The sequence below is a fragment of the Rhinichthys klamathensis genome, unplaced genomic scaffold (genome assembly GCF_029890125.1).
Source record: "Rhinichthys klamathensis goyatoka isolate OS25496 unplaced genomic scaffold, OSU_Roscu_1.1 h1tg000558l_1, whole genome shotgun sequence".
In the NCBI taxonomy this organism is placed as follows: Eukaryota; Metazoa; Chordata; class Actinopteri; order Cypriniformes; family Leuciscidae; genus Rhinichthys; species Rhinichthys klamathensis.
In genome coordinates, this window is record NW_026607026.1 from 895,340 (window position 1) to 1,039,518 (window position 144,179).

Below are 144,179 nucleotides of genomic sequence, written 5' to 3' on the forward strand. Positions count from 1 at the left end.
TGTAGTTAGTTATGTTGTGTGTATATGTGTATATATGTGAATATAAAAACTACCGTAATCAATTATACTGCATAGTAACTTTACAGTATTTTAAAATACAGTGCAAAAACAAGAACTGTAATTAATTTTACAGTATAAATATACTGTAAGTTATTATACAGTGTGCTGTGAACTACTGTAGTCAGATTTACAGCAATTTTACGGTGGAATAAAATACTGAAGCTTGCTGGATATTTGTTGCCAGTAAGTTACTGTTGATTTTACGTTAAATTTGTTACAGTGTAGTCATTTGTCCTGCATTAGTTATTGATTAGTTTTGCATGAATTTTGAAACTTTTTCAGTAGTTCTCTGGGAAGCATAAAAGAAATAGTTATTGATAAGTTAATAGTGAACTACCACTTACTAATTCGTTAATCAGAGTTTCTTTTTAGTTAATAGTTACTAGATTCTTAATATTGTGTTACTCATTTGTTCCTGTGTAGTTATTCATTAACGAAGGAACCGTATTCCAAAGTGTTATCCGTTTATGTTTATGTGCGTCTTGAGTTTCCATCCAGCATTCTTTTATGTGATCATCCAAAATTCACATAACGCTATAAGTGTAACTTCCCTTCCTTAAGTGAGAAACAGCGGGCGCCTCATCTCTACTGTCGCATGTTTGCTTCCGATTCTATTCTCTGTTGAAGCGTGTAGAAAGCGTGTCCGAAACGCATATGTTTCGTGAGAAAGTTCTCACTTATACTTGTATGTGTGTAAATGTTTGGCCATTTATAATAAAACCTCAGAATTGGGGATATTCAAATTAATTAACCAATCATTAATCCCATTGATCAGCTCTACCAAGGATGTTTTTCCATTAAGAAACGAACATTGTTATTATGTTTTGATTGATACTGTGAAGCTGCTTTGAAGCAATCTATATTGTGAAAAGCGCTATATAAATATACTTGATAGAGATAGAGAATTGCATTATTTTGCATTATGTTTATGATGACTGAGCGATTCTGACGAGGACACCAAAAACACTTTATAGTGATATTGACCCAACTCCCTTTGCACACTGTACCGCTATAAATTAGAGACTCATTTATATAATTCAGTGTACTTTTTGACTTCAACTATAAACGCCAGTGAAGAGAACTATATGGATAAACTTATTAAACCCAGCTCAGTCACACATTGGTGTTAATTTAACTGCTTAATAATTTCCACTAGCCTACTTAATATAACAAAGGGAGTTGTTATCCTTACCCGTCCAGAAATGCACTTCAAGATACAAGTGGAAATGCTGGAGCCTTGTGCTGTGCTGAAAGGCGGAACAAAGCCAGATGAGTGTCTTAACCTCAGACAAGTGTATGAAATAGACCAAGGGTGGGGGGCGTTTATCACTTTAAGAAATCCGAGCCTATTGGAAACCCTCTTCTAAACAGGAAGTACAAAAGTTCACCCTAAATGAATCAGCTATTTGAGGCATAAAGATAAATAAAAGAAAAGCATTAAACATTTAAAATGCTAATAATGGTAAAATCATCAAAATAATAGTTATGAGAAACACATCAACATGATAATAATGATTTCTGCATAAGCATAAGCAAAGGATAAAACATAAGCAAAAATGTTAAATGATAAATGTATAGGCCTATTTTGTGTTAGTTGTAATGTATCACTTGACTTTGACTATTTTTTTACGTGGTATGCGCAATAAATTATTAAAAAGAACAGGAAGGAAGGAAGGTTTAGAAATTATTTTGACCGTGAAAACACTGAATTTATGTTTTTGGAATATTATTAATCTTTTGAATTTCTCTTATAGCCTACCAAGACAAAGAAAAAGTAAACATTTTTGATGCAATAGTCAAGGATGTGTGAGCGGAGTAATCTGCGAATTGGGGATTATTGCAAAGGACGAAAGTGAAAGTAAAGTAGTCAAGTGCGGCAATCACGGGATTTTGGTAGAGACATTCAAAATTGTTTCTTCAAATCAGTGGGAATTGGACTTGTTCTAGAAGTTGAAATATAACTTAGCTGTTACGTTTTTTAATTTATTGATCTTGACTCAAGCTGCGTTCACACCACAAGCATCTCTGCATGTCGCCATAGAGCATCACAGTCCCGCCCACAGCCGGAGCCGGAAGTAAAAATTCAATACAATTTCTCCATTGACATTTGGGATATAAGCCATAAAAACGTAACCATACATGGTAGACTTAAAACCAGCTACGGCTGTACTAAGTGATTGTATATGCTCATATAAACGCCAAAAGTTCGTGGGGCACTAACCTTGTTTTAAGATAAATCCCTTTTATTCGCGATGTATTGGATAAGTACTTCATTACCCACAATCCTGAACAATCCCACAGTGATGCATCTGATTGGTGGAAGTCGTGTCACGTGTCTGAAACCCCGCGAAGGCGCGTGAAGACTGAAGATCGCGTAATGACGTAGGGCTAAGTTCATTGGTCGCACCTCAGAGACGACCCCGCGCCATTGGATGTGCAGTTGCCCCAGCACAGCCTATGAGCGAGCCAGATGCTCAATGTTTTAGCATGTGCATAATGAGTTTCCCTGCACATTCACTATATAAAATTCACTGGAGGAAAAAGTTCACGTTGTCGTCGTCAGATTTGGAAGTCACTCAAAAGGCTCTTTCACGGTGGCTTTCAGTCAACTTTAGTGAGGCGCGGTGGTTTATGGGAGGAGTAGTTCCTTTGCTCGGAAATGAAAATATGTACACAGGCTTGTACCCTTGACATTTTTTTGGATTTTCTCTTCGTTTTTTCACTCGAAATGATATGTTGTATGCTTATGAGTTCAGCCGTAGCTGGTTATCCTCAGACAACATGTTTTTACAGCAAAATCACAATTATACTATACTGTCTAACTACTTTACACCTTCAACAGAAAACGTTTACTCTAGTAGTTTAACACATACGATTTAAACACAAGGAACCGTGTTTACTCACATTTGAAAACCCCCGGCGTCGCTGATCTCCGTGATGTTTGATAATGACGTATGCTCTCGCGTGGCCTCCTGGGATAGATGAGTATCCATCGGACGAGCACTCAAAAATCTGTCCTGAAGCAGTAAGCCATCCGGGAACTTCTCGCCTACTCTTTTATGAATACTGATGTTTCGAACGTAGGGGAGCGCGGGGCACAACGTAACACGCCAGTAGCACCTCAATGCAGTACATAAGATCCACAGGGAGGAGTCGGATCAAGATCCGAGGGGTGGAGATGGGTAGGATTAGGGGTGGGTTTAGGGATTAGGGGTGTGTTTAGGGATCAGGGGGCGGAGATGGGTAGGTTTAGGTATATGTAAGGTGGGAGGAGTTGGATCTGGATCCGACTCCTCACACGGGGCTAAATGTAACACACTATGGCAAGCCATTTTAACATTTAAAAGCTAAGTTTGACTATCCGGAATTAACACTGTAGATATCAACAACTTCTTTCTGACTAGTCGTAATTACATTTTGGATAGTTGGAATTGTCATTCAAGATATCTGTAACGTAATTGTGACTAGTCGAAACGACAGATAGAGATATCTGTAATTCAGTTTTGACTAGGCAAAACTGAATTACAGATATCTGCAATGACATCATTGAAAACGACATTCAACTCGTCACACATCTTAAATGACAATTGCAGATATCTGTAATTCAGTTTTGCCTAGGCAGAATGAAAGTTAAAGATATCTCAAACGTCATTATAACTAGTGCAAATTATTGTGCATGATGTAATTTCCCCTCCCCACCATAATCAAAAAAGAAGTGGGTTAATTTCCTTATTTGGAAGAAGAAAGAAGCTGCATTGGCTTTAATCAAAAAAAAAAAAAACAATAAAAAAACACCAGAAAATGTTTACATGTTTCCAGCATGACACAAATTATATTCATTTGCATTAGCCTGGGGGTCACTCAAAAATATTGGCAACATGCAATGTTTGCCATGCATTTCTATGTTTATGACCATGCTTAAAATTAGTAGATTATTGTTGACGAAAGATTTATGCTTGAGAGAGATTCACACTAATTCACTTTAATGAAGATGCTTACATGCATGCAATTCTTGCCATGGAAGTGCAATAACATTTGATTGATTGAACTTCCTTAGATGAGAAAAAACAGTTCTCAGATTAGTTTTTTTTTCCCACTGTAAAAATCCATGATGAGCTAACAGCATTAAAAAGACGATTAAAAACTCCTTCACCCTCGACATGGTGCTAATTAAAAGTGAACAGTTAACAGGTGCTATGTGATTTGATGATTTGAACAACAACACGCTCTGCTCCCGCCTAAAGTGGGATGCGGGCCTAATTTGCATACAGATATCTGCAACGTCATTTCGCCTAGTCAAAACTCTAATTCAAGATATCTGTAATTACATTTTGACTAGGCAGAATGAAAGTTACAGATATCTCAAATTTCAGATATCTCTAATCAAAATTCATTTTAAGATATCTATAAATTGATAATAGATATCTACAATTATGACTATCCCTAACTCCAGTTTGAGATATCTACAATGCCATTTTGACTAGTTATAATTCCAGTAACAGATATCTACAACATACTTTCGCCTAGTCCAAACTTAATTTAAGATATCTGAAAAGGAACATGTATATGGCAAGCCATTTTAACATTTAACAGCTAGACTGGATATGTGTTGCAGATATCTGTAATTCAGTTTTGCCTAGTCAAAAAGAACATTTCAGATATCCGCAATTATATTCTTCCTATCCATAATTGTCATTTCAGATATCCACAAAGACATTCTTCCTAGGACAAATGACATCACTTTTGCCATTCGTTTGTATGGGGTTTGTCATTACAGATATCTACAATTCAGTTGCAGATATCCACTATGTGAATAGGGATATCTGCAACTGAATTGTAGATATCTGTAATTCTAGTTTAAGATATCTACAATTTGATTATGACTAGTACTAACTCCAATTCAAGATATCTTTAATTCACCTCAATTCAAGATATCTACATGTTCCTTTTCAGATATCTTAAATTAAGTTTGGACTAGGCGAAAGTATGTTGTAGATATCTGTTACTGGAATTATAACTAGTCAAAATGGCATTGTAGATATCTCAAACTGGAGTTAGGGATAGTCATAATTGTGACCTGATCCAGCAAAATGAGTCACAGTGACCCAAATTTAAAAATTGAGATTTTGGTATTAATGGAAAGAGGAGATCTTAAGCTTTCAATTGATATCCTAGTCAAAGTCATACCTTGAATGGTTGTAAAGATATACACATTTGAATTATGGTCGTCTGCCCTCTTTTTCCAATTGAAAACCTGAGAAAATCGCTTTTAAAGTTTTTTGCCCGTTTTTTGTTGATATCTTTCAAAATCCATTACATTTAAAGGGATAAACTATTTATTTTACAGCTTAATTTGACCAAAGACATTAATATATAAATGCTATTAAACCAGGCTGAAGCTCAAATTATTTTAAAGTTTTTATTTGAATAAATAATTTAACAGTAGGCCTACCTTTTACAAAAATGTACTAAAATCAGAAAGATTGAACAGAGGTGCTACATTGCTTGAGAGAGAGAGAGAGAGAGAGAGTGATCAAACACATTAATGAATTCTCCTTGCAGATAAATAGCTACACTCATTCACATTTGTCAATCACGTTATGTCAATCACGCTTGCACACTACGACACTTTCATCCGTTATATAAAAACAATCGTAAGTTTTTCGCATCCGTAGCAAGCAGTTTGAATGGTGTTTTGACAATTCGGAGCCACCGAATCAATACGAAGAAAAAACCCATACGAAAAAAACGCAGACTCAGTGTGCAATGGCCAGGGGGCTTGATGACGCTTTGGCAACTTTGCTCGCTTTTGACAGCGACATTTCTCAAATTAATAATATTTAATCTTTCTGAGGAGATTTGCTAGCTTGTTTATTACACAGAGCGCTCGCTGCGAGTCTGACGGTAGGGTGGCTGGACCAATCGCGTGCCGGTCACTCGAAACGGCTTCCCATCGACAAATAATCAGCATTTGTGTACATTTCTAAGCTTTTTGATTGGTTCTATACAACGTGTAACACCATTTAAAGAGCAGAGATAGTGACGTTTCAGGGGATACCCGGGAAATGCTCAGAGGTGACGAGAGGAGTTGAGAAAAGCAATGTTCATTTCCAGCGAATTTAGTAAAACTTTGTCAACTTTAATAGTAATTTAGATACCTTTACTCAATTATCTGGACTACGAAACTTTGGGAGATTATTTTTGAATGTCTGTTCTTTGAAATTAGCACAAAAAAAAAAAATCTATTATTTCATTGTTTTTCCACATAATCGGCCCATATCTTAAAATAGAACGTTGCGACTTCCGACTCATTTCGCCAGATCGGGTCACAATTTAATTGTAGATATCTATTATCAAGTTATAGATATCTTAAAATGAATTTTGATTAGAGATATCTGAAATTTGAGATATCTGTAACTTTCATTCTGCCTAGTCAAAATGTAATTACAGATATCTTGAATTAGAGTTTTGACTAGGCGAAATTACGTTGCAGATATCTGTATGCAAATTAGGCTCGGCCGCATCCCACTTTAGGCGGGAGCAGAGCGTGTTGTTGTTCAAATCATCAAATCACATAGCACCTGTTAACTGTTCACTTTTAATTAGCACCATGTCGAGGGTGAAGGAGTTTTTAATCGTCTTTTTAATGCTGTTAGCTCATCATGGATTTTTACTGTGGGAAAAAAAAAACTAATCTGAGAACTGTTTTTTTCTCATCTAAGGAAGTTCAATCAATCAAATGTTATTGCACTTCCATGGCAAGAATTGCATGCATGTAAGCATCTTCATTAAAGTGAATTAGTGTGAATCTCTCTCAAGCATAAATCTTTCGTCAACAATAATCTACTAATTTTAAGCATGGTCATAAACATAGAAATGCATGGCAAACATTGCATGTTGCCAATATTTTTGAGAGACCCCCAGGCTAATGCAAATGAATACAATTTGTATCATGCTGGAAACATATAAACATTTTCTGGTGTTTTTTATTGTTTTGTTTTTTTCTGATTAAAGCCAATGCAGCTTCTTTCTTCTTCCAAATAAGGAAATTAACCCACTTCTTTTTTGATTATGGTGGGGAGGGGAAATTACATCATGCACAATAATTTGCACTAGTTATAATGACGTTTGAGATATCTTTAACTTTCATTCTGCCTAGGCAAAACTGAATTACAGATATCTGCAATTGTCATTTAAGATGTGTGACGAGTTGAATGTCGTTTTCAATGACGTCATTGCAGATATCTGTAATTCAGTTTTGCCTAGTCAAAACTGAATTACAGATATCTCTATCTGTCGTTTCGACTAGTCACAATTACGTTACAGATATCTTGAATGACAATTCCAACTATCCAAAATGTAATTACGACTAGTCAGAAAGACGTTGTTGATATCTACAGTGTTAATTCCGGATAGTCAAACTTAGCTTTTAAATGCTAAAATGGCTTGCCATACATGTAGATATCTTGAATTGAGGTGAATTAAAGATATCTTGAATTGGAGTTAGTACTAGTCATAATCAAATTGTAGATATCTTAAACTAGAATTACAGATATCTACAATTCAGTTGCAGATATCCGTAATTCACATAGTGGATATCTGCAACTGAATTGTAGATATCTGTAATGACAAACCCCATACAAATGAATGGCAAAAGTGATGTCATTTGTCCTAGGAAGAATGTCTTTGTGGATATCTGAAATGACAATTATGGATAGGAAGAATGTAATTGCGGATATCTGAAATGTTCTTTTTGACTAGGCAAAACTGAATTACAGATATCTGCAACAAATATCCAGTCTGTTAAATGTTAAAATGGCTTGCCATACACACTTGTTTTAAATATTTCCACACATGCCAGCATGACGAAACTTGGTGTATTTACTAGTTGCCATATCAACACTATATAGAGAAAAAATTGCGCCAAAATTCAGAAATCTTTGTAAGATATCACTGAACATTTATTTAACCATAGCAAAATACATTTCTTACTTAAGTTAATTTTTCATCTCTATTTTTTGTGTTTATTTAAAATTAGACAAATCTGATATTATTTTAATCTCTAATCTGTTGTTTAACAGTTGATATAGTTATTTAATGCTTCGCTAACTAGCAGAAGACACTAGCAGGGTTTAAACCCCAGTTGTGCAGTTGGGGCATGTTGTAACACTGCGTTACAATGTGCCCCTATTAGAAATATGCTATTATATTCTATACTTTTATGAATTCTATTGAGAAAACACGAGAAACATGTAAATAAAGACTGAGAGTCAATGTTCAGAAATGATTAATTATTATTTTGTTTTGAACTATGCTGTATAGCTGCATTTTCTGGTGTGTTTGTTGTCAAACTCAAAAATTAGGCCTCATTTACACTGCAGGTCTTGATGCCCAATTCTGATTTGTTGCCTATATCCGATTTTTTGGACCGTCCGTTTACACGTTCTTTAAATTGTGACCCATATCCGAGTCATGTGTTTACACTTGACTGAAACATCGCGCATGTTTAAAGGGGTCTTCTTGCACAGATGGACGAACGCGCAGCGAGATCTCAGGACTGGTGGGAACATACAACACGATCTCATGAAAGTGAATATAGCACGAAGTTTATTTCTCGTGCCATTTATAGGCTACGCCAAAAATAGTTTTTGCTTGCATATGATACGCACTGTAAACGTGCGTATTTAACGCCATAAAGTGCGTATCATGCACGCAAAAACTATTTTTAGCGTAAATGGCACGTGGGGGGAAAAAATGTGCAATATACGCACTTTCATGAGATCGTGGCGGGCTTTAACGAGGCGCAGTGGGTCTGAAATTTTAGGATGAGCAAGCCAACCTTTGATATGTTGTGTCAACGTGTGTCCACATTCCTCTCCTATGACGACACAATGTTTTGTCGGGCCATCCGTCCATCCGCAGATGCGCATCTGGGGTTCTCTCGTCATTAAACCGCGGAGACGCAGCCTAATGCCTCGGAAAATCCGATCTGCCTGTTTACATGACAGTCGCATTGGGACATATCTGATTTATATCTGATTTATTTCCACATATGAACGAGGCCTGAAACCGATCTCGAAATATCCGAATGCATGCGTTTTTTTCCTGTTTACACTGTCATAGAACACATCCGATCTGTGTCGCATATGAGTAAAAAATCGGAATTGGGTCACATTTCACTGACAGTAAACGAGGCCTTAGTTTATTTTTAATTATTAAAAAATGTCATTATTTTATATGAAAAAGTTAATAATTGTATTTTATTAAGAAAATATTTTGGTTTGACTTGTATATTTTTTTTTATTAGATCAGATAGCATTTTAAGCTGTCATGTTACAATGTGCCCCTCACATGTTACAATGTACCCCACCTATGGGGCATGTTGTCACATTTCACTTCCATTCTTTCGGGGTAAATGAAGAAAAAAGTATACACTGTATTAATAAAACAAAACCACATAATTGTACTAGACATGTGGGAAATTAATGTGGGAAAAAAATACTCTAAACCTTAAGTAAATTTACACAAACTGAGAAAGTCAAAAAGTGTTACGTTGTGCCCCGCTCTCCCCTACTGCTTCCTTCACGTACTGTTTTCGCCTACTATATAGTAGGAAAGTAGGGATATTCGAACGCACTTAAGTCCGAATCTCGCGATAATTAGTACGTCACCCAGGTAATTCTCGCCTACTCTTTTATGATTTGTACTTTTTGCTCGCCTACTCTTTTTCCCCTACTATATAGTAGGGAAGTATGCGATTCTGAACGCAGCCTCTCTCAGGCTGTGGGCGGGACTGTGAAGCCCCGTTCACACCGCTCTGTACTGTGAAGTTGTGGGCGTTCGTACTGCTGTCGCTCTAATATTATTGGTAGATTGCACGTCTGGCCATATCTATACAAAATACCATCACAAGTGATATATAGGCCTACAACTATATCATTTTAATTTGACTAGGAATTAGGCTCAAAATAAACAGTATGCTGTTGGGAGAGTAATTTTTATATTACCACAGCAGTGTTCAGTGGATTAAATCATTTAGTAGATTAACGATCGATCAATCAACAAATTAAACTCACTCATACTGTCATAAATTACTAAAACGTCATTCGAATTTGACAAATAATCAATTTTATTGTACCTAATAGTCAACATAATGCAGGGGAAACTGTAAAATGAACTGCAGCAGTAGGCCTACTAAACTTGCATCATAAAATTAACACCCGAACTATAAATGTATGAATTAAACTCACTGAGACTGTCGACAGTTTCTTTTCCATGCATCATTTTATTATATCCATGTATGTGGTTACAGTTAAATCATATAAAACAGTGAAATTGTCCTCGAACTCTTCCGCCTGCACTCGAGACGGTGACGTGAGCTCCACTGAAAGTCTTCTTTCCTATTGGTTGTCGCTCGCAAAAATCGCTTCTCCTTTGCATAAAGTTGAAATTTCTCAACTTTTGTGAGTAGTATGAAGCTGCAGACTCGGAGCCCTGCATCTACAGTCCCCGCACCCAGAGTCCCGCATTCTCAGACCCCTCTTTTTTCGAGACAGCGCCTCCTATCAAATTGGATCGTATAAACATGTGAAGAACTTAAGCCGAATTGTGAGTAGCCTATCGTCAATTTTATTTAGCGAATCCTCATTCGATTTCTTTTTTAATCAAACTAATTTATAGCTCATCGATACACCAACATATGAATAGTCCATTTAATATTTGTACAGATAGTTTGTAACAAAATTTGAGCCGTTAATGTATGTTTTTTCGCCTTTTTTCCCCGAAAATATTTTGATAGCTCTAACGTTAGCCTTTAACCTTGGACTTTTTGTTGACAAGCCATTGTAAAAATTTGATTTAAATTATTTGACATTAAAGTAGACCAATTAAATATATTAAGTGTGTTAATATCAAAGAATGTCATCATTAATTATTTAATCAGATTTACCATTTGACCTTTTTTTAATTACCAGACCTTTTCTCCTAAAACTACAAATTGAATTAATTAATGCCGGAGTAATTATTTTACTTTATATAATTTATGTAGACTACTTAAATTAGTTCTTATAAACGTAAGTATTCAAATATATCAATATTAATTTAACTGTGATATGAAGTTGTTGCCAGCCATTTACAACTCATACAATTGCCTAGTAATCAAATTTACTATGCCTTCACTATGTATTAATCAGTCTATGTTTTTTTTTTAATGCAATTGAAGACGAAAAGTAAAGTCACTAACACAATTCTTCCTTTTTTCTTTGCTTTGTCCTGTTTACAGCAAGATGATGTTTAGGTGATCCTTAAATAAAGTACAGACATCATTATCCTCAGCCGCCCCATGCAATACCCGGGCAGTAGTTTTGAGCAAATCGTCATAGGACTGGAACTGACCACAATCAGGCAACGCTGGATTTATGGCTGGTACAGTAAGCCCGCAAAAAGTAGCTCGTTTCACCTCCTCATCCTCCCTCTGTAGATGGAGAAGTGGACTCTGTCTCTGAGGCCACTGATCTGGTTGCAGAAGGAGAAAAGGCGGACCCTGGTTCCACCGGCTTGGATTGGACAACTCAGCCAAAGTTTTGCCACGTGTGATGTCGTCGGCTGGATTTGTTTTGGAATCTACATAATGCCAAGCCCCTGGGTCGGTCAATTCCTGTATCTCTGCGACTCTCGTTCCAACAAAAACCTTAAATCTACATGAGTCAGCTTGGATCCAGGTTAGCACAGTAGTTGAATCAGACCAGAGTGTGACATGCTGGATTGGAATGCTAAGCTCTGACCTCAGAAGTCTAGACAGCTGAGCTCCAGTTAAGGCAGCACACAGCTCCAAACGAGGGATCGACTGCCGCTTTTTTGGGGAAACTCTTGAACGGGCAGTCAGGAAAGCTACTTCTATGTCTCCCTGGGCACTCTGTGTCCGTAGATAGGCTACGGAGCCGTAGGCTTGCTCTGAGGCATCGCAAAAGATATGTATCTCTCTTAGACATTGGGCGTTGTCTAACTCTGCAGTAACATAACACCTGGGGAGAGAGATGAGTTGGAGGTCTGGCAACTCCAATTCCCATGCCTGCCAGGCGTGGAGTAACTCACTTGGTAGTTGGGGATCATCCCATTCCCTCTTCTTGTCCCACAGTCGCTGTACTAATATTTTAGCTCTGGTAGTGTAAGGGACAATGTAACCCAATGGGTCATATTGCCTAGCCAAGACCTTATAAATGTTGCGCATTGTGGGGACTGAGTATTTTTTTTTATTTTTTTTTTTATTTTTTGACATGGACATACAATTACATTGGACGAACCATATGCATTTGTTTAAGTGTTTTAGCACAAATGCTAATTTACAACACCTGTCCACGGGAGGCTTTTGGAAATAAAATACAATAACAAGACTAGTATGCAAAATAATACTAAAACTACTAACAGAGAAGGATAGCTGACAATATACCATATAATTACAGACAAAAGAAAAAAGAAATTGCATACATAAATTATAAAGCAGAAGCATCAGAGTCAGAGATTTGTTATTCGTGCGAGCACTGCTGTTTAGTTTTTAGCCATTGTTTAAGTCCTCTGTTAAAAGCTTTGCCATCGGTCTCTAGTTTTAATTCAGTAGGCAAAGCATTCCAGAGTTTTGGCCCCTTTACTGAGAAGGCAGACTGACCAAAGGAGGTCTTACACTTTGGGACTAAACAGTCACCTCTGATAGTGGCTCGTGTGTTCGCCCCCTGAGAACTTTGGCGTCTACTGATTAATCTAGAAAACTGCGGTGAAACATGATTATTTAGACATTTGAAAACCAATTTAGTATAATTAAAATCAATAAAACTGTAAAAGCCAAGAAGCTTATGCTTTCTCAGAACATCACAATGATGCCATCTCATGGGTTTCCGGTCCATGATTTTTATTGCCTGTTTGTAGAGTGAGAAAATCGGTATTCATTTATTTGGTGAGATTTGTGACCATGATGTGACGCAATATGATAGGTGTGAAAATATCATTGCATGCATATATAGTTTTGCAGTGTGACAGGATAAATCCCTTCTTATAAACCGAAAACAATTTATATTTGGTCTGACCTTCTTGCAGATGTACTTAACATGGTTATCAAATTTTAAATTTTTATCCAGAATAATCCCAAGGTACTTGACTTCATTGACTGCTTCTATTGCTTCATTTTTAATTTGTACCTCAAACATATCGCTAACCGGCCTATTTCGTATAGAGAAACACATGGAGACTGTTTTCTTAACATTTAGCGATAGATGAGATAACTCGAGCCAGTTAGAGATATTCTATAATGCTGTTGTCAGGTGTTCACCTGCCAGACTGGGTGTTTTAGTGGAAACATGGACCACAGTATCGTTTGCATACATCTGACAGTTTACGCCTGGACAGCATTTTGGTAGGTCATTTATATACATTGTGAACAGCAAAGGGGCAAGTACAGACCCTTGCGGTACTCCCATGTTGTTGGCTTGCAGAGGTGACTTCACCCCATTGACTCTGACACATTGCTGTCTCCCGCCCAAATAAGACCTAAACCACTGCAAAGCTTCTAAAGACATTTTAAATTGATTTAACTTATGTAGCAAGATACTATGATTTACCGTGTCAAAGGCCTTCTTTAGGTCCAAGAACACCGCCCCAACAACATTTCCTTTATCCAGTGATTCTTTAATTTTATTGATCAAATAACAGTTAGCTGTTTCGGTGGAATATTTGTCTCTGAATCCAAACTGTAATGGATAAAGCAACTGATTAGACTCTAAATGTTCCGCTAATTGCTCAGCGACAATCTTTTCCAGAACTTTTGAGACTACAGGGAGGATAGCAATAGGCCTGTAGTTGCTTGATATTTCCTTATCCCCCGATTTGTAGACCGGTGCGATTATTGCTGTTTTCCAGCTCTCTGGGAACATATTTGTTTGTATTGATAAATTGACTAAGTAAGTAACTGGCTCTAACAGACAGCTTTCATATCTTTTAATTAATGCAGCATGTATGTTGTATATGTCCTTAGACATAGAGTTACTCATGTTTACAATCACCTTTTTAACTTTATCACAGGATACCTCTTTGATACAGAAGGAGCCTGTATGAGCATTGTCAGGCTCTTCAAGAGATGGTTCGATATATTTAAAATTACTTGCTAATTCTTTAACAGAGTTGATAAAAAAAGTATTAAAAACATTTGCAATAGCCGCATTACTGTGAATCAGATTATGACAAACTTTAAGACCATTTATTTTTGAGTGTTTATATCTACTTGAATTAGTTAGTCTATTTATATGTTGCCACATTTTAGAACTATTGCCACTGGCTTCTTCAATTAGTTTAGAGAAATACTTAGTCTTTGACTTTCGCAGCTCTGATACTACCTTGTTCCTCAAGCCCGTATAAATAAGGTGGTCAGTATTAGTTTTTGTTATTAAGGACTTTTTAAGAGCAATATCTCGCTTTTTAATGATCTGACGGATGTCACTATTAAACCATGGAAGAGAATGTTTCTTAGGTGTACTTTTCCAGGTTTTTGTATGTTTACTTATTAGATCACTTAACACAGAGTTAAAATTGTTTGCGCTATAGTTTAAGTCTGTTTCTCTAATTACCTTTTCCAGTTAACTTCCTTTAAATCATATTCAAAATTGGCTTCTTTAGATTTGGGAATCCCTGTTGTTATAATTGAATTTTTTGTATTATTATTGTGAAGTAGGCGTTTTTTAGTTAACTTTCTCACAATCAGTGTCATATTATGATCTGAAAGGCCAGTAATGAGATTATATGTTTTTGTTACTCTCTCTGGCCTGTTAGTAAAAATCAGATCTATAAGGGTTTCACTTTTTCTAGTGAGTCGAGTAGGTCTATCAATCAGCTGTTTGAATTTAAATTTCTCCATAGTTGACTTTAATTGTAATTTACCACTTTTAACCATCCAGTTAATATTAAAGTCCCCAAATATCATACATTCACAGCCATTGTCAGCAAGAGAAAGAAGGTTCTTCAGTTCATTGTAGAAATTCACATCGTGACATGGAGGATTATAAAGCACGACTATGTTAAATTTCATGTTTGGAGAAAGAATTATATTCAATCCCAAACACTCCATGTTTACATTCAATTCAAGTTCTGAACTTTTAAAATGCTCCCTAATATAGATTAAAACACCCCCTCCCCTTCCTTTGGCCCTATCTCTCCTATAGCAAGTGTATTCTGGTAGGTTAATTAAGTCAGTAGGAACATTATGATTCAACCAAGTCTCCGATATGCACAGAAAATCTAAATTAGAGTCAATAAGTAAATTGTGAATCTGGCCTATTTTTGGCAATATGCTTCTGATATTTATATGTCCTCCCAATATTCCTTTGGGTTTTGTTTCAGAGTTCCAGATGATTCTAGCATGATTAACAGTTTGAAAGAGTCTTGACTTCCACTGTTTCAACATTGCGCGATTTATTGCAGGTGTTTTGTCCCTCGCGGGACTCTGTCTTTGTTGACCTTCATCCACCATCACTGACGGGCCATCATCATATTGACAATTTGTAGCTTGTATACTACATTGATCAGTATGAGGCGCATAACTCACCCCAGTGTCCATGATAGTGGTCCCAGACCGATCAAACTCCACTGCCGCTGTCGCCACTCCCGCCCGACACTCTGGGCCCGGAGCTTGCAACCCCAACCACCGCTCCAGTCCATCATGCTCTCCCAGAGCGCCTGTTCGTTTACTGCCACCCGGCTCCGCGTCTCCACCAGAAACGGCCGGACCGGTCCATCCACCCGACCACGCCTCCCCTCGGGAACCACGCCGACGAAAACCCCCCTCTCCGACAGGCCGACACCCGGGGACAGTGCACACAGCTCCACTGGAAGAAACGCCACCCAGCACCGGAGCCAAGGCGAGTAACGAAGATGTTTTAGATGTTATAACCGGCTGGAGTATCACTGCAGGTGACGCTGACTGCATCTGCATCTGAATGTTTTTATGCGCTGTTGAGTTGGGCTCTGAATGGAAAAGTGGTCCAGGATTCAGATGAACATCTCCCGATGGTAGGAGCAGTAGCAACAGTACTTTGGCTGAAGATAAGCTATTCGTGCGCCGCATTGTAATTGTGAGCGCTGGCTTAAAGACCTGCGCTCTGCCATCATTCAGAATCCGTGTAAAGGCTGCGGCGTAACCAAATCCAAAAAGGTATAGTTGTGATTTTTCTGATAAAATGCCCAGTGGATCAATGATAAAGGGATGAGTCTTCGGTGGATTACCCGTGAGTAAAACAGGCATCAATACCAAGACGCCACAGGTGATGAAATACATGCCGGCATTACGTTGCGCATGTTTGCTTTTACTCCCACAGCCCCGCTTCATAATTCCATGATGCAAATTGTTTAAAGGCCAGAGAATTACCTTAAAAAGTAATCTGAGAAAACTTAAGATGGCAATTTTAAAATGTTTAAAATGTTTGTAAAATCCTAGCACATGAGTGGAGCCTTCCAAACCACCCAGGGCAGGATCCGCCATCACCTGCCATCACCTGAGTAGTCAATGGGACGGTACTTGTACAACAGTGTGTCCGATATGCAGTGCCAGTGTAGTCCAAGTGTGGATTCTTGAGCATCTGGTTGACCTTGTGTCAGCCACAATTCAATACTGGTGGACCTTGCATGAGATGGCACATGGCTCAGGACATTAGGGAAGTTACTAGCCCATTGTCTTAAATCAAACCCACCTGTAGCTAAGAGGTTTCGCAACTTTATCACCAGTGACTCTGCTTCTTCCTCAGAACTGAAACTTTGGAGGAAGTTGTCCACATAGAAGGATTTCTCAATGCTTTCACGGACATCTTCTCCTGTTTGACTATGATCCATGATGTGTTTCTGTAATGCAAATATTGCACAACATGGACTGCATGTCGTCCCAAAGGGAAGGACTTGCCACTCATAGACTTGGGGAAGCTCTTCTCTCTTGAGATCTCTCCACAGGAAGCGTAACAGAGGGCGATCCTCTGGCAGTAGACGCACCTGATGAAACATTCCCCTGATGTCACTGCTTAAAGCCACGGTGTGCTCACGGAACCTCAGCAGAACAGACATCAGGGTAGGGCCTAATGTAGGACCTGGAAGTAGGAGTTGGTTCAGGTTCTTCCCTCTGTGCTGAAAGGAACAGTTGAAAACGACTCTGTTCTTTCCATTGTGCTGAGTCATATGGTGGGGGATATACCATGATTCAGTTGTCTGTTCTACATGTTCTGGAGATATCACTGAAGCATATCCTTCCTCCTCCAACCTCTTTATCTCTGCCCTGTAAGAGTCTGCTTGAGTTGGATCTTTGGCTAACCTCCTTTCTATTCCTCTGAGACAAGGCAGGGTACTATCCTTTGGGGCTTGCAGTATGGGCATGTTCTTCACTCGGAGCAACGGAGTGGCATATCGAGCAAGTCCATCTACCAGAACTCTAGTCGTTTTTGACTCAAGTAAAGCGATGGCCTCTTGATCCTGCTTGGATCGAGTGATGAGTTTCTCACTGCGATACGGAAGCACATCTAATTGCCATAATCTCTCCACTTGATTATACAGGTCGGTAGGGGGAAAGGAAGTAGAAGTGAAGAGACACTGTTGTTCTGAGAGACAATGCTTAATTTCTTGAGTGGGACCCTGCAGTGTCCAACCCAGGCGAGTCCTGATGGCAGCAGGTCCATTTGGAGGGCCTAGCCGAACTGGTTCAACTGGTGTAATGAGGTGTGGATAGTCAGAACCTATGAGGAGGAGTGGCTGTACTGAATCAATCTGTTGCAGCGGTAATCCCTGTAGATGCCGATACTTGCTCTGTAACTCACTGACTGGATGTGTATGTTCGGCCAGTCCAAGTGGTTCAGCGGTAAAGGCCTTGTGAATCTTGAAGGAAATCTCAGGTTGGAAGACAGGTGACACAGTAAAAGCCACAGCAGCCCCTTGTAGATTGTGGCGGTCTTGACGTACTGTACGTAAAACTAGTTCTTCAGGCTGACCCATCAACTTAAGCTGTTGAACTGCAGAGTGAAGGAGTATTGTACGTTCAGACCCATCATCTAGTATGGCGTAAGTTTCCAAGCAATGATCGCCATTTCTCAAGAGCACCTTACAAAGCTTTAACAAAACTTGGCGGCTGCCATTGGGTCGATCTAGGTACAAGGTCTCTGTGGTAGTGTTCACTAGGCAGCTCTCAGAGGGTCCAGGATCAGGGGAATCATTTGTCTTTGCGGTGGGTCGAATATTAACCTCATGGAGGACCAACAAGTGTCTGCTGTTACAGATCTTGCAAAGTGTTCTGAGATTACATTTTGCCGCTTGGTGCCCTCGCCCACAACGCCAACAGCGATTGTTTGTTTGAATCCATTTCACTTTCTTATCTCTGTTCAACTGACTGAAACCAGTACAGCCATTCAAGTAGTGATCATGTCCATCACAATATGGACAGAAGATATTTCTCTCTCTGGACTTCGACTCAGTATCCTTCACTGGCATGGCTCTTAAGACAGTGCATTTCTCAGTACCAAGGAATATACTTGTTGGGTTGGTTGGACGTTTCGAATCCTTAATTTGTCCCTTTCTGCTCATGGCTACTGGCTTACTCGTGGAAAGAGAGAACCTGGAATGATCTTCTTGAACCTGCAGCTCGAACTCTAGCCAGGCTGAGAAATCCAGTAATGTAGGGATAGATACTCGGTGGGGATAGATAAACCTTCTGAAGCTTGTCTGCAGGTCATGTGGTAGCTTACACAATAACCTTGACACGTGGGATCCGCACTTCAATTCAACATAACCCTTCTTGCCCAGCTGCTGAAGCATACTAACTAATGAGCGAACTCTTAATGCAAACATCCTGAAAGCTTTCACATCTCCACTGATGATGTTAGGGGCATCCATAAGTTCTGCTATTCTCTGAAGGGCCAGCTGGTGGGGTTGTCCATACTGCTGATTGAGTGCTTCCATAGTATCTGAAAAGGGATACAAGGAGTTGCTGTAAGAATCTGCTATAAGCAGAGCTTCTTCCAATTTTAGGTGGTCGACAAGTATCTGAAACTTGAATCTCTCGGTGGCATCAGCTGGTAAGATATTCTCCAACGCGATTCGTAACCGAGAAAACTCTCTTGGGTCTGGCTTTACAAAGTTTGGAATGGTGGGAGCTGGTCCACGGTAAGTGCTCTCTTGGCTGGAAGGGATACGTTGCTCTGTGAGACGATTGACACCTCTGCTATCATCTGTTCTACTATGGTGTGAGGGTCTCTGAGGGGAAGACCTTCGAGGTGAGATAGACCTGGAATAGGTCTGCTGTGAAGTCATCTCAAGCCTTTTAAGCCTCTGATCTAAGTCGGAAAGGAAGTCATGTCTGACCTGATCATCTGCACCATCATTCACTTTTTTAGGCAGCTTTGATCGGGGTAAGGGTACAGGCTTAGCTTCTTTGGCACTTTGTGGAGGATGAAGACGAGGTTGTGGGATTGGTGAGGACATACCTGATAAATGATGACTGGGCTGGTTGCTTCCCACTAGCTGTTTCATCTGTGATTCTAAAGCCTCATTCCTTTTTTCTAACCGTCTCATCTGTGCATTTGTATAATGCCGCAGTTCCTCATTCTCTTTTTTAAGCTGCTGAAACTCTGCTAAAACTACTGATGACAACTCAGGATGTGGAGAGGAGATGTTATGCTGCTGTTCATCTTCCCTGATAGAGCTCCATTCTATTGGCTGCCAAGGCTGAGGACTCGGTCTGTGTTCATGGCAGGTGGCAGCTATGTTGAGTGAGGCTGCTCCTGGTGGCTCATAATCTTCACTCAGTTCAGGAGAAGAAGTGTCTGCTCTGTTCCATGCCTGTAGCCTTGGGTGATATCTGGTGACCTCAAAGTCTGATAGATAACTAGGTAAACGCACTGATCTCCGGGGTCTGACAGTGGGCTCAGGAGATCCAGGTCTGGGCTCAGGAGATCCAGGTCTGGTTTCAGGATCACTCTGATGCATCTTACTTGAGACAGCTCCTACTCCGGCTCGAAGGACCACTTATAATGAAGACTATCTAATATTCTGGTGGAAAATGAGCAGTCACAAGACGTCCGGTCAGAGACGTATATCTCTTTAATGGGTGGTAATTTGCAGCCACAGTTAAACAGTAGTGGTTCTAAATGAAATAGAAATAACAATATTCAAATTATAACATATTCAAGATAACATTGTTCATATGGTTATATGCACAGAAGAACATAAGTAAGCATCGTAGTACTAAGTTATCCATACACTGTAACATCTAGAGTCATCAAATTTGGCTAATAATACCCACTAAATACTACTATTAGTGATATTATGTATGCAATGACTCAATATCTCACAGGTATACAAATATAAATCACGTAACATAAGGACCGAGTCAAATAACACAGATAAATGGTGTCACGTTCTCTGACACGTGATCTCAATAGAAGCAATCGTACAGAGATGATATAATCATCATATATCCTTATTCTATCATAAATAATCCTATATACATACTCAACTTTACTTAGATCTTGAGATTATATGCTCACAGATAGATATTTAACTCTCTTTGACATGTATTTACCTCAGATAATCTCCGCGATGCAATAAACAAATGTATGCGTCATAACATCAAAAGATATCAAATTACCGGTTCAACATCAAAATAGTAATACTTGAAATACAACTCGTAAGAGGTAAACAATAACTGAACAAAGATTACTCACTGGTATATGAACGCACTCTGTCAAACCGATCAAAACAAGCAGCATAACTCCATCAAACTTTCTCATTGTATGCGCTATAGACCACGCCCCAATGACTAAACTGTTCCGTTAATGCACGTCTTCAATCTCTTAACTTAATATTCATTTAGCCACAAGGGGGCATTAGTGTCTCTTTTATACATCTAGTACAGATTGGAGATCCTTTTCAACAGAATTGTTTATTATTGGTGTTTTGTCTATTCTTATTTGAGTTTTGCTTCGGATTCAAAATATATAAAAAATGGTTTTGTAATGTTACCATGGTATAATGTTAATTAGACCATTAAAGGTTGAACTGAAAGAAAAATTGGAATAAAAAAAACATTGTAGCAATATAATATCACATAATATTTTTCAGAAGATAGTTCAATCTGTAATTGTATCTCTTCCATCAGTAATTTTCTTTCAATTACACCCATGCTCAAAAAAGAACTACTGGGTAATATGTTAGTCAGAGAACACGGTGAGTTTTTTGGGTGCATGCATTAAGCAGGGAACACAAATATGTATTTGGATAACTTCAATGCATTAAGCAGGGAACGCAAATATTTATTTGGATAACTTCAAATAAAACGAGACCGTAATATTGAGTAAGGGTGTTATACGATCTTCCGAACAGCAGGAGGCGCTGTCTCGAAAAACGAGGGGTCTGAGAATGCGGGACTCTGGGTGCGGGGACTGTGGATGCAGGGCTCCGAGTCTGCAGCTTCATAATATTGACTTTTGTCGCTTGTCTCTTGTCGCTTGACACGCCCACATTCTGTCGCCAACGGCATAGATATCTATATAAAGGCTAGATGTCTTACGGCGGAGTCACTTCCGGCATCACCGTTCGGCCATCTTGTCACAGGTAGGCTCTGATGTAAAGTGAGTGATCAGCATGAACACAAATCCTCTTATCTCGCTGAAATCTTGACGGATTTACAAACGGTTTGGTTTCTTATTAACGTTATTAATGTGGGTATAATACTAGCCTATATAATGGATGTTAACATAAATAATACATAATTATCCATAAGTGTTCAGTGTCATAACTACGTCTCTGACGTTTATAACGAACCAACCCGTTTGAAAATCGGTAGAAAATTGAGCAAGTTGTTATTTAAAAAGTACATGCACCATAAACACAATGTTACGAGTGAGCGAGCAGCCTGTGACAAGATGGCCGCCAGGTGCTGATGTCCACCACCATTGGCCAACAGCGCGGACGAGACATCTAGCCTTTATATAGATATCTATGGCCAACGGCCAATGTCGCTCGTGTCGCCGGATGTCGCCAGCGCTCCATTGAAATGAATGGGATCATGTCGCTTTGTCGCTGCGTGACGCTGGCGGTGTGAACGGGGCTTGATCACAGATATCATATAGAGACTAGATGCCCTATTGGCCGCTGGAAACCGAGAAATCCGGCCGCCATCTTGAACCGGTCGTATTCCTGTTTCGTTGCGTGGCAGCAGATACGATGCCAGAGCATTGTGGAGCATTTTCCTGTTCTAATCGCCGTACCATCGAAAATAGGGCTTTTCACAAGTAAGTCTTAACATTACCGTACTATTGGTTGTATTTTGTGAATAGAATATTACCAGATAATCAAGAAGGAGCAAGGATATTTGCTATTACTGTACTGAAATCGTTGTGAAATGCTGTTTACTGCATCAGCCGGTGTTCACCCGGCATGGAGAGGTGGGGTAACTGTTAAAGCTACACTGTGTGTTTTTTACCCCCATCTAACGGTGAAAAGGTATATGACCATCCAGGGAATATTAGTTTCTGTTCCTCTCAATTCCGATTTCGTTTTAACTCCTACGGTGGCCAATGTAGTCCAAGATTTGTTACAAGGTAAACAATACTTTTCATCATTGACGCGAGGAAACCTATCCTAGATGTCGTTCTAGCGTTATGCACAGCACACCATGATATAATTAGCTAAAAACACTTAGTTCTTTCAAAAATAGATGTGCTCATTAATGTATATTTACTTCGTTCAAGTAATAAAGTAGGCTATTCTCGTAAGTGTATAATATGCCATTGAAAATACATACGGGTGAGGGGTTCCTATGTCGGTCGCCATGTTGTTTACTGCATCAGCCGGTGTTCACCCGGCATGGAGAGGTGGGGTAACTGTTAAAGCTACACTGTGTGTTTTTTACCCCCATCTAACGGTGAAAAGGTATATGACCATCCAGGGAATATTAGTTTCTGTTCCTCTCAATTCCGATTTCGTTTTAACTCCTACGGTGGCCAATGTAGTCCAAGATTTGTTACAAGGTAAACAATACTTTTCATCATTGACGCGAGGAAACCTATCCTAGATGTCGTTCTAGCGTTATGCACAGCACACCATGATATAATTAGCCAAGCAACAATAAAACTTCCAATATACACAAATAGGCTTAATTAACGTTACCTGTCGAGAAGAAAGCAGGCAACGTCGGCGTCCTTTTTAAAATCGTTGCTCGTCATGAGCTCTTTCCATCTTGGAAAGGCCACTCCAATAAAACTTCAAATAATAGCCGAGTCCCAAATAGACGCCTGTCTCTTTTACACGCCTGGTGTGGCGACAGGTTTGGGTAAATAAAGGCCGGTCTCAAATAAAGGCCGGGTCTGTTTTTTAGTTTCGGTTTGTATTTAGTCTTCTAAAACCGTCAGATCGTCCGTTTTTTGGCGGCCGCCAAAGCAAATTTTTGTCCCTCCAAAGCCTTTTTTGATCTGTGAGTGATGTCGAATCGAATGACTGCTGCGCTTGACAGGGTGCGAGCAGAGAGAGAGAGCGCCCCGGCCGCGCGCGCGCGCGCACTCGTCTTCAAACAACACGAGCGCTGTCTTGGTCTCTCTCCCTCGCGCATATTAATCCAAATCAATTGACGCGATATACAAGCCGGTGCAGTTCGACGATTTGGGAAAATAAAAGCCCGGGCTACTATTTGAAGTTTTGCGGGTATTTACTTTTGTCTTGTTGATTTGCCTGTTGCGTTGCTGTCTTAATTCTCTTTTTCGCTTCCTTGGCGACTCTGATACGTATCCTCGAGAATAAGAGTGATCCTCCATCAAGCAACAGACTTTCAAAAAGGCTTTCAGGTTTTTATATATCAGTCTCAAGCAATCCCCCTCTTCACATTCGACACGGTGCCATCGAGTGTTAAAACGCGAAAGGCGAAGCTTGAATTAACGGGTATGTCCCTCTTTGGCTAATGTACTTTCAAGATGGAGGGGCAACATGGCGACCGACATAGGAACCCCTCACCCGTATGTATTTTCAATGGCATATTATACACTTACGAGAATAGCCTACTTTATTACTTGAACGAAGTAAATATACATTAATGAGCACATCTATTTTTGAAAGAACTAAGTGTTTTTAGCTAAGAATAAACAAAAAAAGTTACACAGTGTAGCTTTAAAGTAATAATTACAAGAGCTTCTAGGTTATCAGATAAGCATTCAACTGCCCTGTTGTATAGGTTATTTGTGTTTGTGCACATGATATCAGGAAGCAATGTACACGCATGACAGCGATGCGCAAATTGAGTTACCCCTCCAACTTCTAGTTTGATTGATAACCTATATCTTATCACATGCGATTTGGCTATTGACATTAGGCTACAGAAGTCCTGTGGTAAAATTACATTATTAACTTACTCCATCTACCTTTGTAAAGTTAATCCGAATAGGGCTTTAGTCTCGACATTTTCCCCTCCCACATCCACATACAATAAAAAAGGTATAGGCTTAATGTTGTCCGAATTTAATTTTTAGAAATTACTGATGCAAACACGTTGAAAAGCTTCTTCTCAATTTTTATTACAGGTGGCTGCGTTCGGTGGATTCGGTGGCTGCGTTCTGTGTGTGAAAGTGTGTGTGAGAGAGAGAGAGTGAGTGTGTGTGTGTGTCTGTTCGTGTTTGTTTGTGTGTCTGTTCGTGTGTATGTGCTTGTCACAAATCATAAATTGTTTCTTCAACTTATTAAAATATCTTACTTTACTGCAACTATCTGTTTCTGCTTCTTTATTATATTTATAGTGTGTGATTTATAAAATACATTATATCCTTCATCACACATATTGTGTCTGGTCACTGTATATCTTATATCAGAATATTATATTACTGTTAAGCCTACTATGGATATTAAAATACGCCGAACCATGTGTCCTGTATCATAGCTACATGAATGACCTTTGTAGCAAAAAAACCGCGTGAAAATCAGTTCAGTATTCAGTGAGATATGATTAATTTAATGCACTGACAGCTCATTTCACCTGCCATTCAGATTACACTGAGCGGAGCGGATGACCGGTTTAAGATGGCGGCTCCAATTCTGGTCCGTGCCAATAGGCAGTAGCGGTCGATAGGGCGTCTACCTATATGATGTCTATGGGCTTGATGCTCTATTGGCCGGCGGTGAGCTCGCTAGGCGTTCCTGGGCGTTCCCACTACTGGTTGCCTAGTAGCCTAATGTTTGTGAGTGACATTCACGAATAATGTTTCTCCATGTTGTAGACAACAAACCTGTTTTCTTGCCGCTACAAACAAACATTTTAGTAGGAAAAGTCTAAATATGAATGGAATCAGTACATAAAATGCATAGGCATTAAATCAAATTGGTATATATTTGGGTAACGGTCACATCCACACTAGATATAGATGAAACCAACAGTTACATTTTACTGAACCTTTCTATGCTATCTTACAGATTTCTCAGAAAGAGAAGATGCGTCAAAAGAGACAAACTCACTGTTGAGAAACGGACAGATCTTTGAAAGCTCCGGTCTATAGTGACATTATCCCTGAATGCTTTGGAAAATGTGTTTGAAATGATTCTTCATGCCTGTGAAAAATATAATGACAAAGGGTTTAATTTAACTTTTTTGTGGCTAATTTAAAGTCAATGGAACATGTTCCAATTACTTAAGACAAGTATTTTATTAATATTAAAAAGTTATAGCCTAAAAATAAATGTAAAAATAAAATGAGGCTTAGTTTCAGACCAAAACTGCAGTTTCTCATTCACATTATAAAACTGTAACATAATGATTGTCCACTAGAGGACAGAAAACATTCAAACACCTATTTTGTTCTGTTCATTAACACTGATCAAAACAGCGAAACTGACACTATATAATTTATAATTAACTTTATTGCAGACACATGTCCATATAACACAGCATAAAAAGGAGATACAAAAATACATTAAAAATCCTATAGGAGATACAGTCTATTGCACCAATGTCGTCTTAACCTTGAAGTATGTCTATAACAGCTTTTAAGAGGACTGACTAGGGCCTCAATTATACTGTTTACTGAATTGTCCAGACGACCCAGAAAACCAAACCTCAGTTGTCTCAAGAGCGCCTCCCAAGTCGGCACTCTATTGGACACAAACAAATGGCTGGCACTATGCCACCTAGGGACACGAAGCAGCAATCTCATTGCATCATTGTATGCTACCTTGAGCCTCTGCATACTCTTTTTCTTATAATTAGACCACAATTGAGCAGTATATAGCGGTATGTAACAGACATGACAAATATATGACATTAATATCTGCATAACAGACAAGATCACGGTTAATTGATTATATTGTATTTTTTATGACCATCAAATGAGAAAACAACTTAACATCGCATCAAGCTTTGTTGACGTAATTTTTACTGATTCCTAAAGACAACGCTTAATTCCATTTCCAGGTTAGTTTTTAACAAATGATTGGTCAATAATTGAACAATTCCATGATACCATCCTCTGTGAACTAAAGCAAATGCACTAACATTAAAAGTCTTTACGGAGTAAAGATTTTGTAAAAGGTTTTGTTATTAGATAACATTTGTTAAGGTTGTTGAATGCATTCACTAAAAATTAAACCGGATAATTTGTTTTAATTGAACTTAATAGTTTGGACAAAATTCCATTAAATTAAACTTAAGTTTACTGAAATAATTCAATGCAACATAACCAGTTACCGTAAAACTTCAAATAAAAGCCCGGGCTTTTATTTTCCCAAATCGTCGAATTGCACCGGCTTGTATTTGAGACAGGCGTCTATATGAGACAGGCCTTTATAATTTATTGTTGAGATGTTGTTCATTGAGATGTTGTTCCTAGAGTCTTTAATCTCTAAAAATCTCCAAATGCTCCACGTGAAACTGCGGTCTTCCGACCTTTTACTATCGTGTCAATAGATTTGGATTAATATGCGCGAAGGAGAGAAAGAGCAAGACAGCGCTCGTGTTGTTTGAAGACGTGAGAGAGTGCGCGCGCGCGGCCGGGGCTCTCTCTCTCTCGCTCTCTCTGCTCGTTTGCGCCCTGTCAAGCGCAGCCGTCATTCTATTCGACATCACTCACTGATAAAAAAAATTATTTGGCGGCCGCCAAAAAACAGACGATCCGACGGGTTTTAGAAGATTAAATAGGCTATAACGCGAAACTAAAAAACAGACCCGGCCTCTATTTGAGACCGGCCTTTATTTACCCAAACCTGTGTCGCCACACCAGGCGTGTAAAAGAGACAGGCGTCTATTTGGGACTCGGCTATTATTTGAAGTTTTACGGTACTTGGGGGCCTGTTGACATAAAACGTTGAAGTGCCAAAAAGTCGGCGTGTTCCTTTAAGTAAAATCCAACACGTGTGAATTGTTCGCAATAAGTTCTGTAAAAACCATTTAGAAAGTAAGGCTTTAAGTTAACTTTTACCAAATATTAAGTACAGTTATAGACCGCATTGAAATGTATTGAGTTGAAATTAAACCGAGATATAAAAATTGCATAAAACACGTCATTACCGAATTCAGGGGTGTTTAATAACTTCAATAGTTATTGAGCACCGGCCGAGATTTTCTTCAAACAAAGTGACAATGGTAATTTCTGCTAAATCATCGTACACGTACGCACTGTGTTTTGTTGTAGGCCTATGCACAGATTATGAGGGTCGCTGGTAGAAAGATGTCTTTGTATTTTTAAAAACATAGATAGATCTACATTGATGTTTTACAAGAAAAAATATTTCAGAGATCCTTGTGCGGTATTCTATATTCGCATAAAGGGTTAAAATATAAAATATACATTTAAGCGCTATTTAAAAACTAGGATGGTATAATAATATAATGTGGTTTAAACCATCATTTTATTAAATCAAGCCAATTCATGTGAATACTGTCGTATATGAACAAAGAGAGGACCTAGAGTTCACAATTATTAAGACATAAAACACAACGCCTGTTTTCTGGATCAGGCCTATAAAAGACCCATGCCTGCAACTCTTGTGTCAAAGTATCGGTGTAGACGGAATAAAAAAATGAATCATCCCGCCTTTCACGTAAAAATATAAACGGTAATTCATTATCTTAAAGGTTCTCTAAGCGATCCTGGGTGACATCACTTCTTGTTGACGTTCAAACTATTGTCAAACAAAACGGAGGCTAGCTAGACCCTCCCTCCTCCTCATCCGCACACTAACCCCCCAAACCACACCCCCAAACCCTTCTTGTCGGTCATTGGCTGGAACAGTTTGTTATGTTTCGGGGAGCGGGTCGCTGCAGTTTGTTTTTGTTGCTGTTTGTGGAGCCTGGGCTGTCTACAGAGATCGCGTTTCTTTACAGTGTGTTCAGAGGACAGGCAGCCAGCGGATAGTGAGGAGATGTTTGCTGTATGTGACAAAAAATGTTTTGGCCAAAAAACGCGCGACATCGCTTAGAGCACCTTTAACCGTTGTTTAGCCACATACACAAAATAACTGTGTATCTGTGTTGTAAAATGGGCAATAGCTAGACGAGTTTGAAGTATAATAGTTTTATAGGTAACAGAAAAACAGCAATACTCATCTTTCATGTCGATGTTTCGTAGACATAGCTGAAAGATGTTCTAAAATAAATATCTCATGTAGAAATATCTGTTCATGTTTTTCATAAATTCCTATATGTTTGACCACGCTCGGCTAGTATAGTTTTTGCAAACTGTACAAAAACAAGATGCAAATGGCGTAATTGACTAGTAAGTGTAAAACACTATGCGCTTACTTTTCGTGTTAATACTTATAAGTAAGTAACTTAAGTAAGTAATACTTGCAGCATGTTAATACTTGTGAGATGCCACATCATAGATAGAGGGTAACTTAAATTCTTAATTGTCATTTATTTCCATCAGCTCTCAAAGAAACGTCTTCACCTAAAACACCTACGGTCCAACACACAAAATGTGAAACAGTATCATCTGAACAAGATGACTAAATCTAGTAATTAAACCATAATTTGCAAACTTTTGTCTATTTATTATAAACAGTGCTTTTCATCCCTCCTTTAGTAATTTGGTCTTTTGAATTACTGTATAAAGATTATGTTAGAGTATGGCCATAGGCTACTTTGCATCGCTATACTGTGTGACAAAATACAGCCAAAGATTTAAGCACTACTATTTACACACATACTATGCAGGAGAATATCTAACTGTAGCTTGTGAACATTCCATTATCTGATTATTTGGGGTCACAGAACAATGTTTGAACAAAATTGTGTGCTGGATATTGAAGTGTTAAATAAAAATAAGGTATTAATTAATAACAAGTACTTTAAATCAACATGAAACCATAATATTAATAAATATAAATACATGTAATATAATTACGGTTTGAAAATTACTTTCATAATATTTTCCTTTAGTAAAGCTATGCCCGTATCACCCACCACAAAGTTTTGCGCTTGTGGTTGAGACCTTGCAGAGATTACAACAATATTAGGGTTCTCAAACATTGCCTGTTTGCACTATGCCTGAAACTTAGTAATCGACATGCATTTCTGTAGTTCTGTCAAAAAAATTAAATCCTCTGGTTTAGTTGTATTTAAAAAAAATTGTGTCAGACGTAATTGGTAGCATGACTAGCTTGTTTCATCGGGTATTAAGTACATATCAGGTTCTGATCATACACTATATATCTACTTATCAGGTAAAGTAAATTTATAAAACAAAAAGGACCAGCTAATGGCATTGTGTCAGAACACAAGAAGTATGTAGATATGCATGGTTTTAACTTTTTATTCTAACTTTAAAGCAAGATTATTCTTTGAAAATGTGTAATACAAATCAAGTATTTGATTTTGGGCGGTACGCTGGAACCTAGTGTCATTTAGATTAATCTTTGGTTTTTAATCTTTTGGTTTGAAGTTATGACTTCTGAAGACCTCTCATATGTAGAGTCACTCGGTTGAAAAATGGAGTTTTGTAATTTACGCATCTTAAATTAAAGGTACAGTAGTTTTTAAAGTATTTTATTAGCTAAAATCAATGTCTTTATTCATAAATATGTTCTCATTGGTGTAAAATTACCTTTGTCAATGATCTGCCTTATCCTCGTAAGCAAATCATTTATTATCTTTATTTAGCCTACATGGGACGGGTAAGACCGTGAAGGCTTCCATGTCGTTCCGCCATCTTGAAAAACTAGAAAAACGACGGTGGATATCGGGATAGCTTTTCCCAGGTGGAAATAGCTAATGAAGGACAAAGACTTTGAAAGGGACGCTGAAGTTGCCTGCTTTCTTCTCGACAGGTAAGTCAATGTTACGGTCTAAATTACAAGCTTTTTCATTCCGTTGTTGTGTAATAATTCATTATTTAGGCAGCATAACAGTAGAACATGTATAGTTAAACTCGATGAAGTGCTATTGGAAGACGTGTCGTAGCTTATTGGTACATAACGGCTGCAGTAGATGCATCACGCATTTGAAAAAGCGAGGCGCTAGAGAGCACTATTTGTTTGAATGCAAAATACAATTTCGCCGCTAGATGGGAGAAATTCCTACACATCGTACCTTTAAGGACTAAGTTGTAGGGTATTTGACAAAAAAATACCATGTCAAAGGGCATGCTTCCTGCTATAGTATCATTGGCTCTCCCCAAAGTCTGTTCATGCGGCCAACAGACAGCCTGCTGCATCAACAAATGCTAACATTTTAAAATTCTACATATATTTTGAGTAGATAACTGATAGTATACTCTCAGTAAAGGGTTTCACCCTGTGTGTTTCCACACTGATTAAGGATAGTTTGGGAGATACAAGAAAAGTAAAAATGATATATACATCTTATACGTGCAATAGATCATAGCTACCGTAGAAAAAGTAAGATCATGCTTTGAATTAAGACGAGTAAAATTAAATATTCACTCAAGACAAACTACTTATGCTGCGTTATCATGGACCACAGAGGCACATTGCGTCTCTGAACATGTGTGGTGATTTTCTAAATGATACAACTTCATCTAAATAAGAGCAATGTAGAGTCCAACAACAACAACAACAAAAACATTGTGACAAACTTTGACAACATGTTTCATGTCGCATGGACAAAAATACTGTTTGAAATAAGATCTAAGACGCCAAAGCACAGTTCTTGATTTATAACATTTTTTATTTAATTTTTTGAACAAACGATGTTTAGTAAAAATAATAACTTATAGGTTACATTTATGCAAATCAGTTATATCATATACAGAAGTAGAGAAGTTGAATATCTTGTAATAAATAGAAGATACGATTTTAATAAAACTTTAAAGCTTTGATTTAAACAGTCTTTTAATTTTAAAATATCTAATTTAAACTTTTAAGATTATGCTTTTACATGAATTTAGTATGAATAAAACTCTGGAAAGCAGACTAACTTTACATACGCTGTGACATTGTGCCCCAGAGGCTCATCTGGCCTGTAACTCCTCTGTCTCTGTGAGGGTCTGAAGCTTCATCTCACACTGTACCACATTCAGCATAGAGACACACGCGTTTAATTCAGTTCACACGGGATACATGGCCTAGAATACAACATCAACAGCCTTTACCTAAGTGTTCCAAATACACAAACAGTAAAGCATGTCATTTGTCCTAGGAAGAATGTCTTTGTGGATATCTGAAATGACAATTATGGATAGGAAGAATGTAATTGCGGATATCTGAAATGTTATTTTTGACTAGGCAAAAAGAACATTTCAGATATCTATGGCAAGCCATTTTAACATTTAACAGCTAGACTGGATATGTGTTGCAGATATCTGTAATTCAGTTTTGCCTAGTCAAAAAGAACATTTCAGATATCCGCAATTACATTCTTCCTATCCATAATTATCATTTCAGATATCCACAAAGACATTCTTCCTAGGACAAATGACATCACTTTTGCCATTCATTTGTATGGGGTTTGTCATTACAGATATCTACAATTCAGTTGCAGATATCCACTATGTGAATTACGGATATCTGCAACTGAATTGTAGATATCTGTAATTCTAGTTTAAGATATCTACAATTTGATTATGACTAGTACTAACTCCAATTCAAGATATCTTTAATTCACCTCAATTCAAGATATCTACATGTTCCTTTTCAGATATCTTAAATTAAGTTTGGACTAGGCGAAAGTATGTTGTAGATATCTGTTACTGGAATTATAACTAGTCAAAATGGCATTGTATATCTCAAACTGGAGTTAGGGATAGTCATAATTTAATTGTAGATATCTATTATCAAGTTATAGATATCTTAAAATGAATTTTGATTAGAGATATCTGAAATTTGAGATATCTGTAACTTTCATTCTGCCTAGTCAAAATGTAATTACAGATATCTTGAATTAGAGTTTTGACTAGGCGAAATGACGTTGCAGATATCTGTATGCAAATTAGGCTCGGCCGCATCCCACTTTAGGCGGGAGCAGAGCGTGTTGTTGTTCAAATCATCAAATCACATAGCACCTGTTAACTGTTCACTTTTAATTAGCACCATGTCGAGGGTGAAGGAGTTTTTAATCGTCTTTTTAATGCTGTTAGCTCATCATGGATTTTTACTGTGGGAAAAAAAAAAAAAATCTGAGAACTGTTTTTTCTCATCTAAGGAAGTTCAATCAATCAAATGTTATTGCACTTCCATGGCAAGAATTGCATGCATGTAAGCATCTTCATTAAAGTGAATTAGTGTGCATCTCACTCAAGCATAAATCTTTCGTCAACAATAATCTACTAATTTTAAGCATGGTCATAAACATAGAAATGCATGGCATTGCATGTTGCCAATATTTTTGAGAGACCCCCAGGCTAATGCAAATGAATACAATTTGTGTCATGCTGGAAACATATAAACATTTTCTGGTGTTTTTTTTTTTTTTTTTTTTTTTTTTGATTAAAGCCAATGCAGCTTCTTTCTTCTTCCAAATAAGGAAATTAACCCACTTCTTTTTTGATTATGGTGGGGAGGGGAAATTACATCATGCACAATAATTTGCACTAGTTATAATGACGTTTGAGATATCTTTAACTTTCATTCTGCCTAGGCAAAACTGAATTACAGATATCTGCAATTGTCATTTAAGATGTGTGACGAGTTGAATGTCGTTTTCAATGACGTCATTGCAGATATCTGTAATTCAGTTTTGCCTAGTCAAAACTGAATTACAGATATCTCTATCTGTCGTTTCGACTAGTCACAATTACGTTACAGATATCTTGAATGACAATTCCAACTATCCAAAATGTAATTACGACTAGTCAGAAAGACGTTGTTGATATCTACAATGTTAATTCCGGATAGTCAAACTTAGCTTTTAAATGCTAAAATGGCTTGCCATATGCCATAGGTATCTCGTTCTGTGGGTGCGATCAGCTCCGGTAGCCGTGTCGCAGCTGTAAACGCGCCGCAGACGTGTGCAGTGTAAATAAGAGGTGAAACAAGTGTACATTAACCCATACAATTTGTATTATGCATTTCCTGGACATGTTCTTGCTAACTAATCAAATACTTGAGCAGACTACTGATCTATCTGTAAAACACAATCAGAAAGAGCTAAATTTTAAGTTCACAATTCACATATACTTAGTTTTTAGTAAGCAGGAATAATTTCCGACTTTAAACAAATACCCATTTAAATGCTTAGGATGTTTGCGTTGTAAGACTGTTCAGGGAGACTTTAGATTTAAAGACGGTGTCTCGTTATGCAATGTTTTCTCAGTCAAATCATACAATTTCCTATTGATTCAATAGAATGCGTGAGCTCACTAGGGAATCACAAATATGGCGGCGCGGTGGCTTCACTGTTTATGACGTCATGAGCTATGCAGTCATTCTATATAGATCAGTGGGCGCAGAGCCATATATGGCTCTGAGTGGGCGGTACCCGGTCGGCTTCAACTTCCGGTCGATGGATTACCCCCTTGCCTCCTCCACCCCTACTCCAGAGCCATAGAGAGAAAGAGTTGCGACCATAGATATCTATATAAAGGCTAGATGTCTCGTCCGCGCTGTTGGCCAATGGTGGTGGACATCAGCACCTGGCGGCCATCTTGTCACAGGCTGCTCGCTCACTCGTAACATTGTGTTTATGGTGCATGTACTTTTTAAATAACCATAACTTGCTCAATTTTCTACCGATTTTCAAACGGGTTGGTTCGTTATAAACGTCAGAGACGTAGTTATGACACTGAACACTTATGGATAATTATGTATTATTTATGTTAACATCCATTATATAGGCTAGTATTATACCCACATTAATAACGTTAATAAGAAACCAAACCGTTTGTAAATCCGTCAAGATTTCAGCGAGATAAGAGGATTTGTGTTCATGCTGATCACTCACTTTACATCAGAGCCTACCTGTGACAAGATGGCCGAACGGTGATGCCGGAAGTGACTCCGCCGTAAGACATCTAGCCTTTATATAGATATCTATGGTTGCGACACTCTATGATGTCGCCGCGACGGCTGTCACGTGGTTCATGTAAGCTCCAATAGTTCCAAAACGTACGCGGGCTGTCATGTTCTTCTATGGACAGACAGCAGCGATTGCATTATTAAACGGTAAATATAAAATAAAACACACACCCAAGTACTTTTTAAGCTGTTATTGCGTTTTGTTAATGTCAGTTTTGCATTTGGAGAGGCAGGGTGACAACTTAGATAAGTTTTAGGCTATATTTTTGGAGGGAAACGCTAGTGTTCATGTTCGCATGGGTAGTAATAGCACTGGCTTTAGCGGCTCTAACTTAACTTTTCCATGTCATTCATCTGATGATGGACGTCTCATGATATTTATTTTAGCACAACTGGGCTGTATTAGGCTATTGATTCCCGTGATCTTGCTTATAAATTCCGCTTCGTGATCACAAGAGGTCTGCGGTCCGTTCAGAATTCCAACCAACATAAAATATAAATAATTACGCTGTGCATGTACAAATGAATGATTTAGGAGGGAATAGACTGCTCCCATAACGTAGAAAGCAACGACTATATACAGCAATGTTCGGTAAATATTCAACCGAAAAATATTCTTCATAAAATTAAACCGGAGAGATAGTTAATAAGTGAATTAACTATGTTCCTAAATACATATAAGCACATGCATAGCCCTAACCTATTTAAATAAATGAATTGTGTGTGTGTGTGTGTGTGTGTGTGTGTGTGTGTATGTATATAATATTATATATAGGCTATATATATATATATATATATATATATATATACATATAAAATATTATTAAAAATATTATATATTATATACATCAGGTTACCAGTTAGCTAACGTTAGTGAAGTGTTGGTCACGTAAGCTATCGCTGCAATTAACCTATTATCTTCCAATAAACATTTACTAAAACTGGCTACATAAAATATAACTACAGACTAGATTCACGAGAGATCGGCTAATGTGTGTAAAAGTAAAAAAATACAGTAATTTCATTCATTTACCAGCGAACGTACTTCGGAAGCACTGAAAATGAATGGGGTTCAATGGGGGAACTATCAGTGTTTGGAACTATTGGCTGCTCCACGACACGCGTTACTTCCGCATTCCAAAGTTCCTATGGCGGTCTATGGGAGTGTCGCAACTCTTTCTCTCTATGGCTCTGCCCTACTCCAACGCCGCCACAGGTCTGGTATAAAAGCAGCTCATCTGCTGTACATCTCAGGCCCCGTCCACACTACTGCGTTTTCGTTTAAAAACGGAGACCTTTTGCTACGTTTGCACCTCCCGTCCACACTAAAACGGCAAAAACGGAGACCCAAAACGGAGAAGTTTAGAAACGCTGCCGACCCGTTTTTCGTTTTGAATCTCCGGAGGGCGTTTTAGTGTAGACGGGTCAAAACGGAGGACTTTAGAAACGTTGACGTAGTAGAGGCTCACGCTCGGCTCTATGATTGGGTGTCATCATCAGTCATGGCGTATATCTTTGCTAGCAGCTGTTGTACAAGTAAATTCTGCATTTTACAACGCTATAACTGCCTACATGCGCCGGAGTCAAGCTATTATTCGAGTGATCTGTGACCATTCCCGTGTGCAGCGGCGGCGTTGACCGTACGGAGCGTCGGTTTGTGGTTAACCCAGAGCATGGTGGGATAATTTTATCAATGAAGTTGTGTTTACACCGGGACGCGCATGCCCAGTGTTGGTGAATGGTCACGTGATCCACGTTTTCAGTCGTTTTAATGTGGACGGAGATCAATTCTAATACGCAGCTAAAACGCTGGTGTGGACGGAGATCGTATTCGTTTTAATTATCCGTTTCTAAACTAAAACGCAGTAGTGTGGATGGGGCCTCAGTGCAGAGAAGAGTCGACTGCAAGTCTGAATGTTGTGGAGGGCTTTTACCGTGAGGCTGAAGGAGCTCCGTTCTGAATGTCTTCAATGAGTCGCAATTTTTTTTTCATTCGTGTAAACTCGTAAATCTATCGATCTGAAGTCAGTTTATAAACTCGCTTAGAAAAGTGGAATAATAATCGTTGCTCGTTTAAAAACGGCTCAATGACATCGAACAATCTGACACAATGGAAAACAATGGACTTCGTTTACTCAATTTTTACTCACACGTACAGAAATATGTTTATTTTAATCTTCGCCGGGTTACTCGTGGACGGTGAGTAGATTGAAATGGTTTCACACTTCACTTTACAAACTTTAAAGAAAAAAATATATTAATTTAGGGGGAATCAAAGTTAAAAAAAATTCTTTGTGGTCTAGAGGTCTTGAAACTGTCTGGAGATTGTGAAAGAAAAACTTCTAATTCTGCAGGTGCAAGTAGCCTATTAAAAACCCTTACACAAATAAACCATGGTTTTGCTACACTAATCATAGTTTAGGCTAACCATGTTTTTTTTATTTGCTACTTGCAGTAAAACTGTGGTTATACAAATGGTAATCAATTTTCCAAGAAACCATGGTTACTACACTTATACTATAGTAAAACTATGGTTAATTTTATTAAGGTATGAAACCAACATGATGCTTTGTTTCTGTGTTGATGTCTTGTTGACTTATGCATTAACATTACACCGGAATCAGTGATATTCCCTGAGAACTCGTTTCTTATTCACTATTTTGTTGTTACTGTATTCACAAAATATCCTGCGGGACTTGAAATATGGCCTGTAACTTGAACAGGATTGCTGGAGGAACAAGACTTAAATGAATAGTTCACCAAAACGTTAAATTCTGTCATCATTTACTCACTCTCATGTCCAAATCAATCCTACTTTATTTCTTTTGTTGAACACAAAACTGAATTCTCTGCCTGAGAAACTGTCTCTTGTCTTCAGGTGTGTTCGGTGTTACAGGTGAAGTGAAGTCAGTGTTCGTGATGGAGGGAGAGTCTGTCACTTTATACACTGATGTTACTGAAATCCAGAAAGCTGAGCTGATACTGTGGACGTTTGGATCTGACAACACTCGTATAGCTCAGATCAACAGACAGGTCAACAAGGTCTCATTATATGATGATGTTCTTGATGGGAGATTCAGAGATAGACTGAAGTTGGACAAGACTGGATCTCTGACCATCACAAACACCACAACTGAACATGCTGGAGATTATGAACTACAGACCTTTGGTGGAAATGAGGTCCCACCGAGGAAATTCAGTATTATTGTTTCTGGTGAGTCGTTCTCTGGATGCATTTGGTTTAATTTCATTGCATTGCAGTGTCAATCCGAATCCATTGTAGAGTGAAACATGCTATTCTCTTTATTCTTTCATGCTTTCCAGGTCCTCTGCCTGTTACTGTCATCATCAGTAACTCTTCACACTGTTCTTCATCATCATCATCATCATCATGTTCAGTGGTGTGTTCAGTGGTGAATGTGTGTGATGCGACTCTCTCCTGGTACGCAGGAATGAGTGTATTGTCCAGCATCAGTGCGTCTGCTCTCAGCATCAGTCTCTCTCTACCTCTGGAGGTGGAATATCAGGATAAAAACCCCTACAGCTGTGTGCTGAACAATCCCATCAGCAACCAGACCACACATCTGGACATCAACACACTCTGTCACACATGTGGAGGTACAGCAGCACTGATATTTCACAGAGCTAATCAAGAAAGTTTCAGCAGATCTAATACTGATATGGTGTCTCTCTTTCCATGATAGCAGCAGGTTTGTCTGCAGGTGCAATAGCGCTGGTGTGTGTGTGTGCTCTGGCTCTGGCTGGAGTTGTGTGTGGTATTTACTGTTACCATCGACACAAGATGCTTAAACGGGCAGATCAAGGTGGTACGTGTTACCTAGAGCTGATTTCACAAAAGAACGCTTGATTATGCAAAATATAGTTTTGTAAGAAAGGTTACATTTACTTCTGTGTTCTTGTTTCGTATACATTCACATTCAAGACATTATCTGTGTTTTTTTTTTTTCTCAGACGGGGAAACATATAAAGAGGACAGTTGTTCACAAAATGGTAAGTTACTGTACAACTGTGTGTAACCTGGTTGAAAGTTGCTATGTCAAAAGGTGTCATTTAATAAAGTCTGTGATTTTGGTTTAAACAGGAGCAGTTCCTTTGCTGGCTGTGGAGACAGACGGTAAGATATCATGTGCTTATATTACATTGGTTCATGTTGTCGTGAAGCCGACTATCTAAGAAACAGGATTCAATAGAAACTGGCTGTGTATTTCCCAGCTAACAAAAGTGTGTTCAACATTTTGATAATGTTCACATTAAGTTGGTTATGTTTTGTTGGTTATCCGAACGATGGAGAATTCTATTTTAGAATTTTGCAAACAGTTTTAGAATGTTACTTTTAAATTTTCTCTGAACCATGATTGATACTAAGCTATAGCTATTTCGGAATGTTGAGAGAACCTTTCCCGAACATTAGCTAAACTTGATCTGGGTGTATACCAGAGCATTATAAGGTGAGGTTGAACAGAAAACTGGAGGAGCAGGTTTATAGATTGTCCTCAGGTGAGGGGTGTGACTAAGAGGATGGCAGCGTGGGTTGTAGGAAATCACATGGGAACTCCAAATAAGTGGGATAATGTACATCCAGCCGGCTGTTATCCCAGAATTAATTTGTTTAACCCAAACGCTGGGTTGAGACTGTTGGGTAAAGACGCTGGGTTGATGAAACCCAATTTGGATTGAAAGTCGTTCTTAATCTGTTAGTTTGTAAAAAAAAGAAAAAAAGAAAAAAAAAAAGGTCATGTTAACTTGTGTTAAAGAGTTATTAAAACTCCTATAATATAGCTCCAGATTTGTTTGTCAAATAGAGTAGAGTCTATAGTTTAGGCAATAAGCTATTGTTTCCGTAAACAACTTAAGTTTATGGATTTATAGTTATGAGTTTAAAGTTAAGTGAACTTAAATTTAGAAGTTTACTTGTTGCCTTTGTTTGCTTGAATAAGTTGGTGCAATATTCAAATCCTTAAAGTTGAATCTAATAAATAATTTTATAGTGTAGTGATTTCCTTGGTGGCGGATAATATAAAAAAATGTCTAATTTGGTTTTAAATGCAAATTATTATATTCATCTATGTTTATTAAAATGTTAAAAACAATTAATTTAACTATAAATTGTGTAGCTGTTGATCTGCCATTTTTTCTTTTCTTCTCAAATGCGCATTGTTTCTTTTGATTTATGTTAGCCCTTGTTCTCGTTTATAACACATTTTCCCCTTTTTATAGTCATTCTGTGTGTGTAAAAGTGATTTTTATAATTCTGATTTCTGGCTTTAGTTATAAACCCATTTTGGGTTAATTTTATTCCAATGATGTAGTTATTTAATCAACTTGCTGGGTCAAAACAACTACTACTTAGTACTACTACTTTACTACCATGCTGGGTTAAAAACAACCCAATTTGGGTTAATTTGGCAACTTATTTTCCAGAAAATGTGTTAGTAGCCTACAGCTGTGCAAACTGAAGCTCTGTGTGCTGCATTTACACCAGATTAACATTTGTGTTTGTTTTCACCAGGCGGGGACATGTCTAATCAGAAGAGAGATTTACAAAATAGTAAGTAACTATATAACTGAGGATTCATTTGGCTGTTCCTTTCAGATATCAAACACCATTCAAGAACATTACATCTACATTCATTCATTTTGTTGACGCTCTTATCCAAAGCAACCTAAACATTTTATCCTAAGGAGGGAGTAACATGGAAAATGCTGCATTGCACTACTATCCAATTGCTCAGAAAAGTACAACCTAGTGAAGATACCTGAAGAGATTTATCTGTGAGCTTCAGGATGGAGTTTGATAGTGTTAAAGGCTGCATGGAAATGGATAAACGGCTTTGTTAGCGGATAGCGAGGTCGTTCTATGAGAGAAATAAGTGTTTAGTGTTGGTTTTTAAGCAGGAGGGGTTAGAAGAGCACCTGACATGAGGGGTTATCATCTGTGTCCGTCCGTTACGCCACTGGTAGTGTATGTAAATGAACAATGTTTACCTGTTCTTATTGTTGCCTGGACTGAGAAATTCATGTTTATTTGTCAGTAAATGTCCGCCGGACGACACAAAATAGTCTGGTCACGATACTGGAATTTTCAAATACCTTGAAATATATCTGTGGCGAGCGGGACGAGCCCGGGGGTCGTGAGAGAACAGAGCGAAGCCTCGTATCTCACGGAGGAGCGGAAGCATAAAATGAGGAGCGACGACAGTGAAGGATGAGACAGGACCAGGCCTGGATTTTACGTTGTGTTTTATGTGTGTGCGGCAGTCGTCCGTGACATCCGCCATTACTTTCGTTTTGAGTTTATTTATTTATTAAAGTTGGCGATACGAGGCTGGTGACCCTCGATAGTAATGATTTAATTTGCACAATACTTAGCCAGGGCTCGAATTTTGGCGCGGGATTGCGGGTATTGCGCATAATTCTAATCATTCCCGCAGGTCTCCCATTTATAATGCGGGAAATTCCCGCAATCGTAATCCACACACATAATAAAATCAAATCATTCTTTTAACAACTATCTGCCAGACGCAATTTCACAAACAGCGTGAGTGTTCAGCGGCGCCGCGCGTCTTCTATCTCTTCTCTCCCCTATGCTTCTCTCTGTGTTGTGCAAGGCAGGCATCAAGCGCTGCGGCGATAATAATACACACTCGCGTTTTGGAGTCGGGACCATAGACTGTAAGGTCGGGACATGACGGAATATTCACTTGCACAATCGGGCCAGCAGTGCATCGTGACTGAAGTCTTTTTAAGTCTTACCAGTTTAAACATTCAAGCGATTTTAAACTAATCAGTGCTCGCGCGGTCTCTGAGATTATTTTCTCTATGCGCACATTCATAGAAAATCCGCCTCAAAAACAGCTGGCCAGTAACTATTTTCGCGGATTATATTGCTTTAACACGCAAAATTGTCAATTTCGGTCTTTGTGAGTAGGCTATACTCTAAACATAGTCGGTTTTGTCTTTAATAAGCTTAAAACGCATGCCAGTATAATGAACACAGGATCCGTGCACTAGCTCTTAAAGTGACGGCAGCCATATGTGTCTGTCATTAATTTTGTTGTCAAAACAACAAAAGATGGCTTTAAGTTAAAGGAATCAGGATTAATAGCCTATGTATTTAATTTATTCAGGACTAAAATACTACCCAGTGTTATTTTCCTTTTGATTACTTTATTCAGTTTCTGTATATGAATACTAGTGTTACACCTATTCAAAAACTTTTCTCTTTAATTATCTTTATTCTATTGTATTTATTTGTGCTACTTTTTTCAAATTAATTAAACAATTTAAATCAAGCTTCCTTGTGATGTGTAAATCCTTAACAACAATATTACCCCATTGTAAAAATGCAATGAGCGCAAACATTTAGGCAAGATAAATGTAATAATTTTGTTTGGAAAAAATGCTTTTTTGAATTCTTTCTTGACAGAATATGTTTTACTTTTACTAGTAGTCGAAGCTGAAAGAAGCATGATTTGACCACTGTATTTATGTGTTTGTCAAATTTCGTTAAAGAATTTCACATTTCAGGATTTCTTTATTGTCTTGGCCAGGTCTATAGAGAAACTTTAGAGACAGAATGAAGCTGAAATGATGGCCAGTGAGTGAAGGAGAAACTAAAACATGAGTAAACGAGATGATGGTGCGCTGTTTTAAAGTTTAAAATTTAAACTATCAACCGAGTGCTTGACCACACACTGACCCACAACTACAACACGGCGAAGGGAGTTGTCACACAGAGGAGAGATGTGTTTTTTGCAGATATTACAAATAATCAAACCAGTTTGCTGGGAGTTGTGGGAGAAAGGGTGTTGCTGTGTCCTCTGGGCAAATCCAGGTTTCAAGCCCAGGATGTTGTTGAGCTTTATTGACGGGCATTTCCACAGTCCCAAACACAGAGAGCGATGAGTAGGAGCACAGAGACTGCAGGCTTGTTGGGTCATGATGTACAGTGCTTCTCTGTTTATCCACCCTTTCAAATTTTCTAACAAAACTACTTTTTTTAACTCCTCCTAGGCTGTTGGTCCAATTGGAATGAAATATGCACGATCCGGAGACCCTCATAAAAAAATTTTATCACAATTTTTTTGTTTGATTGTTACCAATAAGCCAAATATTTTGGGCGAGTTTGTCCTTTGATAAATTATTGACTTTTATCTTCGATCTGCCAAGTCCAAACTATAACCAGCAGCATCCGAAAGATTTAACAAGTTTAGTGGCAATGACTGAAATTATGAAATTAAGTAGAGATTATTGTTATACACGGAGCCCTAAAGGGACATGGGAAAAAAATGAAATAAAGGAAAAAATATTTATCAATGTTTTTGCGGTCCCCATGAGAAACTTTGCAAAGTTACTGCAAAGGTTTTGCAAGCAAACGCAAAGTTTCTCGGGGAAGCGCAAAAGTATTGATTTATTATTTTTCTCCCAACTCATATTTCTTCCCACCACCATGTCCCTTTAGAGCCTCCGTAGTTATACAGGCTGTAGGAAGTCACAAAGTTAGTTGTTTCCATCCAAAGTTGTGAATTAAAATGGAATGGCGCATAAAAACATTTGCTCAATAGTTCGATCACATCTGAAAAACTGTTTCTGTTTGTTCTCCAGGTGTGTTTGTTAAGGAGGATAAGATCACGTCAGTGTCAGTGATGGAGGGACAATCGGTCACGCTACACACTGATGATGCTGAAATACAGGGAATGGACATGATATGGTGGAAGTTTGCGGATTCCAAAAAACACAATGCTAAATTTGTTGTCATAGCAACACTGAATAAAACAAACAATGATGAACTTCCATTTAATAAAAAAATTCTCAAATTCAAAGACAGTTTGAAACTGGACCACAACAGCGGATCTCTCAGCATCACGAACATCACAGCTAAACTCTGTGGACATTATAAACTCCACATCACCAGCGAGGGACACATGAGCATTCATACATTCATTGTGGCTCATGTGAGTAGGTCTTTCAAAGCTTCAAAATGCCTTACTAAGATAAAAACTATTAATAATTGGTTCCATTTTATAATTGGTTCCATTTATATAGCGCTTTACATATGGACGGGCAAATCTCCTCAACCACCACCATAAAGACAGATTATAAAAGAAAGGAATACAGTTATATGTCATTTGCATCTTTTTTATTAAACAGAGATGAATTATGTAGTTTTTCTGTCTTTGTCAGAGCTCTTTCATTGTGAATAGTTAAAAATCACTGTAGTGGGAAGACTAATTTAAGTTGTAGATTGATGAGAACATTCAAATACTTTCCCTATTTTTACCTTCTGTGATTCTTTATTTTCTTACAGGTTCCATTGAATAGAGAGCGGACCATAAGCCGGAGACAAACCTGCCCTTGATTACAGTATATAAACATGTATACTGTATATCATCTACATTTGAATTCCACTGACAAAAAAAACAAGAAACATTTTGCTATTTTTTTTTAACCATCTAACATCCCTAATGACAAAATGCCTTAACGATAAAGATAAGAGTTCTGTACGGCGGACATAAAACATAGGCTATGTATATGTTTAGTCACACTACACCTATTTCTCAGGAGAAAGGAGCTATTAAACACAACAGTTAATTTGTGTATATTACTTTAAAACTGCTGAACTGTTATTATACTAGTATTTTAGTATTAACTCTTTTAAGTTTCATGTAAACCAGAATATTTTGTTGTACGAATATATATCAAAAGAAAGAACATAAAAACAACATTTTTTCATAAAAAACAACATTTTGAGCAAAAAGCTGAGAAAATCACGTTTTTGTCAAAGACTACATCCAGATCGGATTCAGAACGATGATCAAAACACAGATGTAGTAATCGAGTCCAGCAACACCCATAAAGCTTCACAGTCCAGTAGCTCATCCTGGGTCGACATTTCATTCAGTAACACTAGGCAGTTTTGATTTATTTGCTGTTTGATGTTGATAATCTCGTTATTTTACATATGCATATGATTACATAGATCTCTTGTTTTTGCATCTTCTTCCCCTGTGTTTTGATCAGGAGATTCAGTACTCGTAGGCTACAGATGATGTGTAATACCGCCCCCTGCTGTATAACAGTGAAAGATGGAAAATTCCGTCAATGGCAGGGAAAGAGTTAATAGTAAAATAGTTTTTTTTTTGGCGTTTTCATTATATTTCATTTATATATAAAGTATTTAATGAAGTCATGACATGTGAAATCAAATGTGCCTTGATATTTTGACATATAAGAGGTCTTTGCAGGCTGCATCATGCAGGTTTATTATAGACAAAGCGTTTATTTAATCAAGCAAAAAGTGATGAAAACCGAATAAACTGCACTTGTTAAATATTTCCATGCAACTTAAGAATCATTGTAAAACAATATATATATTTTTAAATATACAACCTTTTATTTGTACAGCTTTGTAAATTTCTTTATGTTTTATATTTTTGATATGTTTATATATATATATATATATATTCATAGGCTATAGTACACATTTGTAAAGAAAAATATGTTTTAATCAAAGCTATGTGTTTGGTCCTTATGTTCAAAATATCACACATTTAAATGTGCAGATGTGTTTGTAGATTATGTGCTGAACTGCAATCGAATCATTCATGTTTAAACATCACATTTCGTGCATTGAAATTAGTAAAATATGATGATGTAAGAAAAAAAAACGAAATTCAGAAACTTCTGAGAAGAGCAAATCAACTTTCAAACACATTTATGACGGGGGTGTCACATTCTTACAAGTTGTTTAAGGCAAATATTGTTAATTATAGGTTTGATTGAGTATGTTATTTACTTGATGTTTGTTTAGGCTCAACCACTGAAGAATCGATATTGCTGGCCACTTTATCACTTTAAAAAAAAGTACGTTTTCAAATATGACCATAACTGCTTCAAAATCACTCATACGTTGATAAAAAAACTCGAGGTAACCAGGGGGCGGGGCTTTGACGTCATCCCTGCATCAGCGAATCACCTTCACCGAGAGGCGGTGCAACATTCACGACTTTCACTTTTACAGAGAAGGCGCCTCTTTTGAATTTTAAAAAGTAGTTGTAACCAGGAATGCAGTATGACGCTATTGTTGATGGCTAATTCTGAGAGTATCCCTCACACACAGCACAACACGTACCGACGGTAAGACGGCTTTCTCAATTTAAACTGCACGATGTAGTTAAATATATAAATCTATCATCATTCATTTTCATTGTATTCGTGAGATTCGGAAGGGTTTTTAGGCGTGTGATATTGAATTATTGTTGTATTTAGTCAGTATGTAGCCTACCATGATTTAAGGCGCAATGTGTGATAGAATGACTCTTATATTTATACATGTGCAATAGATTTATTTTTATTTTTTTAAAGAAACGACTATGCATAGGTACATTTTTGAATTTATTCATTCAAAATTCTGTTTCATGGCCTGTTTCAATTCAACACTCTTTGACAGACTTGCGGGGAAATAGCTTGCACACAAATCATGCAGAGCGATTCATGTTTCATTCATTCCATTGAACAAAATAGCTGTCAGTTAACAGACTTGGACCAATCAGGTTTACCCTCTTCTGTTAAAGCCAAGATAGGCGGTACTTATCACATTTGAAATACATTTTTTTTGATAATGATGGCTGAATATTTTGAATTTATTTTTGTACACTTGACATTGCTCAGTATAATTGTTATTTAAATGTTCTCTCTTGATTTTCAGATGCTGTTTCATCTATCTGTTGGTACTGTTGATAGATACAGGTAAGTTAAGAACAGAGCAAATACTGTACAGTAGTAGTGATGGTCTATCTAGAAACACTGAAGCTTAGAAACCTTTATGAATCTTTTGTTTAGAAATATTTGCCAAAGACTTTGGCAAATATTTCTAAACAAAAGATTCATAAAGGTTTCTAAGCTTTTTTCTAACTTTGGCCCAAAGTCACGTGATTTCAGCAACGGCTCTGTAAATAATCTTTTTATTATTGTTATTATTTGAATGTTCACCGCTAGGGGGCAATGATCACTGTGAACCCATGAGTCATGCGGATTCAGTGAGATCCAAATCCAAAAACCCCAGCGGCGAACATAACCATTGAACAAATATCTATGGTTTTTACCTGATCTCTCATCAGTTTTATACATTTGTGGACGTTTAAATGAGACATTAGTATAATTGAAAGGAATAATAGTAGTTAATATAGCCTAGTTGAGCAATCCATGGAACAAACAAAACAAGCCCTGGAAATTGATAAAATAACACATATTACACAGACACTTGATATTAATCTTATTAGCTGATTAGTTAATTGCATTTGATAGATTTTACTTTTAAAAAAAAACATTTGGAATGGGTTTGTAAAAGGTGTTTTACGCACGTTTGACCTGAGTTTCTGTTGCAAACACTGTTGTGACCAGCAGAGGTCCCCAAAACATTTCCAGCATGATTTAAGAAGTTGCAAAGAACATTTTACATTTGAATGAAATAAAATCTGACTGTACAAAGAGTCACTGATCAATGTAAATGTTTAAGCTACACTTGATTCGGACCTAGAAATCAGGACATAATTGTATTAATATTAAATATTTGAAAAAACAAACAGATTTGAACCACACTGCATAATAATAGTGAATATTTATGTCAAATTAAAAAAAAAGTTGTGTTTTCTAGCCTCTCAGCACAGGTCGGCTGAAGAGGGCGTTGAAGGAGGCTCTGTTGTTTTGCGGTGCAGTCACAGAAGCTTTTTACTTGAAGACAAACAACTGACAGTCTACTGGAGACACAACGACAACAGGAATGTATTCGATTTTATCCATGGAGAAGTTTCTGTTGAGGATCAACACCCAGCGTACAAGAACAGAGCAGAAGTTTTACCTGAAGAGCTCAAGAATGGCCGAATCTCACTCAAACTCACCGATCTCCAGCTCTCTGATGGAGGAACGTACATCTGTTTCGTTCCAGATGTGGGAGTTCATCACAGTACACAACTGGTGGTCAAAGGTGTGTTGTAATGCCTCCTAATTTAATACATTTGGAGTTTCTATGTGATTGCAATCTAAACAGAGTTGGTATAAATAGTCAAACATGTTGTATTGTTTTTGCATGGCAGATAGTACACATTTTGGTCTATTAGCAAAATATCTAATAGTTTTCAAAGAGTTTAATTTTATTCCTAATTTTTGCCTTCACAGAACGGCCAGTAACAGAACACAGAGCAGCTCAAGTGAGAAGCCACGGTACAGACACAAGCCTGGGAAGATCTCTGCAACTCCTACTTTTACCGGGATTCATCCTGCAATTTATTTGATTCTGCTCGTGGAAAACTGGAAGACCATTTGAACTCACTCTCTTGCACTATAAAGATGAAGGTCTCACCCTCCTCATCCTAATCTACATCTCTTTCCCTCGACCCCCACTCCCTCCCACTCGTGGTGAGATCTCCCAAACTCAAACAATAATCTAAATGGTTTAATGGAAATGATTATCATCGAGTTTTATACATGTATGTTATTTGGGCGGCAGTGGCTCAGTGTCTACAATCCGGAAGGTTGGTGGTTCAATCCCCGGTTCCACCTGACCAAGTGTCGAGGTGTCCATGAGCAAGACACCTAACTCCAGCTGTGTGTGTGTGTGTGTGTGAGACACCTAACCTCAGCTGCTCCCGTCGAGCTGGATGGCGCCGCCTTGCATGGCAGACACCGCCATCGGTGTGTGAATGAGTGTGTGAATGGGTGAATGTGAGGCAAATATGTAAAGCGCTTTGGTGGCCATTGGTCTGTTTAAAGCGCTATATAAATGCAGTCCATTTACCTTTTTTTTTTACCATTTTTTTATTTGAAATGTCTCAGTGCGACTGGTACAAATGTCTCATTCCCAAAAAAGTAAACCAAAAGGTAATAAAGTTCTTAAGAAATTAGAAATATCTTGCTCACAGAAGTGCGTGTCTTACAGACAAATTGCCCTCTCAGAAGGGTTAACAGTGTCCCGCTGTTAGCAAATGGTTGCCCCCAGTAAGCCTGGGACAGTAAGGTAATTTTCCACTGTGAACCCATATTTACATTTGAAATTAGGTCTGTCTATATAATGAAATGCAGCGAGAGCTCAGGGCCTTTTTCTGTATCTGAGATCGGCCCGATGTCGGGTAAACATTTTATTGATGTATATATTTTACTTGTTTAAATGTTTGTTTGTTTATAGATGATGTGTTATACTACCTTTTTTTACACTACACAATGCAAACCAATACTAAAAATGAAAAGTTTTTTTTTTTTTTTTTACATTTACTCAGATATTTTTAAGATGACAAAGTTTAAAGCCCTTTCTGGCTAGCGCGATTTGTAAAGAAAATATTTTTTTAATCAAAGCTATATGTGTTTGGTCTATATGTTCAAAATATCACGCATTTAAATGTGCAGATGTGTTTGTAAATTATGTACTGAACTGGAATCGAATCATTCATTATTTAAAAATCACATTTCATGCATTAAAATGAAGAAATAAAAACAATAAAACGAAATTCATAAACTTCATTGAGAAGAGCAGATCAACTTTCAAACACATTTATGACGGTGGTGTCACATTCTTACATTTTATTTAATAAAAATAGTGTTGATTATATGTTTGATTGAGATTATTAAGATGCATGTTATTTACTGGATGTGTAGGCTATACCCATTCAGTTTGCTTTAACTTGTCAATGTATGTTTCTTTGGGCTCAACCGCTGAAGAACCGATATCGCTGGCCATAAGCAGTATCACTTAGTTTTAAAACGTACGTTTTTAAATATGACCATAACTGCTTCAAAATCACTCATACGTTGATAAAAACACTCGAGGTAACCAGGGGGCGGGGCTTTGACGTCATACCTGCATCAGCGAATCACTTTCATTTACGGACATTCACGAACATTCACGACTTTCACTTTTACAGAGAAGGCGACTTTTAAAAAAATTATTTGACTTGTAACCAGGAATGCAGTATGACGCTTTTGTTGACGGCTAATTCTGAGAATATCCTTCACACACAGTACAAGTACCGACGGTAAGACGGCTTTCTTAAGAACTGCACGATGTAGTTAAATATATAAGTATATCATCATTCATTTTCATTGTAGCCTACTCGTGAGATTCGGAAGGGTTTTTAGGCGTTAGATATTGAATTATTGTTGTATTTAGTCAGTAGGCCTAGTCTATGTCCCATGATTTAAAGCGCAATATGTGATAGAATGACCCGTATATTTAGCCTATACATGTAGGCCTACAATTAAACATTTAATTTTGAATTTAACAATACTATTACAACATTATTTTCCTGTTATCTCTGTAAGCTGCTTTGAAACAATTTGTATTCTAAAAAGCGCTATATAAATAAAGGTGACTTGACATTTGAAAGACATTTTTTTTATAATTATGGCTGAATATTTTGAATGTCTTTTTGTACACTTGACATTGCTCATCATAATAGTTATTTAAATGTTCTCTCTTGATTTTCAGATGCTGTTTCATCTATCTGTTGGTACTGTTGATAGATACAGCAGGTAAGAACAGAGCAAATACTGTGATGGTCGATCTAGAAACAATGAAGCTAAGAAATATTTATGAATCTTTTGTTTAGTGGTTAGCCTGTATCAAATTGCCCAAGTCAGCTGATTTGTCCTGCGGCTCTGAAAAAATATATATTTACAGTAGTATTGAAATGTGAATGGTTCACCGCTAGGGGACGATGATCACTGTTAACATGAATCATGCGGATTCAGTGAGATCGCCCCCCAGCGGCGAACATAACCATTGAAATAATATCTATGGTTTTTACCTGATCTCTCATCAGTTTTATACATTTGTGGACGTTTTAAATAGACATTAGTACAATTGCAAGGAATAATAGTAGTTAATAGTCTCTTATTGGTTTGTTTAGTTGAGCAATCCATGGAACAAACAAAACAACTCCTGGAAATTGATAAAAGAACACATTACACAGACACTTGATCATTAATCTTATTAGATGATTAATTGCATTTTATAGAGTAAAAAAAGTAAAAAAAAAAAAACATTTGGAATGGGTTTGTAAAAGGTGTTTTATGCATGTTTGGCCTGAGTGTCTGTTGCAAATACACCGTTCTGACCAGCAGGGGTCGCCAGAGAGGCGTTTCGAACGCTTCCAAACAGTGAATCATTTTACGAAGCAATTGGTTAAATTGATTTGAAGCTTTTGTCCCATCACTATTGTACAGTAGGGTACTAAGGTTTTAAACACCTAGTGAAACGTTTTACTTTGCAGTTTTATGAATTAATACTTTTTTTTTTGCCATTACAATTTATTTGCAAAACATTTCCATCATGATTTAAGAAGTTCCTAAGAACATTTTACATTTGAATTAAAGAAAATCTGACTGTACAAAGTTACTGATCAATGTAAAATTTTAAGCAACATTTAATTTCGGACCTAGAAATTCAGAAAGAATTATAATATTAAATATTTGAGGAAAAAAATAAACAGATTTTCTGTGTGGTTTCAGACTTTTGGACCCCACTGTATAATAGTAGTGAACAATTAAATTTATAAAATTAAAACAAAGTTGTGTTTTCAAGCCTCTCAGCACAGGTCGGCTGAAGAGGGCGTTGAAGGAGACTCTGTCGTTTTGCGGTGCAGTCACAGAAGCTTTTTACTTGAAGACAAACAACTGACAGTCTACTGGAGACACAGCGACACCAGGAATGTATACGATATTATCCATGGAGAAGTTTCTGTTAAGGAACAACACCCAGCGTACAAGAACAGAGCAGAAGTTTTACCTGAAGAGCTCAAGAATGGCCGAATCTCGCTCAAACTCACCGATCTCCAGCGCTCCGATGGAGGAACGTACATCTGTTTCGTTCCAGATGTGGGAGTTCATCACAGTACACAACTGGTGGTCAAAGGTGTGTTGTAATGCCTCCTAATTTAATACATTTAGAGTTTCTATGTGATTGCAATCTAAACAGAGTTGGTATAGTCAAACATGTTGTACAATATTGTGTTTGCATGCCAGATAGTACATTTTTAGCTCTATTAGCAAAATATCTAGTAGTTTTATAAGTGTTTCATTTTCTCCTAAACTCCTAATTTTTGCCTTCACAGAACGGCCAGTAACAGAACACAGTACAGACACAAGCCTGGGAAGAACTCTGCCACTCCTACTTTTACCTGGATTCATTCTGCAATTTATTTGATTCTGCTCGTTCTATTGTTCCAATAATGTATACATTTAATTTGTTTAAATGTTGTTTGTTTATAGATGTGCTTTACTACTTTTTTTACACTATGCAAATGAATAGTGCATTAAAAATGGCAATTACAAATGAAAAGTTTTCTCAAAGGCCTTTTCAATTAAAAACTACAGCTTTAAAAGAAGAATGAATGATTTTTGTATTCATTAATTTGAGGTTCTGTGTTCATTCATTGAAAGGTGATGATTAGGATTATCGATTATGAAGAACAGGCAGAGAATGATAGATAGTCAGTGAAGCCTCTGGAGTAAAAATGGCTAAGAAACATGAAAAGCACACACAAGTTTGCGGCCAGTACAAATTGTATTGTAAGAAAATAATTAGTTTCATTTCTCCAATAAATGCATAAAGCATCACGAGGACTCAGAAACAGCGATACTAAGAGGCACATTCGGTCCACATGATGCAAAACAGTTGACATCCAGGCGGCATTCGTTCCATACTTTTCAATCATGACAACATTCAACACCAGACGTATCGCTTGACTTTAGTATTAAACATAATGGCTTGGCCACTAACTGTATTTAGTCCTACACAAAGCTATTCTGAATAGACATCCACGCAGATCCAAAGTGTCATATCGCTTACCGGAATTAAAAAAAGAAAAAAAGAGTTCCGAGTTATTTTGGGAAATTGCGTTCGGTTATGGCATTCTGGTCCAAGAGGAAAGTGTCTAGTGCTGCATCTTTCCCTCTAGTCAAAACTTGTCCATTGAGTGTTTGTGCAGAACTTTAGGGAGGATCTACAGGTTAAAAGTCTTTAAAGATGAACCAAACATCAAGGCGATATTCCTCATGGTTGAATTAATTTTTCCTGTTCGTTAAGGACACAAAAAGGTGCAGGACTGTTTTTTCTTGATGCTAAAAAAAAAAAAAAAAAAAATCAAGCAACAAACATTGACATGTCAACGTCTGTATGCAAGCATGAATCTGAGTCTTAAAAAAAGTCTCTTAAAATCCAATATATTATTAGTATGGAAAAGTGCTAGGTGAGACAATTCTCTTTATCAGTCACTATGACCGTGGCAAAGCAGTCACCGCCAATGGCGACAACCAATCGAAAGGTTCTTTCGAGAGCAGGCAAGCTTTGCGACTCAAACCGTGTCGTTTACGAAAGCAAGGTCCGGGTCGGAGAATCGCCGGGAGGAGGTCTGGAGCTCCTGTGTGCTGGAGGCGTCTGAGGACTCGGTCGAGGACGGGAAGAGGAGATCTGCTCCCGCTGTGATGTAGAGGGACTGGATGCTGTCTTTGCGACGGCCGGGATTCTCGCGCCGCTGGAAGAGGGTGAGCGACAGGGATTTTCGGGGAGGGAGAGACCGTACAGCCGGGTGGCACAGGACTCCTGGGGGAAGTTTGACCGTTCCTGGGATGATAGGGTGGCGACGCTGGAGCTGAAGCCTGGGAGAAGACAGTGAAGGAAGAGAGGAGCCGTCAGCCCGAGTGCTGCCTCCCTGGGCCAGGACGACAGACTTAGGAAGGCAAGCTGCTTTGGATAATCTTGGCACTATCATTGGTTGTCCTACAATAGGGAGACAGAACCAATCAACCCCCAAAGCAGGAGAAAGCCCAAAAGCAGAACCCAAGACATGCCACCAAACAGTCATTAAAGGAAGACAACATGCAGTGTCTCATTCAACATACACCCTTTCTAAATGTTATAATCATTTGTTAACAAACTTCACTTCAATGAGCTCATTGTTTCTGCATTAAATTATTACATTGTTTAAATTAATACCTTTTTCGCCGTGATTTTGTACATTTCTAAAATACACAACTTAGACAGTTACCTCTGATAACAGATCACTCTAAATTGTAATGTGGACTCATGCATTTTCTGTAAAGCTGCTTTGAAATGATGTGTATTACAAATAAATGTGAATTGAATTCCGTCACCGCAAACATGCACATAACACCGAAAACACTTGGGTTAGAAGAGATCACAACCTGCTACAGAGTGGACGGCACCGCCACCCTCTTTAAATGCGCCAGGAGCATCCCGTCCAGACCTGCGCTACACACAACAGGGACACGACCCACACATGGGTGACTACTGCAGAGGAGAGAAAAGGAGATTGGTCCGGAACGGAGGGAGTCTGTACCTTAATACTGACCTTCCGTGTCCGAACAAACTGCTCGCTCGTCCAGTAGACTCTCAGAGCTGACTGACGCCTCCGAGTCAAGGTTCTCCTGGTCAGAACCGGGCTGGTCGAGTTCAGGTAGCCTGCAGGCCAGGTCCTCTCTGGAAGACAAACACCATTCAAGAGTCATGCAATCCTGTCTCGAATGATGATCCAAGTGGTCTTGTGAGATTTCTTCTACATACTTTTCTTGCTTGATGGACTTGATCCTTTCCATTAGGCTTCGCTCAGCTTCCGCGTCTGAATCCAGGGGCTCGTTCTCGGGTACAACACGAAGGTCGGAAGCTGGCTTCTCCCGAACCTAGAGTCCAAATAGATAGCAAATTTAACTCGAGATAATGAGACTGACATTAAAGATTCTTGCCTCATTGCCACAAAAAGGGAAACACAGAAAGGAGGTTCTTCAGTGAAGGGTCTACAGCACTAAATCATTTGACTCTATTATGTTCCCGTTCAGTTGGTCTAGCCCTGTTTACACCTTGTATTAAGATGCGTTTTGGTGGATCGGATCACAAGTAGACGAGGCAGACGTACCCTTTTCCCCCTTGTGTTCTTATGTCCACTTTCAACCATTTCTGTCCGGATTTCTTCGAGCCAAGGGTCGATGGGCGGGTAAATGTATGTGCTTTTTCAGATCTTTCGATCTAATTGACAACATAAGCTTGCGCATCTTACATATGAACGCGAAAGGAGTTAACGGAAAATCATACGGAGAGCAGCAACTTTTGTTTCTGCTTTGAGAGCCGAAGACCAGCCGAACGCTGTGAGTGTGTCAGAAATCAGGAATAGTGAGAGAACATTGTGCTTGGTACGTTGTTGGTCTTCAAATCAAACTTGGGTCTTCAGTCGACATAGTTTAAACCCCTTCTGGCTAGCGCAATTCCCATAACGTTTACGCATTTGGTCAGTAGGCGAGAGTAGACGGTCTTTTGTGGCTGTTCGAATGCATTTAACCACATGAGCCTTTACACCACGAAAGCAGTCGGATCTAATGCGCTTTTTGACTACCTCTGGAAGTGGTGGAAAGTGGACAAACTCAATATGTTTTCGACCCCGTTTACACCTGTATACACCTGTACACCCACTTACACCTGTACACCCGCTTACACCTGTCCACTTGTGATCGAATTGATGAAATTACTTTAAGTGTGGCACAACCATCCCTTTCAAAGTGGAAATGAAGAGTGCTAGAGATGTTTCATAAAAGTAAGTCTGGAAGAAGGAAAGGTTCAACCATTTGAATGGATGTTAAATTTCATTAAGGAACTAAATACAATTCAAGTCTGGAAGTTTCCATGGCATGAGATGCAAAGGTTTGTAGGAATCAAAAACAAAAGACTAACAGTCAGACTTTACAACTTATTTGTCTTCATGCTGTATACTATTAATGTTGAAGAAAGACCAATTTAAAAAACAAATTGCCTGTTGCTTAATATACAAAAAGAAAGCGTATTGCTTAATATTCAGCACAACTGATTTCACATAGCTTTGTAATTCATGCCATTCACTGTAGTGACCACCCGAAACCAGCCCACATCTACACCGACACCCTCTTGAATGTCTACAGGTCTAAAGTGACACTAACACATGCAGTGGCTTTAGTTAGTATTAGTAGGGTATGACTTCCGCACTGCATGCACACTGGATGCATGAACATGCCACACTACTGGGGTTCACAATACCACAGGGGCATACGTACCGCCACTTCTTTGTAAGGAGTGATAAATCTGAGAGGTAAATGCCAGCACTACAGAGACATTAAAAAAAGAGAAGCAAAAAAAGTGTTGCGACAGTTACTCTCTGTTGGTGCCTTGTGGAAGGTTGCGGACTGTTGGGAAAAGTAGTTGTTCAAGGGGGGGAAAAATGGGCATTTTTCACAGGCATCTAGAAACAAACCACTTCCAAATTATGCAGAAATGCATTCTGATAAACGACAGGTAAGGCAAGGTAAGTCAAGTTTACCGTGTTTTGTCTTTTTAGCTTGAGCTGATTGACAGCCAATGCCTGTGCGTATTCCAGCTGCTCGATCTCCTCCATTTTATCGTTGTATCTCCGGATCTGCTCCTGAAGTATCAACTCCACACAACTGAGGATAGTAAAGATTCAGTCTTGAGACTTCACTTTAAAACAACAGATTCTTATTAAGGACACACTATAACTTGCTGTGTTCTTACGTGGTGGTTTTGGCAACGTCCTTCATGCTCATGAGCGGGTCGGCGCTGTCCGGACAGCGGAGAATGCAGGGGGCAAAAACAATGGCCAGAGAGTTTGGCGTCATCCGATTGCTCTTCTCCTCCTTCGCAACCCTGAAATGAAACCAGAGCATTAACACCTGACTGCTGCACGGTTTTCTACACACAGCGTTTGCTGTGTATGGAATAAACTCATCTGTACCTGACAAGGTGGAAAATGAGTCTCTCTAAGGTGCTGAAGTTTGCTGTTGGAAGCTGTTCCAAAACTTTGTAAATGGCTTGCAATTGCTCTAGCTTCTCAGGCAGTTCTATGAAAGACAACAAAAGCGTTATAACAAGCCTGAGGGATACCATAAGGGCAAGAGAAAGGTGTCATGGGGACCAACCTATGGCACGAAGGAAGTCATTGTAGTGCGTGAAGGTCAAGAGAGGTTCGGGCAACTCCCTTAGCCACTGTTTGACCAAGCCAGTGACGGCATGGATGGGGTAATCCTCCAGACAAACATTCTCTGGTCCTTCACAAGTCATTAAACAAAGTTATCAAAGTGGGCAGAGTAAGCTACTAGACCTCATGCCAACAGTTAAGTCTAGCTATGTGAGACTAGAAAGAGGTCGTCTTCCCAATGTGCCATTGAGTTCTAGTAATATCCATGATGGCTCACCTGCTTCCAACAGCTGGTGTAGCTCCTTCATGCGATTAGCTGAGCCGGACTTCCTATAAATGCCCTCTGTGTACAGGCCGTTCATTTCCACGTGTTCCATCATTATCTCCAGAACCACTGGCACAGGGGTCTTGCTATTGACCAGGTGGCACACGCGCACACCAAAGTGTTGTGATCCAGACTCATCATCACACTAGACCCAGAGCACACAAAGATCAACAAGATGATAAAATGACTGCTTCTCCAAAATGCTTAGGATTGTATTCTTACCTTCTTGGAGCCGAATGTAGAGCAGTCTATGACGATTTTACTAATGCACTTCTTATGGCAAACCATTTTGCAATCTGAAACAAAAATTGTTTGTCATAAATATCGTCAGCCCGATTGAAGGTGAATCAATAGGATACATATCAGAGATACTCACAACTGCACATGTAGGCCTTCTCCATACCCCAGATGTATGAGGTGCACTGATCACAAGACTGAATGATATTGACTTGGTAGTTTGTAAACACATGGTCCAATGGATTCTCCAACTAATTCCAGACAAAATGTTTACATTTATTTACATTGCAGAGTCAGTCTGAGAGAATGGATGGTAGGATAGAAATACTTACGCTTTTAGCCTTCTTCCTTCTCATCTTACGACCTTTGGGGGGCTAAGACAAATTTTTCCCAAGGTAAGATAAAAAGTTAGCATGTATTCTAGTTATCAACAGAAATAACTGTTATTTAAATCGTATAATGAAAGTCTTGAGGGGTAATGGGGGATGCATGAACTTTCACCTTGGCTGGTTCGGCCTCTTCTTTTTTGATCTCCGCTCTGATGAAGCCGTCCAGAACTGACTGGAAGAGATTGACGACCAGCGGTACCTCACCCTTCTGCTTTTCTCCAGCCAGACTGATCACTTTATTCTGGTAGCAATTCATCAAAGCCTTATACCCGATTTGTGACTTCTGTAGATGCGTGAAGGAAGAAGAAATCAATAACTAGATGTTTAAGTATTCTGAATAGAAGTTGTGTTTGCCCACGCAAAGCTATTTCCAGGGTTTTTTGCTTTCTGGTTGCTAAGATGCTTTTGTGCACATTGCTGTGCAGTTGTTAGCATAATGTGAGCAGTTGCTTGCAAGCCCAAGTCAAAATATCTCAAGTCCCTCTATCAATGAAAATATCATCAAGTGATACAATAAGATTAAGACCATTGTACAAATGGTTTGGTATATTCCTAAATTTAAACCTCAATGTTAATGATTTGAGCAAACTTATTGATTGATTGACCTATGATTGACCTAGCAAATCGATTGATGGGATCTGGAGTATGTGGTCTACTGCAGTTTTGGGGTGTGTTGGTTGTATTAGCTCTACTCACAGAGATTGAGTACATCCCCTTGATGTTTTCTCTAAACTGCACAGTGGCTGTAATGAAGATGTGCTCCGTTCCTGAAAGCTGTTTTCCCCGTGAGCGCAGGTCATTCACCTACACCGCAAGAGGGAAAGATGCAAAGTCTGTCAGAAATTGTATATATTATACACAGTTTTTTTCTTTTTACACTCTTTAATCACTACAATAACCATACAATTAACTATCAAACATCTTGCAGTCATATCCATTCTTCATACCTGATTGCCCAGAAACTCATCGAGGTTGCGTAGCTCATTCGTGTTGGTGATCACACGGTTTAGCGAGGCGTTCCACTGCTCAGAGGCCCGAGTCGTCGAGTGACTGATCATGATGCTGGGCGTCCGACCTAGTCGTCCCGGATGAGTCTTTGAATTTTGTGAGCGTGATGGAGAAGTGGCTATGAAAAAAGAACAATAGAATGAATGAAGGAAGAATACATTGATCTAAATGAATCATTGTGTTATCTTCGTAGTGTGCACCTTCTCTTTGATCCAAAAAGGAAGCCATGCTCAGGTCTCCATCTTCTGGGGTCTGAGCTTCTTTATGTGGACGCTTCTTCAGGATCTTTCTGAAAAACCCTGTTGTCCTATGAAACAAAAAACGTACCATTTCATAAAGTTAGCTGTTACAAGGCTTTGTTTTTTTAATTAATAAACACCCTAGCAAAACATGCTGGGAGGTCCCGTAAGGATTTGACACAAAACACTCAAGAAATCACACACCTCTGCACAAAGTAAGGAATTTTAGGAATCTCCCGCTCTCATAGCAGATGCCTTTCATCCATATATAAAGGAGTATGTAACCTATGCCAGGAGTCAGACAAATGACTACCACTGATGTGAGCCAGTGGCCTTGTTTTCCCATGAGTTCAAATGAGTCAGATTTCCTGTGTGACCATGTTCTACTACTGATAAGAGTATACATTTGAGTGGGATGAGTCAATTATCTCTTTATTTTGAGTCGTGCAAATAAAGCAACAGCCTGACACATAGTCTATGCAAATATGTGAAAAAAAGTTTCTCACTTTATGCTCAGTTTCACGCATTGTGAAATGTGTCAAAATGAAGGTCATAACACAATGCAAGTACGCGTTACATTATCAAGGGATGCTCTAGAGGACGCTAGAATAAACTGTCCTCTTCTACAGTCTGATTTGTCTTGTTGAACAACATTTTGAAAAGAATAAAAGGTAGTTAATACTGGTAGGTAGGACAGTACCTCTCTGGGGTCGATGGCTGGAGAGGCGATACTTCTTGCAGGCTGTGGCTGTCGTGAACTTTTTCCTTCAACGTGTTGGCCTTTGTTCTATCAGGACCAGCACCAGTGCTGGACTGTGTCTACACCAAAATTAATGAGCACAGTAAATGTATTAGTTTAATACAGCACAGTCCAGTGTACAGTAACAACCATTTTTGCTGATTAGATAACAATGGCATAATGGTCAGTCTATAAAGGTTCCTTCTTCCTGTGTAGATAACATGTTTAAAGGAAGTTAACGTGTAAATGCATCCCTTCATTTATCCCAAACCGAGTAATTACAAAGTGATCATTTACTTAAAAAAAGAATCAAGAATGGAGCTTTGAAAGACAAACAATATGGAAAGATAGAAGAAATAAGTCAACCAAAGTCTAAATTTTCTGCCATTACTAGTTGAGGTTTTAGTCTGTTATCCCATAAGCCCAGTTGCAAAACCCACTGAGCTGTCAGAATAAAAACTGCAGTGCAATGCGTTTTTCTTTTCAATCAGAGCAAGCTCTACTGTGTTGGCAGTTTGACAACAGGTCGCTCATTTAAATCTGACAATACAGCATTTGAAATGCTGTGTCCTAAAATAACCTCTGGCTATTTGATAACAGACTAAAGGTCTTCAGGATCATTTATTTTCCCTCAGTGTAGAAAAAGTTCAAGATATCTGCAATACTGCAATCCCTCCCATGATTCCAAGCACTTAATCCACCAGCAACCAGCACACCACAGCTCCCTGGACGGCATCTAATATCAGGCTGCAATACAACACCTCAAATGGACTCATAGGGGGCAAAGGAACAGCCCAGTACTCTGCATCCTCAATTTCAACACTTTTAATGGGCATACATATACGTGCAAGGGCGAGCCGCGGCCTGCGTCTTGGACGAGCTTTTCCCTAAATCAGCCAGAGAAGCATAATTTCTTAAATTTAAGTGATTGTTTCATTTATAATCCTAAATTACCAATGTAACCACAGCAGCAGTAAAAACAGCAGATTTCATGGTTGACTACAGAGACTAATTAGCCGCTATGGGAAGCTTGGAGTGAAATTTAATTTCAAGGCACAGAATCAATATACCCCTTCACGTTTATCATTGTATGAACCAGCTGAATCAAGTAAATGTTACCTGTGATGAGCCACCTGAACCTATTTTGGATACATCATCTAGTGACATAGAGATCCCGCGATTCCTGGTAAAATTTGGAAAACCAGATGGAAAAAACATTGTTAGACTCAGAGGAGATGAAGAAAGGTAGAAAGGTAGAACAACATAGGAAGCCATACTGGAGAGATTTGATGTTCCTCTCCTCCAGACTGCGGGGTCCTGCCATGAGGTTTTCTGGCTGAGTGTTGCTTCTCGATGGTTCCTTTCTCCTGTTGGCCTCTTCTTTGGCAAGAGGAGGTTGAGCAGCGATGGCTGGGTCGCTGTAGCCATTTCTTCCAGGCCCAGAAGTAGGGATGTCTAAGGGTAAGGTGGAGGGTCGAACAAGTTCGGGTGGGACATCTTTAGCATCCCTTTTGCTCTTTTCCCCTTTCCAAGCCACAAAGGTGTACTGATCCAACTCTTTGCTGTCAGACCGCTCCTTCAACTTGCCTTCTGCTTTTCCTGGACTCTCTAGAGTTTTGCTCTTGAAAGGAGTATCGTCTTTCCAGGCCGAAGCCGCCCGCTCACTTTCTCTCTGGCTGTGCTCTAGGCCACGTTGTCTCCTCAGCTCCCGTTTTTCCTGACTTCTGGATACTGGTAGTTTGGAAAGCTGAGGAGCTCTGTTTTGGATCTGTCCAGTCGGAGTTTCGGGAGACATGGGTGTCCTTTCATCTCTGGGAAGTGCGGATGACTCTTTCTCAGTTTGCTTCTGTTGCTCCTTGACCTCAAGGGGAGGACCAGCCTCCACTTGAGGGATCTTCTCAGAATGATTTTGCTTTTTTGGGACAGAAACATCAACAACATGGGCCTTGCCTTCAATCTCAACATCCACAGGAGCCGTTTTGTGCTCCAGCACTAGTGTCTTCTCATCACCAGGCTGCTTGCCTGATGTTGGAACTGTTGGTTGTTGTAGTGACGTCTTCTCCTGCCGCTCAGCCTCCAAAGCAAACCGAGCTTCTCTTTCCTCTTTCTGTCTTCTAGCTGCTTCCTCTTCCTCTCTGGCTTTCCTGGCAGCCTCTTCTTCCTCTTTGAGTCGCCTGGCTGCCGCCTCAACTTCTTTAGCTCGCCTAACAGCCTCTTCTGCTTCCTTGGCCCGTCGAGCTGCTGCTTCCTCCTCCTCTTTTCTCCTCCGAGCTTCCTCTTCCTCTCGCTTCCTTTTCTCTTCCTTTAGGAAGTAGTACCTAACCAAATCAAATCAAAAACTTACTGAATCATGTTCAATAATCTAAAAATCTGCATTAAGGTGATTTCAAGTTGACTTGTGTGAGGTCTATACCGTTTGCGAGCAGATTGCCCCCTTGCAAGTGCCTGTATCTTTGTGATGGAGGCTCGTGTTTTTCGATATTCAGCTCTTTGTTTGGAACCTCGCCATGCCGTCTGGATCAGAACCACGGCTTGGTAGAACTTCTCTTTGCGGAACCTACGCCATGAGCGCTGTAGAAAAGGCCAATCAAATATTAGACATGACTAGACTGCCCAACAAGACAACTGCAAGTATACTACCCAAACACACGTTTTTGATATACCTGGATCACGATGGCTGCCTCTCTCATTCTAATAAAGTCCATCCTCTCAATTTTGCCACTAAACCAGCGCTGCAAGAAAATCATTTTGTGCATGACATCCTTGTGCAGGATGTCCTGAAGCTTTTGCCTTTCAAGCTCTTTGAGATACACCTGTAGAAGTGGAACAATACCAGACATAACTGTTAAGAGTCAATAACTAGAGACATTGTCACTTAAAACACTTTAGGGCACCCAGATTTCTTTTTTTTACCTTGGTTCTTCCAATCTGGTAGGTAGTGTGGTCAAAGCCAAGCTTGTGCAACAGAGATGATATTTCCTCCAGGGACGTAGCGTTCTTTGGCAGCAATACACGAAATTGCTCAGTAAACTCCTGTAATGCAGAAAAGGAGCTTTGCTTATTCAGACAAGCCATGTTACACACTTAGTTTAATTCCTAGGGTTAGAGGTTCTTTCTAATCTATGCGTTACCTGAAAGGTGTATTTGGCTCCATAACCTGACCGTCTGATGCGCACTGTTTCCAACATGCCTGTGTACCGCAGTTGCTGCACAATGAGCGCCTCATCAAAACACATTTCCCTCTGAATGTGAAATATAGAATAACAGACAAAATAACTTAAGTTAAAAGACAGGTCTCATATAAAAGATTTTCTCAAGACTGATGTGGATAGATGAACAGTTCAAATTCAGACCAGGAATGTGCATTGTCATATTGACTTTAATTAGTTAACCAGGTAAACAAGGACGTGTTATTTGCACCTTTTCAGCATTGGAGCGAAGGCATCGAATGAAGAATGGTTCTGCCTTCCCCAACGTTTCCAGAAGCTTACTAAGAGATGTCTAAAAGATAGAGAGATTTCACAATATTGAGTGGAAGACCAAAAGAGAACCACACATGATGCCTTCAGACTATTACTTCCATTAGAGAATAATATTCTTAGCATTTTCTGATGCTAGCATTTGAAATGTAAGTGCTAGAGTTTTAAGCTGTTCCAAAACATAGTGAGATTTCTGTTATTCCTTTCTGTCTACCGCTCTACACAAGCAGCTGTTTTTTATTCTGCCACACCAATAGCACGTGGCACAAAATGTTTGTTAGCATCTTGCTAAGCTAACAGCATGTTACTCTAAGCATAAAAATACAAGGAAAATTTGTATTTTAATGAATATTTGTTTGCTATGAAGACTGAACAGTTGTACTGATAATTTACATATACGTTTCAGAGCTGCCAACTCTCAACATTCACCGTGAGACTCTCGCAATTGACACTTTTCAAACGGTCTCACGTCACACATCCATTTTCTCACGCACAGAAAAATCACGAAGCAAAGAGGACACGAAGACCGACAGACAAGAGAGCAGGTTACTTATGATATATAAAAAAATTCAGCTCTCAGATTATGTGAATTCTATTACGAAATTCAAACAACAAATACCGTTTTTGTGCTTTCAAATGTGACGTGACAGATCCCTAGCGCCTCCTTTCAAGCGGCACGTGAACCAATCACCTCTACTACTAATAGTAAATAATCACGAATGAACAATGGTGAAAGATACAGTAGGCTACAACTTACAGAAATGTATATTCCTCATACATAATATCGATCAATCAGTGTTTTTCAACAGCGGAAAGAGGTCAATAAAACAGCTGGAGAACAATATGTCACATAACATTTACCTCAGGAAAGCCATTTAATGACCATAATATATAGCACGTTATTGGCTAGAAAAAAGAGCTATAGAAAGTATTTAGCTAAATATATGTAGCCTACTATACATATTTATTATATTTTTACTTATATCATTAAATAAAGTTTTTATAATAAAATGTTTTAACCTTAAATAATACTACCAGCTGATAGGGCTCTCTGTATGGTTTACAGCATTAGGTGAGAATTTTTTTACTTGAGAAAAATTAACGCCTATCTTGTGTACCTGATGTTGATGAGTCAATATTGAATCAAATTACAAGAATTATATTGAATTGAAATCCTGAAATTTGTGTCAAGCAATAATTAAAACCTGTATCTTGCCAGAAGTTGTACCATGTAAACATTGTAACATGTTGTCACTAAACCTAATAAAAATCTGTTTAGTTACTAAAATGTTTTGACAATCATAATACATTTATTGTGATGCAAGATTTCTTTTACATCCCCCCATTCCAACCCACCCCATCCCCCCCATTTTTTATTATAACAACAACAACGTTATAATATTTTAACTATACAAGTCAAAATATAATAAATATGTAATATAGTGCACATATTTAGCAAAATACTCCTCTCTATAGCACATTTTTCTAGCCAACTAACGTGCATTGTCATTAAATGGCTTTCCTGAAGTAGCCTAAATGTTATGTGACATTGTTCAGCCGTTTTATTTGCCCCTTTCCACAGGTGAAAAACACTGATTGATCGATATTATGTATGAGGCATATTCATTTCGGCAAGTTGTAGTGTATCTTTTAACATACCTATTGTTCATTTGTGTTTATTTAAATAGTATAAGAGATGATCGGTTCACGTGCCGCCTGAACTGAGGCGATACAGCGATCTGTCACGTCACATTTGCAAACGGCAAAAAGGTATTGTTTGAATTTCGTAATAAAATTGACAGGATCTGAGAATTTGTTTCATATCATAAGTAACCTGCTCCGTCTTGTCTGCCGGTATCAGTGTCCTCTTTGCTTTGCGATTTTTCTCTGCGTGAGAAAATGGATGTGTGGCGTGAGAGCGTTTGAAAAGTGTCAATTGCGAGAGTTTCACACTGAATGCGTGAGAGTTAGCAGCACTAGTTTATGCACGAGCACAGTTTGGACCTCCACTAGGTTTTGGAACAGAGCATTTGTTTTTAGGCTGAACCACCAAACTTGGCACGAACAGCCAGGCTAATCTAATATCGTTTTTTACTTGAAACTGGGCGCTGATGCTTGGAGGACGTTTCTTCTTGTGCAGATGAAGTAAAGACTTGGTGGTGCGGTCATGGAGGCCCACTATGAACTTCAGCGAACGAGAGTCCAACAGGCTCTGCCCAAACACACAAAAACAAAGTGAATTTCTCTCACACAGAGACTTTCTTTTGCCACATGAGTGCCATGGGAACATGACGGCATGGAAACTCTCATTCCAGACAGAGTCTTCAAAACATTTACCCTGCACAGCACATGTAACGGAAAGTCATAAACAATCAAATGGTGATGGAAATGAGAATGTACCAGCTGTGCTGCAAATGCTCACAGGTTAAAGGTGCTGTACATGGGTTTTTTGAATGGCCACACACACAAATTGTCTATGCAGGACAAAAGCATTATCAAAGGAGCCCTCTATCTTGTATATAAAGCACTGTTTGCAGAGTAGACTAAGTTTTTCTGCTTGCATACCGATGTTTTTGTTACATTGACGTTACTCTAAGTCTGGTTGAAGTTATCAAACCAGCAGAAATCACTTGCAAGCACCTTGACTGTCAAACAAAAACATAGACTCTGTTATTTTAAATATGCACAGTTTGATCAATTCAGAAAGCGATGTATACCTTGGGAATGAGTTGCTTGGTCTTGGTGTTCTTGCTTTTCCTGTAAGGAGGAAGAGGAAGGTTGATGGTTTGTTGAGATAAGAAGTGAATGGATACAACGTGTTAGTAGCGTGAGTCATGCATTTGCTTGTGAGACATGAGCAACACACTTGAGAAGCTCTGATGGAGCATTCGACAAAGAAGGTGTACGATTCGTTTACGCAATGGTGTGGAATATATGCCGGGTCTACATTTGAGCCCGATCAGTTGTCTAACATCCCCATTGAAATGAAAGGATTCACAGTGTTCTTGGATGTTAAATCTGGCATGTAGACGGAGAGGAAGATGCAAGATTTATTGCAATGGTGTGGGTCCACATTCCAGCACTTGAGTTTGTCAATTTGAAATCAGTTTTCCATTGAAATCCATGGATTCGCAGTGTTCTCTAAGGTTAAATCTAGGATGTAGACGGCATAGCAGCAAAGATGGTTTCAACGGAGATAGGAGCGTCATGGGAGGGAGGAATGTTGTCTCTGATACACCTAATCTACAGGAGAGGTATTCCTCCTTTAGGGTGGACGACAGCTAGGATGTAAAAGGTTTAGATTTGTGGAGTGGAGTCGATGTCTGTGGTCTTTGTAAGCAGTGATTCCACACCTCATAAAACATTACAGACTTAATGGTTGGGTCTCGAGAACCAATAAGCTCATGCAGCATGTTAGCATGTGGATACAATTCCGAGCTAGCGTTAATGAAGATCACACTGCTTTCAGCTCGTAAACTCTGCATTCCTCTTACATACACCGCTAGGGAGCTATCTAAAGAATAAGTGAAATACTTGTTAGATGGGTATTAATAGAGCAGGGTTAAAGGGGTGGTTTGAGTTACGCAGTAAATCACAAGGTTAGCTGACAAGTAATGCTGCAGATTTGGGAAAGTTTGGGAGCAGGGGCTGTTTTGCGAAGTTTTCTCATAACTAAGCTTAGCAGAGAGCCAAAAGCATTGGCTTCAATGCCAAGGCATGAAGGGTCGGCAAGGTGGACCCATTATTCCATGCCAGAGAGGAGTCAGTGGTCAAACTCACTGGAGGACGTGACGCGGGAACCGTAGGCGACCCCAGGACTGAAGCAGCTTACGTGGATCTTCCCCATCCAACTGCAAGTCCTTAATGGAGTTGATGATTTGGGCATGCATGTCCCTGATTCAGCCCGGTGGAAAGGTGGGAGAGTGGGGGGAGGAGACAGAGGGAGTAGGTAAGATTGGCGGGGAAGGGTAAGTACAGGAACCCAACACCAATGTTGTTAACAGACTTCAGGGAAAGCAAACGCCCTCCACCACCACCACCACAAAAAAAAAAAAATGAATATAATGTGGACATGAACAAACGCAGGCAAGTGTGTTAAATTTGAAATTAAAAGAACCTTAATTTGGTGAACTATCCCTTTAAGCTTCAGTGGTGAATCCATGCTGTTGTTACTCTGGTTTTGACCTGACGGGGTGTTAAATGGGGGTCGGCACCCCATTCAGCGAAGGCCTGGATTCATGCACTGGTTCACTTACCACACGGATCAGAACAACAGGAGGTCAAACAGGTAGGATTGGCACTGGGGGCTGGGGACGCACTTCTAATAGCTCTTCCACAAACCAGGATGTGAACCCGCTTCTATAAAGGACATTTTATTGTTTCCTTCCCACTTGGGAGCACTTAGGTAATAAACCTCACTAGGTCCCAACAGGGATTTATGAGAGTATGCTGTGGATTGAGCATTGCTTTGAACAAACCAGGTTAAATACAAACTCTGGCTTGGCCTTTGCTCGCATAAAGAAAGAACAGCTTGCATAGTTAGTTTCTGCATTCTGTGAATGTGGTTTTTAAGTTTGCTCACAATACCGGAAACCCAGCCTTCCCAAGCCGCCAAACTCTCCGTCTGACCTCAATGTTCTGCTTAAGTCCACTTACTTCTTACTCTCATAACTAGAAAAGATGTCCTCAAAAGCCTCTAGAGGACGCTCCTCTGAATGATCAAAGGAGAAATCAAGCATAGGAGCATGGCTGTAGAAAATAAACACCACACACACAGTCACTCGAGGGCCGACGCCACCAGCAGGTGCCGATCTATGACCAGCTTTATTGCCCATACGGGTTAAACTTTAGTGGAACTGATCACAGGTCAGTAACTGAGGGGAAACCCTTGACAAACACCAGAGGAATAGAACAGGGACATTGCAGGGATATACTTGATCATTCTCACAAAATATCTGTTAAGAACATGTTATATTTCACCCAAAAATAACAAGAAAGAAAAAGTAAGGGATTGCATTTTGCATAAATTATACAGGCGTGATCACCATTATTGTAGCCATGACATTTTAATGAAAAGTAAGCATATCCCACCCAACTTTCATTGGTGTAAATAATGTTAAATTGTTTGTAATATATGGTGATTTGCATTAAATAATTGATACAGTGGTATTAAAATATATAAAATGTTCATTTAGTCAACTTAAAATAGTGTCGATTGTGTTTTCTGTTTTGTAAAATGAAAAGCTTTAATATTATTTCTTCATGCACAATATCATTTCCCTTTTTTATTTGGATTTTGAGATGAAATATGAACTAGTCAGGTTTTTGTGACATTCACGCAATATATACCATGTTATATTGTGTAGTTGCATTAAGACTCAAGACCGAAAAATAGGACAAAGTGTATGAGATTACTGTGAGAATCGGCCTGCAATGTGCCAATGTGGAGAGACCGTGGTCACATGATCACCTGCCACACAAAGGCAACGAAAGGACAGGAAGAGATCAAGTTCCTCACAATACTTCCCCTCTCTTTCTCTCTCTCTCAGTCACACCAGCCTGAGTCCAAAGCTTACCGATACATCCTCTCGATGGGCACGTTGGATCGCTGCAGCTCTCCTAGAGGAACTCTGGAGTTTGGTCTGACCACACCTGTACACACACACACACACACACACACACACACACACACACACACACACACACACAGACACGTTGTTGACGCCGTTATTTCAACATGCGACGAGACACCCCACCCAAAATGTCTTGCAAACAACCTTACTCACTTATTTTTATTATCCCTTCCTAGTTTAATCATGCCGAAATCCTTCTAAATATGACTGTTTGCGTCACCGGGCAGCTTTCTCACGTGCAGGCTATAAATAACCTTCTTAGACCCTGAGAATCCAAAGTTTTGGGCTAATCTGAAACTAATCCATAATGCTTTGTGGGTTACCCGCAGTTTTGGCTGCCCAGCGGCGTCCGGCCTCGTTGAAGGCGGCCAGTGCGCGGACGCTGGCACGGAGGATCCCCCATCGGAACATGGCCACCGGATCCATCCCGATAAGCTGCCGGACATAAGCGCGGTCACTGCTCCGCAAGAGAGCCACGATATCCGGACGCATGTGATCCGTGTTCTTCTCACGGAAATCCTGTCGCAGCCAATATACATGACGAACGTTAGCAGAGTCATTCAACGAAACGGGTGTCTTTTGCAATGCATTCATATTAATTGGTTAAAATATAAGATAATAAAAACAAATTTATTTTTATTAGCATTTATACATTTATTAATGTAAAGTGTCATTTAAGACATTTTGTAAATATCAACAATTTTATTTTGTTGCCAGAAAAAATGATATCAACTAAACTATTACATTTTAATATGAAGAAATATTAATATAAAGAAATACAATAAATATTTTGTATTATTACTTTAACAGTTAATAATCGTACCGTGTGTCATTAAGGGCATTTTGTAAACATAAAAAAAAATATTTGTATTATTTGGCCCTGACCAAAATATAATATATTAAATACAAACATACACAAAATACAGCTTTAACAAATAATAATTTGACTGTGTCATTAAAGACATTTACAAAAAAAAAAAAAAAAAAAAAAAAAAAAAAAATTATATATATATATATATATATGAATAAATACAATATTAATTGTTAAAGTCATAATAAGTATTTTATTGTATTTATTCATATCAATATTTAACATATTAATGATTTTTCATGCATTTCGAATTTTGATATTTATTATTTTTTAAGTAATGAAAAAATATTGTTTATGTTAATACTTAGTATATGAATATTTATTATTAAATAGTAAAAATATATTACTATATTTAAATATAGTAAAATTATAACTTGTTAAACCTGTAAACAATTTTTATTGTGTATGTTAATATTTAGTATATTAATTTACCAAAGTAATGAAAATATATATTTTTATGTTTACAAAGTGCCTTTAATAAGACAGTAACATTTAATAAGACAGTAACATTAAAGGCATTTTGCACATTGATTTTCTTTTTAAATTCATCCATATCTGCATGATATAGTCTTGTGCTCAGCTGCCGTTACCTTAATCTGGTATTTGACCTTGCCAGCAAAATGGAGGATGACGAAAGCCGGTTCCATCACCGGAGTCGCCACAAAGTATTGATTCTGCTGGTGCTGCTGTTTGAACTTGGCCAGCAAGGTTTTATCAGTGGCGTGAGGAAAGCTACAAAGAAAAGGTGTTATAACTACATTTGGGCAATGATGAGCAATGAAGCAGTGCGAGATGAACGGTCTTACTTGCTCTCCTCGTCCAGTAAATAGAGGAGTCCCGTGGGCTTCTTGCTGATGAGGTGAATGCAGCCCACATTATCGGTGTAGTCGATGTTGTGCCAGGTGATGCCCTCGGACTGATACTCCTCCTGCCGGGGGGGCAAACACACTTCACACTCACATCGCCACTGGAAAGAGAGGTTTGCGAAACCCGCACTAACCTGTTCAAGTTTAAAGATGTGCTGGTTGAAGTAATACTGAAGCTGCTCGTTGGCGTAGTTGATGCAGAATTGTTCAAAGCTGTTGGTCTCAAAGTCTTCGAAGCCGAAGATATCGAGCACACCGATAGACAAACACTGAAATATAATGCAGGAACAACATGAGACCTTGAATTCAACACTGGCTACGTTTACATGCAACCAAATAATCCGTTAGTAGTGGGATTGGCGGCTCAATCGGACTGAAAAGCCTTCATGTGAACACTTTAATCGACATTGACATTTCGATCGGATTGAAAGGGGTGGTTTATTTCCTTTCTAAAACGATCCAGAGAACATGTAAACACTTGATCGGATTGAAAACCGAAAGAACTGCGCATGTGCAATGGCGTAGAAATAGCATAATGATGACGTAAAAATAGCATAACGGTGTAGAAATAGCATAATGATGACGTAGAAATAGCATAACGGTGTAGAAATAGCATAATGATGATGTAGAAATAGCATAATGACGTAAAAATAGCATAACGGTGTAGAAATAGCATAATGATGACGTAAAAATAGCATAACGGTGTAGAAATAGCATAATGATGACGTAGAAATAGCATAACGGTGTAGAAATAGCATAATGATGATGTAGAAATAGCATAATGACGTAAAAATAGCATAACGGTGTAGAAATAGCATAATGATGACGTAGAAATAGCATAATGAAATAGAAATAGATAATGACGTAGAAATAGCATAATGATGACGTAGAAATAGCACAATGATGTAGAAATAGCATAATGAAATAGAAATAGCATAATGACGTAGAAATAGCATAATGATGACGTAGAAATAGCATAATGACGTAAAAAGAGCATAATGGCGTAGAAATAGCATAATGATGACGTAGAAATAGCACAATGATGTAGAAATAGCATAATGAAATAGAAATAGATAATGACGTAGAAATAGCATAATGCTGACGTAGAAATAGCACAATGATGTAGAAATAGCATAATGAAATAGAAATAGCATAATGACGTAGAAATAGCATAATGATGACGTAGAAATAGCATAATGACGTAAAAAGAGCATAATGACGTAGAAATAGTATAATGACGAAGAAATAGCATAATGACGTAGAAATAGAAATAGCATAATGACGAGTAATGACGTATAAACAGCATAATGACGTAGTAATGACGTAGAAATAACATAATGACGTAGAAATAGCATAATGACGTAGAAACAGCATAATGACGTAGTAATGACGTAGAAATAACATAATGACGTAGTAATAGCATAATGACGTAGAAATGGCATAATGACGAAGAAATAGCATAATGACGTAGTAATGACGTAGAAATAACATAATGACGTAGAAATAGCATAATGACGTAGTAATGACGTAGAAATAACATAATGACGTAGAAATAGCATAATGACGTAGTAATGACGTAGAAATAACATAATGACGTAGAAATAGCATAATGACGTAGTAATGACGTAGAAATAACATAATGACGTAGAAACAGCATAATGACGTAGTAATGACGTAGAAATAACATAATGACGTAGTAATAGCATAATGACGTAGAAATGGCATAATGACGAAGAAATAAAATAATGACGTAGTAATGACGTAGAAATAGCATAATGACATAGAAATAGCATAATGGCGTAGAAATAGCATAATGACGTAGAAATAACATAATGACGTAGTAATAGCATAATGACGTATAAATAGCATAATGACGTAGAAATAACATAATGACGTAGTAATAGCATAATGGCGTAGAAATAACATAATGACGTAGTGATAGCATAATGGCGTAGAAATAACATAATGACGTAGTAATAGCATAATGACGTATAAATAGCACAATGACGTAGAAATAGTGTTATGACGTAGAAATAACATAATGACGTAGAAATAGGATAATGACGAAGAAATAGCATAATGACGTAGTAATGGCGTAGAAATAGCATAATGGCGTAGAAATAGCATAATGTCGTAGAAATAGCATAATGACATAGAAATAGCATAATAGCGTAGAAATAGCATAATGACGCGCTGAACGAGCTGTTCTTCCTGTTGAATAAAGTGTCATATAAACGAATGTCCCGTTATCCTATAATCCTCATTTCACTCAGCGTCTGTGAAGTGGAGCAGGACGTCCCACCAGTCCTTGTGTCAGACTCTCATCCACAGACGACTGGTTTTGGGCATTTTTACTGTGTGATAAATATAACCAGCGGCACAACGGTTCATGAGCTCATCGTCTACAAATTATGACCAGAAATGGATCAATAGTAAGTCTGCTGTTTAAAACAGATGAAGAACCAATGTAGGAGAATGGTTATTATAAACAAACATCGGGAAACAAACGCACGCACACTTCAACCCGATCACGTTTAGCGTTCATGTAAACACTACGTTCGGATGAATTCAGTCCGACTGAAAGAAGAGTTCCCGCGGTTCCTCTCACCGAAACAGACTCCTCCATGTCCTTCTTGTTGAGCAGCGCGTGATTGATCCGCAGGACGATCCAGTCGAACAGGGCGCTGTACAGGGACTTGGCCATGGAGTCCCGCGCCGTGATCGCCTGCAGGAACGACACTCGTGAGCTATTGAACATCTGGCAGACGCATGTATGAGAGCGGGTGTTTCTCGTACCTCGCTGTGGCTGTAGGGCAGGATCAGCTTGTCGTTTACGGTCACCGTTTTCCTCTTGGTCAGAGCCTCCACCAACAGCTCCTCCTTCACCTACGCACACACACACACACACACACACACACACACACACACACACACACACACACACACACACACACACACACACACACACACACACACACACACACACACACACACACACACGAGAACGCGTGAGGAACGACACACTACTGAGAGCATGAAACAAACGTGTGACCGGCTAACCACAGGAATGAAGGAAAAAACTTTCTGTAAAAATATTTAATAATAATAATAATCATAGAAAATATTATAAAATAATACATAAATTTTATTTTTATTTTATATAAATAAAAAATAAACAAACAAAAAAGGAATATATTAGTATATATTACTATAGCAATAATGCTATTGTAATGTACTTTTTTTTATTTAATAATAATTATTAATCCAATAATATAAAATAAAATATATAAAATAATTATTCTCATTTAAACTGTTTTTGTCAATATATTATTTAATGTGTTATTTGAAATATACTAATTTAAATCAATTGAGAAATATATTAATACTGTAATGATACTATTGTACTGTATAATATTAAAAACATTATTTATAAATAATAATAGAAAATATTTATAAAATATATAAATATTTACAACAATAATATAATTTAATTGTATTGTTTACATTACAAAAATTAAATAAAAAAGGAATGTATTAGTATATATTACTATTGTAATAATATTATTCGTACAATAATACTATTGAACAAAAATTATGTAATTATAAAATAATAATAATAATTCATATTTGTTGTGTATATATTTAATTTCTTTTATTATTTGAATTATACAAATTTTAATGATTAAGAAAGAGTAATATCACAATAATATTATTGTACTGTAAAATAAAATAAAAATATATAAAAAATTTGTCCCTGGATTTACGCAATTCACTTTGGTCATACTTCCAGTCAAAATAAATCTGCATAAAAAAGGAGAAAAAAATAAGGAAATAAAAAGAAAGAAAGATGGCTTGCATCCCTGAAGTAAAGTGTGGAGAGCACCCTCACCTTGAGCAGGTCTGAGAGTGTGGAAAGCACCTCCGGCGGCCCGACGTCCAGCCCTTCCTCTCGGCCCGACGACTTCTGACTGTACGTCACGTTACCCAGGTACAAGATGGCCGACAGCACCGAGAATATCCTACAACAACCAAAGCTCTCAGATACCAGTCTACAAAGACATTCGTTTTTTAGTTGCTCTGTTTTACTAGTTTTTTGCTTAATTTCTATGTATTTTTATTACTATAGTTGTACAGCACTTTGGTCTTTTTAAATGTGCTCAAGAAATAAGCCAACTTGAACTTGAACCATTAAGGTTTGACAGGAGACTCACTGTCTTTTGGTGGCGGGCAGGAACCCCACCATCTCCATGGCCTGCTGGAGCCGCTCGAAGTCGTGCCGGAGGTCATCCGCATCTTCCATCACGAAGTTTTGCTGCAAGCGAAGAGCAGAAGACCGTTGCAGTTCTCGGCTCAGTGGATGTTGTGTATATGAATAGGACTTCAAATGAGCGTCACCTGTTTGAGGTAGAAGTATTCTTCAGGCTGCAGGAGCTTGAAATCTCGCCGCTCGTCCTCCGACGCGCCCACCAGCAGATAGTAGAACACGTGATAGTTCCTGCGCCAAGAGGGAACACCAGCCAATGAACAACAGCCAATGAACAACAACAGCCAATGAACAACAACAGCCAATGAACAACAGCCAATAAACAACAGCCAATAAACAACAGCCAATAAACAACAGCCAATAAACAACAGTCAAGCTGAGAAACTCAGTTGAGAAACAAGCTGAGTACTGAGAAATTGCGACATTGTTAATTCTTATTAAGCATAATATACTTTTTTTTTTAATTACAAGCATGTCATGTCATAATTAATTCTTAAACAGAATTATGCTCGTATCATATTTGTTATCGAAGTTTTTTCGAAAAATATCGTGGATGGTGATCTCTAATCATTTCGGAAAGCTGTATGCTATGCTGCTATCTAAGCTAACATAAATATATGTTATATATATATATTTATGTTAGATGCGATTAATCGCGATTAATCTATTTAACAGTACTCAAATAATTATTTTTCGGGGGGTTATACTTGTCAAATCAAATATTATTTTATATATATATATATACAGGACCTTCTCAAAAAATTTGCATATTGTGATAAAGTTCATTATTTTCCATAATGTAATGATAAAAATTAAACTTTCATATATTTTAGATTCATTGGACACCAACTGAAATATCTCATATCATCAATAAAATAATCTTTTATTGTTTTAATACTGATGATTTTGGCATACAGCTCATGAAAACCCCAAATTCCTGTCTCAAAAAATTAGCATATCTCATCCGACCAATAAAAGAAGTGTTTTTAATAATAAAAAAAAAAAAGTCAACCTTCAAATAATTATGTTCAGTTATGCACTCAATAGTCAATACTTGGTCGGGAATCCTTTTGCAGAAATGACTGCTTCAATGTGGCGTGGCATGGAGGCAATCAGCCTGTGGCACTGCTGAGGTGTTATGGAGGCCCAGGATGCTTCGATAGCGGCCTTAAGCTCATCCAGAGTGTTGGGTCTTGCGTCTCTCAACTTTCTCTTCACAATATCCCACAGATTCTCTAGGGGGTTCAGGTCAGGAGAGTTGGCAGGCCAATTGAGCACAGTAATACCATGGTCAGTAAACCATTTACCAGTGGTGTTGGCACTGTGAGCAGGTGCCAGGTCGTGCTGAAAAATGAAATCTTCATCTCCATAAAGCTTTTCAGCAGATGGAAGCATGAAGTGCTCCAAAATCTCCTGATAGCTAGCTGCATTGACCCTGCCCTTGATAAAACACAGTGCACCAACACCAGCAGCTGACATGGCACCCCAGACCATCACTGACTGTGGGTACTTGACACTGGACTTCAGGCATTTTGGCATTTCCTTCTCCCCAGTCTTCCTCCAGACTCTGGCACCTTGATTTCCGAATGACATGCAAAACTGAGCAACAGTCCAGTGCTGCTTCTCTGTAGCCCAGGTCAGGCGCTTCTGCCGCTGTTTCTGGTTCAAAAGTGGCTTGACCTGGGGAATGCGGCACCTGTAGCCCATTTCCTGCACACGCCTGTGCACGGTAGCTCTGGATGTTTCTACTCCAGACTCAGTCCACTGCTTCCCCGGGTGCCCCAAGGTCGGGAATCGGTCCTTCTCCACAATCTTCCTCAGGGTCCGGTCACCTCTTCTCGTTGTGCAGCGTTTTTTTGCCACACTTTTTCCTTCTCACAGACTTCCCACTGAGGTGCCTTGATACAGCACTCTGGGAACAGCCTATTTGTTCAGAAATTTCTTTCTGTCTTACCCTCTTGCTTGAGGGTGTCAATGATGGCCTTCTGGACAGCAGTCAGGTCGGCAGTCTTACCCATGATTGCGGTTTTGAGTAATGAAACAGGCTGGGAGTTTTTAAAAGCCTCAGGAATATTTTGCAGGTGTTTAGAGTTAATTTTCATGATATGCTAATTTTTTGAGACAGGAATTTTGGGTTTTCAAGAGCTGTATGCCAAAATCATCAGTATTAAAACAATAAAAGACCTGAACTATTTCAGTTGGTGTGCAATGAATCTAAAATAAATGAAAGTTTAATTTTTATCATTACATTTTGGAAAATAATGAACTTTATCACAATATGCAAATTTTTTGAGAATGACCTGTATATATTTTACAAGTATAAACCCCCGAAAAATAATTATTTATTTATATTTTAAATTTGAAAGATGTGATATCTTGTTTTAACTAATTTACCCTAACCATTTGAATAAATCAATTCATTCATAAACCATAGTACTAATGTTGATTTAAATTAAAACACACAAAATGTATCTAAATCTATTTATATATAAAATTTGAAGGAGTTGATATTTTTTTTTTTTTAGACCGAATCAATAAATTAAAACATGGTAATATTAAATTATGCTGATTTTGTTTTTCAAAATATGAATGTACATACATTAAATTTGATGTATGGTGATATTTTTTTTTTTTTTTTTTACATTTACATTATCAAATCAAATTAATCAATTCATAAAAGACGGTCATATTTAAAATAAACTGTTAACTGTGCATTAAATACAGTTTGTACCCCAAAATATAATATATTTATGTCATTTAATTGATAAATTATATGTATTTATACATTGAATCTTGTTTTTGGACCAATATTTTCACCTAAACTATTCAAATGAATCAGTTCACGAAGGGGAATCCCAACGCCACTCAGAAAGATATTTTACAATATTTTGGAAACATCTGATCTTCTGTCACACTATTGAAAAATGTTGCCAAGTTTGTAGCGTCACTATTTTTAGCGCTAACAGTGCAGGGTCTGTTTTTCGAGTTCTGCAACCTGATTATCTTTCACGACTTCCACAGCGATCAGATAATAATGAGATTAGCGCTGCAGAAATGAGTGTGAGATCGACAGATACGCAGACTCGTCTGTGGGAACCATCTGTCTCTCGACCCAAGCCTGGTTTTTGTTGCCAACTAGAAACGTCTTGAAAGCTTTTTACCTCTCGTTCTTCTCTCTGGAGACCAAGCGGGATTTCTCCAGCAGATATTTCTCCACCACAGCCCTGCAAGACAACGAGAAACGTCACAAACGTCACATGACAGCAGCTCTGTGTCATAAATCCGGCCTTCAAAAGCGCACAGATGTCAATCAAAGCGGCAGATGGCCTGAAGAAAACTCTCACTGCAGTGCAACAGGGAACACACACTTTATCCCATTCATTTTCCTCAGAAAGATCTTCGATTAAATGTTCGAAGACTCTAGATCTTTGATGAATCCCAACACTACAAACTTTGATTCAAAACAAAAGACTGTGTACTAGTGTCTAGTGTCCACTTAATGACCGTCATCCAATGAAGTGCACTGGGCCGGAGAACAATAGTGCCACTGAAAGCATCCGGACGGCTTTAATGACGTCTCTCAGGCTTTCTTTAGAGGAGCACGAGTACCATTAGGGGCTGTAACTCATGCTACACTACTATAGTACCAAATCAACTAGCTCTGTTTCCCGAAACCATTCTGTCGTAAATTGGTCGTTCAACCACGTTGGTTAATGATGTCATGATGTAATGAACCCGTTTGAGATTGAATTAATGGTGCGTTCACGTGCTATGGAAAATATGATATTTTCCACTTGGGAACTGGTATTTACCAGTGTGTTGCGTTCAAGTGCTTTTGTTGTCGTAATGTGATAAAAAGATTTTTTCATTTTTTTTCCGCATTTTTTCAAATACTCCGCAATTTCGCCGCATAAATTGCTGATTTCCGCGCAAAATATGCGGGGCTTGCATGATTTCATAATCCTCGCATTTTCCTCGCAAAAAAGTCACATATATCTGAGCAGAAAGTTGGAAAATGTTGCGTTTGCTTCACACAAGAGCAGCCGTTTCCCCTGTTAAATATTTAATTTATTCATTTTTACTGAAGTTGTAGCATATTCCTCTAGTAAAGCTACAGAACTTGTTTGACTCATCAATGTTTTGTAAGTTTGATGTGTTTATTAAGGTCTTGTAACGCGTTGTGTCAGGAGGAAAAATAGGGATCGCTCACAGACGAAGTTATTGCAGAGGCCAGACAGACTCACGGAGGCGATTGGCATCTCACAACTCGCACTTTATTCCCAAATCGAACTCTTATAACTGTCTGTCACACGTTCTACCGTCTACATCGGTACTTAATAAACAAAAGAAGATAAAAGTAGTATCATCAAACAGAAATTACCCGCACACATGGGGTGTTCGAGGCGCACATACAATATAATACAGGCAGTTCAACAGGGAGCGCGCAGCTCTTAAAGGGGCCACACCTTATTTCCACTCGTTACAGTCTGAAATAAAACAAGATGAGAAATTAAATATTCCAGCACTTTCTGTGATGTAGTACTAGGGGTGTGCGATATCACGGTTTTTGATCGTGGACGATTAAAATGTCTCCACGATCTGCTTTAGAAGAAATATCGTAGTATCGTGCATTTTATCAGTTGCAGTTCTGGCGCCGAGCTCCGTCTCAACAACAAATGTTAACGCAGAGGAACGGGACACTGCAGTCCACAGAAGTTCATTATTTGCATGTGCTTTAAAGCCTTGCTGGTTAAACATGTAATTCACGTGCTGATGCGCTGTTCTGACGTGTGCTTTCTGAGCGCATACACCCGAAGCACACGGGCACTAAAAGCCTGTCTAACAGCGTCTGTTTACTGGACTACGTTATAAGTTATCTTTCGAGTCTTATTGCGCTAATATTGTCAAATACACACAAGGTTCACATAAACAAAGTTGGTTATGTCTAAAGTGAAAGCAAACCGATGCAAACCGAAGAGAAAATCTGCTTGTCAAATGCGTGTATATTAGACGCGTTGCGTGCAACTCTTAAAGCGACAGTAGCCAGTTAGTAAACAAGCTGCCTCTTGTCCTTAAAGAGATAGTTCACCCAAAAATAAAAATTCTGTCATTATTTACTCACTCTAATGTTGTTCCAAACCTGTATTAATTTCTTTCTTCTGTTGAAAATAAGTTATTTGGAAGAATGTGGCTAACCAAACAGTTACTGGTCCCCATTGACTTCCATAGTAGGAAAACATATACTATGGAAGTCACTGGAGTACAGCAACTGTTTGGTTAGCCACATTCTTCCAAATAACTTTTATTGTCAACAGAAGAAAGAAACTTATTCGGGTTTAAAACAACTTGAGAGAGTAAATGATGACAATTAAAATGTTTGGGAGAACTATCCCTTTAATGTTAATAAAACAAAAAAACACAAATAGGAAATCACTCATAGCTCTTGACTGAGAACTTTAGTAGTAGCTTTAATAATAATCAATGTATAATTTATACAGTGAAGTCTATGTTGTGTTTTATTTTCGTATTTGTTCATTTAGCCGAATTACTTTCTTCAATGCTACTGTTAAATACCCCTACTGTAGCTGAACAAATAAAGCACTGTTTATTTCATTTGTATATTCAGTTGTGTATGCTTAATGTGTATCTTTGTTCCTAATTCTTAATAACAAAGAAAATAATGATAAAGATTTTTATCTACGCCACTTTGGCCTAAATGTCTGCCTTTTTTCTTTTGTTACCTATAAGGCTTTTTTTTTAAATAGGGACATTAGTTTGGCTGTAATGCTCAGTCACTAGCAAATTAGTAAAACCAACATGAAAAAAAATCGTGATAAAATCGTTAATCGTGATTTTCCTGAAAAAAATCGTGATATGATATTTTTGCCATATTGCCCACCCCTATGTAGTACGCTTGCTTATCATAGGAAGTAATAAGACAGGACCCTTTACATTAAGGTAGTAGCCTAGTGAGAACAGGGTGTTGGGGGAATCACTTTTTTTTCTCTTTTTCATCAAACCGCAGTTTTTGCAAGTTCCCGCAATTTCATCGCAAAAAATTGCATAAATATCCCGCATATTCCATCGCATTTTTAAAGAAAACGGGCCGCGTAATCAAGGATTTTTGCCCGCAACAATCACAAAAAAACACCGTGTTTTTCTGGAAGGACTGATTCACGACTCTCGCGTTGCTCTCCGCCATTTTGAAAAGGTCAAAGGTTATCTCATCACGGCAACTCGTGCATCAAAATATTCTACGAGCTGCCCAGTGGAAAATACCACATGAGGGGGTGTTCATGTGCATTTTCCACAATTACCATAGCACGTGAACGCACCATAACGCGAGATGTTTTGCTATAAATTACGAACATGGCATCTATTTGTCATTTTTCTCAGTTATTTCGATTTATTTCCAGATTCAATCATAGGCTCGTTCTTACATAGTGAGCAATGCATGTTCGCACACTCTTCAAAAACTGCTGCAAATCTCTTGACAAACTAAAAGACATTTGTATAAAAGATAAAGATTGCACTGTATGTCAGCTTGCTTATTTTGCTCAAGATAAGGATTTATTAAGTCCACATGTTATAAAAACTAGAAACTCTCTTCTAACCACAGGTCAAAATGCCGTCTGCCGGAGTTTCGCATACTTTAGGCCACTTAATAAAATATATTTCTCACTTACACACTTACATCTCTGTGATAATGTAAACAGCTGAGAAATAAATGTTTAACAGTATATTGGATCCGTGCATCGGCTCTTAAAGTGACAGCGGCCTAATATTCCATGTTTTTATTAAAATAATTTTGTATTTATTTATTATTTATATAATACATTTATTCTTTCATTTATATATATTAAAATAATTTATTTATATATTATATTTGATTAATATTCATTCATTGATTCATTTAATTATTTATTTATTACCTGGACATGGTTTTCATGAAACTCAAAAACTTTTTTTATTGTGCTTTTTTTTATGTACACTGCATAAGGGCTAAACTCACCTGGAAGTAAATATTAATATATAAATATATATATATATATATAATATAAATATTAAACTGGTCATGTAAATCGAAAATGTATATAATTATATTTTAAATGTTTTTTTTTTAATTAAATGTGTTTATTTATTAAATGTTTGTATTTATTATTACATTTAGTTGTTTTTATTGCATTTATTATAAATTTTGTATATGTTATGATTTTTTATTATTTATATGTAACATTTATTAATGTATTTAATATTAATTTCATGAACTCGTCTGCAAATCGGTTCAATATAAAAGCGGTTATGCGACTTTGAAGAATGCGTATAAAAAGAAAGCTAGTTCTTTGAATTGGAGTGAGTTGCCCAGACTGAACAATCGAGCGGAGGAGGAACCATGGCAGATCCACTGGTTCCTTAATTGTGTTTAGACAGCGTCTGCCAGAGTGCAGGAGGAAGTGATGCGTATGCCGGAGTGTGACGTCGGGGGCAGATGGCAGGGTGTGTGTGTGTGTGTGTGTGTGTGTGTGTGTGTGTGTGTGAGAGTGAACAGCAGCTGATAAGAGCTTCAAAGCCCAGGGTCAGTTTCTGAAGGCTCACCCTCGCACCACTCCGCTCTCGAGGTAATTGACCTGGATGAACTTTCCAAACCGGCTGGAGTTGTTGTTGTGGGCCGTCTTTGCGTTTCCAAATGCCTGTTGAGAGAGAAAAAAAAAAAAGTAAAATTATACGTTTTAGTTTTGCTTATTTTACTAGAAGATATGCGTACAAGTTGTGCTCAGAATTAATGGCACCCTTGGTAAATATGATCAAATATGGCTGTAAAAATAAATAAATCTGCATTGTTTCTGCACAATTTTTTTTTGTGCAAAAATCAAACCTTTCATTGAAGTAAAATAATTGAAAGTGCGGGGGAAATCACATTATGAAATACATGTTTTAAATTATAAATGATCATATTTAGCAGGGGTGCCAATAATTCTGACCACAACTGTATATGCATTATTTTTCAAATGCGAAGTTAAACTTATAATCTTTAAAACTTTTTGTTAAAGACAAATCATAAAAATGGGTGTTCTTAATTCAAAACATTAAAAATTATGTTAATTATAAAAACATTATTATAATTATTAAAATTTTGTATAATAATAGAATTTATTATTATTATTATTATGATCAATTATTAACAAAAAAAAATTGAAATAATAGCTAAAAAACAATAAACTGTTTACATTAACTTATATTATTGAAACATTATTATTAATTATGATCATTATTGCTATTATTCTGTAAACAATACTTATTTTTACTATTAAAAAAATAGAAATTATAACAATAGATACAAAAAAAATTCTTAAAAGAAAATATTTTTAGTTAAAACATTATTAGCACTATTTTTATAATTATCATTAAATTACTTTTACAGGGTACCCCCAGGATCCTCCAACTTAAATTCAAGGCTTTTTAAGACCTTTTTAATACCATTTCAAATGAAATTCAATGCCAACTTCGTACCCATTCCGACAGAAGTATGAGGGGAAAATGTCAAATCTGTATACAATTTAAACCCTAGAAACTCATTATGTACAAGGCTACTTGAATTAAATAAAACATTTTACTTAAATTATCAGTCATATTTAATACATACGCAACAGCATTGTAGCGCGCAAGTGTATGTAGGCCAGTGTTAATTTTGGCAGCCATTTTTGATTTACGAAAATGCTTATTGGTCTTAATCACATTTGAGTCATCCAGTTTTTTATAGTTGTAGTTGACGAAAAGTCTTTGCATTTTTTGTCAACTTTTAGTCAAACTGCAGTTACTTTACAGGTAGTTATTTTATATGTAGTCTTTAGACAGAAAATGTCATAATAATTATTCTCTCTAGGCCAATTCAATTAAGCTTATGATAAATTATTGACATTGCACTCTTTAGCAGTAGCACTTGTGCAGTTCTACATAATTTGGTTCTCCAATGTTTTAGAGTGCCGTACCCCCTGGTGCAGTCACACCTTTTCTATTAAGGGACAAGATTTGCCGCCTTTAATACATTTTTCCATTTCATTTTTTTTCCTTTGTAATACCTTAAAATAATAATAATAATAATAATAATAATAATAATAATGCTTTAAATAAAACAATGTTCATTAAATTTGCAATGTTAAAAAACATTAAAATCGCCAGTAGGTGGCAGTACCTCACTATCTTTATGAGTGAGTCTTTGAGTCATTCATTTATTGAATCTCACGATTCGTTCAAAGCCACATATTTCGTTGCAAAACAGAGCAAGCCTGACAATGCCGTTTTAAATGTAGTACATCACTTAATGTTACCCTTTTTTCTTTTCTTTTTTACTGTTGTATAAAATCAATGTCACATTTGAAATCGTGTGGATATTCGGGAAACATATTGCATTCTTGCTCATGAACACTGGTGGATATCAGCCTGCATTTTGATCGCAGATTTAGTCGTACAAACAGCGCAAGCGGCTCGTGACAGAACACAGACCGACTGAATGACACTTGAATTTAAGTAGAACATCTTAAATAAAGATCGCTGAACTCCAGCTTGTCTGTGTTTTCAGATCATCCGCGCTTCTTCAGCAGTGTAGAGAGAACGCGCGCGCATGGTTGCCAGATACTATTGAAAAGACCGGGTAGAAAATATGTTCTTTTAACAGAAAAGCTCTTATTTGGGGTTTAAATTCTGTCATTTGTGGCCACAGCGCATTCAACTAGGCTAGGTACTATCTTGTTCTGTACCTCACTTGCCTAGTAACCATAGTAACGGGTGCGCACGCGATCGCTTTTTCTGCTATGACGTGGAGCGCGAGGTGCACTCAAGGCTGCATTTTTCCATTTCGAATTAGTATAGTTAGTAAGTTAATTTTGTTACGGTATGAACTTAATCCTAGCAAAGGCAAAAAAATATATAAGACCTTTGTAACGAAATCCAAGACTTTGTATACTAAATTCAAGGCTTTTAAGGCCTTAATTTGAGATGATCAAATTCAAGACTTTTTCAAGGCTTTTAAGACCCGCGGGTACCCTGTTTTAATAAGAAAAAAAAGTGTTATTATTTCTATACATAATCATAATAATTATTCTTATTACAAATTATTTTGAATAAAAATACAAATCAATATTAAAAGAAATAGACTATTTTAAAACCAATACAAATGTATTATTAATAAAAACAATTAATTATGACTATCATTATTTGAATAACAACAATAATAATTCTTAATGCAATTACCAATTATTAATAATGAGACAGGATTAAAATGCGAAAATTAGAATACATGTCATAAAACTGTATATTTGTTTTTTAAACAAAACACAAAACCAAATGTAAAAAAATATATATTGAAACAGTCGATAAAGACAAGAGGAACATGGTCTAATCATAAATAAGATTAAATCACGTTTCAGATGCAAATAACTAAATGCAAAGTGCTGTGACTCCTGGTGTTATCATGGCCTGTACAGTCACATGACCTCGTCCACAGTCACACCTCGCCCGTGTGAAACGCTGAGATTAACGCGTCTCTGGCGAGGACCTTCCCTCGCGGAGGAACAGTGTTCGCCCAGATCGCCCAACAAAAGCCCTGTCCCGGGGGAGAGAGGCTCTGTGCATGTTAAAGAGAGAGAGGCTTTGTGCCAGACACCAGTGGAAAACACACGGGGGAGGGGAAGGGCTCGAACCTCATTAAGATTCCCTGCAGTCGACCTTTGACCCCTCTCACCACACACACACACACACACACACACCACTCCATAAAGGGAACGCTCAGTGTATAGTGTAGCCAATCAGGACGGCTGAACTGCCACAAATTAGCATTCTGTCACTGTTTGCTTGCTCTCATGAGGAAGACCAAACTAGAAACTTCATGCAAGTCTTTCCTAGCAACAGTCAAGCTCCAGAAGCATCAGCTGTGCATATTCTCCAATAGCTCTCCGATATTACACACAAAGCCATTTCCAGTGGGTTTCCCTCCAGCTAATACACTCAGGTGTACAATTTGTGATGCTTTATTGTCGCCTTAATTTATGTTTATGTCAATACCCAAAATCTCACATGGACTAGTTTTATGATGCTTTAATTTTTTTTTTTTTTTTTGAGATTGACAGATGTGGTTAATATAAACCGTTGAAGAATGGAAAAGAACGACATGAAGATTTCTCAAATTAATAAAAATATAAACATTTAATAGAGTAAATAAATACTGCATAAATAGCTAAATAGGCTACATAGAATTAAACCAATAAATATAAATTAGCAAATAAATAAGTAAACAAATATCTAAATATATCAAATGACTTGAGTATATAAAAATGCGTAAACCAATATAAAGACTAAAAAGCAAAAAATAAATAAACATGAAAATAAAAATAAATAAATACACCAATAATTAAATAAATTAATCAGTGAATAAGTACCTAAATAAATAAACATAAAATTAATAAGCAAATAAATGACCAAGTAAATACATCATAAATGCATAAATGTAAATTTTTTAAAAATGACTAAGCAAATAAAACTAAATAAATAACTGTGAATAAAATAAGCAAATAAATAAATAACCAAGTAAATTAAAATAAATAAACAATGACTAAGTAAATGTATAAATCCATATAAAATAACTAAATAAAAAAATAAAAAAGTAAAAAAAAAATCAGTTACCAATAAATAAAGAAAAACTTTCTAAGTAGTTAAAAATAAATGATCGATATCTATACATCTAATTTATCTATAAGGTTCTCATCTCAAGATAACACAATCAAGCATTTCGACATGTTCATGAAGTAAGTTCATGAGAATGTCCATAAGAAGAAGAAAAATCACAAGATTCATTGAAAAAAAAAAACACAGAAGTGAAAGAATTTCCCGCAGTCAGTTGACTGGATTTGACAGTCACTGGAAAAACAAAGCAACACACTTCACTATTATATATAATAATAATAATAAATATATATATATATAAATATAGCTGCGAGCAGCGATTACGGGCCCAAGCCGGTGGCACCGCAACCCTGGTGCCTTTAGTTACCTAAATACACTATTATATATAATAATAATAATAATAATAACTTCACTCCTGCAGTTCAGATTGAAACATGTCTCCACACACTCGCTGTGATTGGCTGAGGGACTCGAGAAGAGCATTTTTCCGAGTGTCGCAACACAAACATGCGGAGTCCTTCTTCTGCCAGACACGGGAAAGGAAATAAAAAGGGGTAGGGGGGAAGACAGAAACCTGCCGACCTGTCGGGACTAGTTCTTATTCCTGCTGTTACTCGGGAGTCAGCAGCCCGCCGTGGATTTCCACGAGAACGCCGCAAGCCTCTCGTTCCGTACAGAAACTACAACATCAACAACAATAAATACCATTGAGCTTAACTGAGATTTGAGCAGAAGCAGGGGCCGAAAACTTCACTAAAACAACAACAACAACAACAACAGCATCTGAAAATGCCCGAAAATAAACGTGTGGGGGGAGGGGTGGGGGTACATATTTATATGAATTTAATCAATATTAAAATGTTAATAAAAACAACATTTATTTTTATAACAATAAAACTAATATTAATTATATATAAATAATATAATTTTATTGTTTATTATTTGCATTAGATATATACAGTTTTTTTAACATTTAAATGTTAAATAATTAAATTATTATTATATTATAAAATGTATTACAAATTATTTAAATTAGATTTATACAAATTATAAACATTTATATTAAATTAATCCATTTTATATTTATGCAATAATAATAAATCATTTATATAATTCATATCGTTTATATATACACACACACATATCTATAATAAATACAAAATAAACAAATAGATATAATATATAATATATAGTATTATAATTATTAAATTATTATACAAATAAATTATTAAAATAAATGTTATATTCATATAATAATAATTGCAATTTAAAATATAGTAATTTATATTATAGATTCCTATACTTACTATAAAACTAATAATAATAAATATAAATAATATAATTGATATTGTTTATATATGATTTATATATAATAAATATAAAATGTCATTCAATTATTATTAAATTATACATAATTTATATCACATATATAATAATAATATATACGCATTATAACAGTTATTAATATTACATTTATTAAAGTTCTTTTAATTATTACTGAATTATTTATTTGTGTGCGTGTGTACATATTTATTTTATTATATGTACATATACATCTATTTGTGTGCAATGGCATACATGGTAAATCCAAGATTTTTTTTCTATTTAGATCACAAAACAACTTTAAATAACTCAAAACAAACTATTCTTTTTTACATGTATTGCTGCCAGAGCTGCACGGTCACCCGTCTGGTTTGACGGCCACTGAAATCTAAGTCATCCCTACAATGCATCACGAATCAACAAAGGCCTTATTCTCAGTGAGATTTTCATAAAAAGGCCAGTAGAATCCTATTACTCACCAATAACACTATGGGACACTCACATGACTGTTAAATATAGAGCAGCTTCTCCTTTTACTCCCGGAGCAATGAAATCGTCCAAATATCAGGCCAAGACAATCTCGCATCTCAAGTGAACTGTATGACTTCATTCTTGTTTCTGCCTCTTCAGCATAATCACAAAAAGACGACTCCGGATGCCTTTGTTCGGTGTTATTATGATATCGTGTTAGCTGGTGACAGCGTGTACGAGCGCTAATTGAGATCACGGACACAATGGCATATAAACAAACAGAATGAGGCATCAATTCATTAGCTCACACTAACAAACAAACTACATCTGTACATTTTCTAACTCTAAATACTAGGAAAAGAAAGCTAATGCTAATGACAAGCTAATGCTTGTCCTAGCATAAGCACCAATTAGCTATACCTTTAAGGAGTGCTCTCAAGAAAAATAGTGTGCGCAAATCACACAATCAAGACCTGAATCCAGACTTTGGCTGTTTGACTACAGTGTATTAAGCCATTTAGATCTTTAAATTAACAGACGCTTATTTCCAGCAACCTGGAAATTGTAGACAATTGAGATCTCAGGCCTTCAATGAGCCTTTAATGACAGAATGGGCTATTTCATTTTTCAAACTTTTCCACATGTCGACATCCCACGTGTCTTGTTACAGTTGTACCACCAAAAATAGCTCAGACCATCTCATAAGCCAAAGTCCTCACAGGACCAACACAAAGCCGAGAGATAAACAATGGCCACAAAATAGCCATTACAGCTTCCTGAGGAACAATATGCTGACTCTAAACACCCTGTGTGCAGATCGGCCAATGAGGGAGTGAAGTCTCTACAGCTACCACTTCCCGTTGCAAAAAAAAAAACTACTTCCTGTTGAGGTGATCAGCCAAAGGGAACTTCCTGTCTGTGGGCTGCAGAAGCATTACTTCAGAGAGGACTCATATTAGCATTACCTGTGAACGAAACCCTCACTGTTCTCGGCAATGCCTGAAAAACAGAGAGCAGGGGTGTTTGCAGAGACGTCCTGTTGAACAGATAAAAAAAAAAAAAGCCCTTTGCAGGGTCTGTGGCAAAAAAAACTCTCCTGTTATCTGATACTCAATGACGTAATGCACTAAAAAGCCACTTGGATCTGGAAGAAAACCACATTTTTGGCTTGATGGATTCCCAACTGTTCTCCTGCAGGGCATTTCAAGAAGAATGTGCCACATAAATAGGTCACTCACCGGAGATACTTTTTTCTAGTTTTTAGTATGCATGCAATGATGCGAAGGTCAAATATGCATTCAAACAAAGCAATACGGTTTTAGGAGGGGATTACGAAAGAGTGCAGCTCCGGTGAAAAGGCGAGCAAAACCGGTCGGACGTGCTGGTCAACGATAATTGATGCCAAAGATCTCTGTTTACATCATAAAAATATGCATGTAGAAGCGGAGACAATTATGTGCAGCTTTAAAAAACGTTGTGTCACAGTCCATGAATTTGCTTTTAATACAGTTTAAAGACAAAACTATTTGCTACATGGGTGAGGCTTTTCAGTAGGTGACAATAAATGGTTTCCATCCACCTATTTTTATGTGCATTTTGGAATATCGCATGAAAAAACGCCAAGATAAACTTGATTTCTAAAAATCCACATTAAAAACAATTATGCACTCAGATGAGTCGGATAAATATTCTATCCGATAAGAAAACAAGCGCAAAAACTACGACGGAAACACATTTACTGAATACATTCCTCAATGCGCATCAGAAAAGTCATGTGACTTTGTAACGCCATAACTGGACTAACCAGCAGACTGATCTCAGTGCCAGCGTCTGAAATGCCTAAGCAAAGTCTGTCAACGTGGTTTAGTATAATTACCTTCCAGAACTGTCTTACACGACTGCATTCAAACAGCAGGCATCCACCTCCGACAGCAAGATAACTTTATCTCGTTTCGCCTGCACGTTCTAAGGCGCCGGAAATGATAAACGAAATTATTATATATATTTGCTTCTATATATATATATGGGATATTTAGCGCCAGTTTATGACGATTTTGTTCTCTTCGGCCCACTGGCTTTATTCGCAAATGTTTAATGTGATATTGCAATTTTGCACATTTGTTAAAGCAGCACTAAGTAGGAATTCCGTTTTTGTCAAACAGCGACCCCTAGAGTCGCTGTGGAGTACTTGTACTGTCATGAATAGCACTCACGCAGAGATGGCTCGCACTCACGGCCGGATCCCCTCCCCCTGTACACCGGTACCTGTTCAGTAGGATGGACGCTGTAACGAGTGGAAATAAGGTATGGCCCCTTTAAGAGCTGCGCACGCCCAACTCCACATGTATACGCCGCCGGGTTATTTCTGTTTAATGCTCATTTTATCAGAATTTTATTATATCTGTTTTTTGCCGTAAAGCAATTCGTTACCTCGCGAGACCTGATATCACACGATACTTCCTAACACTGAGGCCGGCGGCTCGCCGGCCCAAAGTTGCAAGGGTGGTTTTGCGGCTCACAGGCAGCAGGGGGGTGCGAGACGACCACCATTCAACACGAAATCAGTAATATAAACATTACAATGACTCTAAAGCTGTTCGGTTAAGGTAAAAAGTTACTTAGTTCACCTTTAAATTCCCAACTTTGATTGGAATACATAGCTAATTAGAACCAGTTATCTATCATCTAACTGGGACTAACATGCTGACGGTGGACCTTGTTGTCCAAAAGGATAGAAATGGGAGTGCAACAAAGCTCAGTGGATTTATCCGTCCAAGTGACACGTGAAAGCCTGGACTAGAAGAAGGAACTTTGCATTAAACCACATATGGTAACATTTCTCTCCAATACAACGGAAAGAATAATAAGTGGAATATTGTGTCCTTTTCTAACAAATCAGCACCAATTGATAGTCTTGAAAGATGGATGAGACAAACGAACTTCATAAGACCATAAAAGGCAGAGAAACCTCAAGGAGATCTGATTCCGATCATTGAGACCAGAACAAAGCTCCATCCAGACGTTTTCAATGTTCAATTGACCAGTTTCACAGGCTGCTTCTCACCACAAGCGAAGACGCAGGAATATTTGGTTATGAAGCCTCAAGACACGTCTGCCAAGGGACAATGACTATGCTGACTGCAGGGAAATGACTTCTAGTTTTCAAAAACCACAAAGACGGAGGCAAGCGTCAACACAAAACTTGCCCCCTTTCATCTCTTCCAGGACTTGCTACGCGAGTGAACTTTGCTCTGATATAAGGGGGCTGAGATAAGAAACAAACACCAAAAGGTTTCACATGATATCATGTTGTGTACAGAAAACTTTCTGAAGTACAAAGAAGAGATGTGAATCTCGGAAGCCACGTGGGTTGGTTTTGTACCTAATAAATTGCCTGATAGATAACTTCACATGCAAGGGTGATATCTGGATAGGGCTGCACAATCTATTGAAATATTGCAATATGCATATCACAATGGCTGATCACACTGCTCTTGACTGAATAACTTTTGTATCTTTAATAAGAATCAGTGTATATTAAAAGACTAAGCAGTTTTTTTTTTTTTACATTTGATTATTCAATTTCTGTTAAGTTAACCTAATATAGGCCTACTTGAAACCCTAAACCCCCTGGTTTACATTTGACATTAAAATTACATTTACTTTTTATGTAGCTAAGCTACAATAAAACACTGCTGTTCGATTTCAGAAATTGCAGGGATCCTTCTCACAAAAAGAATGTGATAAGTTTAATTTAAATTTATTTTACACACTTAAAAGCATTATCATATTGCACATCGAATATCGCATAATTTAACAAGTTATCGCATATCACATTTTTCTTCAATATCATGCAGACCTAAATCCGGATATTCCAATTTTACAATATAATCTGAATAAAGCCTCTAGACGATAACCCTTGTGCTTTGAATATTTCATGACATTACTCTAACCTTTCTCCAAATGCACTCTTTGCGAGAGTTTCGCACAAAGCAAGGGTTACCACTACCATAAACCGCCATGAGATCAGGGATGGGGAAGGGGTTCTGCTGAAATTTTGCAAAATAACAGAATGTGCTTGAACAGGTTTATGGGACCAAGCAATAATTTTACAGCAAGAGACAAAACAACAAGAACTGCATGAGACACAGCCCCCTGAGGAAAGCCTCAAGATGTAGGTTTGCCGGTACTGCAACATGAGATATGAAAGTAAGGCAAGTTGCGACCCCACGTTTCAAGCACAGGCTTGTAAGAAAGCACACTGTAAATAACTGATCTAAAGAGTTACAGTTTACAGTGAAGACTGAGAGACCTGTGGGTAAGCTGTCATTATGGTTGTTACAAAGCATTGTTCAAAGTAGAGTGCTTTTCTAGAGCCTATAATTCCAACCAAAAAGCCATTTTTTAGAAACAAGTTTACAAGGATTCAAAATCATGCACTAAATGCATACAAATACTACACAAACACCCAACTTTGGCAATCAAATTTAGAGTTATTACATGTCCCTACCATTTTAAGGGGTTGGCAAGTCCTAAGGTTGACAACTACAAACGGCAAACCCATCAACTGACTTCGTTTTTCTTCACCCTTTTAATACCTTACAACAAAACATGTGAAAGTTTTTAAAACTCAAGAGGCTTGAGCTTAAAGTCTGCACAGAGTGAAATGTAAGACGACCTTTAGAAACAGTTTTCAACCATCCAACATCCCCAAATCCTCAAACAAATCTTCTGATCCCCAATTTAATTATTGTAGGCCTGCCTTGCGAATGTTCAACATACCGTGCTTTTCCACACACTCCAATTTCAACCAAAGAGAAATTTTGTGGAAGTGAGTCTCCAAGGGTTCAAAGTCATGCATAAATCTGATGCATAATGCTTAAATAAAGATAAAATACTTCACAAGAAAACCCAACATTGACGATCAAATGTGTGATTCTTACATGCTATTATTATTTTTGGGGGTTGACAAACCCACCAATTGACTTATTTTACCCTTCCAATACACTAGAACATAACATCTGATTGGTTGGCAGAATTCCCTTACGAATGTTGTGAAACATGCAACCAAACCCCATTCGTATCAAGGTGTTGATAATCTTACCTCAAGCACAGGTCCTGCACCCAAGATGGTTCGTTCCACGCCGCTTGCATAACCCTTCTGACTGAGGGCCGTCAAGCAGTGAATGAGGAAGTTAGTGCTTTGCGTTTTGCCCGATCCACTCTCTCCTGAGATAACGATACACTGGTTGACGTGCTTGCGCAACATGGCATAGTAGGCCACATCGGCAATGGCGAAAATATGGGGTTCCAGCTTGCCCAACTGGTGGTTTTCGTACATTTTGACGTATTTGGGGTTGTAAATGGGCAAGAACTTAAAGGGGTTGATGGCAACGAGAATGCTGCCAGCGTACGTGTAGATCTTCTTCTTTTGAAAGCGATTGCGAAGGTTATCCAAGATGCTGTCCTCACTGAGGACCGGAAGGTTGCAGAGGTCCTCAAAGTCCTCCTGCTTTGGTGGGAGGAAACCCCGAGCAACCAGTCGCTTGGCCTCCTGCTCATTTGCCACGGCGGGCAGGTGCACATAGCGGATGGAGCCATCACAGTTTCGCTCCTGCAGGAGAAAGTAAAACCCCTCGTTCCGAGAATGCTGTTCCTGGGCTTTCCTCGGCCAGAGAAGGACCCTGTGCACTGGAATATCGGTCGATTCCAGCACCCACTCCTCCCCGCCACACTCCTTCACCTCCGCCAAGACATATCGCTTGCTGGCGTCCAGTCCGAGGACCGCTGCCACATCTTGGATGACGGTAGCTGCGGTGGCCTCCTTGGTGACTCTGACTGTACAGCACGACGCCGTCTCTCGAGCCAGTCGGGGGTATATCTGAAGATCGTAGGCCTTTCCATCTTGGCTAGTCGTCCCATCGCCATCTTTGACACTCATTCTGACTCAGGACGAGCCCCTTCAGCATTACGTACTGCCTTCGCAACCACCATCTAGCACCTGGAAAAGAGGATGCAAGGAATTAGGCCTGCGACTAACAACTAACATGAGTGATTAATCAATTATTTCTTTGATTAAGCATTCTGCAAAATAATCACTTTACTTTGAGTACATAAACATACAAATATGATTACAGTAAAATAAGCAACAGACTGGCATTAAAACACCTCTCAACTACATTGAATATTTGCAGAACACCCTGTGGCCATTTTTCAAATGTATATTGTTTAGTGCTATCAAATCGATTCGCGATCAATCGCATCTAACATAAAAGTTTGTAAATATATGTGTGTCTCTAAGCACACATTTACAAACTTTTATGTTATTTGTACAGATGTTCACACTACAGAAAAGCAACATTTATTGACGAAGGTTGTCCTTGACAGCACACAGAGCCAACCAACCAACCAACAATGTCATTTGTCAACAACCATTTTAAGTGATTTTATTGATTAGTAATTGCAGTCCTACATTATGTACTGGCCTACTTTGTTTCTATTTAACATTCCACTTTCTGCTTTGAAACAAGTTCCAGCAAGTCTCATTCATCTCGATTAGATCAATCATTTGTAAACAAGCTTCTGGATTTAATTAAACGGAGATAAGATGCCATTACCATTATTTGGATGAACCTATCGCCCCATCCCTTATTTGTCAGGCCTGCAGCTCTCCATCTGACCTGATTATTCATGGCATCTGACTCAGACTAAACAGTTCCTTTATTTAATCTCCCTAAAGCGTGTCCCTGCAATAAACTCTGATCACGAGTGGAAATTGTATCTGTATAGCAAAGAGTCTCACAGGAAACTGTGGTCACGGTTATAGTCTGTGTGTTGCCGTGAATCTGCCCCCTCATCCAAGCTAGCAATACACAGCACATCTCTATAAATATACAGTACAAAGCCACAGCTGCTACATCATAGGTGTCAATATCGTCATAGCAAATGCATCCCTGCATAGCAACATAAAGGGGTATCTCTCAAATAAGTCGATGTGAAATCAAAATGGACACCATTTACTTTCTTACTGCACACAATGCAATACATTTTCATGTTTTCATATGGAAATCTCCATGGAAATCAAGTCCTGTTCGGCATTCACTCAGAAATAAGTCACATTACAGAAGTACAATGTTTTGCGAATGCTTTACAAGGCCACATGCTCCCAAAGGCTTCTTGAAGAACCAAAATCTGACCTACCAATCTAAGCTTATCCAACACCATTTATTTAATTTTCAGATTACTGAATTTTGGCTTGGCAGAGTTATTTCTATGCGGCGGAACAAACGATGCAGAACACTGTACGCTTGTTATAATTGTAAATTTACGGATACAAGTTATTTCCTGGAAAGACGAGAGCCAAGTGTCTTAAACAGCTGTCACCTTGTATTGAGCAAAATTAAGTTAATCTGGAAAATCCTTGCGAATGAATGGATGTATTTTCTGATGGCTTGTCATAGTGGTGCATCCACTGAGACTAACATTTTTTATCTAAGATCAAATCAAACCATGAGGGGGTCAATAAACTAGCCCAAAGTGTGCTTTTTTTTATTCGTTATATTTCCTGTTTTGTAAAGTAAATGAAAAAATAAATACTAGCTGAATTTGCTGGTAAACAATGGCTAAATGTGAACCTAAATGTCTGTAAAATAAACAGTGAAACTGTCTAAACGTTTCTCAGATGGGTGAAAGTAGGCCATCCTCCTAACTTGGCTGTTCACCATAACCAGAATCAATAAAACCCCAAGGCATGCATAAAGCCTGGGACCACAAAAACAGCATCATCATTACGCCTCATTTTGAGCTGGTCTGAAATAGAAAAGCCAAACCAGGTTAACTCTTCTCAAAGCAGAAATTGAGACCAGAGGGAGAAGGGAAAAATAACTAACATGCAACACCATCAAGGGAAAGAGTAGAGTTAATATATCTCGGTCATGTTTCAGAGAAAGTCGATAACTTATAAACTTTAAAGACAGCCTTACTGTGAGCTACGACGTTGTTAATCCATAGTATTTGGTTTTGTTGAAGCCTTTAGCCAGCATTATTTCATCTTAGTTTTAAAATAATCTTGTTTAACAGTGGATTTGGTGTTGAAAAACTGCACTACCCATGATGCTGTACAGAAAAATCATATCGTTAGCTCCACCCACTCCCATGAAGCACTCATGAAGCTCTCAAAATAATCAAATATTTGAATATATATGCATATTTTGCAATAAACTTTTGCAAACTAAAAATATTTTTATAATTCTAAACAAGAGGATGGAAAGGCGTAGCGCCAAAAATTAGTCCCAAACTGATGAGTGATGTCTTCTTGCAGTGCCTAGATCCAAAAGGAAATCAAAAATAAGAAAAAAGAGATCCACACACGAATATGGGCCAAAAAGCCCACGGGATTTTATTGTCCATGGAGGCCACAAATAAAGTGCAAAAGTGCACGTCCCTACAGAGTATATTCCTCATTCAAGCCCAAACGATATAGACATTTTTGTTAAAAAATCCATTTACATTCCATCCATTCATAAATGGATTTTTGTCTAATCGTGTGACGTGTAGGGATGATGAGAATAATCTTTTGTGATATTCAATAATGGGAAGGAGTATATGTATATTCATATAAAAAAAATTTGAATAGAGGATTGTTGTGATATGTACAGTATATACAATGATGTAGACTATTGATTTGTATATGGGATCAAATCAGACTCCGGTATGTTACATGGATTCCGGTAATAAGTTTTTAAATGACCGCAGGTGTACGCTTGGTAACACATGACACTGATGAAGGGTTGAACCCAAAAATGTTTTGCATTCCTGCACTTTTTTTGTGGCCACTGGACAATAAAAATTTTTGTGGCCACTGGACAAAATTTTTTTTTTTTTGCTTCATATCAAAGTTTTTTAGTGTTATGATTCACCTCATAGCGGATTGGCTTTTGAGCTTTAAAACTAAAAAAAAAAAAAAATCCTATGGTATTTAACATGCATCTAAAAAGCTATGCATAATGCAAAACAACCTAGTGAGCTGCCTTGCTAGTCTACAACCTACAAAGGGAACATTCTAACGGAAGCTGAACATATTTTGAACATTCTAAATAGATCATGTGACATACAAATAACGCAAACTGACTCCAACAGTCTGATGTTAGCATGTTGCTAAGCTAATGGCACAACACTTTAAAAAAAGTATACATTACACCTAAATATAAGGCAAAACAGTCATTTCTAATAATTCTGGACATTTAAAAAATTATATGTTTTAATACATTTTTAAAATGTCCACCAATTTCAACTGAAAAACTTGTTTAGTTGCTTCTAGTATCATCAAATTGGCTTTATAAGTCAAATTTAACTTAAACTATATTAAAATGACTTAACTTCAAGTTGAATCTCGTATAACAAAAAAGTTGAAATTGCTAAAAAAAAAATATGAGTTAAAGTACTATAAAAACATATGTTGACATGACTTCTTGATCAGATATTTACAATGCAACCATTATTTCCATTTTACACCATATAGCTTGCAAAAAAAGTAAGCATTTTTTTCTTGATTTTCAGTTAGAATATCTAAAGAGTCCTTAAAACAAAACAAATTAACTTTAGAAGCAAGTATTATGACTAGTTTTCATAGATTGTCATTTTCTCACTTCTTTTAAATATAAACAGGCTAAAAACAAGTTAAAAAATCTGTCGAAAACAACCTACACTTATTTTCATAATTCAAACTATGAAAGGCAAGTCTTAATATCTTATACTCCATGAGACGGGACCCCAAATTTGGGCTACCGGTACCATTTTGAGGGATTAAATTTCTTTTTGATTTTCATGAAGGTACACATCTCTAGTGTTGGAAAATGTGTGATAGCATCCGATCCATGGTAGCTTTCATTAGAAATCAACACTTATATCATCCTACCTCAAGGTGTTCAGTGACTACAAGAGAGAAAAATGTATCCTTTTACAACTTTAAAATTTTATTTTAAAAAATGATAATTTTTTTATTATACAATTTTTATAAAATTGTATATAATTTTTATAAAAAATATATTAAATGTATTAAATTTATTTAAAGATAAATTAATTTATCCTTTTTCTTGACATATGTTTGAAAATCGTCCTCCGTAACCAAAAACTACCTTGAATCTAATGCTATCACACATTTTTCAAATACAGGGTCATATACCTACACAAAATTCACCATGCGGTTTAATCCCTCGAAATGGTACCAATCAACCCTCTGTCTCACGGCCTATTATGCAGTGTTGCTTCTCAAGTAAATATATCTTATCTCGAAAAGATAAATCAAAAACTTAAGTCAAGAGCTTGTAACAAAGCCCAATGACCTGAAATCATTGACATGGTTGAGAATGAGAACAAGCAAAAAAAAAAAAAAAAAATGGCAAGACACAGTCAAAAGCGAACAGTAAAAATCATCACCAAAGCGTTACTTCTTTTTTCAAAAGATCACCAGGATCATCCCTCGAACGGTTTTCTCAGAGGAAGCTCAACTGACTGGCACGGAAAACAAAACTTTTGGCCTCTTTTCAGGAAGGCAACGGGAGAGATTTGTGATTCGCCAGAAGGGTCGATTCTTCAGCTCCTCACGTTTCGGCCTCCTTCAACACTTCCTACGGATAGAGATACATGCAAGTTGGCCGAGCTCCCGGGAGAGAGAAAAGAGAAAAACCCATGAGGTAAATCAGTCACAGGTTCTTTATGGAGCACAGATGCAGCTGGAGACGTTCTGAATGAAAAGGCCCATTGAAGAGGAATGTGCGGCTGAAACAGAAACAGGGCTTTTGTTTTAATATCACCTCCATTTAGGAAGCAAGTCTTTTAGCAGACGCGTGGGAGGGCGAAAGACACGGGCTTCCCTACGGATGACGGTCTCGTCTGCTAGACGTTTCCTTCTGGTTCAGGCCTACGCTGAATGATTTTCAATCAGACAGACGGAATATGCAAAAAGTCAAGAATACACCCACAGGTCTCTAGATATGACTCAAATCGCATCTTCAGTGCAAGTCTGGGATTTTTTATTTGTTTTGGTGCTAAAACTTAAGTAACACTGACTCTGAACAATGTACTTTTTTTGCGGAGTGACTTACAACAAGGTGCAACTTATTTTCCAGAAAACACGATATTGATTATAAGCAGTTCATGTATTATCTGGAAATTAAATCAATGATCTTAGCGTTGCAAGTTCTCGTGTACAAGCTTTGTACAAATCTCAGACAGTAAAAGTAGTAACAATAGTAATAGTGGCACAACAAAAGGGTCAAATGTGCATTAATTTATTTATTTTTTGCCGTTAAAAAACTACTGTCAGGATTTACTAAAGACACGCTGTGAAAACTTTGAGCTGAAGAGACATGGACAGGGTTATTTTTCCAGCTGACCTTATGGCATACGCATTTGTAGGAGTTTTCCTTACAGACGTCGAATTTATGGGAGGAGAGTATTTAAATGAATCATGCAAGGTGACGCTAATTTGCGCTGAACTTGGTGGATTGTGTTGATCATTATGGAAATGATCCGGCTGCGTCTGTGTCCTTTAATTTCCGCGTCTTCAGTAGATCAAGCGCAGGACTTCCCAATCCCATCGGCTTTTTTTGGGAATGCGCTCTCACGTTAATTTGCCCTGTTTGGTAAAACTGGGCCTAAAATCAAATGAAGAAATAAAAATCTGAAAGCCCATTTTAGCCCAGCTAAAGCTTCAGTTTCATTAAAGCAAGGTCATGTAATGTAAAGAGGCAGTAGTGGGTCCTGGGAGAAATCAACTCCAGTCTGAGTGGAGCTCAATAAAACATCGGCAGTAGTTTCCACAGCGGGACACAATCTCAACGGCCTGGACCTCCTGCAGACGCACATGTGCTCCAGCTTTAGTTTCACCATCCTATCCCACCACAGGAACAAGCACTTACTGGAGACAAAGAAACCCTACTATCTCCAAAAGCACCAGATATCCAGAGAGAGGCTACAGTGATACAAATCACTCTTTAATAAAGCTTTAAACTACAGTTTTATTGACTCTTATGTAACTTGAGCTAGAGTTATACATGTTTGCACATCCAAAATGACGAATGCATGGATACTTTGTCACCATGAAAGAAAATTTGACAATTCTTGTTTTTTTTTAAGGAATATTGCAGTATTTATTATACATGATTAATCCGTTCACTTCATCATTATTGTTTTAAATTCATGTGCCTCGTAAACTTGAATCAGAATAACTTCCCTTCCCTCTTGCAGGATCTCTTTTCTTCTCTTCTCTGATGATGAGGGCGGGGCAACCTGTCAATCACATGAGATCCACCAATAGCAAACCACAAACATCCGATCTATTCCCCACGGACAAAATCAAGCCCCGTCCTACATTTGCTCTTGTTCCAGATGCTGTTTCACTTGAATGTACGTCACAATAGAGAAGAAAAGAATCGCAACTACTGTTTCAAGCCGACTTTACTAAAAGGTGATTTTTGTGCATTTTTACCAATTAAAATTGCATGTCCTCCATATACTTCAACTGTTTGCCATTGGTCAGTCAAACAAATTAGTGCAATATGAGAACGTATTTAAACCTCAAACTAGAACTTGAAACTAGCGGTTATGTTAAGGGGCGGGACATTTAACAAACACGATCGAAGCGCTTGACCAATAACAACACACTGCTCCAGCCGGCCAATCAGAGCACAGTGTACTTTTCAGAAGGAGGGGCTTCATAGAGACAGGAACTAAACAGGGGTGCGTTTCCCAAAACCATAGTTGCTAACCTGTTATAATGGGAAATTGCATTGCAACCAACAAAGTTGCTAACTTATTTAGCAACTATGGTTTTGGGAAACGCACCCCAGAGCATTACTGACAGACTGGGAAGAGAGGAGCTGCAACAATGGAGAATATGAGGAAAATAATCAAGATTCAAGCATGAAAACCTGATCTAGTAGAGCCCAAAAAATCTTTAAATTGCAAAGCATTTTAAAAAAGAAAGAAACTTCACACTTAATCTTTCTTTTGAGATGTAAATGACTCAAAATGACTCTTTGTGCAGAGTATGACGACTCGGATATAATGACTGTTTTGAATGTTATCAAATCATGTCGTATCCGATCGACACGCGCACTATGTGCCATTTGCATGCAAACAGTCTCCTGGACGTGCCTGAGAAAACACGGGCCTCCTAAGCGCTGCAGGGCAAAAACACTGCATACAATACTGACAAAAAAAGGGCAGATAGTTAATGAGGAGCAGCCAGATATACAGACTCCATATGAACCGGCATGACGTCAAACCGAGATAAGCTTACATTTTTGATCCTAAAGGTCACCTCTGTCCAAGGGGAATTGCTGATTATGATCCAAAGAAAGCAGAACGTGCATCTCATGTGAAAAAACATGGAAGAGGTGGAAAGAAAGTCAAGGAATAGCTCATATAAACGAGTCGAACATGATGTTGTTTCTGGGCTTTAACTAGTTTTCATGCTTGAATGTTGATTATTTCCCCCATATTCTCCATTGTTGCAGCTCCTCTCTTCCCAGTCTGTCAGTAACGCTCTGTTTACTTCCCGTCTCTATGAAGCCCCTCCTTCTGAAAAGCACACTGTGCTCTGATTGGTCGACTGGAGCAGTGTGTTGTGATTGGTCGAGCGCTTTGAGCGTGTTTGGGAAATGTCCCGCCCCTAACCATAACCGCAAGTTTCAACACACTACTAACTAACTCAACCAGGCCCCGCCCCTATGAATTATTTAAATGAGGAATATTGTGACGTGTTCGTTCCCGTAAGACTAAAAACTCAAGACTACAATGGAGGCGTTTCGGGGAGTTCAGAAACACTGACACTGATATAGAGATTGACACCCTTTGGAGTGGCTTTTTAATGCTCAAACAGTAACATTAGTCAGTAAAGAAAGTTGAACATGGAAAAAAGCAGAATAGGTCTTCTTTAATAATTGCTTACTTTGATTAAATTTTAAAGTCTTAAATCTACAGAAAACACAAGTATATGCGTGCATTTTGCAGCCAAATACTCAACCTAAAGTACAGGTCAGTGCTGTTTTCGACAACAACACCAATTAGTCTTTAAAAAGTGGTCAAACAGAAGCCAAAGCTGCATCATGTCATGTGCTTCGCTCTGAAAACATCTTGAAGACATTAACTGCTCCTCCTAAATCTCCCGATATTACGGCCCCAGACTCCGTTTGGCTCTTTAAGTGCTTGCCGATCACTGAATGTTTCTGTTGGTCGGGCGCTCGCAGTCATTACACGAGCTCTGGGATTAGCTGGCATATCCAGAAGGAATGTCACGTCACCGGCAGCCTCGCCTCGATGACTTACTTTTGCCTGTGTGGCGTTCAGCATGGGAACCCGACTACAGGAGAGCCAAAAACTCTCTTATTTTCACTGAGGGCGAGGGTTGATGTTTTTTCCTCGGCTGCACAAACATCAAGAAACTAATAAACATAAAAACAATTTACTTATATTATCGGGGTGGGTACGATTTTTTTTATGCTTTTATGGATTTTTAAAGAGGTCTGTTATGCTCAGCTATTGTAAGAACAGTAATATTGTAAAATATTATTACAATGTAAAATAACTGTTTATTATTGTTATATATTGTAAAACACAATTTATTCCAGTGATGCAAAGCTGAATTTTCAGTATCATTACTCCAGTGTCACATGATCCTTCAGAAATCATTCTAATATGCTGATTTGCTGCTCAAAGAAAAAACAAAAACATGTCTAAATTATCATCAATGTTGAAAACAGTTGTGCAGCTTCATATTTTTGTGGAAACCGTGAACATTTTTCTTTGGATTTTTAAAAAATGTATTAATAGAAAGTTCAACAGCACTTTTTTGAAATATACCGGTAGATCTTTGGTAACATTATAAATGACTTTTGATTGATTTAATGCATCCATGCTGAATAAAAGTACTAATTTCTAATAAAAATAAACACATGACCCCAAACTTTAGGGGTCTCATTTTATCCAAAAAAATTAAAAAGCCTATTTAAGGACCATATAAATAGCTATATATATATATATATATATATATATATATATATATATATATATATATATATATATATTGTGCATTACATGCATGACAATCATACAAATTTACCCCAAAATGTATCATTAACATTGTGAAAAAAATACTTATTGTGACAGATTTAAATCAACAAAATATTCAATATAACAAGTACCATCATGAATATTTGCAATTTCGCTTTACAATGTAAATAATACATTTTATTAGTAAGAAGATTACAGTTTTTCTCAAATGCTAAAACACAAAAGCCAATCCTCTAAATCAAATGACCAGTTGTCTAAACACATTTACTAAATCTAGCCATCATTTTCCAATATCATAAACACATTTCACATGAAGACACAATTCACAAAACACAATCCTCCGTTCTCATAAATCTTAACACATTTTTCCTTGCTAAAACACAAGTTGCAAAAGAACTCTGCTCATATTCTCAAATGAAAGCTCATGTGATGCAAAATGCTTGCCACAGTCAGCAATATTTGAACACAATGAACACACCTGGCGTCATTCATTACACACAACGACTCAAAATTGAAGACACTTGTTGCTAATGCTGTGACCACATGTATAAAAGCAAGTTCAGAGTGCACAGTTTGCTGAAGATTACAAACAAACACAATGGATGAAGGCAGAGTCAGGGGAAGAGGAATTCGAGTCAGAGGAGGGAGAAGAGCTGGCCATGGAAGAAGAGGAGCAGGCCAACGAGGAAGAGGAGAAGGTCCAGGAGGGAGAGCAAGACAACCTCGCACCATCATTACGGACGAGATGCGAGCAACAGTCATTGACCATGTCATTGTCCATGGCATGACAATGGCTGAAGCAGGACTAAGAGTCCGTCCAAACCTGAGTAGGTTCACCGTGGCCACCATTATCAGGGCATTCAGACAACACAACAGGTATTGTCAACACATGTTTCTTTCTTTAGAGTTGAAAGAATGCCACATAGAGGTGGGAGGGTTGCCATATTTACAGTGGCACAAGAAACCCTCATTGTGGATATGGTTCGTGAGAACAACCTCATTAGACTCCGGGAGATCAGAGACAAAGTCATTGCCGATAATGTCAACTTTGAGAGCATTGATGATGTCAGCTTGGCCACAATAGACCGAGTTCTCCGGCGCCAAAAGATGCGGATGAAACAGGTCTATAGGGTTCCCTTTGAGCGCAACTCTGCGCGACACAAAGACCTACGTTACAAGTATGTGCAAGTAAGTATACATCCATGTTCACAGTACAGTTAGTGGACATACTGTGTTGCTCAGTGGCCTACAGTACTTCTGGACAATACTGTGCTACCTGATTGACTGTTGTTCTGAACACCTGTGCACTTTCACATTTTCACAGAGGATATTACAGTTGGACGCGATGGCTAGACCTCATGAGTACCTCTTCCTGGATTAGGCTGGCTTCAACCTGCAGAAACGAAGGCAAAGAGGCCGTAACATCATTGGCCAAAGAGCCATCACTGAGGTTCCTGGCCAACGGGGGGGGTAATATTACTCTTTGTGCGGCCATGGGTTTGGAGGGGCTTGTCCACCGGCATGCTGTCCTTGGGTCTTACAACACCCAACGTCTCCTCACCTTCCTAGAGGAGCATTTATGTGATCATTTGGGACAATGTACGCTTTCACAGAACAAACCAAATCAGAGAGTGGTTCACCACCAACAGTAACCACTTTTTAAACGTCTGTCTGCCACCCTACTCCCCTTTCCTGAACCCTATAGAGGAGTTCTTCTCATCGTGGAGATGGAAGGTTTATGACAGACAACCATACACTAGAGAGAACCTCCTAAGGGCAATGGAGCTGGCCTGTGTTGACATCCCAGTGGAGGCCTTCGAAGGATGGATTCGCCATTCCAGGGCGTTTTTCCCACGGTGCCTGGCAAGAGACAATATAGCCTGTGATGTGGCCCGATGCCGCACAGTGATTGTGGTGTGTGTGTGGTGTGAATAAAGTAAATAAAAAACTTCACACCCTGATCATGTTTTCAAGAGTACTGTTGTGTGCAATAGATTCTGTTTTTGCATTGAGTTGTGTTACAGTAGTGTACATGCAGAATTTATACTCTTCATATGAAACTCACAAATCTAAATGCCTAATCCTCTGCAGAGATCTAAGAAGATCCATTACTGTAAAGTTTCTAAAAATATGCATTGGCAGTTATGAAACAAAGAACCTTCTCACAAATTGAGCATTGTGTTTTCAATTGTTTTGCTGTAGTGTGTAATGATGTGTATAGTGTTTACATTTTTGAAAGCTTCGAGCTGCTCTTTTGGTGTGAAAGTTTGAGTTTTGAAGTGAGAAGGTGTGGTTGTGTTTATGTAGCTTTAGAAAAGGGTGTTGTGTTTAGACATTGGGGAACATGGAGGAAACGTTTGTGAAATGTGTTTTAGCATTTGAGAAAAACTGTAATAAGGATGCATTAAGAAAAATAATAGTATTTTAACCTGGCTACAATAATAATAATAGCATGCATTATACACGTTTGAATTTGGGGGACATTTGCATAAGTGTCGTGAAAATAATGTCACAATGGAAAAAAATGTAGGCTAGGTCTTCAACACAACATATTTTCGTCTGATTTATTTTATGGCCGTTCACACATGAGGTCATCGTGTTAATCGATGGCCCGTTTCGCGGGCTTAAACCTCCAGCGGCGTGTTTACATCAAATGAAGAGGAGAATGGCGCAATGTCTGCCCGTTTACTAAACAAACGGCGTCGATAATCAAGCAAAAGTCAACAGAAATCTCACAGCTGTGTGTCGACGCTAACAGCCACGGTTAATGAGCTCTACTCGTACTCGACTGACTGAGGGGGTGTTTTATGAAGTCTCTGGCTCTCCAACCTCTCCGGCCACTTTCCACTCAGGCACACGCTTCCTGCATGAGATCAATACACAGTCCAACATCAAAACCACACCGTTACCAACCCGCTGACACCAGCGCAAATGCAGACTCCCATTCATCTCCGGGACAGTATGAGCACATTGTCTCTCTGACTAAAGGTTAGACAATAAACGCTCGTTATTCAGCTGACCTAAACAGTCAGAAATGTCAGGCTAACGCTGTTTAGAAGGGGTTAATACAAAAACAGAGACCGAATGTGTGTCGGCTAGACTCATTTCTTCATGTGCTCTATAATTAGGGTTATTTATAAACTTGGATTGGACGAGGAGAAACTGCTAGCAAGACCGTCCAAGCTTAGCTTTAACAATTTCCGTCCGCTCCTACCACGTGTGCGTCATCTCGAGTGTGCACCGCAAAGTTTGCTTGATGCTTGAAAGCTTTTATCTCTCCTTCTCAAACCCCCCTCCAAAAACCGACACACCCATAATGCATTGCTGTCAGGCCACTTTGGGGCAACTTCTAGATTAAAAGCCTGTCTTTACCACAGTGAAACAGATGAGTGACCGGACCACGATGGATGTTTCACTAAATTAGGGAAGCATTCCACTGCCATCTGCAAGTCTTGCAGATTTTCGAGAGGAAGGCGGCTTCTTTGTGAACCTCATGGAGAAAATGGATATCTAATTCTTGCCATCTGCTCGTCAATACTCATTACTGGGCTATGATGGATGAATATGAAGCCACTGGTTTATATATCACCAATGGCTTCATGTTCATGCATTACAGGGAAAAAAAAACTAATATAAGGTAGGTATTCACATAGTTTGCATGCAAGTAAAGATATAAAACAAGATCATTAATATTGCAATAATTTGATTTCCCAAATACGCAGCCAAATTTTTCAATCCTTCCTTATCTCACAACTAGAGAGAATGATAAGAGGAAAGTAATTTTAATAAACTTAAGTAGCTAAACTAGTGTTAGATTAATTTCTGTGAGTAATTGATTCTCAGAAGTCAATCGATTCAAAACTCCAATGCATCAAATATTTAGCAAAAATTGCACGAGATCTCAGCTTAGCATTTTTCATAAAGGTTTTATTAAAAATAGAAGCATTCTGGAAAATATACTGTGGTTCGTTTATGGTTAAATATTCTTTAAAAAACTGAAAAAATTGAGACTGTTTGTACTTTGAAATGATGATAAGCTGACAAAAAGATATATATATATATATTTAAGCAAAAAAACATTTTATTTCAAAATATTTGACAGCTGAAAGCTTGCTTTTTTTAGGCTACATCAAAGTTTTAGTTAAAATATGTAAAAATAATACTGTAGTTATTATATTAGTGCATTTAAAGTAAATTAATAAATAAACAAACATAATTCTTCAGTTTGTTAATTTAGTTAAAAAAAAGTGCCCTTTTGCAACAATTGTGTGTTTAAAAAGGATGACTCATTTGGTTGATGAAAAAAAAACTATATTTAAGCCATTTTAGAGCAAAATACAACTACTGAGTTATATATTAAATATTTAATGCTGAAAAATATTGTGATATTTGAACAGAGATACTGCCCAGCCCTACTTCCAGGTCTCTCATTCAGTGGTTCCCTTTCAATACGTCAGTGCACATATGGTGCAACAAAAAAGCTTTGTGGGCCGCCCTCTCAACTTCACAATAACCCTTTAACATAGAGACTGAAAAAAAAAAAGAGAGTGAGACAGAGTAAATAGGGCAGGGACACCCAGCCGTATAACACTCCTGGCAACCTGAATTTCCTATGACTACGTCGACATTCATCAGCATATCAACTTCCTGTTCACGTCTCCTAGTCACTGAAGAGTTTCTCAATATGAACCACCCCCTCTATTATGCTGTTCACTGTCACGTTACATAAAGTACAAATCATTAAAGTCAACACAAAACAAAGGTGCGGTTATCGGCTTATGTAGATCCTCTCAAAATGGCCAAATATTAGCCAGTATTTTGGGATTAATATAAAGACAAACATTTTTATTTAGAGGGACATGCACATATTAGTGTTGTCAAAAGTACAGACTTCGGTACCAAGTCGGATATGAAATTTAAAAATGTGACGATACCAGCATTTCCCTCTAGCATTTTGAGTACTGTTGAATGGATTCTTAAACAACTATGATTGTTGTGTTCACAAGCTCAACATATATATGTCTCTGGTTGGCCATTGTGTTCAGGAACGCAACATATATGTCTCTGATTGGCCATTGTGTTCAGGCACGCAACATAAATGTCTGTGATTGGCCATTGTGTTCTTCAAGCACGCAACATAAATGTCTGTGATTGGCTACAATGATCAACGCTTCAAAAACAGAGTTACCGAGTGCTGACACAGATACACACAGGAGCAATGGCCAATCATATTATGTTGATATATATATATATATGTTGAGCGCGTGAACGCAATGGCCAATCAGAGAAATACATGTTGAGCGTGTGAACACAAATGGCCAATCAGACACATATGTTGAGCGTGTGAACGCAAATGGCCAATCAGATACATATGTTGAGTGTGTGAACGCAATGGCCAATCAGAGACATATGTTGAGCGTATGAACGCAATGGCCAATCAGAGAAATACATGTTGAGCGTGTGAACACAAATGGCCAATCAGAGACATATGTTGAGTGTGTGAACGCGATGGCCAATCAGATACATATGTTGAGTGTGTGAACACAATGGCCAATCAGAGACATATATGTTGAGTGTGTGAACGCAATGGCCAATCAGAGACATATATGTTGAGTGTGTGGACGCAATGGCCAATCAGAGACATATGTTGAGCGTATGAACGCAATGGCCAATCAGAGACTTATATGTTGAGTGTGTGAACGCAATGGCCAAAATAGAGACGTATGTTGAGCGTGTGAACGCAATGGCCAATCAGAGACATATGTTGAGCGTGTGAACGCAATGGCCAATCTGAGACGTATGTTGAGTGTATGAACGCAATGGCCAATCAGAGACATATGTTGAGCGTATGAACGGAACCCAATGGCCAATCAGAGACGTATGTTGAGCGTGTGAACGCAATGGCCAATCAGAGACATATGTTGAGCGTGTGAACGCAAATGGCCAATCAGAGACATATGTTGAGCGTGTGAACGCAAATGGCCAATCAGAGACGTATGTTGAGCGTGTGAACCCAATAGCCAATCAGAGACGTATGTTGAGCGTGTGAACGCAATGGCCAATCAGAGACGTATGTTGAGCGTGTGAACGCAAATGGCCAATCAGAGACATATGTTGAGTGTGTGGACGCAATGGCCAATCAGAGACATATGTTGAGCGTGTGAACGCAATGGCCAATCAGAGACGTATGTTGAGCGTGTGAACGCAAATGGCCAATCAGAGACATATATGTTGAGTGTGTGAACGCAATGGCCAATCAGAGACATATATGTTGAGTGTGTGGACGCAATGGCCAATCAGAGACGTATGTTGAGCGTGTGAACGCAATGGCCAATCAGAGACGTATGTTGAGCGTGTGAACGCAATGGCCAATCAGAGACGTATGTTGAGCGTGTGAACGCAATGGCCAATCAGAGACGTATGTTGAGCGTGTGAACGCAATGGCCAATCAGAGACGTATGTTGAGCGTGTGAACGCAAATGGCCAATCAGAGACATATATGTTGAGTGTGTGAACGCAATGGCCAATCAGAGACATATATGTTGAGTGTGTGGACGCAATGGCCAATCAGAGACTTATATGTTGAGTGTGTGTGAATGCAATGGCCAATCAGAGACGTATGTTGAGCGTGTGAACGCAATGGCCAATCAGAGACGTATGTTGAGTGTATGAACGCAATGGCCAATCAGAGACATATGTTGAGCGTATGAACGCAATGGCCAATCAGAGACGTATGTTGAGCGTGTGAACGCAATGGCCAATCAGAGACATATGTTGAGCGTGTGAACGCAAATGGCCAATCAGAGACATATGTTGAGCGTGTGAACGCAAATGGCCAATCAGACACATATGTTGAGCGTATGAACGCAATGGCCAATCAGACACATATGTTGAGCGTGTGAACGCAAATGGCCAATCAGACACATATATGTTGAGTGTGTAAACGCAATGGCCAATCAGAGACATATGTTGAGCGTGTGAACGCAAATGGCCATTTAGAGACATATGTTGAGCGTGTGAACGCAAATGGCCAAACAGAGACGTATGTTGAGCGTGTGAACACAATGGTCAATCAGAGACGTATGTTGAGTGTATGAACACAATGGTCAATCAGAGACGTATGTTGAGCGTATGAACGCAATGGCCAATCAGAGACTTATATGTTGAGTGTGTGAACGCAATGGCCAATCAGAGACGTATGTTGAGTGTATGAACACAATGGTCAATCAGAGACGTATGTTGAGTGTATGAACACAATGGTCAATCAGAGACGTATATGTTGAGTGTATGAACGCAATGGCCAATCAGAGACATATATGTTGAGTGTGTGAACGCAATGGCCAATCAGAGACTGATTGAAAAAGTACATTCTGATTTCATGACATGTTTAAAGGTTGTTCAATTCTAAGACTCGTACATTGAACATGTACAGATCTTCGTTTGCTTTGAGGCGTTTTCTCATTCACAAACAAAAATAACACTAACACATGACACGCAAAAATTTCTCTCGCTTCCTGTCAAGCTTCTGTTCTTGGTGATGATGGGTTATTTCCATGGCTGTTCAACACAGACAGTAGGAGGATAGAAGTCAGTCATAGTTGAAGAAAAAGGCCAATCCTAAAGTCCAGACAGGGATGACCAGACCATCCCATTGGTTTTTCCAAAAACAATAATGATTTACAGGGCTTTGCATTGGATTATTATTACTTTATGATGCTAATATGCAAACACTTGAAGCTTTGTGACTAAACTTAAATGTGAACATAAATAGTATTAGCAACAAACCCCATTGTGGGTCAGAATTCTGACATATGAAAAACACAATGAAGCACAATGCAACAAGTAAGAGGTTCAACCTGAGATCCCAAAAGGGTTTATATCCATTGAATTCATTCACGAAGCACAGATTGTATACATCATTGAGAAATATTAAACAAGAGTTCAGATTTATGTACAATGAAACACCACAACAAAGCGGGAAATCAAAGATTAAAGGTTACATTGTATCAATCTAACAAAGGCGCAATCCGGGAAGTTCGCTTTATATCGAGCCCTTTCGCTGCGAACGTACTTTTATCGTTCATTAATGTGCCTTTGAGTTACTTTCTACATTAACCGCTATTTTTTCGAGAAAATATTTAAGTTACTTTGATCAGAAATGTTGCTTGTGGTTTTGAAACAAAAGCCTTTTCACTTCCAGCCACCCGGAAAGTTTCTGTTCGCCGCCGCGGAGTCGAAAACGACTCGAATAAATGAAATAATAAAAACAGCCGGTAAACTTACCTTGATGTGTGCGTGTTGTGCTGAATGAAGCTTCTCATCTTTGATAAGTTAATAAATGTGGCTGCTCGTTTGTCTCCGTGTGTTTGGGTGTACGTGTATGCGGCTCCTCCTCTTCATCCAGTAGGTCGCCTCTTCATCAATTTCATCCAGACAGGTTTATTTCCACCCCAGAGATCTCTTTAAAAACATAACACAGAGATATGAGTCCGGAGAGGACACACGGACATGGTGAATGCGATCTGAGAGCTTTGTGCTGTCGATCTACAAACACACAGCCAGGAAAACTTCTCTCGTGTGAACAGATGCTGAACAGCGCCGCCTGGCGGACGAAAGGGAACTGCAGCCAGACACCAGGGTTGTTCCTTCATTTATAATTGTAAATATTACTTAGGCTTCTTTGTTAATATTTCTACATATGCACCGTCAATTTTACGTTACTTTACTTTTTGCTTTATTTATTTTACATTTTTAAATTGAACTCTGCAAGCGTTTGGCATTAAAAAAGGTATTTGTCATTCCAATAAAGAAACGTAAAAAGAAGCTCAAATAGGCGTTTCTGAGTTACCATGAAGATTTTATTTCTAAACTGTCTGTCTGGTAAAGGTGAGAGAGCAAAGCCTTGTGGTTAAATGCGAGAAGTACAGCGTAGAGCCCTGCACGGGCCTCAAATCTAGGCCCTAGCCCGGCCCTGGCCCGAGACGCTCAGGCCCTAGCCCGGCCCGTGTCCGACAGCTCATTAGAATGATCAGCCCGAGTCCGACCCGAGCCCGTAAAAAAAAAAAAAAAAAAAAAAAATTCACAGCCTGCCCTATGTTGCAGTCAGTAAAACAGATATTTTTTTCTTCTCAATGGCAAAGTATTTACCAGTAAGTTTATTTTCATTTCTTTATAAAGTTAATTTAGAAAAATGTTTTTTTTTTTTTATGACGACCAAGCAGCCGACAGTGAGTTAAACATGTTTGATCCATTTATAGCCTCTCAAATCAACACTTTACTTGGCTACAATACAATCCATATATATAAAACAACTTAAGCATATCACACAGACAGTTAACGTTTGTTTAAACGTTTATTGTCATTTTTGAAAAGCTGAGGCAAACTGCTCTGCTGCTCAGTCGCAACAGCGCTCGCAAACTAAATGAGTTTACAATACAATACAGAGAATGCAATCTAAACAAATCAAATAAATTACATTAAAAACAAACATGCAGGTTATCTTACCTCAAAAATCAAGTCTTCACTACAGAACATGGCCATTCTTATTTCCAATAGTTTTCAACAGACTCATGAAAATAAAGTCCAATCAAACAAAAAACAACCTCCTAACATGGCTAAGAACAGTCTCAGAGCATCGTGAAGAAAAAGCACAGCATCCACAGTGGAAGGTTTTAATCCAGTCGTACTTTTTCCAGCTGCGCTGAAGTCACGCTCGCCACCGGGACACTAAACACAGAACGAGCCGGTCGCACGAATCTCAGATCGCGCCGCCGGGAAACCTGTGCGTGTGCGTGAGCAGACTGTCATGTGTCAGTCATGTCAGTGTGATAGGTTATAAAACGTCTTTCTATGTTTGCTTTTCAATCGTCATCTTCTCATATTTTATTTTAATTAATGTCTAAAATAGGCTATAAAAAAAGATAAGCCTAAAACAGGCCCGAGGCCCGGCCCGCGTGTGAACTATGACGTGAAAATTGGCCCGAAGCCCGGCCCTAGAAGCGTAAATAAGTCGGGGCCCGTCGGGCTCGGGCTGAAATGCAGGCCTCTAGTACAGCGTGTTTGAAAAAAAAACTGAAATGTGATTACATGAAACTACAGCTAGATGTCAGTAGAAATTCAGACACTGACTGAACAATGCCAAGTGTCCGTCAGAGCCATAGAGAGCCGATCAGCCCTACTACACGCACACTACGCAAGTTGCGTAGGGCCCCGCCTCCCCCTCGTGTCAAAGCGCGTCAATCAAAGTTTACGACATCGATGAGAAAGTTAAGCGGAACTATCCTTCTGGTCACGAAAAGAGAGAGAAAAAACACAATGAGAGTGAATTGCGGGAACAGCAATCTAGTAGACTTGTGTTCTCCTCTCCAAGTTTGATGTCAGCAAAGAACAGTAAAGTTACGTTTATGTGCATATCCCTCTAGTGCATCTTTTGGTCTGTCTGTCTGTCTTACTAATGACTTTCAGGGCTGTGTTCTGTGACTTTGTGCCTGACAAAAAAGTGAGAGTGAAATGCAACTATTTATTACGTTTGATAAACGACAGGGGCAACGGTGTTTGTTTATAAACTGCAGCTCGGAAAAGATAACCGCGTCGCGCGTTAACATGCGTTGCGCGTGCACGAAATGAAACGCGCACTTTTCAGCATCTGTGGGGACCTACAATATGGGCGTGATGACACTCCTCATTACAGGCGCACATATACTTTTAAAACAAGACAATGATTATCTATTCTCCAGATCAGTTTAGTCACAACTCTGCAATAAAGCAAGACGGAAGCAATGTATTGACAATGACTATTATTGATTTACATGATATTGCATTTAAAAATGTCGATTTGCTGGACATACTGGTCAATATGGATGCATATCCCTCAGTAAATAATGATCAGGTATCAAGTATTGCTTTTATCATTTAAAACACAGTGACATGCTATAGCAAGCCATTTGAGCTTTTATTAATTTACAGGATGCATTTTTGATATCAACAATTAAAATGTGAAACTAGTTTTTCTAGTAACAGTCTATTTCTGATATCAGGAATTACATTTTCATTAGTACTAAAGGAGGGAGGATTGTAGTGGGAGCACTGGGGTGTCGAGTGACTGTGTGGCAATGGCAAATGGTTTGCATGGCTCATGGGTCAGTGACCGGGCTGGTCAGGTTGGAGGGGCCCTTAACAGAATTTAGCTTAGGGCCCCAGGGAGGTCAGGATCGTCTCTGCAGACATTATAGCTTGTTTAATGTTTGAAGGTATCTAAAGAAGAATGGCCTACATTTCAAGAGCTTTCTATCTCACTTTTTATTAGTGTATTTTTCATTTTTAACTGAATGTGTAAACTCTTATATTATTTGAGTTTGTTTCTTTGTCCAGATTAGTTCTGCTCACTTTAGATATTCATCAACCAATGTTGAGCTTCTTTTCACGTTTTGAAAAGACGTTTTGAATCACGTTTGAGCTTCTGCAAGAACCAATGAGGTTCATTCTCGTGTTACGCATCACGTTTGAGCTTCTGCAAGAACCAATGAGGTTCATTCTCGTGTTACGCATCACGTTTGAGCTTCAGCAAGAACCAATGAGGTTCATTCTCGTGTTACGCATCACGTTTGAGCTTCTGCAAGAACCAATGAGGTTCATTCTCGTGTTACGCATCACGTTTGAGCTTCTGCAAGAACCAATGAGGTTCATTCTCGTGTTACGCAGCACGTTTGAGCTTCTGCAAGAACCAATGAGGTTCATTCTCGTGTTACGCATCACGTTTGAGCTTCTGCAAGAACCAATGAGGTTCATTCTCGTGTTACGCAGCACGTTTGAGCGTCAGCAAGAACCAATGAGGTTCCTTCTCGTGTTACGCATCACGTTTGAGCTTCTGCAAGAACCAATGAGGTTCATTCTCGTGTTACGCAGCACGTTTGAGATTCTGCAAGAACCAATGAGGTTCATTCTCGTGTTAGGCATCACGTTTGAGCTTCTGCAAGAACCAATGAGGTTCATTCTCAGGTTACGCATCACTTTTGAGCTTCTGCAGGAACCAATGAGGTTCCTTCTCGTGTTACGCGGCACGTTTGAGCTTCTGCAAGAACCAATCAGGTTCATTCTCGTGTTACGCAGTACGTTTGAGCTTCTGCAAGAACCAATCAGGTTCATTCTCGTGTTACGCATCACGTTTGAGCTTCTGCAAGAACCAATGAGGTTCATTCTCAAGTTACGCATCACTTTTGAGCTTCTGCAAGAACCAATGAGGTTCCTTCTCGTGTTACGCGGCACGTTTGAGCTTCAGCAAGATCCAATCAGGTTCAGTCTTGTGTTACGCATCACGTTTGAGCTTCTGCAAGAACCAATGAGGTTCATTCTCGTGTTACGCATCACTTTTGAGCTTCTGCAAAAACCAATGAGGTTAATTCTCGTGTTACGCATCACGTTTGAGCTTCTGCAAGAACCAATGAGGTTCATTCTCAAGTTACGCATCACTTTTGAGCTTCTGCAAGAACCAATGAGGTTCCTTCTCGTGTTACGCGGCACGTTTGAGCTTCTGCAAGATCCAATCAGGTTCAGTCTTGTGTTACGCATCACGTTTGAGCTTCTGCAAGAACCAATGAGGTTCATTCTCGTGTTACGCATCACTTTTGAGCTTCTGCAAAAACCAATGAGGTTAATTCTCGTGTTACGCATCACGTTTGAGCTTCTGCAAGAACCAATGAGGTTCATTCTCGTGTTACGCGGCACGTTTGAGCTTCAGCAAGAACCAATGAGGTTCATTCTCGTGTTACGCATCACGTTTGAGCTTCTGCAAGAACCAATGAGGTTCATTCTCGTGTTACGCATCACTTTTGAGCTTCTGCAAGAACCAATGAGGTTCATTCTCGTGTTACGCATCACTTTTGAGCTTCTGCAAGAACCAATGAGGTTCATTCTCGTGTTACGCATCACTTTTGAGTAGGGCTGTCAACTTTAGTCGTTTAGTCGACTAATCGGTCGATGCCGTCTTGGTCGACTGACATTCTTATTGGTCGACCAGTTGCATTTTTTTTTTTTTACCAATAGAAAGAAATTTTCAATGATTTACTCCTTGATATTTATTCCTTTATAAGGAGTTAAATATTACTGTATTCTAAATATAATTAGCCTATGGTTTATCCCCAACTTTAAATGCTTTAATTTAGGCTATTTTGTAACAGCGCCACAGTTTAGCGCACACACATAGAACACTCGGTTCGCACCTGTGGCTGGCTGCGCTGCTGCTTCGTGCTCAGTAAGGGATATAGGTAGTTTAGCTGTATTCATTCAGTTAGAACGCTACTTGTTTCGGTTTTTATGTTTTTATACACTATATGTTTGTATCTCGATGCGGCGTGGACGCACTTGGAAAAAAAAGAGCGCGTCGACTCGCACCGCGACCGTTGCTTCCATCATTAGCGCACACCGCGCGCCTACATTTGAAATCGAACTTGAGCGCGCAAAAGACGTGAGCAGTCCCTTTAACGGCTTTATCATGCTGACTCAATAGATTGTGTTTTCTTGATATGTTTTTGTTTTTATTTGTACACTTGACGCATTTGAAAATAGCCTAAATAATGTAACACAACGAAAATAAACCTATATGCGGTCCTACAATAAAGCCTATTATTATTAGGATTGTTTTTTTAGGCTCTTTGGGTTTTTGTGTGTGTTTGTTTTAAAACGCCTAGATAGGCTGGACAAAAGTTAACCTATAGCTTTGAAAGTAAAGAAGAATATACAGCCTGTATAAACGAGAGCTTTTGTTAGGATTTTTCATTGTGGCAGATAGCAGTTATATTTTTTTGTAGCGTGTGGTGTGGTCAGGTGCGCGATTGTGACTGTCACTATAGACCTAGGACAGAGCTCCTCACTTTTTGCAGTTAAAAAAAAATCACTTAATTTTCAAAGAATTGTATTATTATTATAGTTTTATGTATTTTTGATGGTTTTTCGTTGTTGTTTTATAAATGCTCTATGACAATTGTTAAAAAACGTTCAATCAAAACATCGCGTCTTTTTTTTTTTTTTTTTTTTTTTTTTAGTCGACTAATCGTTGCGCAGGACAAGACTTTGGTCGACTAAGGATTTCTTTGGTTGACTACAGCCCTACTTTTGAGCTTCTGCAAGAACCAATGAGGTTCATTCTCGTGTTACGCATCACTTTTGAGCTTCTGCAAGAACCAATGAGGTTCATTCTCGTGTTACGCATCACTTTTGAGCTTCTGCAAGAACCAATCAGGTTCATTCTCGTGTTACGCATCACGTTTGAGCTTCTGCAAGAACCAATGAGGTTCATTCTCGTGTTACGCATCACGTTTGAGCTTCTGCAAGAACCAATGAGGTTCATTCTCGTGTTACGCATCACGTTTGAGCTTCTGCAAGAACCAATGAGGTTCATTCTCGTGTTACGCATCACATTTGAGCTTCTGCAAGAACCAATGAGGTTCATTCTCGTGTTATGCGGCACGTTTGAGCTTCAGCAAGAACCAATGAGGTTCATTCTCGTGTTACGCATCACGTTTGAGCTTCTGCAAGAACCAATGAGGTTCATTCTCAGGTTACGCATCACTTTTGAGCTTCTGCAAGAACCAATGAGGTTCCTTCTTGTGTTACGCGGCACGTTTGAGCTTCTGCAAGAACCAATGAGGTTCATTCTCGTGTTACGCAGCACGTTTGAGCTTCTGCAAGAACCAATCAGGTTCATTCTCGTGTTACGCATCACGTTTGAGCTTCAGCAAAAACCAATGAGGTTCATTCTCGTGTTACGCATCACATTTGAGCTTCTGCAAGAACCAATGAGGTTCATTCTCGTGTTATGCGGCACGTTTGAGCTTCAGCAAGAACCAATGAGGTTCATTCTCGTGTTACGCATCACGTTTGAGCTTCTGCAAGAACCAATGAGGTTCATTCTCGTGTTACGCGGCACGTTTGAGCTTCTGCAAGAACCAATGAGGTTCATTCTCGTGTTACGCATCACTTTTGAGCTTCTGCAAGAACCAATGAGGTTCATTCTCATGTTACGCATCACTTTTGAGCTTCTGCAAGAACCAATCAGATTCAGTCTCGTGTTACGCATCACGTTTGAGCTTCTGCAAGAACCAATGAGGTTCATTCTCGTGTTACGCATCACTTTTGAGCTTCTGCAAGAACCAATGAGGTTCATTCTCGTGTTACGCATCACGTTTGAGCTTCAGCAAGAACCAATGAGGTTCATTCTCGTGTTACGCAGCACGTTTGAGCTTCTGCAAGAACCAATGAGGTTCATTCTCGTGTTACGCAGCACGTTTGAGCTTCTGCAAGAACCAATGAGGTTCATTCTCGTGTTACGCATCACTTTTGAGCTTCTGCAAGAACCAATGAGGTTCATTCTCGTGTTACGCATCACTTTTGAGCTTCTGCAAGAACCAATGAGGTTCATTCTCGTGTTACGCAGCACGTTTGAGCTTCAGCAAGAACCAATGAGGTTCATTCTCGTGTTACGCATCACGTTTGAGCTTCTGCAAGAACCAATGAGGTTCATTCTCGTGTTACGCATCACGTTTGAGCTTCTGCAAGAACCAATGAGGTTCATTCTCAGGTTACGCATCACTTTTGAGCTTCTGCAAGAGCCAATGAGATTCCTTCTCGTGTTGCGCATCACGTTTGAGCTTCTGCAAGAACCAATGAGGTTCATTCTCGTGTTACGCAGCACGTTTGAGCTTCAGCAAAAACCAATGAGGTTCATTCTCGTGTTACGCATCACGTTTGAGCTTCTGCAAGAACCAATGAGGTTCATTCTCGTGTTACGCATCACGTTTGAGCTTCTGCAAGAACCAATGAGGTTCATTCTCAGGTTACGCATCACTTTTGAGCTTCTGCAAGAACCAATGAGGTTCCTTCTTGTGTTACGCGGCACGTTTGAGCTTCTGCAAGAACCAATCAGGTTCATTCTCGTGTTACGCAGCACGTTTGAGCTTCTGCAAGAACCAATCAGGTTCATTCTCGTGTTACGCATCACGTTTGAGCTTCAGCAAAAACCAATGAGGTTCATTCTCGTGTTACGCATCACATTTGAGCTTCTGCAAGAACCAATGAGGTTCATTCTCGTGTTATGCGGCACGTTTGAGCTTCAGCAAGAACCAATGAGGTTCATTCTCGTGTTACGCATCACGTTTGAGCTTCTGCAAGAACCAATGAGGTTCATTCTCGTGTTACGCGGCACGTTTGAGCTTCTGCAAGAACCAATGAGGTTCATTCTCGTGTTACGCATCACTTTTGAGCTTCTGCAAGAACCAATGAGGTTCATTCTCATGTTACGCATCACTTTTGAGCTTCTGCAAGAACCAATGAGGTTCATTCTCGTGTTACGCAGCACGTTTGAGCTTCTGCAAAAACCAATGAGGTTCCTTCTCGTGTTACGCATCACGTTTGAGCTTCTGCGAGAACCACTGAGGTTCATTCTCGTGTTACGCGGCACGTTTGAGCTTCAGCAAGAACCAATGAGGTTCATTCTCATTTTCAAGCCATTTTAACATTTAACAGCTAGACTGGATATGTGTTGCAGATATCTGTAATTCAGTTTTGCCTAGTCAAAAAGAACATTTCAGATATCCGCAATTACATTCTTCCTATCCATAATTGCCATTTCAGATATCCACAAAGACATTCTTCCTAGGACAAATGACATCACTTTTGCCATTCATTTGTATGGGGTTTGTCATTACAGATATCTACGATTCAGTTGCAGATATCCACTATGTGAATTACGGATATCTGCAACTGAATTGTAGATATCTGTAATTCCAGTTTAAGATATCTACAATTTGATTATGACTAGTACTAACTCCAATTCAAGATATCTTTAATTCACCTCAATTCAAGATATCTACATGTTCCTTTTTAGATATCTTAAATTAAGTTTGGACTAGGCGAAAGTATGTTGTAGATATCTGTTACTGGAATTATAACTAGTCAAAATGGCATTGTAGATATCTCAAACTGGAGTTAGGGATAGTCATAATTTAATTGTAGATATCTATTAACAATTTATAGATATCTTAAAATGAATTTTGATTAGAGATATCTGAAATTTGAGATATCTGTAACTTTCATTCTGCCTAGTCAAAATGTAATTACAGATATCTTGAATTAGAGTTTTGACTAGGCGAAATGACGTTGCAGATATCTGTATGCAAATTAGGCTCGGCCGCATCCCACTTTAGGCGGGAGCAGAGCGTGTTGTTGTTCAAATCATCAAATCACATAGCACCTGTTAACTGTTCACTTTTAATTAGCACCATGTCGAGGGTGAAGGAGTTTTTAATCGTCTTTTTAATGCTGTTAGCTCATCATGGATTTTTACTGTGGGAAAAAAAAAACTAATCTGAGAACTGTTTTTTCTCATCTAAGGAAGTTCAATCAATCAAATGTTATTGCACTTCCATGGCAAGAATTGCATGCATGTAAGCATCTTCATTAAAGTGAATTAGTGTGAATCTCTCTCAAGCATAAATCTTTCGTCAACAATAATCTACTAATTTTAAGCATGGTCATAAACATAGAAATGCATGGCAAACATTGCATGTTGCCAATATTTTTGAGAGACCCCCCAGGCTAATGCAAATGAATACAATTTGTGTCATGCTGGAAACATGTAAACATTTTCTGGTGTTTTTTTATTGTTTTTTTTTTTTTCGATTAAAGCCAATGCAGCTTCTTTCTTCTTCCAAATAAGGAAATTAACCCACTTCTTTTTTGATTATGGTGGGGAGGGGAAATTACATCATGCACAATAATTTGCACTAGTTATAATGACGTTTGAGATATCTTTAACTTTCATTCTGCCTAGGCAAAACTGAATTACAGATATCTTCAATTGTCATTTAAGGTGTGTGACGAGTTGAATGTCGTTTTCAATGATGTCATTGCAGATATCTGTCGTTTCGACTAGTCACAATTATGTTACAGATATCTTGAATGACAATTCCAACTATCCAAAATGTAATTACGACTAGTCAGAAAGAAGTTGTTGATATCTACAATGGGTCACCGTGATTTTGCCAAGTAAGACATGGTCCTGGATCAACATATTTTGTTGATCCTGGATCAACATTCCTGTCCAAAAATGTAGTCCTTACCCAATCCCTACCCCTAAACCTAACCCTACCCATAACTTTTTCCTAAAATCAGAGGGTAATGAAAGGTTAATAGCACTGATGTTTAAGTACTTCACCCTGGTTCTAAGCCTAAACTTGACATAAACTGTAAACTTGTCCCTCAAATCTGATTGGTTGATTGGAAAGTTGATCCAGGATCAACAACGATGTTGATCCAGGAACATGTGGTACTTGGTGAAATCACGTTCACCATCTACAATGTTAATTCCGGATAGTCAAACTTAGCTTTTAAATGTTAAAAGGGCTTGCCATAATGAGGTTCATTCTCGTGTTACGCATCACGTTTGAGCTTCTGCAAGAACCAATGAGGTTCATTCTCGTGTTACGCATCACGTTTGAGCTTCTGCAAGAACCAATGAGGTTCATTCTCGTGTTACGCATCACTTTTGAGCTTCTGCAAGAACCAATGAGGTTCATTCTCGTGTTACGCATCACGTTTGAGCTTCTGCAAGAACCAATGAGGTTCATTCTCGTGTTACGCATCACTTTTGAGCTTCTGCAAGAACCAATGAGGTTCATTCTCGTGTTACGCATCACTTTTGAGCTTCAGCAAGAACCAATGAGGTTCATTCTCGTGTTACGCATCACTTTTGAGCTTCTGCAAGAACCAATGAGGTTCATTCTCGTGTTACGCATCACGTTTGAGCTTCTGCAAGAACCAATGAGGTTCATTCTCGTGTTACGCATCACGTTTGAGCTTCTGCAAGAACCAATGAGGTTCATTCTCGTGTTACGCATCACTTTTGAGCTTCTGCAAGAACCAATGAGGTTCATTCTCGTGTTACGCATCACGTTTGAGCTTCTGCAAGAACCAATGAGGTTCATTCTCGTGTTACGCATCACTTTTGAGCTTCTGCAAGAACCAATGAGGTTCATTCTCGTGTTACGCATCACTTTTGAGCTTCTGCAAGAACCAATGAGGTTCATTCTCGTGTTACGCATCACTTTTGAGCTTCTGCAAGAACCAATGAGGTTCATTCTCGTGTTACGCGGCACGTTTGAGCTTCTGCAAGAACCAATGAGGTTCATTCTCGTGTTACGCGGCACGTTTGAGCTTCTGCAAGAACCAATGAGGTTCATTCTCGTGTTACGCATCACGTTTGAGCTTCTGCAAGAACCAATGAGGTTCATTCTCGTGTTACGCATCACTTTTGAGCTTCAGCAAGAACCAATGAGGTTCATTCTCGTGTTACGCATCACGTTTGAGCTTCTGCAAGAACCAATGAGGTTCATTCTCGTGTTACGCATCACGTTTGAGCTTCTGCAAGAACCAATGAGGTTCATTCTCGTGTTACGCATCACGTTTGAGCTTCTGCAAGAACCAATGAGGTTCATTCTCGTGTTACGCATAACTTTTGAGCTTCTGCAAGAACCACTGAGGTTCATTCTCGTGTTACGCATCACGTTTGAGCTTCTGCAAGAACCAATGAGGTTCATTCTCGTGTTACGCAACACGTTTGAACTTCAGCAAGAACCAATGACGTTCATTCTCGTGTTACGCAGCACGTTTGTGCTTCTGCAAGAACCAATGAGGTTCATTCTCGTGTTACGCATCACGTTTGAGCTTCAGCAAGAACCAATGAGGTTCATTCTCGTGTTACGCATCACGTTTGAGCTTCAGCAAGAACCAATGAGGTTCATTCTCGTGTTACGCATCACGTTTGAGCTTCTGCAAGAACCAATGAGGTTCATTCTCGTGTTACGCATCACTTTTGAGCTTCTGCAAGAACCAATGAGGTTCATTCTCGTGTTATGCATCACGTTTGAGCTTCAGCAAGAACCAATGAGGTTCATTCTCGTGTTACGCAGCACGTTTGAGCTTCAGCAAGAACCAATGAGGTTCATTCTCGTGTTACGCATCACGTTTGAGCTTCTGCAAGAACCAATGAGGTTCATTCTCGTTTTACGCATCACTTTTGAGCTTCTGCAAGAACCAATGAGGTTCATTCTCGTGTTACGCATCACGTTTGAGCTTCAGCAAGAATCAATCAGGTTCATTCTCGGGTTACGCATCACGTTTGAGCTTCTGCAAGAACCAATGAGGTTCATTCTCGTGTTACGCATCACTTTTGAGCTTCTGCAAGAACCAATGAGGTTTATTCTCATGTTACGCATCACGTTTGAGCTTCAGCAAGAACCAATGAGGTTCATTCTCGTGTTACGCATCACGTTTGAGCTTCAGCAAGAACCAATGAGGTTCATTCTCGTGTTACGCATCACGTTTGAGCTTCAGCAAGAACCAATGAGGTTCATTCTCGTGTTACGCATCACGTTTGAGCTTCTGCAAGAACCAATGAGGTTCATTCTCGTGTTACGCATCACTTTTGAGCTTCTGCAAGAACCAATGAGGTTCATTCTCGTGTTACGCATCACGTTTGAGCTTCTGCAAGAACCAATGAGGTTCATTCTCGTGTTACGCAGCACGTTTGAGATTCTGCAAGAACCAATGAGGTTTATTCTCATGTTACGCATCACGTTTAAGCTTCTGCAAGAACCAATGAGGTTCATTCTCGTGTTACGCAACACGTTTGAGCTTCTGCAAGAACCAATGAGGTTCATTCTCGTGTTACGCATCACTTTTGAGCTTCTGCAAGAATCAATCAGGTTCATTCTCGTGTTACGCATCACGTTTGAGCTTCTGCAAGAACCAATGAGGTTCATTCTCGTGTTACGCATCACTTTTGAGCTTCTGCAAGAACCAATGAGGTTTATTCTCATGTTACGCATCACGTTTAAGCTTCTGCAAGAACCAATGAGGTTCATTCTCGTGTTACGCAACACGTTTGAGCTTCTGCAAGAACCAATGAGGTTCATTCTCGTGTTACGCATCACGTTTGAGCTTCTGCAAGAACCAATGAGGTTCATTCTCGTGTTACGCAGCACGTTTGAGATTCTGCAAGAACCAATGAGGTTCATTCTCGTGTTAGGCATCACGTTTGAGCTTCAGCAAGAACCAATGAGGTTCATTCTCGTGTTACGCAGCACGTTTGAGATTCTGCAAGAACCAATGAGGTTCATTCTCGTGTTAGGCATCACGTTTGAGCTTCAGCAAGAACCAATGAGGTTCATTCTCGTGTTACGCATCACGTTTGAGCTTCAGCAAGAACCAATGAGGTTCATTCTCGTGTTACGCAGCACGTTTGAGCTTCAGCAAGAACCAATGAGGTTCATTCTCGTTTGAGCTTCAGCAAGAACCAATCAGGTTCATTCTCGTTTTACGCATCACGTTTGAGCTTCTGCAAGAACCAATGAGGTTCATTCTCGTGTTACGCATCACTTTTGATTTTCTGCAAGAACCAATGAGGTTCATTCTCGTGTTACGCATCACGTTTAAGCTTCTGCAAGAACCAATGAGGTTCATTCTCGTGTTACGCATCACGCTTAAGCTTCTGCAAGAACCAATGAGGTTCATTCTCGTGTTACGCATCACGTTTGAGCTTCTGCAAGAACCAATGAGGTTCATTCTCGTGTTACGCATCATGTTTGAGCTTCAGCAAGAACCAATGAGGTTCATTCTCGTTTGAGCTTCAGCAAGAACCAATGAGGTTCATTCCTGTGTTACGCATCACGTTTGAACTTCAGCAAGAACCAATGACGTTCATTCTCGTGTTACGCATCACGTTTGAGCTTCAGCAAGAACCAATGAGGTTCATTCTCGTTTGAGCTTCAGCAAGAACCAATCAGGTTCATTCTCGTGTTACGCATCACGTTTGAGCTTCTGCAAGAACCAATGAGGTTCATTCTCGTGTTACGCATCACTTTTGAGCTTCTGCAAGAACCAATGAGGTTCATTCTCGTGTTACGCATCACGTTTGAGCTTCAGCAAGAACCAATGAGGTTCATTCTTGTGTTACGCAGCACGTTTGAGCTTCAGCAAGAACCAATGAGGTTCATTCTCGTGTTACGCATCACGTTTGAGCTTCAGCAAGAACCAATGAGGTTCATTCTCGTGTTACGCATCACGTTTGAGCTTCTGCAAGAACCAATGAGGTTCATTCTCGTGTTACGCATCACGTTTGAGCTTCAGCAAGAACCAATGAGGTTCATTCTTGTGTTACGCAGCACGTTTGAGCTTCAGCAAGAACCAATGAGGTTCATTCTCGTGTTACGCATCACGTTTGAGCTTCAGCAAGAACCAATGAGGTTCATTCTCGTGTTACGCATCACGTTTGAGCTTCAGCAAGAACCAATGAGGTTCATTCTCGTGTTACACATCACGTTAATGCAGGCCTACCTGAAACCCACTGGTTTACATTGAAGTTAAAATGACACTTACTATTTATTTAGGTAATGCTACAATAAAACACTGCTGTGCACTTTCAGATGTTGTAGGGAGGTGTCTGCTTGAATCTTTCCTAAAGCTGTAAACAACTTATTTATCACGCAGGTTCAGTTTATGCACACGTGATCATGTGTAATAGTGACACTCTTGTCTTTTTTTGTGGCTTTTTCTGATAACACTTTTTTATTTTCAGAGTGCGAATGTCGCGAGGGCGTTGGCAACTGTGAAGGGTGTTGCTTCTTACCTCAGGATGTGGTAGTTTCAGAAGTCCCCCCTCCTTTATCTTGCCCCAACATTTACTGGATTAGTATAATACGAACAGAAATTAAGAAAATAAACTGCCTGATTCTACTCCGATGATTTAAAATTGTTTTGCAGGAGAGCAAAGAAATTATGCATAGACAAAAAAAAAAGGACTAAATCAGTTCATTTTCACTCTGGATCAGCCATAAGTAAATGCAGAAAAATTTAGTTCCTACTTTATGAACAGTTTACAGGTATAAAACATTATGAAGAATGTAATGGATCATTGCACATCCAAAATATTTATGATTGGCAAGCATTCCCTTGTCAGTATTGGAAAATTTAGGAAAAAACAGCTACATTTGTTGATTGAAAATGTAATGCATATTAAACAGACATGTACTGTAGATAATTTATGTTTGTAAGTGTGTGTGTGTGTGTGTGTGTGTGTGTTTCCACCCAGCTGGATGAGGTGAACTGAAAACAGTAAGGGAGGAGGCCACTTTTACTAGGTCATCATGCTTCCTGTTTGCTGACTGGCTTCTGAGAAATGTAAGTTAAAGCAACTTGAAAACTGTCGTAAGGATATTCGTGTAGCATCAGTGTATTTAAAGGGTCTTGCAAAATGTTTTCATTACTGCAACACGTGCTGACTAGAAACTGCCACAATGGCTTCGTAGTACTAAATCATTGTTGTCCATTTGTTGCAGTTAAAATATTTTATTGCAAATATAATATTGTAAATTGCTTAATAAATGGAAACCATTATGTTTATATATATATTTTTTAACAATATATATGTATTTAATATTGCTTGTTTTTTATAATTATTTTTCAAGTACGCATTTTTTATTTAATTTATTTCTTTATTATATTTCACTATGTGTTTTTGCAGGCTGTGCAAATAGTGTTCACACAGATGACAAATCTTCAACGTACAAAATGTACAATATTCTTTACCAAATCGTATTGCATAAAGTGCAACTTGATTTTTCTCATGGTAAACCATGATTTGCCCATGTTCTGGGAAGATGTCACAATTGTGCATTTTAGAAACAATGTAGAAACTGATAATTTTTTAGCTTTCTCCATTGGGTGTGTCAAAAATCTGCAAGAAAGCTTCCTTCCTTGTTAGTGCAGGATATATAATCGTTCAGAGACCCAGCGCTCGAGCTTTCTGCATCAGAGCATGGCTCAATACCAATTACACCAGCATCACTAATAAGAGGTGAGTTAAGATGCACTAGCAAAATGTCTTAAAATTTAAGAAAAATTGTTTGACTTTAAAAAAAAAACATATGCATATTAATTTATTCATGTCTTTTATTAGCTATTTAGTAGTAATTTGAATAGAAATGTTTTGCATTTTTATTATTGAGATTAAAACCTGTTATTGTATAGGCTTTTAACAGTAACCCTATAATTATTCCATTTAAATTAAGCATTATATTAAGCAAATCTTTATTTGTTTATTGTTTTATTGCACGTGTTGGCTCTTTAAACATGCCACGCTGAAATACCCTCTTAACCACAAGTGCAGTAGTGAAACTAGAGATATTTAAATGTACTGTACACATGGCCAGATGAAATTAGGTCAAGCTCAAGATGCGTTTACTTCTAAAATAACATTTTTAGAACTATAAAAAAAAAAACATTAAAATAATTATTTTAATTGTTCTTCACTATTCTCATCATTATTCTGTATTTTGTGGGCGGTGGTGTAATCTGGCGGTTACAAAATCTGGTAACCGAAACAGGCACCGCAAATAGCAATTTCTGAGATGACACCCTTGTGCACTTGAGCAAGACGCTTAGTGCCATGCAATCGGGACTCTCCCTGTAGTGTGAACTCGCAAGCCAGATTAATTTTTATAATCACATGGCATCATGTTAGCAGGGTAAAATGAGCATTTCACAGCCATCACCTTTAGGTTGATGCAGGGCTGGACTGGGACAAAAAATCGGCCCGGGCATTTTGGCCCAGACTGGCCCACTATATAACACAACCGAACTTTGCACGCCCTTGAATATGTATACCACCTCCTATTAAAACCACTAACGCCATAAGTGCATAGGAGTGAGTAAGAGTTAACCGATGAAAATAACTACTAAGTTGAACAATACTCCACAGTGATGAATCCTAAAGAAAGCTATAAGCTGGGATAGCAATACCGTTTTTTCCCACAAAAAATTTTTTGTGCTTTTTAATGTTAAATTCATCAATCTGGTGCACTTTGAGAGTTAAAAATAAAGAGCTCCAACCCATATTCAGTGTGCAAATTGAACAAAGAAAAACTCAAAACTCTTTTAGTTGTGATATAGTGTCTGTCTACATTACACTACTACATAATAATAGTTATAATATTAATCCCATGGCAGTAATAGCCATATGTTGTAAAACAAATGCACTGAAAAATAAAAGCAACTTTCATAATTAGTTTCGTACTAATTTCTATACAGAGATAAGCACATGATCTTTTATTTTGACGGAAACGGCATCGAGCTTTTATTTTGAAGAAAAATATGGTTTACAAACTCATTACTCATTATTGTCTCATTACAATTCTAATAAAATGCGTAATCGTCAAATATGCAGATGTGTAAATAATGCGTAACTGGGTAGTGGGTTCCTACATAGACTAATGGTGTGTTCACACCCAACGCGAATTTAATTATTTGGGCGAGTAGATTACATACAAAGTCAATAGGCTTGTTTGAGATGCGCCTTGCCTCGCCTGAAATGTAATCGAGAGTAGGCGGCTGCAGTGAGAGGAGGAGTGAAAAAAGCGCAGGCAAGCCGGACAGATCTCGCTTCTCGCAGTGGATCTGACACCTGTGAGATCAAAGGCGGATATCGCGGGATTCACACTCGTGCACGGTGTTGCTAATAAACTGGATGTATTTTAAGTTTTGTTGCTTGAATATGAAAATAAATATAATGAACAAGACACCCAAAGTACTCATTTAATTCCATTTTAAATAGGCCTATATGTTTATGAATCATTTTTTTTCTTTACAGATATGTGTTTTTATTTTTAATTTAAAAAAAAAAAATTACATCACATAGATCGCACTGTCAGAGAGTTTGGGGATATCCACACATAATCTATACACATAAAACATGATATCAGAGTTTTAAAATCAAACATTTTAAAAGAGAACAATACATCACGGTTGTTTAAACCAATGAGCATTAAGCTGTGCCGTCAGCAAGTCGTTTCCCATCATGCTTTTGATCAGCGCAGTCGGTGGAGAGCAACTGCGCGCGACTGCAGAATCCGACACGTGCGCCTTGCGGTCGCGAGAGTTTTTTGACACACCTCAGCATGACATCAGAGCAAGGCGGACCGCACTCGGACACATTTCTAACCGGCATGCATCTCGCGCTGATCACCGGTGATCGGTTCTGCGCAGATTTTGCTCATCTCAAACAAGCCTATTGCAAAGACGCGAATAGACGCATCATTCGCGCCGGGCTTGCGAATGACGCGAATTGGGCGACGCGTTTGCCGCGAATGTCTTCCGCGCAAGTTGAAAAATTTGAACTCGAGCGAATGTTCAAGCGTCTAACTAAACGCGATAGACGCGTATTTGACGCTCTATTCGCGTTCGGTGTGTGAACACACCATAAGTGTTGTTGTGACAGTAGCCTAGTTCTGCTTACCACAGTTCTCTGCACTCACTCATCTCTCTCCTTATCCTCCACACTCATCAGACACTTGAAGGGCCTGTGAAGTTTCTTTTTTCACGCTATTTCTCTGCACATTCCTTGCGTTTGTTCTCCATCGCTCTGACTATTTTGACAGATACACACTGACACTGCTCGCTCACTCAGAGCTCAAAGGGGGAGGCGTTTAAAGATGTGATTGGACCACCCCAGTGTCAATCAAGAAAATAACCAATGGGCTGCTGATCTACGCGTTTCATCATGCGCCGGTCTGTGAGAAAAGGCTTGTTCGACTTCATGCAGCTCTGCGCAGACCGATCGGCGGCAGACTTGAAGCAGTGCATGCCGGTTAGAAATGTTGTCCGACTTGATACAGCGCCGACGCCACGTGACTGTGACGTATGCCATCAAAGTACCGCGAGAGCGATTCGAGAGTAGCCGGAGAACTCAGCCAGCGCAGCTTCTGAAGAGCGGCTGCTCTGGGCTGCACGAGCTGTGATGACGACACAGCTGTTCCACGATTGGCCGGATTCACCGCATGACAACGATGACGTGCGTTTCATGTTTATTCTCACACCTTTAGTTCCACTAAAGCTCACAAATCAGTTTTTTAATAACAGTAAACACTCTTTTCATGTAGTCGCGATTTATTGTGTTATGTTTATCAAAATAAAACTGATTAAAAAACGTTGATTCCACTTCATTGATAGTAGGCCTAGCTGTAGCCTTATGTTGAACTTTATTCTTGTTCAAACAAACGCTGTATGAAGCAGTAGGCTACATAAAGTATTGAATGAAAATGTCTCTGAAACATCTGTGTATTTGGCAAATATTGCATTTATTTCACTTCAGCTGTGCTAAAGTAGGCTATACAAACACCACGTGAGCGGTCACTACGGGAACCAGAAAGTGTCCGACTTCACGTCTCCGTTTGCAGCTCCTCCCCGCCTGCACGCGGCTACTCTCGCCGATCGCTTACATCCAGCCGCAGCCGATGTCGAACACACCTAAAAAGAAAAACCTACGCTGACTTTTTTTTTGTCCAATGCATTACACCGGCACAAAGATCCCAGAGCCGCCAATTAAACAAAACTAAACGCAATGGGCCGCCGATATACGAGTTTTATGGGCCGTAAAAAAAAACAAAAAAAAAACGTATGAGATGTATCGGCCCACAAAGCACGTCGGCCCACCGGGCAAATGCCCGGTATGCCCGATTGCCAGTCCAGCCCTGGGTTGATGGTGATTTTACCAAGTAAGATGAGTTCCTGGATTGACAAAATCATAGCATACATTTATTAAAAATAAAGATAATTTTTTGGCATCTATGTTTCCATAGAGAACCTTTAACATCTATGGAAACTTTCCATTGCATTAAGTGGAAAAATGTTCTTTAGATCATTCAAGTTCTTCACAGTAAGATTTCTTACACTGAAAGGTTCTTTGGGGAACCCAAAATGCCAACGCATTCTCATCCCAAGGCGTCACTAAAATGACAATTTTGACCATGCTTCAATATTCGACGCTTTAGGCACCCTTTAGCGTCAGTTACATGACGCGATCCTAGGGCGTCATCTTACTGACGCTTTACCTTTAGCGTCAGTTAGATGACGCGGGTAGGTTTAGGTCTGGGGTAGGGTTAGGATTAGATAGCGTCATCTAACTGACGTTAAAGGTAAAGCGTCAGTGAGATGACGCCCTAGGATCGCGTCATGTAACTGGCGCTAAAGGGTGCCTAAAGCATCAAATATTGAAGCATGGTCAAAATGATTCCCAAGGCGTATGGCAAAAATTTTTTTTTTTTGAACCTTTATTTTTAAGAGTGTTGAACCTTTCCATTGCACAAGACGTTCTTAGAAACGTAGAAAAAGGTTCTTAAGATTATTAAAATGTTCTTCACACTAAGAAGAAAATTATTATTTTAAAAACGGTGCACTGAAAGGATCTTTGGGGAAGCCAGCGTTTTTATTCAATGGAAAAAAAAACACCTGCGATTTCAAACCGTGTTTTTGAGACTGTCTTTGGTTCACTGCAGTTTTAAGCAGAAAATACTCAGCAATGCTGTCGACTTATGAATTTACACATGGTTTGTTTTAAAGCAGATTAAAAACACCACATAGACATATAAACAACCTTAAAAGCTTGATTTTCACATTTAAACTTCAAACTTCAAAATCAATTCACTTCTAACAAACTGTTTTCCATCAGGTTATTCCGAGAGGGAAAGGATAATCAGGACGTATTCCCAAGGAGCCGGAGTCTGATTGCCTGGAGTCCGATTGCATCGACGACCGAATCGACCCCAGCGAGATTCAACTCCACGCTCCTGCCGTTCACACCATGGATGTCCTGCGATCTTTCAGCTCCGCCTCTTCCTGTCCAGACGTCTACAACTGGACCAGCAACAGCCTGATCCAGGGGCACTACAACTTCACCGGGCGCCTCCAGCACCGCAAGCCCCCGAAGAGCAGCGTCAGCGCCGTCACCGTCCTGTTCCTGATCTTCAGCGTCTTCATCATCCTGGAGAACCTCATGGTGCTGTTAGCGGTGCTGTTCCGCGTACGCCTGCGCCATCGCTGGATATTCATCTGCATCGCCAACATCGCGCTGAGCGACCTATTGACGGGATCCGCCTACGTGGTCAACATCTGCATGTCCGGCGAACGCACTTTCAAGCTAAGCCCAGTTCTGTGGTTGTTCCGTGAAGGACTTCTGTTTGTGGCGTTAGCGGCGTCCATATTTAGCCTGCTCTTGATCGCCGTGGAGCGTTACGCCACTATGATGAAGCCCGTCCACCAGAAAACCGCCACGAAAACGTACCGAATCTACATAATGGTGGTGCTCTGCTGGATAACAGCCTTGATAATCGGCTTCCTTCCGCTGATGGGCTGGAACTGCGTTTGCGACCTGAGAAGTTGCTCCACACTTCTCCCGCTCTACTCCAAGAGCTACATCTTGTTCGCCCTGGTCATCTTCTTCATAATCCTGCTCACAATCGGCGCACTGTATTTTGCGATCTACTGCCATGTCCGCAGTAGCACTGAGACAATATCGGCACGCAGCCGTAAGCGTTCGCTGCGCCTCCTGAAGGCTGTGATCTCAATCGTGGGAGTCTTCATGATGTGTTGGGGACCTTTGTTCATCCTCCTGTTGGTGGACTTCTTCTGCTACTCTCGCAATTGCAGCACGCTCTTCAATCCCGAATGGGTCATCGCCCTAGCCGTGCTCAACTCCGCCATGAATCCGCTCATTTACTCGTTCGGCAGCCTGGAGTTACGCAAAGCCATCGCGACGCTCCTGTGCTGCTGCTGTCTGAAGGCGGGACTGTGCGACCCCAAGACCTTCATGACCCAGGAGACCTCCAGCACCTCGGGGAGTCGACACAGCAGTTTGCGCAACAGCTTCAGCAAGGTGCGAAACCTGAGCACCAGCCCTCCGCCCGAACCGAAGAACGGCAAGAAAACACGCCTCAGCTCCACCACTTCTTGTTTGTCTGCATCAAGCGGTTAGTCCGCGGAGGGCAGGTGTGTTTCTCCTTCGCCACAGGAACTGCAGCTCCTCAAACTCAATTTTCACTTTCTCCCTTTTAAACGTCAGCTGGTGTGATGGTCAAATCATGCAGAAAGGACTTTAAAAGTGAGCAGCTGTGCAACAAAAACAATAAAAAAATAAAATAAAATGCAACTCGAGTAATACGTTTGAGCTGAATGCAAAGCAAAGCAATCAGACCTGTAAGATTCTCAAAAACAAACTGCCTTTCATTGTTGTTTTATGTAAAAGTAATATATTGTAATTTAAGTATATTTTAATATTCTACTTAAAAGTGAAATGTGTATATTTTTGTACGTGCATATGTAAAACTGTTTTAAAGTTTTCAGGGTAACATTTTAAGTGTGGGCATTGCCAAAATTGTGTAAAGGAAATAAAAATGCATTGATTGCTATTTGTCCTGCAATATTTCTTGAGGATTCTCTGTCAATATCCTTCATTGAACACAAGAGGGAGACAAGACAATATACAGACTTCTTCAATGCAACATTATTAAGGATTGCAAAGGACATTGGGTATTTTCATTTCAAACTAAGCTTATTTGTTAATAATAATAACAATAATAATGCATATGTTACAGAATCCTATTCAGATACCCAGTGGTTTAGGTTTAGACGACCAAACTTTAGGACTCTGGATTGATACATTCAGATCCACATTTTGAAATCCACCCAAGCATTCAAGAATAGGCTATATAAAACACATTGAAGTGTGCATGGGAAACCACAGCCCTCCAAAAATAACATGACAGCCCATCTTAAAACCATCTGGACGATCCAGACAGCAATTGGAAGAATGCACAGTGGACGGAAGAAATGAATATGGCCAGAGAATATATTTAAAAGATGTAGCCTACATGTTAACAGGAAAGAAACATTAGCATTTTACCTGTAGTAGTTTATTGAAATACTTGAGGAAAATATACATATACACATTAGCACATGCTTGAAGTGTGTTTGTGATGAATTGATGCAAACAAGAGTTTACTAAAATACACTTATAGGGCCTACACAAAGTCAAGCATTAGCCATGAAGGCCTGTTCATACCATGGATGACAATTGTAACTATATCATTTTAATATTTTCTATTTTTATGTCAAGTATACAGTACACATTTTAGTTTTATGTGTTTTAATCCAGAGCGACCTACGTTGCCTTCCAGGTACACATTTTATGAGTTTTTGATAAGGGATGATTAATCTTGATAAAAGTGTCTGCCAAATAACTATAACAATGATGACACAGAGCAGACGTATCATTAGAAACACTTTCATTAAGTATTTTTTCAGCTGATAAAACAAAAACAAAAAAACAACTGTGTCCCTTTTCACATTTCCGGGTTTCTCAAAAGTGGAAGTCGTCATAGTTGGGTAAACTTCTGTAGCGGCGAATGAGAGCCTAAATATATTTTTCCTGTTCCCATTTGCTCAAATGGCAAAAGAAAAACTCCACAACAGTGTTTTCACAACTTTCAAAAAGGGGACAAAAATAGAGAGAGATTGATAAGAGAAAAATATGTAAATTTGATCGTTGCTTCCACAGCCGCTGTATTAGAAACAACCTCGCAGCGTTAACTTTTTTTTTTAAATCACACGCAAAGGTAATACAATCAAAAGTATAGTATTATAAATGTACACACATTTAATAAGAAAAATGATAATGTAAAAAACGGCACGATTTACGATGCCAATGACCGTTAAAACGCGTCAAGGGTCCATTGAGAGCCAATCAGAATCCACCGGACTTCACAAAGCGCGAACATTTAAACGTAGGATTTTTTTAACCGCAGCGCGCGCTTTTAATAAACAGAACGTAATTGTCCGTTGGTGTCGACGCTTATGGGCGTGAACTGACCTAAAAATGCCACCGTAAACACGTTCCTAGAATGATTATATAGTTTAGTTTACGACTGCATGACATCTTGAAGGAAACATGGATTTATGTTCTTCTCATTAAAGAGGGCACACGAAGGGTTAAGTGCGGTTGCGTGCAAACAGACGTGATTACCGCACGTCGCCTCCAGGTGTTCTGCAGACAGATATGACGACGAAGTCCTCGGATAGGGTTTCTGCACATTTGTAGCTGGTTAGCGTCCATTCAAACCATTCACAGTCCATGCAAATTAATTAAACATTTCAGTTAACTGACAATTCAGAGCGGAAATAAAGGCAAACACAACGTTCTCATTGTCTAGTACTTCATTTAATTAAGAGAAACATGTTGTTTTAATGTTTGTGTGGGAAAAAAACATCTCCATAAATCAGATACAACATATTTGATAACGTGTTCCTGGCTTATTATTGTGATTTGCATATAATTTCACAGTGTGATATTTGGCTCTGGGCAACACAACTATGATTCTTCCCTTTAGAACAATTCTGCCAAACAAGAAATTAAGCATGTGTTTATCGTTATTCAGTTGCTTCATGATTAAACTTGCTTGTGAGATCCTCAAGGATAAAATTAACCCAGTTGTTGCCTGAGAAAACTTCTGTAAATGCAATAAACAGGGTGTGCATGCTGATTGGAGGACAGGAAACCATGCTGCATGCTGATTTGAAGGGAGTGAGGGGGACTGCTTGTTGATTGGAGGATAGTAGCACATACTGCATGCTGATTGGAGGACAGTTCATCTGTGGCATGAGGACCTCACAGGCATTCATTTGGTGTCAACATGTCTTTAAATTGTATTTTAATAAATACATTACAACCACTTACATTCAGCACAGATGTGAAATCCTTTTCTGCATGCGCTGGATCGGGACCCCGAAGGATCCACGGACGGTTTCTTCACACGGCTTTGCTGCTTTATTGCCCAGCTGGTCTTGTTCAAGTTAAACCAATTATAAAGCGCACAGCTCTGGTCTGGACCGCAAACACACTGACTACATGGTGGCGGAGGGAACAAAACAATATCAAACATCTTAAGGAGGCCACGTCACGAAATCTGGTCAGTCTCTGAGCGCATTAAAAAAGGCCTCTGACATTGCTGTGACACTAAAATAAGAGGCTTTCTGCTTTCATCCCCACAGCTCTTTCCCACTGATGCATTTATGACCTATAATTGTTTCCGAGTAGCACAAATCTTTCCAAAAAGTAGCTGTCGATGCCGTGGACTGACGAGAATGGTTGAAGACCGCAAGACCTGCCATATGGAAACTATCCTATATAGATGCTATATGACGGATCAATCAAATTGTGCTGCATGTTTTACGTAGTAGTTTTTGACACCCTAGCAACTAATAGTAAACCACTCAGAAAACCCTAGTAACAACATAGCAACAGTATAAAAAGCATGGAAGCACATACAGTAGCAACATGTTAAAACTATTCAGAACATCCTAGCAACTTCATAGCAACGTTCTAAATGTCTCAGAATTTCAATGCAAATGCATAGCAACATGTTAAAAATCACTCCGAACATCCTACCAACTGCACAGCAACTTATACTAAACCACTTGGAACACCCTAACAAACACATAGCAACATCCTGAAACTATTTTGAACACCGTAGCAACTGCATAGCAATGTGCTGTAAACCACTCAGAAGAACACCCAAACAACCTCAAACCAATATGTTAAAATCACTCAGAACAACCAAGCAACTGCATAGCAACATCTTTCAGAACACCATAGCAACTGCATAGCAACATTCTAAAAGGTGTTCAGAGCACCCTAGCAACTGCATAGAAACATTCTAAAACGTATTCAGAACACCAAAGCAACTGCATAGCAACATTCAAAAAAGTATTCCGAACACCCTAGCAACTGCATAGTAACATTCTAAAAGGTGTTCAGAACACCCTAGCAACTGCAAAGCAACAGTATCATACTAAACATTTTTTGAAAGATTTTCATCTTTTTTTGTTTTTATTTATAGGCTATATATATATATATATATATATACAGCATTTCTCCAGTTGTAATCTTCTCCCTAACTGTTACAGGAGCAGCTCTGTTAAGACTCAAAAAAGGAAAAGCCAAAGCTAGGCTGCAGAAAGTTAACAGTCTGAGGTAGATTTATGATCCACCTGAAGCCTTCCATTTTTTATATGCATAAATGGATATGACAGCGCGACCTAAATTAAGTCTCTTGCAGTAATTCATTTTCACTATCTTTGACACGTCAAACACGCAGAGACGCTGCAGGCCTTTTTGAAGCATGCCGAATATGAGCTAAAACCTGAAACATCTTGATAGCGTGCGTTCCCATGGCCATGTTTGTGCTGAGAACAGAACACAATGCTGAAAATATGGATATGGCTTTAATCAGTATGCAAAAAATCCATTATATTCAATGCCTTGACTTCTAATGGTTAACCATTCATATTTTATTAAAGTCTCAGAAAACACGTTTTATATTCACTGATGACAGATGTTTAGGCTATATAGCAAGTGGATGAGAAACACAATTCATGCTGATTGGATAGGAGTAAAGGACACTAAATGCTGATTGGAGGATACGGAAGTACAGTGCATTCTGATTGGAAGAGAGTAAAGTACACTGAATGCTGATTGGAGGACACTGAAGCACGCTGCATACTGATTGGATGAGAGTAAAAGGCACTGCATTGTGATTGGAGGAGCGTAAAGGAAACTGAATGCTGATTGGAGGATACTAAAGCACAAAGCAGGCTGATAGGATGAAAGTAAAGGACACTGTATGCTGATTGAAGGATACAGAAGTACGCTGCATTCTGATTGGAGGACAGTAAAGCAGTGATGTTTAGGACCTCACTCCTGTTCCTGCTGAACTGAGCCAGCACTCAATCAGCACACTGATACCAGTTTAGCAGGCACAAGAGTGCACAGCCCTCAATCGTTCCCTCAAAACCGCACCATCGCAATTACACAAATGATCTGAGAGGATTTGTCTGGACAATTTGCAGGGATGGTCATGACACCACACCTTGTTTGAAAAGGCTCTGACCCCAATTTGCAGTTAATTGTAGGTTAAAAGTGCAGTTACTGCAGCATGGCAAGAGCAAAAACCCTACACGCCTACAAGTCCCATCTTGTTCTCAAAAACGGTCGCATTTACCATTGTTTGGTGAATTTATGTGGGGGTGCTAGATACTCCCATGAAGCACTGCCAATGACTTAATCGAGGCGGTCTCCCTACGGTGCTATATATATATATATATATATATATATATATATATATATATATATGCATATTTTATATCTCCCATCATATTTAATTCAATTATTTTGTCCGCAATGCTTCATGGGATTGTAGTTCTGTCGCTCACTAAAGCCGTTAAGTTCACAGTATTGTACCTTTGCATTTTTGTCAAATTTTCAAAAACTTTTTTTGCCGTCAAAACAAACTTTTGTTGTTATTCACCTCGTATCTGATTGACTGGGTTCATGGCTATATAACTCTTTAAGACTCTTAAATATCTCTATGAGAAAACTGAATTGATAAAAAAATACTACCGCTGAAACTATTGAACTCGACAAACCACCAAAATGATATAGGCCCAAATTATCATCAATGCTGCACAAATAACCACCATACAAGGCTGCATTTATGAAAACTATAAAAATAGAGCAGAACTTAGTCCATCATAGTGACGGATAATGATTCGTTGTAGCGTAACGTCTGCCCCTGCTTTCCTGGAACATCTACACCTTTCTGCTTTTTAATGACTGGAGTGAATTTACTAACGTGCAATAACTGGTCTAAATGGACTTTAACTTTGTGGCCAGTGCTTTCATTGTGTTCAAAAAAAGTGGTCAGAACCTGCTCTGTGAAATGAAAGCCAGACACGTTTGTCTCATCCATCTCAGCTAACAGTATTCAAACCATGGGTCTAAGAGCCTAACCCGCCTCATTGGCGTGCGTGTCCTAACTGGTTTCACATTTACTGGCATCCCACCCTTCATTACGCCCAGTTCCTGCCCTGATGCCAGAGCAAGTAGGTGGACCACCCGACCATACATCATACAGTTCACTTCAGGCACTGAACTTAGCCACTGTGAACAGTATTCTTGAGGGATCAATGCTCACCAATTAGCTAAGCTCTGCGCCTTGAGCAAGTGATGACCTGATGAACCAGCTCGGGATGGAAAGGGTGCGACCGAACGAGGCGTATTAGCAAGAAACAAGATGTACTGTATCTTGGGTAATTATACCCGCTTAGTCATTGTGACTTTGCACAAATAATTTACAATGCTAGATTTGAACAAAAAAGTCAATATCTTCCACACTTGAAAGCTGTTCTCATAAACGCACACGTATATTAATGCCCCATGTTGATATCATGATATCAATGTTTGGCTTAGTGTGGCTCAGTTAGACCATGTTGTTTGAAGTTTTGACTAAAAAAGCATTGACTGCCGTTAAAAAAACAGTTGTATAAATAAAATAAAATAGTCACCAGCGAAGGCTTTGGGACTGTAAGCTGTTGTAATGCCAGTCAGCAGTATTTTATTCAGAATTTTTTTCAGTCCATCATAACATACCGTCTGATAACCGTCCTAAGCCGCCGTGGGTGTCAAACATGATTTGCATCTCCATTTTATATTAAACTTGCCAGATGCCCTTTTGCCTTCGCCGATATTCCAGTAAGCCATTATCTGTCATTCCTGAGGAAACATGATATTTCCAGAGCGATGAGTCACTGTTTGTGTTATTGAGTCTGAAAAACATACCAAGCACTTGGACTCATTTGAACTAAATGCCAAAGAGGGTTGCATAAACAAAGTCCGAATTTCAATATGTTGCAGGAAGCGGTACGTAAAAAAAGAGTTTTACATTTTCTGAAGTTTATCCAGGAAAAACTCCCCACCAATGATGGTAGCTATACCGATTACTACTGTATATTAGTGTCCACACCAACGCACATTAACGGTCGGTTTATAAGCACGCGCTGCAGAACGATTTTTAAAAAACTTTATTATTAAAGTTATCGTACTTGGTGTGAATGGGCCTTATCTTTGGCGTTTTTTTTGCACATTTGTGTGCAAAATCAAGTCCGTAAGTAAGGTTTTTTAGAAAAGTAATCTACCAAAGTTCAGTTTCTAGAGTCAAGGGTTTGTTTAAATCACTAATCCCAAGTATGTAAGAAGCCCCTAAAGGGACATGGTGATGGAAAAAAATATGAGATTGTGAGGTAAAATCATAAATCTCTCACAAATATTTTGAGTTCCCCCTTGAAACTTTTCGTTCACTCAAAAAATGTTGGCGTTCGCTTGAAAATCTTTGTGTTCGCTCACAAAAATTCAAGTTCTTTACAGGTGAACAAACATTTTGCGACAGAACGCAAAAGCATTGAAATGTATTTTTTTTTCTCCCATCTCATATCACCATGTCCCTTTAGGGGCTCCGTATTTATGAGCATTAGTAATAGTCATTCTTAAAATCATTTCCAAGGTGGAGCAAGTACATTTTGATGACTGATAAAACCAGCACAATAAAAGCTGGAAGGTGCATTATGAAAGTAAATATAGGGTCAGTGTTGACGTTAAGCCACATGGACACAAGAGCCCTGACAGTCTAATTCAGACAAATCTCTGTGGTTCTTTGTGTGCTGTTATAGGATCTCCAAAATACCCCCGGTCCGGTTGGCGGTGTAGGTGGGGCACCTGAAGAACTGTGCAGAGGTGGAAATCCCTGGCAATGTGATTTTCAATTCTGTTTATCCACCAAATCACGGTGCCAGGAACCCTCCCCACCACAGCTGCAACTCTAGATCCAAAAGCTTTACAGCTGCGGTCCAGCTGCGTCCCAGGACTGCCCGTACCCTATGGGGAGAGAAGGAGAGATCATCAGCTTATCCAAACCAGCTCGGCGTTGTGGGGTTTGACCCCGGGCGGCGGTGTAAACCACTCTACTGAATATCATTAACACTCTCAGGGAAGCTAAGTGTAGTTTCAAAGGCAAGCTTCTCATAATTTTAATAAGTTCGAGCTGAAATTTTAGGAAGTTACAAAAACTTCCTGTTTGTCCCACCAATTGCAGATGGAGCGAGTTTTCAGGAAACCTGTTTGAAAACAGTCATTATTTAGCAATTTCATTGGGCGTCGCTAGTTACAAAAAATGTAGCTTGCACACTGAGTCTGATACTTTCGTATTCGTCATTCGGTGGCTCTGAATTGTCAAAACACCTCTCAAAATGCTTGTTACGGATGAGAAAAACTTTTGCGAATTGTTTTTATGACGGACGAAAGTTTCGGAGGCAATGTGTAAACGTGATTGACAAAACGTGACGTCATATAAAAAAAATGTACGTGCGAAAATTTCGGACGTGAATTTCGGACTTGTGACCTTAAAGGCCTGTTCACACCGGGACGAATTTCGCGCGCGTTATTCGCCGACGTTTAACGCCTCGTGAATAAACAAAGGGCGCCTATGCGAGTGTGCACACCGACGCGTAAAACGCCACGCGTAAAAGCGTCATTTTTTTAAAAACGCCTCGGGTTCGTTTTTTGGTTTGACGCGCCGCGTCAAAAACTATCCGTCCAATGAGATTGGCGCTTTTGCTCACGTGTCTGGAGCTTCTGAAGTTACAGTAAAACACAACTTGGGGGCGCTCAAACACAAAACGGTCTTGCCGAGCACACATACGTAATGGCGAAGAAGATATACAGCGTCTACTAGGGGTGGAACGGTACACAGAAGTCACGGTTCGGTTCATACCTCGGTTCAGACATCACGGTTCGGTACGATTTCGGTACAATGGAGGGAAAAGCAAAACAAAAATGCAGAAGGCATTGTATTTTTTAAATAAGTTTTATTAATAAAGGCATAGAACCAGTTTATTTGTAGTGCACTGACAACAGTTTTATATAATTAGTTTATTAATTAAATTAATAAAAAGACAAAAAGACCTTGCGATATGTTTGGTAATTGTACTATTAATTTAAAATTATTTTGCTATATTTCAGATCAATATATTTGTTTTCCTTAATTTTAATTAACATTATTAATTGACAATGTAACATTATTCTCATCTGAATTATAAATAATTGATTTCTGTATAAAATAATACTACCATTAAAAACACATTCGATTTTCTTTTTTTAATCAATGTAGAATGTGTAAGATTAGTGCTCCGAGGACAAGAAATGAAAACCAATGCAATATGATGAATGTCCAAAAGATGGGACCAACAGACTGTTTTAAAATGGAGTTGGATAAATATGTTTTGCTTTTAAAAGAGTGAGTGTGTGTGTGTGTGTGGTTTTGGTTGGGTGACAGTTGTAGGTTACAGTTTGACAAGAGTTTACAGTGTGACAAAAGCACAATGATGTGTTTTATTGCGAGTGTACACAAATATAAGTAAACACTTTGCAGGTTTAATGATCTGTATTAACAAAATGACGGAGTATGTTTTTTATGTTTCCACTGTTCGATCGCGCGCCTCTCTCTCTCTCTCTCTCTCTCTCTCTCTCTCTCTCTCTCTCTCTCTCTCTCTCTCTCTCTCTCTCTCTCTCTCTCTCTCTCTCTCTCTCACACACTCCAGCATTGCAATCTTGACATTGCAGCCTGTTCATTATGCGGTCACGGTCACAGCAAACGCGAATAGAGCGTCAAATTCGCGTCTAGTTCGACGCTAGTCCACGCGCGTATAAAGCCAACGTCTGAAGTGAACGCGCGTTCAGAGCAAGGGGGTAATCCATCGACCGGAAGTTGAAGCCGGCCGGGTGCCGCCATGTTGTAGCAGAACTTCACTTGCGTTAGCATTTCCATTGACTCCCATTCATTTTGGCGTCACTTTGACAGCGAATAACTTTACATCTGAGGCGTTTAAAGACTCCATTTGTCCATTATTTATTTCTAAAGAAACACGACAATGTATAAAGTGCTCCATTACCTTCTATGTTACATTATGGCCCCGTAGAAACAGTTTTAGTAAAAATAGGCTAACGATTGCGTCATAACCACTCGACTCTCTGTCGCGCTGTACAGAAATTACCGTACAGACAGGAGGAGAAGCTCGCAGGCAATCGGGGGAACGCCCCGTCAAGGGAGAAGCCCATAGATAATGAGTCCATAAAAGCAACGGAATACTTACTCCTGCTCACTCACGCCAAAGAACTCTTTGCTCAAGTTCCCCGTCTCTGCAAGATTAACGTTGGCAATTTTCACGCACAGCTACTAGAAGAGTAACGTCTGTCAGACAGGTTGCTCACGTCATCAAGCTTAGTTTGAGTCGGTTTGAGTCTGCGCGTCAGGAACGGAAGTGCTCAGAAATCGCTAAAAATGGGCTTCAACTGTCTCAACTGAGTTCCAATGAGATGGCTCTGTCCATTTCTTATACTGTCTATGGTTCAGAGCTAAGCCGATGGTACAGATTATGTGCCCTAAAAAACCCGCGTATCTAACAGTAGTTCCGCATTACATTAATTAATTTGCACGCGAGTTTTATTTATTTTTATACCGTGTATTCTCCGTGTAAATTCGTGCACCGAACCGTGACGCCCGTACCGTTTCGGTTCAATACGAATACATGTACCGTTCCACCCCTAGCGTCTACACTCTGCCGGGAAGAAATAAGACGAGGAAGATGCAAGGCTAGATGAATGTAGAGCTGCTGGTCTTGTTGGTGTCTTTATAAAGAGACACCAACGACAATAAAGAACTATATGACTAACGCGACAAACTTGCTCTCTTCTTCTGAGTGACAAGCGAGTGTCAGAAGCGTAGTTGCGCAGCGACACTTTGTGGACCGGGGTATTTCTGTTTTACATTAAGCGCCATCTAATGTCAGGGAATGAATTTGCGTGTTCACTCGGCTCATCGTCAGCGAAAATCGCTTGGGTGTGAACACAAAAAACGCGTTGAAAAACGCTGAGCCGAGCCGATATTCGTCCCGGTGTGTACAAGGCTTAAAGCTTAAGTCAACTTTACTGTGAAGGAACAAATTTGAAAACATTGTTTGCTAGATGAGAAACTAAATTATAGCAATGAGGATAATATATTTTAGAAAATTATGAGACTATATATAAATAATTGTAAAATATATATAAAAATAGTTTTGATGTTTTGAAACGAAAAAAAAAAAGTAAACGTTTTTGTCCAGCGCAAAAACAATTAGTTACGTCATCAAACTTGAACACATAAATTAACATTAGACACATAACACATAATTAACGTTTCTGCAAAGCTTCAGCTAGACTATTATATTATAAATCTTTTTATTTATAATATATTACATTATATTATAAAACTATTAAAAGACTTGT

At 38.8% G+C, this 144,179-nt stretch overlaps 6 protein-coding genes across 24 annotated transcripts; 5 read left to right on the plus strand and 1 right to left on the minus strand.

The window, feature by feature from the left end:
* The first annotated feature begins 15,656 nt into the window (after window positions 1-15,656).
* Window positions 15,657-16,037, plus strand: LOC130073738 (uncharacterized). The gene has a single exon (XM_056239313.1). The coding sequence runs from the start codon at window positions 15,657-15,659 to the stop codon at window positions 16,035-16,037; it is 381 nt and encodes a 126-aa protein (XP_056095288.1).
* Window positions 16,038-36,654: 20,617 nt separating this feature from the next.
* On the plus strand, window positions 36,655-43,900 carry LOC130073750 (uncharacterized). The gene is made up of 9 exons (XM_056239326.1): window positions 36,655-36,708; window positions 37,388-37,723; window positions 37,834-38,127; window positions 38,214-38,333; window positions 38,482-38,520; window positions 38,612-38,644; window positions 40,040-40,078; window positions 43,135-43,484; window positions 43,838-43,900. Exons 1-9 carry the CDS (start codon window positions 36,672-36,674, stop codon window positions 43,886-43,888), a joined length of 1,299 nt encoding a protein of 432 aa, XP_056095301.1. The 5' UTR covers window positions 36,655-36,671; the 3' UTR covers window positions 43,889-43,900.
* Window positions 43,901-45,588: 1,688 nt separating this feature from the next.
* Window positions 45,589-47,833, plus strand: LOC130073743 (myelin-oligodendrocyte glycoprotein-like). Its single transcript, XM_056239318.1, has 4 exons — window positions 45,589-45,666; window positions 46,238-46,278; window positions 47,186-47,515; window positions 47,707-47,833. Exons 1-4 carry the CDS (start codon window positions 45,602-45,604, stop codon window positions 47,820-47,822), a joined length of 552 nt encoding a protein of 183 aa, XP_056095293.1. The 5' UTR covers window positions 45,589-45,601; the 3' UTR covers window positions 47,823-47,833.
* A 1,616-nt stretch (window positions 47,834-49,449) lies between these two features.
* Window positions 49,450-51,724, plus strand: LOC130073739 (myelin-oligodendrocyte glycoprotein-like). The gene is made up of 4 exons (XM_056239315.1): window positions 49,450-49,556; window positions 50,009-50,047; window positions 51,102-51,433; window positions 51,633-51,724. The coding sequence occupies exons 1-4, from the start codon at window positions 49,495-49,497 to the stop codon at window positions 51,722-51,724; spliced, it is 525 nt and encodes a 174-aa protein (XP_056095290.1). The 5' UTR covers window positions 49,450-49,494.
* Window positions 51,725-52,065: 341 nt separating this feature from the next.
* On the minus strand, window positions 52,066-111,670 carry LOC130073766 (unconventional myosin-IXb). 19 transcript variants are annotated; one of them, XM_056239355.1, is made up of 44 exons: window positions 111,377-111,670; window positions 93,123-94,019; window positions 82,142-82,236; window positions 77,707-77,769; window positions 74,677-74,776; window positions 74,493-74,593; window positions 74,171-74,300; window positions 73,078-73,167; window positions 72,890-73,006; window positions 70,416-70,550; window positions 70,222-70,343; window positions 70,006-70,147; window positions 68,868-69,063; window positions 68,488-68,563; window positions 67,568-67,660; window positions 66,692-66,805; window positions 65,629-65,668; window positions 65,007-65,123; window positions 62,853-62,933; window positions 62,564-62,674; window positions 62,346-62,465; window positions 62,096-62,245; window positions 61,846-62,003; window positions 60,710-61,750; window positions 60,552-60,615; window positions 60,194-60,319; window positions 59,394-59,512; window positions 58,655-58,761; window positions 58,394-58,572; window positions 58,143-58,250; window positions 57,559-57,729; window positions 57,390-57,431; window positions 57,197-57,308; window positions 57,043-57,116; window positions 56,773-56,965; window positions 56,497-56,625; window positions 56,313-56,418; window positions 56,093-56,224; window positions 55,881-56,004; window positions 55,618-55,665; window positions 54,104-54,219; window positions 53,892-54,019; window positions 53,725-53,786; window positions 52,956-53,178 (listed from the first exon to the last, which is right to left on the minus strand). In XM_056239355.1, exons 2-43 carry the CDS (start codon window positions 93,957-93,959, stop codon window positions 53,728-53,730), a joined length of 6,366 nt encoding a protein of 2,121 aa, XP_056095330.1. In that variant the 5' UTR covers window positions 93,960-94,019; window positions 111,377-111,670; the 3' UTR covers window positions 52,956-53,178; window positions 53,725-53,727. The 19 variants fall into 19 exon arrangements, with proteins under 19 accessions (XP_056095326.1, XP_056095321.1, XP_056095323.1 ...); XM_056239357.1 differs by having other exon boundaries at window positions 53,725-53,791; XM_056239353.1 differs by having other exon boundaries at window positions 53,161-53,299.
* Window positions 111,671-126,891: 15,221 nt separating this feature from the next.
* On the plus strand, window positions 126,892-133,382 carry s1pr4 (sphingosine-1-phosphate receptor 4). The gene is made up of 2 exons (XM_056239345.1): window positions 126,892-126,998; window positions 131,646-133,382. The coding sequence occupies exon 2, from the start codon at window positions 131,778-131,780 to the stop codon at window positions 132,945-132,947; it is 1,170 nt and encodes a 389-aa protein (XP_056095320.1). The 5' UTR covers window positions 126,892-126,998; window positions 131,646-131,777; the 3' UTR covers window positions 132,948-133,382.
* Window positions 133,383-144,179: the final 10,797 nt, after the last annotated feature.

Excerpts from the sequence above, each read along its gene's own strand:
- LOC130073738 (XM_056239313.1), top strand. The coding sequence starts at position 15,657 with ATGATAGTGGTCCCAGACCGATCAAACTCCACTGCCGCTGTCGCCACT.
- s1pr4 (XM_056239345.1), top strand. The coding sequence starts at position 131,778 with ATGGATGTCCTGCGATCTTTCAGCTCCGCCTCTTCCTGTCCAGACGTC.
- LOC130073766 (XM_056239346.1), bottom strand. The coding sequence starts at position 93,959 with ATGAGTGTCAAAGATGGCGATGGGACGACTAGCCAAGATGGAAAGGCC. Across the intron at positions 74,301-74,492 it reads CTGCCCGCCACCAAAAGACA|GATATTCTCGGTGCTGTCGG; the intron begins GTGAGTCTCCTG and ends TGGTTGTTGTAG. Across the intron at positions 54,020-54,103 it reads AAGTCCATCAAGCAAGAAAA|AGAGGACCTGGCCTGCAGGC; the intron begins GTATGTAGAAGA and ends TTTGTCTTCCAG.
- LOC130073750 (XM_056239326.1), top strand. The coding sequence starts at position 36,672 with ATGTTTATTTTAATCTTCGCCGGGTTACTCGTGGACG. Across the intron at positions 38,128-38,213 it reads ACTCTGTCACACATGTGGAG|CAGCAGGTTTGTCTGCAGGT; the intron begins GTACAGCAGCAC and ends TTTCCATGATAG. Across the intron at positions 40,079-43,134 it reads GAAGAGAGATTTACAAAATA|GTGTGTTTGTTAAGGAGGAT; the intron begins GTAAGTAACTAT and ends TTTGTTCTCCAG.
- LOC130073743 (XM_056239318.1), top strand. The coding sequence starts at position 45,602 with ATGACGCTATTGTTGATGGCTAATTCTGAGAGTATCCCTCACACACAG. Across the intron at positions 45,667-46,237 it reads CAGCACAACACGTACCGACG|ATGCTGTTTCATCTATCTGT; the intron begins GTAAGACGGCTT and ends CTTGATTTTCAG. Across the intron at positions 47,516-47,706 it reads TACACAACTGGTGGTCAAAG|AACGGCCAGTAACAGAACAC; the intron begins GTGTGTTGTAAT and ends TTGCCTTCACAG.
- LOC130073739 (XM_056239315.1), top strand. The coding sequence starts at position 49,495 with ATGACGCTTTTGTTGACGGCTAATTCTGAGAATATCCTTCACACACAG. Across the intron at positions 49,557-50,008 it reads ACACAGTACAAGTACCGACG|ATGCTGTTTCATCTATCTGT; the intron begins GTAAGACGGCTT and ends CTTGATTTTCAG. Across the intron at positions 50,048-51,101 it reads TTGGTACTGTTGATAGATAC|AGCCTCTCAGCACAGGTCGG; the intron begins AGCAGGTAAGAA and ends GTTGTGTTTTCA.